Source organism: Engystomops pustulosus, chromosome 8 (genome assembly GCF_040894005.1).
Source record: "Engystomops pustulosus chromosome 8, aEngPut4.maternal, whole genome shotgun sequence".
NCBI classification, from domain to species: Eukaryota; Metazoa; Chordata; class Amphibia; order Anura; family Leptodactylidae; genus Engystomops; species Engystomops pustulosus.
Window position 1 is genome coordinate 85,895,101 of NC_092418.1, and position 126,232 is coordinate 86,021,332.

Genomic DNA, 126,232 nt, shown 5'->3' on the forward strand with positions numbered 1-126,232 from the left:
TGTGCCAAAAGCCTTAAAGGTCATCCAGGAATTTGGTAGAGTTTCAGGTTTCCAGATAAATACCCATAAGTCTATTTTGGTCCCTCTTGACAGCGACTTACACCTCAATTATCAGCAGTTTGATTTGAAGGTTTCTTCTTCATGTGATTATTTGGGCTTAAAGATCACGTCCAAGGTCGATGATTATATTACTTTGAATCTCGCCCCTTTGTTAACAAAACTTAAAGGGGTTGTCCGAGTTCTTTAAAAAATGCTAAAAGTGGCCGGGACAGGGCTGCTTAAAAAAAATAAAGCTGTACTTACCTCCCGGTGCCCTCCCGTATCCAGCGCTGCCGTCGCTCCGGTCCGGGCGCCATGTAAACAAACATGGCCGCCGGAGCAGCGCTGGACTCAGTTCCGGCCGGACCCGACAACCTTCCGGCCCCCATACACAATGCTGTGTATAGGGACGGATAGGCGTGCCCGGCCACGGCCGGCCGGAAGCTGAATCCAGCGCTGCTCCGGCGGCCATGTTTGTTTACATGGCGCCCGGACCGGAGCGACGGCAGCGCTGGATACGGGAGGGCACCGGGAGGTAAGTACAGCTTTATTTTTTTTAAGCAGCCCTGTCCCGGCCACTTTTAGCGTTTTTTAAAGAACTCGGACAACCCCTTTAAAAATAAGGTGAATACATGGAATACGCTTCCATTAAATCGCGCAGAGAGAGTTGTCCTCACAAAGAGCGTAGTGTTACCTCAATTATTGTATGTACTATGCAACTCTCCCTGCTGGATAGGTAAGAGATGGTTTGGGTTCATTCGGGCGATTATAAATAAACTACTTTGGGGGAGGAAAAAGGTGCGCATTAAACAAGAAACTTTAATGATAGATAGGGAAAGGGGCGGCCTTTCGCTCCCTTCCTTCTATCATTATTTTTTGGCGGCACAGACACAATTTATTTTGGAAAACAGACAGTCTACTATATTTTATGCGATTACTTCTCGGTTGGGGCGTAGATTCGAATCAATGTTTGCACTGTTGGAGTCTGGTCAATTGAAGGGTCTTAATGCAAAAAAATTCCCTTTGGCGCAGCTATTGGAGTATACTTGGAGAGACCTCAGGAGGTTATTTGGTATTAAGGGGGGATTTAAATTCACTCCGTTATGGGGCAATCTTAACTTTCTAGAACTATGTAAAATGGAAGATGTCCGGTTTTGGGAGAAAAAGGGGATCAAGTCTCTGGAGCAGTTGGGGGAACATGGCGCACTGCCTTCCTTTCAGGTTTGGTGTTCTAGGGGTATTCTGGAGGAAAGGGATTTTTTTAGGTACTGTCAAATCGCACATGCATTTAGGAAAGAATCTCACCACGATAGGTTCACGATACATGTAGGGGGTAACTTCACAGAATTATTAGATTTAGATTTGTCACGACTTAATTTATCCAATATTTATCGCCGGCTTAGGTTCAGCATCGACCAGAATTTTAGTCACGTAAGTCAAGTGAAATGGACAAATCAGGTCGGCTCTATTACTGCGGCACAATGGCGAGATATCTATAAGAGTGTTGTTAGATCATCGATTAACTTAAATCACAGATGCACACAACTTTATATATTATATAGAATTTATTTTTCACCAGATTTAATGTTTAAAATTGGTTTAAGTGAAAAAAGGTGTAAAAGTCCTCAAGCCGACATCCTACATGTTCTATGGGACTGCCCGAAGATCAACTCATATTGGGAGGAGATCTTCACGAGATTAGAGAATCAGTTTCAACGTTCGTTCCCGCGCGTGGCCACTTTTGGGGTTTTGGGCTTGCTCTCGATTCCCTTAGACGATAGATCAAAAAGTGACCTGGCCTTGAAGACTTTCTTCCTTGCAAGATTTGTATTAGTCAAACATTGGTTGGATGATAAATCCCCAACAGTGAATGAATGGAGTAATTTAGTTAACTGTATAAAATCGTACGAATGTGCATATGAGAAACGTTACAGGAGGGGCAGCAGACTTAATGATATTTGGATTCAGTGGAGACTATAGAGACTTGTCTATGTAGGGTACCCCACTGAATATCTATTGTGGCCGATCAGTATCTCCAGCATCGGTAGAGGGTCGTGGGGAGGCGGGGGGGATGGGGGGGATAGAGGGTTTAAGTATATTGATATCATGACATTTTGGTAATGTGTTGGAAGCTCTTAATTGTAGGGAGCTATGCATATGATGTTAATAATGTTTATACAAAGATGTCATGTATTGTATTATGGATATTTGATGATAATAAAAAATAAATAAATAAATAAAAAAAAAAAAAAAAGAGGTAGTGATGGCCACATGAAGCTCAGCAGTCTTCGCCGGCCTATGGCGTGGGAGGGGTGGTCCAGGAAAGAAAAAGCGCCTTGGACCGCCCCCTCATGAATACACTGGACCACTGTGAGCCTGGCCTAAGGTACGGCGCTGCAGTGTCTGCTAGCTTTACTGGAGGGCTCTGAGAAAGCTAACAATGTCACACTGCTAAAAATGTGGTAGCGCTAGGAGCTACTTAGAGTAGTAAGCAGCTCCTAGTGCGTTTTTTTAGGGTCACAGGTCCTCTTTAAGTCTCCCAATCTGTCAGCCAAATCACTTGTAATTTAGCATAGTGACTGGATGACTAGATGAATCTGGGCTCCATCCCTGTGGCTAGTTGAAGGGCAACTTGATGATCTGTGGGTCTAAATGTTTATACCTTGACTATACAGCTCCTAGAAAGTGAGGGTCAACATAGGAATGGTCACTACTAGGGATTAGCGGACACTTATAACTTCAGATTCTGAATGTTAGTGCATCCCCAACGGAACCACCGACCCGTCACTGTTTTCCATAGGAGCATTTTTCCTGTGACTTCATGTAGGCATTTTAAAGTTAACACCACTGGGTAGAGCTCAAATGCTGCACCCAAACCTGCACTGTTCGGCATGGACTGTTCATGTACAGATTCATGACTGCTCATCCATAGTCACTACTACATCCTGCACATACTGGAGCCAATTTAGGAGAAAGGCACCTAGAGGTTCCATTCAATATATAGTCACATTCAGAATAATAATAATAATGTATCTGCTATGGAAGGTTAGTTTTAATATAATTTTCCAAATCCAAAGCTAACATAGATGTATTGAAATATCAATGAAAAATTGCCACAATTCGAATAAAAGGGATTGACATGTAGGATATTGATAAGATTTTGAACTCCCCCTGACATAAAGATATAGCCTACATCGATTCCTTTCCCCGTCATTACAGTAGAGTAGCTGTCAGGCACACAATTACAGAATATACAATGCTATTATTAGCAGCATCACTATGAGAATAAGGATGTTAAAGTCATTCTGTACATGCAATCAATCAATGTAGACACCGTCATCCATTTTTCATAGCCGCCACTTCACCGTGCTGATATAACAATGCATTCTTTGTCTTTAGAACCTCTGTCAGATATGTCAAACATTGATTGAAGATAGTTGCCAGCTTTTCTTTCATCTTTGCCCCCCCCCCCCCAAAAAACACTTAAACGAAATACCTGAAAAACAATATTATTAATATAGATTTAGGATCAAAAGCGTTTTCTTCATTACCTACTACCCAGCAGAATGTTTCTCTTGCTTATTTGCTAATACCTGCAATGTGTCCATGCTCGAAGTCTTACTTTAATAGAAGACTGAGTCCATGGAGTGTAACTACACAGGTAACTACATGGGTATGGGCCCACAATGTCAGGGGGCCCTGGCATCTATGGGTATTGGGTGTGTATTGGGTGTAAATATGCTGTATGTGTGTGTGTGTGACTACATGGGTAGGGGCCCACAATGTCCGGAGGCCCCGACATCTATGGGTATTGGGTGTGTATTGGGTGTATATATGCTGTATGTGTGTGTACTGCATTTCTATGTATGTGTGTATTTGCTATATGTATGTATTTGCGATTGTACATACCGCATGTCTATATATAATGCACGGGTATATATAGTATTGTGTGTGTGTGTATATGCTGTATGTATGTATATATGGTGTGTATATACTCTGTGTTATTTTAACTCACATGTTTGAGTAAACAAATATGTACATTTTTTTAAAGGGTAATTCAGAAGTCTTCTATGGGGCCCTGTCTCTCCTAGTTAGGCCCTTGACTGAGTCGTCTATATTTGTACTGACTTTGTGTAGGTAGGAAAATATTTTGCAGAAATTCAAGATGAATGGGGTTATTTTTAGATACAGCAGACCAGGGTTGTTGTGATGGGAAAATTCCCTTTAAGTCTTGTCAGTTGTCACTGTCATTGTCAGGTTGCTGTCATAGTTCAGTGTCGTTGTGTCAGGTTCTTGAAATATTGCAGAAATATTATTCAAGGGAACCTGGTCATCTATTAAAAAAATATAAAAAATATGGCCTTGCAGGTGAAGTGTTCTGCAGTTGTAGCATACAAAATCCATATTTGGAATGCTGTGAAATTTTATTTTTTTTATGCAAATGAGAACAGGTGCACTGGTTCTCACAGCCACACCCACGGTGCACCTAATTGCACATATGCATATAAAAACTATGAAGACTTTTCTGTATTGAGAAATTAGATTTTCTCAAGAAGTAAATACTTAGACGTCAGCTACTTAACTGACAAGGTCATTAGTTTCAGTTTCAACATGCCCTGAAGACCCTTTTACCTTTTACATCTGATTTTTAACAATTTAATTTCCTATATTTCCTGAAAGAGGGAAAATGCAAAACCTAGAAGACTTCTAAAAATCTCTTGTATGAAGAAGCTCTAGGATAGACCATCACATCAGACTCTTGGTACATTACAATAGGGGTGCATCTGACCGTTATATTCTTCCCAAAGAAATACCTTATGGAAGTGTCTAACACTGAAAATGACTTTTAAAATAACTTTCCAATCAAACATTATAATTACAACAGTAAGAGCTAAAGGGTTTACCCGGGAAGTCTCTGGTCTCTAATTCCCAGTTCACTCCTTGTCCCTACTTAACAGGTCACCACCGGCCATTATTTTGCAGATTTCTGCTGGTCTGTACTTCCCAATCATCACTGGCCTCTGCTTACAAAGTCACCACTGGCCTCTTTTTCTCAAGTCCCCATTGGTCACCTCTTCCCAAATAAAACTCTAGTCTCTATTGTCCAGAACAGCATTGGTCTCTACTTCCCAGGTCACAGTTGGTCTCTACTTACAAGGCCACAGTTGGTCTCTACTTCCCAGGTCACAGCTAGTCTCTACTTGCCAGGTCACAGCTGGTCTCTACTTACCAGGTCACAGCTGGTCTCTACTTACCAGGCCACAGCTGGTCTCTTCTTCCCAGGTCACAGCTGGTCTCTACTTCCCAGGTCACAGCTAGTCTCTACTTCCCAGGTCACAGCTAGTCTCCACTTCCCAGGTCACAGCTGGTCTCTACTTCCCAGGTCACAGCTAGTCTCTACTTCCCAGGTCACAGCTGGTCTCTACTTCCCAGGTCACAGCTGGTCTCTACTTACCAGGTCACAGCTGGTCTCTACTTACCAAGTCATAGCTGGTCTCTACTTAACCAGGTCATAGCTGGTCTCTACTTACCAGGTCACAGCTGGTCTGTACTTCCCAGGTCACAGCTGGTCTCTACTTCCCAGGTCACAGCTGGTCTCTACTTCCCAGGTCACAGCTGGTCTCTACTTCCCAGGTCACAACTGGTCTCTACTTACCAAGCCACAGCTGGTCTCTACTTCCCAGGTCACAGCTGGAATGTACTTACCAGGACACAGCTGGAATGTACTTACCAGGACACAGCTCGTCTCTACATCACAGGTCACTGCTGGTCTCTATTTCCTAGGTCACTACTGGCCTCTGCTTCCCAAGTATGTGTTTTCCGTTTTGTAGTTTGTTATGAACCACATAACGAAAAATAGAGCCTAAACGTTTGAATTTCCACATTTTTGCCAATTTGTCTGCAATACAGATTTTAATAAAAAGTGATCAAAAGATCAAAATGGTATCAATGAAAATGTACTTATATTGGTATATAAGGTATAAGACATAAGTAAACTTTGGTATCTCCAAAATCATACTGACCCAATGAATAATTGAGAGTTGTCATATTGACTACACATTAAAAGACACCAAAATAAAGCCCAATCGAACGTTGCGCAACATTTTAAATATTTTGTTCCGCCACATTTGAATTTTTTTGTTCACGTTCCCAGGATGTTGCACAGAATATTACATGGGGCCTCTAGTACAATTTGCCCCAACAACCTTCCCTGCCCTCCCTGAAAAAATTCAATACGCACGTAATAATAGTAGGAAAACTTCATAAAGAAATATTATATTCTTTGCTGTGATAAACTTCAATAAAAAATAAATAATTAAAAAAGGGTTGAATGTAATTTGTAGCAACTCAATTACCGAGTACAGCTGAAGGATTAGTTTATTGGTTCTATGGGTAATGCGGTTTTATATGATCAATAGTGTTCCATCTAATGGTTTGTATATTTGTTCAAAATGTGAAAAAAAAAACATTTCCAACAAAGTTTCTATGAAATCTGTATATAAAGATAATACAAAAGAAAATAGAAAACCATAACACATTCAAAGCTAAGTTCATTTTGCTATACTTCTACTTGGCCACAGTCACAGAGGCGACTATTAGATTCTATAACCTACAGAGCCAGGCAATCCGACATATCATTTCTTGAGGGTACACAAGAGGATTCGAATGACAGGAGAAAATTGAATGTGTGCTGGTTTGGTTAGAAAATGACGGGAATAGCGCGCTTTTCTCATTCTTACAAACTCAGTTGTGATGACATCTCCACACACTTCCCCAGCTGCCACTAGCAAATAATGACGGCTTATGAATTAACTCTTTGCATGCCAAGATTTGCCTTCAACATAGTTTTGATATTTTTCTTCATTTGTGCTTTTGTGATTTGAAACGTGCATGTTCTTTTAACAAATCGGGATATGATGTTATGGGCATCAGAGATTCAATTCACAGCTTCAGACACAGATTCAACATATTTTATAAGTAGAAAGAAGGCTGATTTCTACAGAAACTTGAGCAGAATCCATCAGACCCCATTGTATGTCAAAGGGATTTGTCAAGGACTGGCGTTACTGGCGTGACTAGGAGAGACAGGGCCCCCTAGCAGGCTACAAGATGGGGCCCCCCTTCCCACTTAAAAAATATACATATTTGTTTACTCACACATGCAAGTTTCAGGGTGCGGTCACACGTCACGTTTACTGCATGCGTTTAAAAACGCATTGCTACAGCTGAAGGGATATTTCCCTAATTAAACAGCTGTTAACACTTGCGTTTACAAAACGCATGCGCTAACCACGGCGTTTTGTAAACGCAAGCGTTAACAGCTGTTTAATTAGGGAAATATCCATTCAGCTGTAGCAATGCGTTTTTAAACGCATGCAGTAAACGCGACGTGTGACAGCACCCACAATCACACATTTATACACTAATCTGCACACATATAGAGCATATACATACAGTGCCATCTACAAATGTACAACATATATACGCTACACACATACTGTTTATAAACATACAGCATCGCAGATACAGCATATATACATTACATATATGTTACGTACATATATATTATGCTGTACAATGTGCAGCATAATATATATAATGGTGCACATCTTCCATTTTTTGCTCTCAGGTTGGAAGATGGGGCCCCCTGACACTGCTACCACTGTAGTTACGCCCCTGCAAGGACTTATGGTTCTCATTTTGTGAGCGGTCAGACATTACATGATGGATTTTACTAGTGCAGTTGTAAGTTGAAGGAAATCTACCATAAGAAATCTAATTAATAAGTAGATTGTGACAGTAGCTTCCCCAAAAATGGCTCTTCTCTAAACAGTTTTTATTACTTTTTAAATTGTACCCTATCCGTTTTTAAAGTTTACGTCACGTTCACTCTAGTTACCCCAGTGGCTATTTGAGGTATAGAGTAGCCTCTGTGAACTCCAGGCTAAGTCTACTTGACACCCAGAGTAGTCTCTGAATAGCCACCTCATGCATATCTCTGCAGCCTTTGAATGCAGCGGCATGGCCTGTGCAGGCGCAGTGGCTCCTGGTACTGAGGGCATGTATGCATGTTCCACCGCATTCAAAGGTAGCATGGACACACAGGGGGGGTGGCTTTTTGATCATAAAATAAAGTTTAAAAACATATTGGGTACATTTTAGAAAATAATAAAAACTGTTTAGGGAAGAGGCATATTTGGGGAATCTACCATCATGATCTACTAAGCAAGTAGATTCCTGATGGTAAAGTTTATAGCATATGCTTATCTATATATTATACTAGCAGTAGCCCCCGGAGTTGCCCAGGATAGTAAATAACTGCTCTTTGAGTATCACATATGATGTCAGTGGTGCAATTACATATGACCTTACACATAAGCTGCCTTATACTAAGAATGATAATGGGAGATTGATACTCCAGGCACACAGTGCAGTCATTGTGGATGATCTAACAGTAGATAGATTGTTGCAGCTCTGGATTTGAATGGTCTTTATAATGACAATGATAAGACTGCAGCTCTGGATGTGACTGGAGTATCACAGATGATAAAGGCATAGGAAATGAGAATATATTATCTCATATTTCCTTACATATTACCTCATTTATTACCTCACATATTTCCTCAGATTGATACTCCAGTCACAGCCAGAGCAGCAGTCATCTGAGATGATATAACTGTATATAGATGATTGTGACTGGAGTGTATACTGGCATAGATAAGACTGCAGCTCTGGATGTGACATCACATATGATGTAAGTTCAACACCCCTGCAGATGCAAAGGGGTAGGTAGGTGTTGTGAAAGTGACCCTCTCCATGTCAGAAGTTGTCTGGTGAGCCTGAGCACCTCACTAGGAGGTCTCCAGCATTGAAATCTTGTAATGCAGCTGTAAGACTCTACCTGCGAGTCAAAGAGTTAATGTCACAATCCAATTGCATACTCTGTATTTGCTGTGAATAAGGAGTAAGCTGGTTGGACAGAGTGCTTGCTAACTCACAAGGGGGAGTTGAGCCAAGTATGCATCTCTGTCATAGCTGCAGAGTCAGTGTTCCAGACCAGAAAGCAGAGGTGTCATGGACAAGCTGCCTGACACCCGGGGTAATCGGGAGACTAAGCCCAGAGCAGGGGTCCACCTTCTGGACTCAGCCCAGCCTGAAGCTATTAACCAGGCTGTGAGCATCTACCTTGCTGCAGACCTGCACTCCAACCAGCTATCTCCTTCCAGCTGAAGTTCTGCAGTTGTTAAGGCTGTTGCCTGTCATTTGCTGCTCCAATAAAGAACTGTAAGTGATTCTGCACCAATGCGCCTTTGAGTGAGTCCGGGATCCGGCTGTATACCACCAAAGGCAGCCCCATCTTCCTTCACCAGGGATCCCTATTACACACCGGGATTGCCCCAGGGAGAAAACTACTCTGTCAGCCTCTCCCTCCATTTTCTTACACACACCACCTTCTGGCGACCTGCCAGGCTGTGGACTAGGCTTCCATTGCTGTATACCAAGCATTATGGCCACTCCGTGCCCAAGACCACACTAGCCAGCCACTCTGGTAATCAGGACCCCGCCTTCCGCCAGCCACTGAAAAAGGTCAGGCCCTGGTGGGGTATGTTGCATGAGCGGCGCAATGGAAAACATATTACCTCACACATACCTGCCTTGTTCTAAGAAGTTTAACAGCAGATTGATACTCCCGTCACAACCAGAGCTGTAGGTATTTGAGATTATCTAATGGTAGATAGATGATTGCAGCTCCAGATGTGACTGGTGTATCACAATGATATATGCATCGTAATTGAAAACATATTATCTCATATTATCTCACATATTATCTTGTATCACTTTACCTTATATACCCTGTTTCCCCAAAAATATAACAACCCCAGAAATAAGACCTAGTGCAATTTTTTAAGCATTATGTTGTTTTAAAGGATCTCCATTTTTCCTTTGCTATCTTTTGCATCTTCCTTCCTTCTCAGGCTGATTTGTCCTATCATTATGTTCTGTATCCACCATGTTTTTAAAATAACTTCAATAAACATTTAATGAACTAGAAAACAATACTCTGTGCTCTCAAACAAAAAATGCTCCTCACCCCTCCCTTCTTGTTACGTAGTCGGACCATTGGCAATAAAATCTGCAATCTCCTTCTAGTTTCTGCAGTGAGAGTCTACATCTATAGGAATGCCTGGGCTGCAAACATAGTCAGGAATAGGACATGCTGTGAGTTTTCTACAACCTGCCCATAGATCCATGAAAAACATGTTCATGTGCATGGATCCATTGAGATTAATGGGTCAGTGTGTCAGTTAAAAAAAATTCAAAAATTTGCACACACTAAAACAACGTACGTGTGCATACAGCCTCAGATTTTGTAATTCAGAGCATGAAATTTGTCACAAAACAGAACACTACAGATGTTTATTTGCTGTGTACAAGTCTCCTGTGGATATACCCTGAAGGTTACATAAGAGGATTTTGCCCATATAGGACACTAGTGCAGGGTGTCATTTTTCCGAAGGAGCTAACTCCAAATTCTAAAACCTGGAAGTGTAATATCAAGTGGCAGATGAGAAATGAATATATGGCTCATGCTGACACCTCACCAGCATGCTGTCAATATCTGACATTTCCTCGAATAGATTTTGACCAGAGAAATGGTCTTATGAGTCCGCAGAATGTCTGCCGAATTGCAAGTGTTGCTGAGGAATGTGTCAGCTCTGTCTTTTCTTCAAGTTACAATTGTCAGTCAGGAGTAGAAATCATGTTTCATACATCAAGATTTAAAAAATTTGAATCTAGTGTTAGAATGACAAAATAATGTATGTTTTAATTAGAGATGAGCGAACACTAAAATGCTCGGGTACTCGTTATTCGAGACGAACTTTTCCCGATGCTCGAGTGCTCGTCTCGAATAACGAACCCCATTGAAGTCAATGGGAGACTCGAGCATTTTTCAAGGGGACCAAGGCTCTGCACAGGGAAGCTTGGCCAAACACCTGGGAACCTCAGAAAAGGATGGAAACACCACGGAAATGGACAGGAAACAGCAGGGGCAGCATGCATGGATGCCTCTGAGGCTGCCTAATCGCACCATTATGCCAAAATTATGGGCAACAGCATGGCCATGACAGAGTGACAGAATGAAGCTAGATAGCATCTAAAACATCCAATAATTGACCCTGACACTATAGGGGACGGCATGCAGAGGCAGCGGCAGCAGGCTAGAGAGTGTCATGGCGACATACCCTAAATGGACTCAGGCTTCAAACCAATGGGTGGCAGAGAGGAACCAAAGGAGGTGAGCAAGAAGCGCTCAAATAATATCGGTACATGATAAAAGTTTGCCAGTATATTTTGTGGATTACACAGCAGGGTGGCGACAAAGTTAACATGGAAGCCATGAAAACAACCCAAAATTCTGCCTGACACAGCTCGTTTGATAAGGGGACCATGTATGGAGGCAGTGAACTAGTAGTAGATTAAAGGTGCTGCAGTTAAAACTATGTTAGTTGGATCTTGGCATGGAGCTGGCGCTCCGCTGCCAGGCGAGCTTTCGCCAATCCAAGCCCCTGTCTATAGGCTACTCCCCAAACAGCACTTCTAAGAACCTTTTGTATAAGATCAAGTGTAGTAGCGTTCTTATAAGTTTAGGATATGGCGGGTGAGGGGAATGTAAACAGATGCGCAAGAAGCGCTGAAATAATATCCCTAAATGGTAAAAGTTTGCAAGTATATTTTGTGGATTACACAGCAGGGTGGCGACAAAGTTAACAACTTTGATGTGGAATGCCCTGTAATAGCTCTTGGGCGGTGTGCCTTTTATCGCCTAGGCTCAGCAGTTTCAGCACCGCCTGCTGTCGCTTAGCGACGGCACTGCTGCTGTGCCTAGAGCTACCGACTGATGGCGCCATGCCCACGGATGGTAATTCGGAGGAGGAGGAGGTGGAGGAGGGGTGGGAGGAGGTATAGTAGGCCTTTGAGACCTGGACCGAGGTAGGCCCCGCAATTCTCTGCGTCGGCAGTATATGACCAGCCCCAGGGTCAGACTCGGTCCCAGCCTGCACCAAGTTAAGTGTAGTAGCGTTCTTATAAGTTTGGGATATGGCGGGTGAGGGGAATGTAAACAGATGCGCAAGAAGCGCATGATGCGCATGGAGCTGGCGTTCCGCTGCCAGGCGAGCTTTCGCCAATCCAAGCCCCTGTCTCTAGGCTACTCCCCAAACAGCACTTCTAAGAACCTTTTGTATAAGATCAAGTGTAGTAGCGTTCTTATAAGTTTAGGATATGCCGGGTGAGGGGAATGTAAACAGATGCGCAAGAAGCGCTGAAATAATATCCCTAAATGGTAAAAGTTTGCCAGTATATTTTGTGGATAACACAGCAGGGTGGCGACAAAGTTAACAACTTTGATGTGGAATCCATGAAAACAACCCAAATTTCTGCCTGACACACCTCGTTTGATAAAGGGACGATGTATGGAGGCAGCTATATGGACGACTTTTGGAGGTAGCAATGGAGACAACGTGTGGAGGCTGCTATGGAGACAATTTAATTTGGATAGTGCCTGTATGTGGCAGTCCCAAACATTTTTCAAACCAGAGGAGCAGGTAGGTGGCCCTCCAGTAAAATGGGATAGATTGAGTGCCTGTATGTGGCAGTCCCAAAAATGTTTCAAACCAGAGGAGCAGGTAGGTGGCCCTCCAGTAAAATGGAATAGATTGAGTGCCTGTATGTGGCAGTCCCAAAAATTCTTCAAACCAGAGGAGCAGGTAGGTGGCCCTGCAGTAAAATGGAATAGATTGAGTGCCTGTATGTGGCAGTCCCAAAAATTGTTCAAACCAGAGGAGCAGGTAGGTGGCCCTGCAGTAAAATGGAATAGATTGAGTGCCTGTATGTGGCAGTCCCAAAAATGTTTCAAACCAGAGGAGCAGGTAGGTGGCCCTCCAGTAAAATGGAATAGATTGAGTGCCTGTATGTGGCAGTCCCAAAAATTGTTCAAACCAGAGGAGCAGGTAGGTGGCCCTGCAGTAAAATGGAATAGATTGAGTGCCTGTATGTGGCAGTCCCAAAAATGTTTCAAACCAGAGGAGCAGGTAGGTGGCCCTCCAGTAAAATGGAATAGATTGAGTGCCTGTATGTGGCAGTCCCAAAAATTGTTCAAACCAGAGGAGCAGGTAGGTGGCCCTGCAGTAAAATGGAATAGATTGAGTGCCTGTATGTGGCAGTCCCAAAAATGTTTCAAACCAGAGGAGCAGGTAGGTGGCCCTCCAGTAAAATGGAATAGATTGAGTGCCTGTATGTGGCAGTCCCAAAAATTGTTCAAACCAGAGGAGCAGGTAGGTGGCCCTGCAGTAAAATGGAATAGATTGAGTGCCTGTATGTGGCAGTCCCAAAAATGTTTCAAACCAGAGGAGCAGGTAGGTGGCCCTCCAGTAAAATGGGATAGATTGAGTGCCTGTATGTGGCAGTCCCAAAAATGTTTCAAACCAGAGGAGCAGGTAGGTGGCCCTCCAGTAAAATGGAATAGATTGAGTGCCTGTATGTGGCAGTCCCAAAAATTGTTCAAACCAGAGGAGCAGGTAGGTGGCCCTGCAGTAAAATGGAATAGATTGAGTGCCTGTATGTGGCAGTCCCAAAAATGTTTCAAACCAGAGGAGCAGGTAGGTGGCCCTCCAGTAAAATGGAATAGATTGAGTGCCTGTATGTGGCAGTCCCAAAAATTGTTCAAACCAGAGGAGCAGGTAGGTGGCCCTGCAGTAAAATGGAATAGATTGAGTGCCTGTATGTGGCAGTCCCAAAAATGTTTCAAACCAGAGGAGCAGGTAGGTGGCCCTCCAGTAAAATGGGATAGATTGAGTGCCTGTATGTGGCAGTCCCAAAAATGTTTCAAACCAGAGGAGCAGGTAGGTGGCCCTCCAGTAAAATGGAATAGATTGAGTGCCTGTATGTGGCAGTCCCAAAAATTCTTCAAACCAGAGGAGCAGGTAGGTGGCCCTCCAGTAAAATGGAATAGATTGAGTGCCTGTATGTGGCAGTCCCAAAAATTGTTCAAACCAGAGGAGCAGGTAGGTGGCCCTGCAGTAAAATGGAATAGATTGAGTGCCTGTATGTGGCAGTCCCAAAAATTGTTCAAACCAGAGGAGCAGGTAGGTGGCCCTGCAGTAAAATGGAATAGATTGAGTGCCTGTATGTGGCAGTCCCAAAAATGTTTCAAACCAGAGGAGCAGGTAGGTGGCCCTCCAGTAAAATGGGATAGATTGAGTGCCTGTATGTGGCAGTCCCAAAAATGTTTCAAACCAGAGGAGCAGGTAGGTGGCCCTCCAGTAAAATGGAATAGATTGAGTGCCTGTATGTGGCAGTCCCAAAAATTCTTCAAACCAGAGGAGCAGGTAGGTGGCCCTCCAGTAAAATGGAATAGATTGAGTGCCTGTATGTGGCAGTCCCAAAAATTCTTCAAACCAGAGGAGCAGGTAGGTGGCCCTCCAGTAAAATGGAATAGATTGAGTGCCTGTATGTGGCAGTCCCAAAAATTGTTCAAACCAGAGGAGCAGGTAGGTGGCCCTGCAGTAAAATGGAATAGATTGAGTGCCTGTATGTGGCAGTCCCAAAAATTGTTCAAACCAGAGGAGCAGGTAGGTGGCCCTGCAGTAAAATGGAATAGATTGAGTGCCTGTATGTGGCAGTCCCAAAAATGTTTCAAACCAGAGGAGCAGGTAGGTGGCCCTCCAGTAAAATGGAATAGATTGAGTGCCTGTATGTGGCAGTCCCAAAAATTGTTCAAACCAGAGGAGCAGGTAGGTGGCCCTGCAGTAAAATGGAATAGATTGAGTGCCTGTATGTGGCAGTCCCAAAAATGTTTCAAACCAGAGGAGCAGGTAGGTGGCCCTCCAGTAAAATGGAATAGATTGAGTGCCTGTATGTGGCAGTCCCAAAAATTGTTCAAACCAGAGGAGCAGGTAGGTGGCCCTGCAGTAAAATGGAATAGATTGAGTGCCTGTATGTGGCAGTCCCAAAAATGTTTCAAACCAGAGGAGCAGGTAGGTGGCCCTCCAGTAAAATGGAATAGATTGAGTGCCTGTATGTGGCAGTCCCAAAAATTCTTCAAACCAGAGGAGCAGGTAGGTGGCCCTCCAGTAAAATGGAATAGATTGAGTGCCTGTATGTGGCAGTCCCAAAAATTGTTCAAACTAGAGGAGCAGGTAGGTGGCCCTGCAGTAAAATGGAATAGATTGAGTGCCTGTATGTGGCAGTCCCAAAAATTGTTCAAACCAGAGGAGCAGGTAGGTGGCCCTGCAGTAAAATGGAATAGATTGAGTGCCTGTATGTGGCAGTCCCAAAAATGTTTCAAACCAGAGGAGCAGGTAGGTGGCCCTCCAGTAAAATGGGATAGATTGAGTGCCTGTATGTGGCAGTCCCAAAAATGTTTCAAACCAGAGGAGCAGGTAGGTGGCCCTCCAGTAAAATGGAATAGATTGAGTGCCTGTATGTGGCAGTCCCAAAAATTCTTCAAACCAGAGGAGCAGGTAGGTGGCCCTCCAGTAAAATGGAATAGATTGAGTGCCTGTATGTGGCAGTCCCAAAAATTCTTCAAACCAGAGGAGCAGGTAGGTGGCCCTCCAGTAAAATGGAATAGATTGAGTGCCTGTATGTGGCAGTCCCAAAAATTGTTCAAACCAGAGGAGCAGGTAGGTGGCCCTGCAGTAAAATGGAATAGATTGAGTGCCTGTATGTGGCAGTCCCAAAAATTGTTCAAACCAGAGGAGCAGGTAGGTGGCCCTGCAGTAAAATGGAATAGATTGAGTGCCTGTATGTGGCAGTCCCAAAAATGTTTCAAACCAGAGGAGCAGGTAGGTGGCCCTCCAGTAAAATGGAATAGATTGAGTGCCTGTATGTGGCAGTCCCAAAAATTGTTCAAACCAGAGGAGCAGGTAGGTGGCCCTGCAGTAAAATGGAATAGATTGAGTGCCTGTATGTGGCAGTCCCAAAAATGTTTCAAACCAGAGGAGCAGGTAGGTGGCCCTCCAGTAAAATGGAATAGATTGAGTGCCTGTATGTGGCAGTCCCAAAAATTGTTCAAACCAGAGGAGCAGGTAGGTGGCCCTGCAGTAAAATGGAATAGATTGAGTGCCTGTATGTGGCAGTCCCAAAAATGTTTCAAACCAGAGGAGCAGGTAGGTGGCCCTCCAGTAAAATGGAATAGATTGAGTGCCTGTATGTGGCAGTCCCAAAAATTTTTTAAAACAGAGGACCGGGTAGGTGGCCCTCCAGAAAAATGGAATAGATTGAGTGCCTGTATGTGGCACTCACAAAAATTGTTTCAAACAGAGGACCGGGTAGGTGGCCCTCCAGAAAAATTAAATGCATGAAGTACTATAGCAAGAGCCAGTGGGCCCTGTCAAAAAATAGCCATTTTCCTCTGCTTTACTGTACAAAGAGGAGGAGAAGGAGGAAAATGAGGAGGAGGAGGAGGAGTGGATCAATTATTCAGGTTGAGCTTCCTTCACCTGGTGGAGATTGGAAATTCTGAGAAATCCAGCCTTTATTCATTTTAATAAGCGTCAGCCTGTCAGCGCTGTCAGTCGACAGGCGTGTACGCTTATCGGTGATGATGCCACCAGCTGCACTGAAAACCCGCTCGGACAAGACGCTAGCGGCAGGGCAGGCAAGAACCTCCAAGGCGTACAGCGCCAGTTCGTGCCACATGTCCAGCTTTGAAACCCAGTAGTTGTAGGGAGCTGTGTGATCATTTAGGACGATGGTATGGTCAGCTACGTACTCCCTCACCATCTTTCTGTAAAGATCAGCCCTACTCTGCCGAGACTGGGGACAGGTGACAGTGTCTTGCTGGGGTGACATAAAGCTGGCAAAAGCCTTGTAAAGCGTACCCTTGCCAGTGCTGGACAAGCTGCCTGCTCGCCTACTCTCCCTCGCTACTTGTCCCGCAGAACTACGCACTCTGCCGCTAGCGCTGTCAGAAGGGAAATACTGTTTCAGCTTGTGCACCAGGGCCTGCTGGTATTCATGCATTCTCACACTCCTTTCCTCTCCAGGGATGAGAGTGGGAAGATTTTGCTTGTACCGTGGGTCCAGGAGAGTGAACACCCAGTAATCGGTGCTGGAATAAATTCTTTGAACGCGAGGGTCACGGGATAGGCAGCCTAGCATGAAATCTGCCATATGCGCCAGAGTACCAACGCGTAAGAATTCACTCCCCTCACTGGCCTGACTGTCCATTTCCTCCTCCTCCAACTCCTCCAACTCCTCTTCTTCTGCCCATACACGCTGAACAGTGAAGGACTCAACAATGGTCCCCTCTTGTGTCTCGCCAACATTCTCCTCCTCTTCCTCCTCATCCTCCTCCACCTCCACCTCCTCCGATATGCGCTGAGAAACAGACCTCAGGGTGCTTTGGCTATCAACAAGGGAATATTCTTCCCCCGTCTCTTGTGACGAGCGCAAAGCTTCCGACTTCATGCTGACCAGAGAGTTTTTCAACAGGCCAAGCAGCGGGATGGTGAGGCTGATGATGGCGGCATCGCCACTGACCATCTGTGTTGACTCCTCAAAGTTACTCAGCACCTGACAGATATCAGACATCCACGTCCACTCCTCATTGTAGACTTGAGGAAGCTGACTGACCTGACTACCAGTTCTGGTGGAAGTTGACATCTGGCAGTCTACAATCGCTCTGCGCTGCTGGTAAACTCTGGATAACATGGTCAGTGTTGAATTCCACCTCGTGGGCACGTCGCACAACAGTCGGTGAGCGGGCAGTTGGAGGCGGCGCTGCGCTGCCCTGAGAGTGGCAGCATCTGGGCTGGACTTCCTGAAATGCGCACAGATGCGGCGCACCTTCGTGAGCAAATCAGACAGATTGGGGTATGTCTTGAGGAAACGCTGAACTATCAGATTTAACACATGGGCCAGGCATGGCACATGTGTCAGTCTGCCGAGTTGCAGAGCCGCCACCAGGTTACGGCCGTTGTCACACACAACCATTCCCGGCTTGAGGTTCAGCGGTGCCAGCCACAGATCAGTCTGCGCCGTGATGCCCTGTAATAGCTCTTGGGCGGTGTGCCTTTTGTCGCCTAGGCTCAGCAGTTTGAGCACCGCCTGCTGTCGCTTAGCGACGGCACTGCTGCTGTGCCTAGAGCTACCGACTGATGGCGCCGTGCCCACGGATGGTAGTTCGGAGGAGGAGGTGGAGGAGGGGTGGGAGGAGGAGGAGGCATAGTAGGCCTGAAACACCTGGACCGAGGTAGGCCCCGCAATCCTCGGCGTCGGCAGTATATGAGCAGCCCCAGGGTCAGACTCGGTCCCAGCCTCCACCAAGTTAACCCAATGTGCCGTCAGCGATATATAGTGGCCCTGCCCGGCAGCACTCGTCCACGTGTCCGTGGTCAGGTGGACCTTGTCAGAAACGGCGTTGGTCAGGGCACGGATGATGTTGTCTGACACGTGCTGGTGCAGGGCTGGGACGGCACATCGGGAAAAGTAGTGGCGGCTGGGGACCGAATACCGAGGGGCGGCCGCCGCCATGAGGTTGCGAAAGGCCTCGGTCTCTACTAGCCTATAGGGCAGCATCTCCAGGCTAAGCAATCTGGAGATGTGCACATTAAGGGCTTGGGCGTGCGGGTGGGTTGCACTATATTTGCGTTTCCGCTCCAGCGTCTGGGGTATGGAGAGCTGAACGCTGGTGGATGCTGTGGAGGATCGTGGAGGCGACGATGGGGTTTTTGTGCCAGGGTCCTGGGCAGGGGGCTGACTAGCAGCTGACACAGGGGAAGGAGCAGTGGTGTGCACGGCCGGAGGTGAACGGGCTTGTTGCCACTGAGTGGGGTGCTTAGCATTCATATGCCTGCGCATACTGGTGGTAGTTAAGCTAGTAGTGGTGGAACCCCTGCTGAGCCTGGTTTGGCAAATGTTGCACACCACAGTCCGTCGGTCATCCGGTGTTTCCTTAAAGAACCTCCACACTTCTGAAGATCTAGCCCTCGCCGCAAGAGCCCTCACCACGGGAGCTTCACTAGTTGACAGTGGCGCTGATGCACCAGCTCTGGCCCTGCCTCTCCGTCTGGCCCCACCACTGCCTCTTCCAACCTGTTCAGGTCGAGGACTCTCCTCCGTCTCAGAAGCACTGTGTTCACCCGGCCTCTCAACCCAGCTTGGGTCTGTCACCTCATCATCCTCCGATCCCTCAGTCTGCTCCCCCCTCGGACTTCCTGCCCTGACAACAACTTCCCCACTGTCTGACAACCGTGTCTCCTCATCGTCGGACACCTCTTTACACACTTCCACTACGTCAAGAAGGTCATCATCACCCACAGACTGTGACTGGTGGAAAACCTGGGCATCGGAAAATTGCTCAGCAGCAACCGGACAAGTGGTTTGTGACTGTGGGAAGGGTCCAGAAAACAGTTCCTCAGAGTATGCCGGTTCAAATGCCAAATTTTCCTGGGAGGGGGCAGACTGGGGGGGAGGAGGCTGAGGTGCAGGAGCTGGAGGAGTGGGGATTTCGGTGACATGGGTGGACTGCGTGGAAGACTGACTGGTGGTGGACAAATTGCTCGAAGCATTGTCAGCAATCCACGACATCACCTGTTCGCACTGTTCTGGCCTCAACAGTGCTCTACCACGAGTCCCAGTAACTTCAGACATGAACCTAGGGAGTGTAGCTCTGCGGCGTTCCCCTGCTCCCTCATCAGCAGGTGGTGTCTCACCCCGCCCAGGACCACGGCCTCTGACCCCTGCAGTAGTTGGACGCCCACGTCCCCGCCCTCGTCCTCTACCCCTAGCCCTCGGGTTAAACATTTTTAAAATGAGAGTTATAACTTTTTTTTTTTTTTTACTTCTTTTTTTTTTTTTTTGTGTTTTTTTGTGTTTTTTTTTTTTTTTGTGTTTTTTGTTTTTTTTTGAGTTTTTAAAACCAAACAATCCTATCCTATTGCTATGGCTATTTTCTAGCCAAGTATCAAAGGAAGCACACTACTATGCCAGATGAGATGACACTGAGTTAGTGCCTAATAGAAATCCAACCCCTACTGAATTTTGCCACTTCGGCCTTTGCTATGGATATGTGCGCCACTAAGCGCAGAACACAGCGGTCGCAAGTCTCACTACAAATTGCTCAGAATTGGCAAGTACATGCACTGCAGAAACTACAGCCACCAGCAGATCAACCAGAAATCAAATATATAGAACGCTACTGTAGGCTTCAAGAAGCTGTTTGTATTCTCCTATGGCTATTTTCTAGCCAGGTATCAAAGGAAGCACACTACTATGCCAGATGAGATGACACTGAGTTATTGCCTAATAGAAATCCAACCCCTACTGAATTTTGCCACTTCGGCCTTTGCTATGGATATGTGCGCCACTAAGCGCAGAACACAGCGGTCGCAAGTCTCACTACAAATTGCTCAGAATTGGCAAGTACATGCACTGCAGAAACTACAGCCACCAGCAGATCAACCAGAAATCAAATATATAGAACGCTACTGTAGGCTTCAAGAAGCTGTTTGTATTCTCCTATGGCTATTTTCTAGCCAAGTATCAAAGGAAGCACACTACTATGCCAGATGAGATGACACTGAGTTATTGCCTAATAGAAATCCAACCCCTACTGAATTTTGCCACTTCGGCCTTTGCTATGGATATGTGCGCCACTAAGCGCAGAACACAGCGGTCGCAAGTCTCACTACAAATTGCTCAGAATTGGCAAGTACATGCACTGCAGAAACTACAGCCACCAGCAGATCAACCAGAAATCAAATATATAGAACGCTACTGTAGGCTTCAAGAAGCTGTTTGTATTCTCCTATGGCTATTTTCTAGCCAAGTATCAAAGGAAGCACACTACTATGCCAGATGAGATGACACTGAGTTATTGCCTAATAGAAATCCAACCCCTACTGAATTTTGCCACTTCGGCCTTTGCTATGGATATGTGCGCCACTAAGCGCAGAACACAGCGGTCGCAAGTCTCACTACAAATTGCTCAGAATTGGCAAGTACATGCACTGCAGAAACTACAGCCACCAGCAGATCAACCAGAAATCAAATATATAGAACGCTACTGTAGGCTTCAAGAAGCTGTTTGTATTCTCCTATGGCTATTTTCTAGCCAAGTATCAAAGGAAGCACACTACTATGCCAGATGAGATGACACTGAGTTATTGCCTAATAGAAATCCAACCCCTACTGAATTTTCCCACTTCGGTCTTTGCTATGGATATGTGTGCCACTAAGAGCTAAACACAACGGTAGCAAGTCCCCCTGCTAATTCCTCACAAAATGGTAAAAGATGCAAATTAAAATAAAAAAAGTAGAACGTTATTGTAGCCCTAAGAAGGGCTGTTGGGTTCTTTGAGAATCACTCCTGCCTAACAGTAAGCTAATAGAACACCCTAACGCTTTCCCTGACCAGCAGCAGCTCTCTCCCTAGCGGCATCCAGAGACAGAATGATCCGAGCAGCGCGGCCAGCGGCTAGTCTATCCCAGGGTCACCTGATCTGGCCAGCCAACCACTGCTATCGACGTGTAAGGGTACCACGTCATGCTGGGTGGAGTGCAGAGTCTCCTGGCTTGTGATTGGCTCTGTTTCTGGCCGCCAAAAAGCAAAACGGCGGGAGCTGCCATTTTCTCGAGCGGGCGAAGTATTCGTCCGAGTAACGAGCAGTTTCGAGTACCCTAATGCTCGACCGAGCATCAAGCTCGGACGAGCATGTTCGCTCATCTCTAGTTTTAATGTGACTTTAAAATGTAGACTTTAGGATAGGATTAAAGGGGTTCTCCTAGATTACGGGTATGAGTGGCCATGGCCAGCTACCTCGGACGGCCGGAAGCTGAACTCAGCGCAGCAGCTAAACATTCAGGGGCATTGACCGGAGAGACAACAGCGCGGGACACTAGGAGGGACCACGGAGGTAAGTACAGGTTTATTTTTTAAGCAACCCCCTCCTGGCCACATAGAAGTTTTTGAAAAGTTTCGGACAACCCCTTTAATAAGATGCATACCTAAATAACTTCCAAAGCTTAGAGGGCCTGGTCCAAATTTTGCATTGGAGACCAGTAGCTTTTAAAGCAATTCAAACACAAAATGCAAACTACCAAGTACCCTGCGGCCTCAATGCTAAAAAGAGGGTCCTTGGAGTAAAACTATTGTATGCCTCGCCCTCACAGCAACCCCTTGTGTACCCACCAAGTGTAATGCTCCCACTTTTCTGCAGCTCCCCTCCATTAATTCCCCCTTTCCTGTAGCACCTCTATTATAATGCCGCCTTTTCTTCAGCTCCCCCCTAATAATGCAGAACCCCTACTCTCCGGTAGCCCCCCTCTCCATCTTCCTTTTCTTTGTTCTATGAAAAAAATCAGATACTCACCTTTCCCTGTCCCCCTGCAGCATTATTCTTCTCTGCTTGGCCACAGCTTTGAAGCTGGCAAGCACAATGGGGGTCATTTACTAAGGGCCCGAATCACGTTTATCCGGTGGGTTAACCGAATTTTTCCGTTTTGCGCCGATTTTCCCTGAATTGCCCGGGGATTTTGGCGCATGTGATAGGATTGTGTGGCATCGACGCCGGCATGCACGCAACGGAAATCGGGGGGGCATGGCCGTTCGAAAACCCGACGGATTCGGAAAAACCACCTCATTTAAAAAAAAAAAAAGGGTCGCTTGACACGCGCTTACCTTCACCTGGCCTCGCTTGGTGAACTTCAGTGCACCCCGACGGAATTCAGCGCAGCAGCAACACCTAGTGGACATCGGGGGAACTACCTTAGTGAATCGCCGGAAGACCTGAATCCTCCACACAGAACACGCCGCTGGATCGGGTAAGTAAATCTGCCCCAATGTGATTCCAAAGCCATGGGAAAGAAGAGGACTGCAGTGGGAGAGCAGCGAAAGGTAATTATAAGATTTTTCTTCCAGTATATCTGCAGTCCCATCTGTTCACCCATGCCTTGAGACAAGGTGTTCCATGGCCCGGTAGTTGAGGACCACTGACTATGAAAACTTGTGAATCAGATAGTTATTGTTACAAAAATTATAGCATCTGACTTTTAAGGTACCCTATTAAAAATAAGACTCCTTAACATGTCTTGTTTACATGAGGATTAATGCAACTTCTACCCTTTTTTTTAGTTTTCCCCTCTGTGGGTTTTATCTTTAATTCTCATTTCTTCATGAGTCGGTAAGTAGAGACTAGTTACTATAATAGTTGCCATATAGAGAACATGGTTAAAACTGAGATTTTGCTTTCAAATCTCATTACCATCACATACACTCCTTTCCTTCTTCTTCTCTCAACTTATGTAATTTGACATACTGTATGAGTAAACTTTTAGTTCATCTTGGAAGCTCAAGACAGATTTAAGAGAGATTCTGTTTAAATTTTACATTGAATGGTAGTTTCTGTAGAAATCTCATATTGGTTGAGCTTTCCTTGCCATAGACACGTAATTTGTTATTTTATGGAACCTCAAGTTCATCTTGGAAGACCAAGATGTATTCAAAACATATTTTTTTTGTAATTGTTATGGTAATTAAGGAAGTCGATGGAGGAGACAAAAAGCCAGAAAATGATAGAATACTATCATTAGAAGAGATATTACAAAGTTTCATATATTTGTTTGTACCCTTAATCTATGTATTATTTGTCGGTGGATTAAGGAACTATCAGCGATTCCAGAATGAGTGACCGGTCCTCTTTAGCAGCAGCTCGTGCTTTAGTATGTAAAGTGTTTTTATGCTTTTGTCTCCATCCATGCTCCTGTGCAGTATGTTAATGTAGTTACTTTTATATAATCGTTATTATAATATTATTGTAAACATTTGACATCCTTAATTTGTCTGTCCACAGGATAGAGAATGATTGACAGGTCATTAGAAGGCATCTTCTCTGCTTACCTCAGCCATGTCAAATCTATTAATTGAGAAGCCATGGCGTCCTTCTTATAACCTACTTCTTTGCTGCAGTCATCATTTCCTATATTCCACTGAGCTTTTAGACATGAAACCAATTTATTCCTGCCTCTCCCCTCCTTTACCAAGCAGTTGCCATGGGCTCTTTTGTAAATTAATGAAATGTCAATGTGTATATAAATACGTAATTTAAACCGCTGTGTTGTCGCTGAGTTCTACTTTGTTGGAGAATTATTATTGTATTAAAATTTCATAAAACAAGAAGTAAATAGTGACGCATCTGAGTTTGTAATGAATCTTTAAAATAATTTTGGTTGGTTGATTTGCATAATATGTAAGGAATCTTCCTAAAAGGGAACCTGTCACCACATTTTTCACTAATACAGCTACTGACAGGTTCCTATAGAGCCCTATTAAGTAATTAACACCCTCCTTTAGGCTAAAAATTGTTTTCTTCACATCCCTATAAAATCTTTTTTTGTTATCTGACCTAGCATAAGAGGGTGTGTGTTATCCCCCAACCATCGACTCCTCCCCATGCCATATTCCTCTTTACCATTGGGCATGGAATGTCATGTGACCAAGGTGACATCATCTAAGGTTCTTTACACAGTAACATTAACATCTATCTGATCACATGAAATCATAGCATGCATTCATGAACTTCTAGTCCTCCCCAATCTCCATGAAGGATGTGATCAGATACAGACGGGGTAGATGTTAATGTTCTGTAGGCTTGTTCTTAAGTTGAATTTGTATGTACCGTATTTTCCGGACTATAAGGCGCACTTAAAAGCCTTGGATTTCCTTGGAAATCCAAAGTGCGCCTTATAGTCCGGTGCGCCCTATATGAGGGCAGCGGACCCTACTTACAAAGGTCCCCGCTACCGGAACAACTTCTGCCGCGTGGTCTGCAGTTCCCGCTGGAGATCTGCTGTCTCCGGTAGCGGGGACCTATGTAAGTATTCCATTCTCCACCTCCCCCTCACCTTCCCCGCGCTCCGCGTCTCTTCTCGGCGTCGCGTCCCGTCGGGTCTCCGCTCCGCCCCCGGACCTCTGCCACGCCCCCGACCCTGCGCCTTATAGTCCGATGCGCCTTATATATGGAATTATTACATATATAAGGCACATCGGACTGTTGCGCCTTATATTCTGGTGCGCCTAATGGCCCGGAAAATACGGTAAGTCGGAACTGTATATTTTATAATTGTAACCCCTGACAGATTTTTTTTGGTCTTTGTGACAATTGGAATTTAAAAATGTTGGGTTGTCATAAAAACCAGAATTAACAATAAAGCGTAATTTCAGACACCTTTTAATGTTTGTTGTAGTTGTTTATTGTAGCCTAAGGCTAAAGTACAGTAAATTACCAATTTGTAAATCGTCTGGAAGTCGGGTGTTCTTAAGTAGGGGACCACCTGTATTGGTAAACCAAAAAGAATTCATTCCACATAACAAAAATAGAAAAAAAAATCAATGTTTATTGAAATGACGATGATATATATTAAAAATACATCTGTATTGGAAAACAATGCCCAGGCATAATACAGTGAGGTCAAATAATACCTTTGGGGTTATACATATAACATATAGTTGGTAAAAAAAAATAGTATTAAATCTATAAAAATGAGCAGCATAAGAATCACTTATATGCACAGGATAAATATAGATCTTCGTACAATACATGTTATATCCTGAAGGATGTGTTGCTATGTCACAATTAGAGATGAGCGAGCACTAAAATGCTCGGGTACTCGTTATTCGAGACAAACTTTTCCCGATGCTCGAGTGCTCGTCTCGAATAACGAACCCCATTGAAGTCAATGGGAGACTCGAGCATTTTTCAAGGGGACCAAGGCTCTGCACAGGGAAGCTTGGCCAAACACCTGGGAACCTCAGAAAAGGATGGAAACACCACGGAAATGGACAGGAAACAGCAGGGGCAGCATGCATGGATGCCTCAGAGGCTGCTTAATCGCACCATTATGCCAAAATTATGGGCAACAGCATGGCCATGACAGAGTGACAGAATGAAGCTAGATAGCATCTAAAACATGCAATAATTGACCCTGACACTATAGGGGACGGCATGCAGAGGCAGCGGCAGCAGGCTAGAGAGTGGCATGGCGACATACCCTAAATGGACTCAGGCTTCAAACCAATGGGTGGCAGAGAGGAACCAAAGGAGGTGAGCAAGAAGCGCTGAAATAATATCGGTAAATGATAAAAGTTTGCAAGTATATTTTGTGGATTACACAGCAGGGTGGCAACAAAGTTAACAAGTTTGATGTGGAATGCCCTGTAATAGCTCTTGGGCGGTGTGCCTTTTATCGCCTAGGCTCAGCAGTTTGAGCACCGCCTGCTGTCGCTTAGCGACGGCACTGCTGCTGTGCCTAGAGCTACCGACTGATGGCGCCATGCCCACGGATGGTAATTCGGAGGAGGAGGAGGTGGAGGAGGGTTGGGAGGAGGTATAGTAGGCCTTTGAGACCTGGACCGAGGTAGGCCCCGCAATTCTCTGCGTCGGCAGTATATGACCAGCCCCAGGGTCAGACTCGGTCCCAGCCTGCACCAAGTTAAGTGTAGTAGCGTTCTTATAAGTTTGGGATATGGCGGGTGAGGGGAATGTAAACAGATGCGCAAGAAGCGGCTGATGCGCATGGAGCTGGCGCTCCGCTGCCAGGCGAGCTTTCGCCAATCCAAGCCCCTGTCTCTAGGCTACTCCCCAAACAGCACTTCTAAGAACCTTTTGTATAAGATCAAGTGTAGTAGCGTTCTTATAAGTTTAGGATATGCCGGGTGAGGGGAATGTAAACAGATGCGCAAGAAGCGCTAAAATAATATTGGTAAATGATAAAAGTTTGCCAGTATATTTTGTGGATAACACAGCAGGGTGGCGACAAAGTTAACAACTTTGATGTGGAATCCATGAAAACAACCCAAATTTCTGCCTGACACACCTCGTTTCATAAAGGGACGTTGTATGGAGGCAGCTATATGGACGACTTTTGGAGGTAGCAATGGAGACAACGTGTGGAGGCTGCTATGGAGACAATTTAATTTGGATAGTGCCTGTATGTGGCAGTCCCAAAAATTTTTCAAACCAGAGGAGCAGGTAGGTGGCCCTCCAGTAAAATGGAATAGATTGAGTGCCTGTATGTGGCAGTCCAAAAAAATTTTCAAACCAGAGGAGCAGGTAGGTGGCCCTCCAGAAAAATTGAATAGATTGAGTGCCTGTATGTGGCACTCCCAAAAATTGTTTAAAACAGAGGACCGGGTAGGTGGCCCTCCAGAAAAATTGAATAGATTGAGTGCCTGTATGTGGCACTCCCAAAAATTGTTTAAAACAGAGGACCGGGTCGGTGTCCCTCCAGAAAAATTAAATGCATAAAGTACTATAGCTAGAGCCAGTGGGCCCTGTCAAAAAATAGCCAGTTTCCTCTGCTTTACTGTACAAAGAGGAGGAGGAGGAGGAAAATGAGGAGGAGGAGGAGTGGATCAATTATTCAGGTTGAGCTTCCTTCACCTGGTGGAGATTGGAAATTATGAGAAATCCAGGCTTTATTCATCTTAATAAGCGTCAGCCTGTCAGCGCTGTCAGTCGACAGGCGTGTACGCTTATCGGTGATGATGCCACCAGCTGCACTGAAAACCCGCTCGGACAAGACGCTAGCGGCAGGGCAGGCAAGAACCTCCAAGGCGTACAGCGCCAGTTCGTGCCACATGTCCAGCTTTGAAACCCAGTAGTTGTAGGGAGCTGTGTGATCATTTAGGACGATGGTATGGTCAGCTACGTACTCCCTCACCATCTTTCTGTAAAGATCAGCCCTACTCTGCCGAGACTGGGGACAGGTGACAGTGTCTTGCTGGGGTGACATAAAGCTGGCAAAAGCCTTGTAAAGCGTACCCGTGCCAGTGCTGGACAAGCTGAGGAAACGCTGAACTATCAGATTTAACACATGGGCCAGGCATGGCACATGTGTCAGTCTGCCGAGTTGCAGAGCCGCCACCAGGTTACGGCCGTTGTCACACACAACCATGCCTGGCTTCAGGTTCAGCGGTGCCAGCCACAGATCAGTCTGCGCCGTGATGCCCTGTAATAGCTCTTGGGCGGTGTGCCTTTTATCGCCTAGGCTCAGCAGTTTGAGCACCGCCTGCTGTCGCTTAGCAACGGCACTGCTGCTGTGCCTAGAGCTACCGACTGATGGCGCCGTGCCCACGGATGGTAGTTCGGAGGAGGAGGTGGAGGAGGGGTGGGAGGAGGAGGAGGCATAGTAGGCCTGAAACACCTGGACCGAGGTAGGCCCCGCAATCCTCGGCGTCGGCAGTATATGACCAGCCCCAGGGTCAGACTCGGTCCCAGCCTCCACCAAGTTAACCCAATGTGCCGTCAGCGATATATAGTGGCCCTGCCCGGCAGCACTCGTCCACGTGTCCGTGGTCAGGTGGACCTTGTCAGAAACGGCGTTGGTCAGGGCACGGGTGATGTTGTCTGACACGTGCTGGTGCAGGGCTGGGACGGCACATCGGGAAAAGTAGTGGCGGCTGGGGACCGAATACCGAGGGGCGGCCGCCGCCATGAGGTTGCGAAAGGCCTCGGTCTCTACTAACCTATAGGGCAGCATCTCCAGGCTAAGCAATCTGGAGATGTGCACATTAAGGGCTTGGGCGTGCGGGTGGGTTGCACTATATTTGCGTTTCCGCTCCAGCGTCTGGGGTATGGAGAGCTGAACGCTGGTGGATGCTGTGGAGGATCGTGGAGGCGACGATGGGGTTTTTGTGGCAGGGTCCTGGGCAGGGGGCTGACTATCAGCTGACACAGGGGAAGGAGCAGTGGTGTGCACGGCCGGAGGTGAACGGGCTTGTTGCCACTGAGTGGGGTGTTTAGCATTCATATGCCTGCGCATACTGGTGGTAGTTAAGCTAGTAGTGGTGGAACCCCTGCTGAGCCTGGTTTGGCAAATGTTGCACACCACAGTCCGTCGGTCATCCGGTGTTTCCTTAAAGAACCTCCAGACTTCTGAAGATCTAGCCCTCGCCGCAAGAGCCCTCGCCACGGGAGCTTCACTAGTTGACACATTTGGCGCTGATGCACCAGCTCTGGCCCTGCCTCTCCGTCTGGCCCCACCACTGCCTCTTCCAACCTGTTCTGGTCGAGGACTCTCCTCCGTCTCAGAAGCACTGTGTTCACCCGGCCTCTCAACCCAGCTTGGGTCTGTCACCTCATCATCCTCCGATCCCTCAGTCTGCTCCCCCCTCGGACTTCCTGCCCTGACAACAACTTCCCCACTGTCTGACAACCGTGTCTCCTCATCGTCGGACACCTCTTTACACACTTCCACTACGTCAAGAAGGTCATCATCACCCACAGACTGTGACTGGTGGAAAACCTGGGCATCGGAAAATTGCTCAGCAGCAACCGGACAAGTGGTTTGTGACTGTGGGAAGGGTCCAGAAAACAGTTCCTCAGAGTATGCCGGTTCAAATGCCAAATTTTCCTGGGAGGGGGCAGACTGGGGGGGAGGAGGCTGAGGTGCAGGAGCTGGAGGAGTGGCGATTTCGGTGACATGGGTGGACTGCGTGGAAGACTGACTGGTGGACAAATTGCTCGAAGCATTGTCAGCAATCCACGACATCACCTGTTCGCACTGTTCTGGCCTCAACAGTGCTCTACCACGAGTCCCAGTAACTTCAGACATGAACCTAGGGAGTGTAGCTCTGCGGCGTTCCCCTGCTCCCTCATAAGCAGGTGGTGTCTCACCCCGGCCAGGACCACGGCCTCTGACCCCTGCAGTAGTTGGACGCCCACGTGCCCGCCCTCGTCCTCTACCCCTAGCCCTCGGGTTAAACATTTTTAAAATGAGAGTTATAGCTTTAATTTTTTTTTTACTTTTTTTTGTGGTTTTTTTTTTTTTTTGTGTTTTTGAGTTTTTAAAACCAAACAATGCTATCCTATTTCTATGGCTATTTTCTAGCCAAGTATGAAAGCACACTACTATGCCAGATGAGATGACACTGAGTTATTAAACAAAATAAACGTAAAATAAAAAAGGACAAATGGCAGACTGTGCCTAATTGAAATCCAACCCCTACTAAATTTTCCCACTTCGGTCTTTGCAATGGATATGTGCGTCACTAAGCGCAAAACACAGCGGTCGCAAGTCTCACTACAAATTGCTCACAATTGGCTAGTAGATGCACTGCAGCAAGTACAGCCACCAGCAGATCAACCAGAAATCAAATATATAACGCTACTGTAGGCGTAAGCCGTTTGGATTCTCCTATGGCTATTTTCTAGCCAAGTATGAAAGCACACTACTATGCCAGATGAGATGACGCTGAGTTATTAAACAAAATAAACGTAAAATAAAAAAGGACAAATGGCAGACTGTGCCTAATTGAAATCCAACCCCTACTAAATTTTCCCACTTCGGTCTTTGCAATGGATATGTGCGTCACTAAGCGCAAAACACAGCGGTCGCAAGTCTCACTACAAATTGCTGACAATTGGCTAGTAGATGCACTGCAGCAAGTACAGCCACCAGCAGATCAACCAGAAATCAAATATATAACGCTACTGTAGGCGTAAGCCGTTTGGATTCTCCTATGGCTATTTTCTAGCCAAGTATGAAAGCACACTACTATGCCAGATGAGATGACACTGAGTTATTAAACAAAATAAACGTAAAATAAAAAAGGAAAAATGGCAGACTGTGCCTAATTGAAATCCAACCCCTACTAAATTTTCCCACTTTGGTGTTTGAGGTGGATATGTGTGCCACTAAGAGCTAAACACAACGGTAGCAAGTCCCCCTGCTAATTCCTCACAAAATGGTACTAGATGCAAATAAAAAAAAAAAAAGTAGAACGTTATTGTAGCCCTAAGAAGGGCTGTTGGGTTCTTGGAGAATCACTCCTGCCTAACAGTAAGCTAATAGAACACCCTAACGCTTTCCCTGACCAGCAGCAGCTCTCTCCCTAGCGGCATCCAGACACAGAATGATCCGAGCAGCGCGGGCAGCGGCTAGTCTATCCCAGGGTCACCTGATCTGGCCAGCCAACCACTGCTATCGACGTGTAAGGGTACCACGTCATGCTGGGTGGAGTGCAGAGTCTCCTGGCTTGTGATTGGCTCTGTTTCTGGCCGCCAAAAAGCAAAACGGCGGGAGCTGTCATTTTCTCGAGCGGGCGAAGTATTCGTCCGAGCAACGAGCAGTTTCGAGTATGCTAATGCTCGAACGAGCATCAAGCTCGGACGAGCATGTTCGCTCATCTCTAGTCACAATACAATAATACAATCAAAATGCTATTCAAGCAGCACAGCATGGTGGCTTAGTGGTTAGCACTACAGCCTTGCAGCGCTGGGGTCCTGTGTTCAAGTACCATTCAGGTCAAAATCTGCTATTCAAGCAGCACAGCATGGTGGCTTAGTGGTTAGCACTACAGCCTTGCAGCGCTGGGGTCCTGTGTTCAAGTACCATTCAGGTCAAAATCTGCAAAGCATTTATGGGTATATGGTTCTTCTATTCCTATACTGCATGTACAGTATGGGAACAAATCAAGTATTCTTTCAACTATCTCTTTCAATGAGCATTACATCACCTTTGAGGGGAACATGTACTACTAAAGTAATCCTGTACATATTAGCACTAAACTGTATGACTACTTCTATCCTGTTTAAATGGGCACAGCACTACTCACTCCATCCTTATATGTAAGCACCTGGGATATTACAACTCCATTGAGCATGGACATAGCACTAATAACGCTTTCCTATATAAATGGGCGCTGCACAGTACTACTAAACTTACTTTGCATACATGAGCACGACACAGTTTAACTTACCTCTCATCCCCATTAACGCATCCTTCTGCATGTTTTGTAGGATATTCTCAACTTATACATTTATTTCATGTTACCCAATCCAGTGGGGCTCATTTACTAAGGGCCCGGGGACCGCGATTCCGTCGGGTTTCCTGAATATTTCCATTTTGCGACAGAAATCCGTGGGCGTGCCGTCGGACAACCCGACGGATTCGGAAAAACCGCAGAATTTAAAAACGAAATTGTGTCGCGAGATTGAGCACTTACATGCACCAGGAAGAAGAAGGTGAACTCCGGCAGATCTCAGCGCGGAAGCGACACATGCAGGAAAGTGGATGCACGACTTTAGTGAATCGCGACAGACCCGAATCCTCGTCGGACAACACACCGCGGGCTCGCGACTGGACCAGGTAAGTAAATTTGCCCCATTGTCTGCAACATGCTGGAAAGAATTAAAGGAGAGATAACAGTTATATACTGTAGCAGTCAATGTCCAACATTGGTCCAAGAACTTAGTAGTAATACAACTAACAGGTTATATGAATTGGTGGCCCCCATCCACATAAGTTAAAAACTTAGAACCATCTTATGTATTTGCTGGAATTCCTTGGTCTCCTCAAGGCAAATATTTTAGGGAACAATGATGAAGCATTTTGGAATTCAACTTCACAATCCTTTTGATTTTGGGGCTGATAGTAGGAGTTGAGACCAAAAACAGACATTTTGGATTTGGGCGACTTCTTCCTCCAGTGTATGGGAGTCCCTAAACTAGACAGAAAAAAAAAATGAGTACCAGTCACTGTGATAACCTGTGGTACCTTCTTATAATATCTAATGTTTACACTGTCTAAGGCTACATTCACACTGATGTGTGAAAACGGGTGTATATACTGGTACCATACGTCCCCATTCTTTTTAATGGGCAATAAAGCCTTCCAATGAATGGCCGTATAGTGCACCGTGTCGTACCGGTTTTTGCCGTATAGAGCATGTCCTATTTTCTTATGTATTTGCGTCCGTATGCCCCATATTAGTCAATCGAAACATATCAAATATGGGCTGCATATGCTTGTGCACCATATGCTGCCGTATATACATACAGTATCCACCACCAGTGGGAGTTACCTTCTGTCAGCAAGCCAATAGTCATCCATCATTTGCCAGCCCACCGTATTTTATATGGATACTGTACGGATACAATGACATACATGCGCATACAGATGAAAAACATTACAGATTCACACAGCACAGAAACACAGGACTGGAGAAATTACATGTTCTAGCCTAAATTGTTAGTAAATCTGCCCTAAATCGGAACCCAATACAAGTCACCCCTACATTCGTACGAAATATTGTTCAATGTTTTTATCTTTAAAGAACCTCTTCGGGGAATATATTCCTACATGAAAAATATAGATGTAGGAGGAATCAGAGTCGGCAGATACAATTTTAACCCTGTCCCCTCCTACCTATCATTATTTATTTTGGGTTGCCTTGTTGTGAATTATACAGTAGTAACCCGAAACATATATAATGTGCAAACACAACTTCTCTAGTCCCTACATTGATCACTGTCTTAATGTTCCTTTTAAAAAGATGATGATTTAGATAATGTAAAATAATCTATTAAGCCTAAAAAATAAGAACGAAAAAACAAACAAAACAAAGAGCCATGCATCTGGTCACTCATTAGTTGGCATCAGGCAGCAGTAATGTGGCCAGCAGCTAGAGAATTGGCAGTTAAATCATTTACATGCCCCCCACTTGTGCCATCTGCGGTACATTCACTTCAGTGAAGGTGCAGCTTCCTATAAAGATTGTACTGTTCTGATAAACATGAGTCATTGTAGGCTATGCCAGGCTGCTGCATTAGACGGAGCCATACACAATGTGTCATAATAATGATACGTCTGCTAAAAAATGACTAGAAAACAGTTTATAGGACCAATTGTCACTGCATAATAAGAACGGTATGAAATATTCAGAGAGGTAAAACATGTTCTGAAAGGGGCATAATTCGGTCTATATCCTGTTATGCAGAAATGTTATAAATGGTGAGTAGATTAATTACCAATGTCAGGGTTCTGGGTCAGGGGACCCCCTGGACCACCGCGGGAGATGGTACTAGCCGACAGTTGGGGCAGTAATCTAAGTGGCACCTGGTCTTCACCAGAGCCCGACGCAAAGTGGGATGGTCTTGTTGCAGCGGGGTGCCACAAGGTAGTTCCACTGGTGCCACTTGGCCCGCAGTGGCAGCCGAGGTTGCGGTACAGAAACGGAATCCAGGCTCGAGGTCAGGAACAAGCACGAAGTAAGGGCAGACGGCAGAGAAGCAGAGGTCAGGTCCGGGAACGACAACGGGAGATCAAGGCAGGCAGGTACAGGAATGCAGGGAACAACACCAGGGAACTTTCTCTTAGGCTGTGAGCTCAAAGATCCAGCAGGGAATCCTGGGAACAGCTGGCCTTAAACGAAAACCTAGAAGAGCCAGCTCCAATCAGCGGGGCGCTGGCCCTTTACTTCCTAGAGTGCACGCGCGCGCCCTAGGGAGCGGGGACGTGTGTGCGGACCAGACCGGATGGGAGCAGGAGCGTCTAGACGTGAGTCTGATGCCGGGGCAGCACCACAGGTGAGACGTGATCTGAGACATGGATCCCGGGGGCATCCATGACAACCAGCAGGTTCGGCTCCCGGTCTCAGTAGGCCCCTGGGCTAAGGGTCCGCGGACGCAGTTTTGTCAGATTGTGCCGCTTTGACAGGTATTTAACTGGGGATTGTGTCCCACGCGATCAGATTGTGCCGCCTCTGAGCTGGCTTTCATGCCACAGATATTGGGGGGGAAGGTGCTCTGCACATTGTAAAACCTTGTTAAGCTACAGCACAGAGGGTCTCTGGTACTTCTTTCTCATTAGCATAATTGTAAAAGTTGATTTTAGAAGGAAAGAGACCATGGATAACAAATATAAGAAGATTACCACGGTCACAGTGCCTGGATCTATGAGTAGGTCTCCCTGGTTTATCTTGCCTGCTTTGAGTGATAGATTTCCTATAAATGATTGCTATCCCATTAATTTCACAATGTACTAATCTTTGCAGAAAATGTCTTAATTTTATTGACAACTTAAGCAAAGTTTACTGTATAAAATATGGAACCTGATTGTAATTATGTACCCTGCTGATCAGCCTTATAGTGCATTATATATTGTGCACACTTGACCTTTAAATATTAAAAAATATTTTAAAAATCAACCTATTGGTTTGGGTTAAAAAGAAAGCTTTAAAGATTTTTCTTTACTTGGCTGCGTTCTCTTTTCTTCTAGTTAAATGAGTCTCCAGGATTCAGGAACAGGAGTCATGTAGTCCTTTTGATATCAGAAGTGAACTACAGGCTTGAAACGCTTGATGCTAGTTAATCCTATTGTACGCCATCTGTTCAAAAAAGAATAGTTTCAAAATTACAAGGATCGCACTGCGAGTGCCAAAACATGTTTATTGAATTCACTGAATGTATATTTGAAGGATAATTGTACAATCACAAATTAAAAGAAGTCTTTGCATTTATATATCAGTCAATAAATACAACATTTAAAGGGTAATTACCACTACATAACAGTGAAATTAAAGGGATATTCTCATTTCAGCAAATTAACCCCTCAAGGACACAGGGATTTTTCGTTAATTTTTCGCTTTCCACCTTCAAAATACCCTCATCTTCTGACGCTGATAACTTTTTCATACTGTGGTGTACAGTGCTGTGTGAGGTGTTATTTTTTGGTAAATAAGTTGTCATTTCCATTGCTACTATTTTGAGTACTGGGCGACCTTTTGATCACTTTTTATGACATTTTTTATGTGAAGTAAAATGGTCAGAGTTGGGCGAATCGATTCTAACGAAGTTCTGCACGAATCCGGAGTTTACGGTGAATTGGGTACAAATAATTTTTTTCCCCTTTAATTGCAAAATGGCCACGAGCACAACGTGTTATATGGGGCAGAGAACTCTGGGAAAAAGAAAGGAACACCCTCGATCACATGTGCAGACATGTAAGCCAATCAGCGACCGGCAGCCTTATGTGATGTCACACAGCCCTATATAAACAGACAGCCATTTTCAATCGTGTCATTTCACACTGAATGTGCTGTCTGTAGCATCTAGTTGCTTATACTCAGTAGCTGATGGAGTGATTTTTGCTCAAAGTCCAGGGTGTCAGTTTTTGTGGTTCTGTATTCCCCAAATTTCAATTATGTTTTGTTGCTAAAGTTGATATCAAGAAATCTGTGTCAAATCAACATAGTTGATTTTCCAATATGTCAGACAGAAAGGTGGCAGATGGAGCAGGCACAGGTGGCAGCACAGTAAGGGGACGTCGCAGCAGGGGTGATTCTGTGAGGCCAGAACAGCCGGTGTCATCTAGCAGCAGTGTGTTGATGAACAACCCAAAGGTTCTCATTTGGTTGACTATGTCATCCACTTCCTCCCAAATGACATCTGACAACCCCAGCCAAGAGTCCGTGGGTTCGTCAGATACAACCCTTAGTTGGCATGGTCCAGGAGCAGGTGAGCGGCCCTCACCTGTCCTCAACCAGCCCCTGTCCTTTTCATTTCCCTCAGTCAGAGATCTACTAGGTGATTTGGGCTCAGCTCCACTATACAATGAGGACGAACTATGGAGGCTATGTTGCACTTGCAAGTAGTCAGGCTGTGCATACTGAGACCGTTGAGGAGAATAGCAGTGACAGGGAAACACAAATGGATGATGATGTAGCTGATCGCACTTGGGAGCCGGGTGATGCAAGGGCTTCATCATCGTCTGGAGAAAAAGGTGTCAGCTTGCGGGTCAGGCAGTGAAGCAGGCAGCAAGTCGCTACTGTGGCCATGAGTCAGCAGGGTGGCAGCAGTGTGAGGACGGGAGCCAAATGGCTGTGGCATACAAAATCCGCTTCGCAGGTCCAAGTAAGCAGGGCACAAGGTCTCAGGGAGGCAGCGGTGTTAGTAGTCATTCAGTGCAGAGTGTTGGCGGTAAAATCACCAACTCGGCAGTATTTTGTTAAGATACCAGAGGAGCCGAGCGTGGGTATATGTAGAATCTGTGGGCATAAAGACTCTCTGGCCTCATGCTGCTGCTACTGCTGCCGTCCACCTACACACACTGTGATTGTGCGACTCTCTGACCTCATGCTGCTGCTGCCGCCACCTCCACACTTTGTCATTGTGCCACTCTGTGGCCTACCATGTTGCTGCAACCTCCAGAATTTGTCATTGTGCCACTCTCAGACCTCCTGCTGCTACCACCTCCACACTCTGTCATTGTGCCACACTGTGGCCTACCATGTTGCTGTCACCTCCAGAATTTGTCATTATGCCACTCTGCGGCCTACTCATGCTGAGTGGATACAGAACACAGAGGACATGCAAATATCCCATTTACTGGTCATCTCTGTTTTGGATGCACTCCTGTTTGTTTTTGGCTTTAGCAATACTGATGGATTATTGACCAATTGAAATCGGACACTGACGGATGAAAAGAAGGGCAAAATGATCATTGACGTCAATGCAAAATTACTGCCGACACTCTCTCCTCTCTTTTGGGGGGGTTTCTACATTTATCCGCATTTAAAAGGTTTTGGCGCAGTCTATGGAATTATCTCATGTCAATGAAAAAAGAGTGCACTCTCTGATGTTATAGTAGGATTTTGGCCCTCAACTCGGTCCTTTCGAGCTGGCACAGACATTACCTTGTCAGGCTGCGTTCCCACTTCGCTTATTTGGTGAAGTTGGCCTATGTAAGTGCCCATGGAAGTGAAGAGTGAAGCGAATCTAAGAGTGGCGGCTGTCATGTGCATGTCATACTAAAACACAGCATTGTTTGAAGATTAAACCACTCTCCCTATGCATATTTAATCATGGGACAACGTTCTACAACACCCTACAGGCTCTCTGCAGTCAGGAAATACCTGGTTTTTAATGTGATTCACAATGATTCGATTCGAATCAAATTTTGTCAGAAAATTCGGCGAACTCGGCGAATTGAATTTTTTAAAAATTCGCCCATCTCTAAAAATGGTGTTATAGTAGCGTTATGGACATTTGGGTGCTATTTTCCGTTATGGGGTTCACCGCCTGGAATAACCATTTTTATATTTTGATATATTTTGTCTAGAATTTTTAGACACAGTGATACCCAACATGTTTGTGATATTTTTACTGTTTATTACGTTTTATATCAGTTCTAGGGGAAGGAGGATGTGTACTTTTTTAAACTTTTTTGTTTACTATTTTTAGATTCTCTAAGGTACTTTAACCCTAGATGGTCTGATCTTTCCTACCATTTACTGCAATTCAACTGTATCGCAGTGTACGGCATTTTTTCATAGTATTAATTACAATGAGCCACTGGCGCATTGTAACGAATCTTCAGAAGCCATGCAGCGTCAAGTCTAACAAAGATACAAGGCTGTCATGGCAACCGATTGCTGCTCCCCAATGACGTCCCGGGGAGCAAAGATGGTGGCACCCACGCACTTCTCTCTTCTAAATGCTGCCGGCGGCATCTGAAGAGTTGATACGGTTGCAGGTATTAGTGGTGGGTGTTTCCAGCAATATACCTTTGTATGAAGAAGGCTCACCCCGTGAGTCCTCTTCATACAGCCTCCGCACCTCTGTGCACTACATGTACGGTGCAGAGCGTGAAGAAATTAATGTAATTGTTTGCATGATGAAAAATTAAACATTTTTCTAATATACTTTCTGTATCAATTCCACATTGTTTTCTAGATCTCTGTTTGCTTGTTGTATAGAAATCACAGAGAGTAATGAGAGCTATGGTTTATAATGTGCCGTGCACCTGTGTGACCGTGGTCAGATTTCTGTACGCTGGAAGTAAACATAAAGGCTGTATACAGATTGACAGCAAGCAGAGATCTATAACTGGCTGATGTTGCTAATCGTAGGGGAGGAATTCCAAAAAATCAAGAAAACAGAGGTTCATTGCTCCTCAAATGAAAGGAGTGTCAGGTGCGAATGAGTGCATTGTCATTCTATGTCCTGTCTATGGCAAGACAGAAGTATCCGAGTACTGCACTCAACTATCCATATCAGTACCATAAAGATAAAATAGTTAGTGCTAGTTACCAAATTCTCTACTGATTTGTGCATATTAAGGGGCCCTGTTCTCACAATCCATCAGGGTTCTACCACTAGGACCCCAAATGATCAACAAGCTATCCCCTATCCTGTGGAAAAGGGAAATTGTTCTGCCTGGAATACCGCTGTAAAAGGGTTGTACCTATACACCATGAGGGTGTTTCCAGAGCCATTCAGTGATGTAGCTTCACAGGCTATTACAATGGGCTAAGCAGCACTTCCTGCTGCTGCTAGATTACACAGGCAGTAGAAGGAGGGAGAGAGCAGATGGTTGGATGCGACATGTTCTGCTCAGTGAATCACCTTGTGGAGCTGCAGCATGGAAGGGCTCTGGTAATACCCAGATGCCCTTCAGGCTCATTAGCATCATTTTAATTGAGGTTGATATAAGTTGATTTTAGAAATAAGGAGACCATATAAATATAAGAAGATTATCCCACTCATGGTGCCTGGATCTATGAGTAAGTGTCCCTGGTTTATCATGATGGATTGTGGTGTTAGACTTTCTTTAACGGAGTGGCAGGTCTATTTGAGTGTCCGAAATAGCAGAGCACAGTGATTGCTTGCTATATTCTCATATACATTGAAGGAAAGTGTCGTAGATAGCTAGCACTGTGCTAGGTAATTTCCAACGCTCCTGTAGTATTGAATGGAAAAGCAGGACACATGCTCGACCTGCAGGGTCAGTTTTAGACAAAGTTTGGACAAAACTAAAAGTGGGTCCCAAAAATAAAACTATTTTATGAACAGTCACAGTCAGTAAGAGGCTCCTTTAGTCCTGCTCAATAATACCACTTTGTAGTTACACACAGTAGTATGGTAAAGCAATGTGTAATATGGGGCTGTAAGAGGTTTGTATAGTAGATAGATGATAGGTACAGTGATGATAGAAGATAAATATGAAAGATGATATAAATTTATAGATAGATGATAAATTGATTTATAGATGGATAAATATAAAGTAGATGATATATAGATAGATGGTAGATGATAGATAGACATGATAGATAGATAGATAGATAGATAGATAGATAGATAGATAGATAGATAGATAGGAGATATATATGAAAGATAATAGATAGGAGATATACAGATAAATAGATAGACAAAAAGCAAGATAGATGGTTAGATATATAGATATGATATAGAAAAATTAGAGGACATATAGATGATAGATATATATATAGACAGGTGATAGATGTTAAGCATCTTCACCCGAGCATTCAATCAATGGGTATTAAAGGAGTAATACATCCTCTGCCCACAAAAGTCTATATGCAGTTGGCCCCTTTAGGACAGGGGCCCCCTGTAAAATGTCTAGTTTTCCACCTCCCCCCCCCCCTAACGCTGGCCCTGTCGACCTGTGCCCCTTCAATTAGTGAGAACAGGATTCTCAATCTTGTGATAATTGGGGGTACATTTTTATATTGGGATGGTGTCCTGGTAGTTGGTCCCGGCCAATCAGATTGATATAGGGAAGAACAATAAAACATGATAAAGACCATTTAACACTACTTTGTACATGGTCACGTACAGTAATAAACTCCAATAAAGGGCACCCTAGTTCATCTTCTGACACTTCATTGGCTTTACTCTCTACAAGTGAAACACGGTTTTGTTGCAGTTATGTTACCAAGGTCACAACTAATGTTATTGTAATAGACATCCCTGATACAAAACCTAGTATTGTTATAATAAGGCATCCAGAAGATGCAGGGTGACTGAATTACACGAACATTATGTTATACAATTCTGATGATTTATCTCTCCTAATTGCAGCAGGTGGCCTGGAAATGTCACATTTGGGAATCAGCCCTATAGTTAGTGGAAACCAGAAGCTACTTGCACATACAAATGATCAAAAGTGGCACTTATCACTTGCCAATAACAAGTGCCATCAGCAGACATCTGAGAGGTGATAAAATCTGCACTGGAAATGAGGACAGTTTTCGCGTTCATCACTTCTGTTATACAACTCTGCACTTGTCTAATTAAGAGCTCGGCCTGAACAATGTGACATTGTGCATTCCCAGAAGGAATGATCAGTATCGGAGGGTCTGCATATTCACCAGTATTTTTAATAGTTACCCAAAGTAGCCTTTCCAAAAAAGAAATATGCAAATAAGTATGACAAAAAAAAATTACAAAATGCAAGGACGGATGATTGAAAAAAAAATAAGTATACCCTTTCCTGTCCTCTTTCAGCAATCTGTCCCTCCTCTCTAGGATTTCTGCACAAATCACTGCAGCAAGCCAACAACTGGCCCCAGTATGGTTAGTAAAGTACATTATAGAGTAGTAATAATAATAACAATTTATAATCCCCGGGGGGAAAGAATGTGTCACAATCCTATATAAAACACATATTGTAAATATACTTGAGTATAAGTTGACCTGAGTATAAGCCAAGGCCCCTAATATTAACACAAAAAACGGGAAAAACCTATTGACTATAGTTAAAGCCGAGGGTGGGAAATGCATTGGTCATAGCTCCCCAGTATATAGCCAGCAGCCTCCCAGTATATAACCAGTGCTTGCCCCCCAGTATATAGACTGCAGCTCCCTTGTATATAGCCAGTGCCTGCCCCACAGTATATAGCCAGTGCCTGCCCCCCCCCAGTATATAGCCAGTGCCTGCCCCCCAGTATACTGTAAAGCCAGTCCCCCCATATATAGCCTGTGCCTGCCCCCCAGTATATAGCCAGTGCCTGCCACCCCCAGTACATAGCCAGTGCCTGCCCCCAGTATATAGCCAGTCCCATCCCCCCATATATAGCCAGTCCCATCCCCCCATATATAGCCAGTGCCTGACCCCAGTATATAGCCAGTGCCTGCCCCCTTGTATATAGCCAGCAGCCCACTGCCCCCTTGTATATAGCCAGCCAATGCCCCCTAGTATATAGCCAGTGCCTGCCCCACAGTATATAGCCAGTGCCTTCCCTTTTGTATATAGCCAGAAGCTCCCTGCCCCCTAGTAAATGGCCAGCCAGTGCATGCCCCCAGTATATAGACAGTGCTTGCCCCCCAGTATATAGCCAGTCCCTTCTACCCATATATAGCCAGTGCCTGCCCCCAGTATATAGCCAGTGCCTGCCCCCCAGTATATAGCCAGTCCCTTCCTACCATATATAGCCAGTGTCTGCTCCCTTGTATATAGCCAGTGCAGCCCCCTGCCCCCTTGTATATAGCCAGCAAGTCCGCCATAGTATATAGCCTGTGCCTGCCCCCCAGTAAAGAGGGGACACTGCTCCACTACAGCCACTCCTAGGTGACAAGTTCCTAGTCACAGAGTACATGGCATTGAAACGTACTATATTACATATCTTCTGTAAAACTTATTTTTTTTATACAAACACTCTTTGGAAGTGGATGTACTATGCACTGTGGGGACTTTAAAGGAGTTTTACCAAGTTTGATCAAAATCAATCTTAGGGATGGTCTTGTTCTCACTAATTGACTCACTCCATACTACATTTCTGAGCACAGCCCTCTATATTATCTCTGGCACTCTTATAATCACTGACTGGGAGTGACATAGATATCTGGGTGCTGTACTGGGTGCAGTAATTTAGGATTCTCCCATAGTATTGAATGAAGTGACATAGCACCAGCTTATTTTGATGCTCCATCAAATAACAAATTGTGATCATGGGGGTCCTTTCTCGAGATTGGTAGATAGGGGATAGCAATCAATCTGTACAATCTTTTAAAGGGAATCTGTCATCAGAAAATGACCTAATAAAACCACTACCAGTATGTTGTCAAGTATCTGAACAGTTTCTAGATCATATTTCTTTCATGACCCAGGGTGATGGCATCATCCAGAAAATCAACTTTGAAGTTAGATGTATAAAGTCAGGGAGGCAGAGATTCTAAGCTCCCTGCCTCTGAACACCTCCTACCATCATGTGATCATCATGTGCCAGACTTCAGGAGATCTGATCAATGATGTCCCTGGACGCAGGACCATCAATTACAGTGAAGGGGGCATTCTAAGACAGGGAGAGCTTGACTTCAGTGTTAAACTCTCCACCTCCTTGACTTCATAAAACCATTTTACATCTAATTTCAATGTTGATTTTCTGGATGATGCCATCACACCAGGGCATGAAAGAGACATCATCTAGAAGGTGTTCAGCTGCCTGACTAAATACTGGTAGTGGATTATTAAGCCAATTTCTGATGACAGATTCCCTTTAAATACTCTATGCGCTTCTTCACAACGATAATTAGAATTGTAATAAAAAAAATTAACTTAATTGAGAGGAACATGAATTTATCATAACTATTTTACCAACATGTACCAATATTTATGGATTGATGCTTTACTATTGTTTTTTTTTAAAAATCTGATATTTATAAGGTTGTGGTCAATGGAACAGATGGAATATAATAATGAGGCAAATTGTTACTTACACAGCATTTCTGTAGAAGGCTCTATTTTTGTATATGTTAATCTATAATGTGCTTACTTTGTAGAATTCACATTGTTCTTTGCAGGTGCTAAATTGCAGGTATGTGGAAAACAGGCAAGTATGCTGTATAATTTAAAGTGTATAATTCCACTGAGAACAGATGATTTATTTTGTTCTGTCATTTTATTTGGAGACCTTAACAATGTTAACGTTTTTCACTGAAAAAGAATGAATAAATTGAGAAGGCTGAGCTCACAACGCAAGGAAAGACAATAAGATTTACAAAATTGCAAAAATGTAATTTATAGCAGAAAAACAATAGAAAAAGATGAACTGCTGCATTCATTTGTAATAGCCAAGCACATGGGACTTTTAAATGCACAGGCAATACTAAAATAACTTCATCATGTCTGTTAAGGTATATGGTGAACTGAAAAATTGGACAAATAGCAGCTTTTGTAAATCCTATCATTTCTAGAATTCTCTCTTTTATCAGAAATCTAAACCATTACCATGTAAAAAATCTAATTTGAAGTTATGTGAAAATGAGCTGAGAAGAGTCATATTTTGCCTGAGATAAGTCAAGTTTAGTGGCTACAGTGGAAGTCTTGATTCAGACACTCATTTCTTCATTTCTATAGTACTTAGTAACAAGCTCTTGGTGTAATATTAAAGATAAGACTGTCATCTTTCAGGATTTCTTCACACTAGACTTATGGTCCTGTGACCTACAGAACCAGAGATACGAGCAGTCAAATACATATTTTGAAATGTGAACTGCATATAAAAATTCAATTCTCCCCCTTTTTTAAAAGACTAATGTCTTTTTCTATAGCTAAGAGAACTACCAGCCTGAAGCAATCTAAAAGATGAGATTCTTATCTGTAATATATGACAAAAAAACATGTTTCTTGTTGCAAGCCCTATGTTAAAGGTGCACCACAAAAAAAAAGGTGCACTCTGTAGGGGCAGTGCAGGGAGCGCCCTCTGCACACTACACAGACAAACTACACATTGTATTGTTTTTATTAAATTTGGACCATTATCTCAAGTAGCGATCCATTAGATCTCACTTCGTCAGTGGGATCCATTGGGGCACATTTACTAAGGGTCCGTCGGACGGATTTCCGTCGGGTTTTCAAGTTTTTCCGATTTGCCCTGAATTGCCACGGGTTTTTGGCACACGCGATCGGATTGTGGTGCATCGGTGCCGGCTTGCATGCAACACAAATCGGGGGGCGTGGACATTGGACAACCTGACTGATTCGGACAAACCGAATTTAAAAACCAAATTGTGTCGCAAGATCAGCACTCACATGCACCGGGAAGAAGAAGATGAACTCCGGCGGACCTCAGCGGGGGAAGCGTCGCAGGAAATTGGACGGCAGCTCCGAATCCTCTTCAGACATTCCGGATCGGCGGCATCAACAGGACGGGTAAGTAAATGTGCCCCATTGTGTCACTATTATTAACAGAACTTCTCAATCATGTTATTAGCGACAGTACATTGAATTCCCCATGTGTTGCGGATCTGCTATCTGGCCTATCTCTGTGCATCCTTATATTGTCTTCATTTGGAATTCTGCTCCTGAGTGTGATTTGCTTTTACATTTGGTTTTTGACATCCATATTCCAGGCATGTTGCATTTCCATCTCTGGATATTGATCTCCATCCTTTGGTTTTGACCTCTGGCTAGGACAGACTATGCACCTTAATACTTTACTGATTTCCTGAGTATAATGTTTATCCACCATCATCCTGTATACAAAGTCTGGTCCGATCTTACTGTTTAAAGTCAATCTTCTATGTATCATATAACAAATGGGAAATTTGGAAGGTGAACTATAAAAGGGCATGTGCCAAAAAACCTCTACAGGTAAATATTACCATAAAGAGCACAGAGGACAAATGATACATATTAAAAAAAGAAAAAATAATTATTATTTTAAAAAAACATTGTATAACAAAAACATAGGAAATAATTTTTCTGAAAATAAATCGTTAGTTGGGTAAAGAAGTAAGAGATGATTTAGATGTGGGCAGCGATCGTGGCGTTTATCAGGAGACACTAAAGCGTAATCTCAACTGTTCTGCTGCCAAAATTGTAATTATTTTAAATATTTTAATAAGGACAAAATGATAGGAGAGTAAGATGTACCCTAAAGGCGATTGCTTTACTAGGGACTAGCTGTTCATGCAGCTTAGTACATTCGTAATTATATGTTCTGCCAAGCATCTGTGTTTTTTCATATTCTGACTCAGTTTTATGTTGTATTCTTAATTATTATTGGAAGATATATTATGTTTCAGTGGGTGTTATATTTCTCAGCCTTTACGTAGACAACCATTGCCGTAGTCCATGCTTCTTTTACGGATAGTATTATTTCCATGGCCTCATGCACATGGCCGTGTATTCCAAGGCTCAAACCTTAAAACTTAAGAGGGGCTCAAACTTACCTAGAAGTCTAACGAAAAGTACAGGGATGACACACAGTTGGTAACGCAGTTAAGTGACTCCCAAAATGGTTGGGACTAAAGATGGGCAAATCGATCAAACAAAGTGGAATTTGTTTTGAATTTCAGGAAAACTTCGGTTCGGCACGGCAGCGACCAGCAGGCTTATTTGATGTCACAGCCCTATAAAAACAGACGGGCATTTGCAATCCCGTCATTTCACATTGCATGTGCTGTTGTCACACTTGTGGGACAAGTGTAGAGAATGTCTCTATGGGAAGAGTCTGTGGACCCACTGTGCCACTGCGGGGGATGGTATGAGACCCGCGGTGGCAGCCAAGGTAACAGATGCAGGAAACAGTCACAACCTGAGAAGACAGCAGGAATGCAGAGGAACACTGGTAACGTTGGTACAGAGTGAAGAAACCGCTCGGCTGGAACCCAGGAAGACACGGCAGAAGCACAGGAAGGCAGGAAGTCACCACTGGGCTGGAATCCTGGAAGGCACAGCAGGAGCACAGTCATACAGGAACGGACCACAGGATACGGACCACAGGATACAGACCACCGGAAACGGACCACAGGAGATGTACCACAGGACACGGACCACCAGACACAAACCACAGGATACGGACCCCCAGACACGGACCACAGGATACAGACCACAGGACACGGACCTCAGGATACAGACCACCGGACATGGACCACAGGAGGCATCTGGAAACGCACAGGAACACGGAGGCATCTGGAAATGCACAAGAAATGGGACCTCAAGAAACACACAGGAACGGGACCTTGGGAACACACAGGATGCTTTCACTTCAGTGGGAAAACTTGAAAATCTGGCTGGGAGTAAGGGGAGCCTCCGGGTTATATAGGAAACCCTGAAGTGACCAGCGCCAATGGGAAGGGCGCTGGCCCTTTAAGTTCAGAGAATTCAGTGCGTGCACGACCTAGCAGCGGAAGCGCGTGGCCTGGAAGGCAGGAAGAGTGCGGCCTGCACGCCGGGACCTGGAGCACAGCCAGGGGCAAGGAGAGGAAGGTCCGGGCAGGGGGACAGGGACAGGCACAAAGCAAGGCATGGGTGAACCTGTGATCCGTGACATGGATCAGGGGAGCACCCGTGACAGCTGTTTCTAGCGTCTAGCTGCTTGTGCACAGTAGCTGATGGAGTGATTTTTGCTCAAAGTTCAGGGTGTCCGTTTTTGGGGTTCTGTATTCCCCAAATTTCAATTCTTTTTTTGTTGCTAAAGTTGATATCAAGAAATCCGTGCTACTGCTGCCGTCCACCTACACACACTGTGATTGTGCCACTCTCTGACTTCCTGCTGCTGCTGCCACCTCCACACATTTTCATTGTATCACACTGTGGCCTACCAAGTTGCTGCCACCTCCACACTGTCATTGTGCCACTCTGTGGCCTACCAGGTTGCTGCCACCTCCACACTCTGTCATTGACGTTGCCACTATGTTTGGTTTTCCCCTTCATTGCATATGTCAGAAGGAATGAAAAGCTTCAGGATTGATAACCCAAAGCAGGAGTGGATACAGAGGACATGCAAATATCCCATTTACTGGTCATCTCTATTCTGGATCAACTCCTGTTTGTTTTTGGCTTTAGCAATATTGATGGATTATTGACCAATTGAAAGAGGACACTGACGGATGAAAAGAAGAGCAAAATGATCAGTGACGTCAATGCAGAATTACTGCCGACACCCTTTCCACTCTTTTGGGTTTTATTTTACATGTATCAGCATTTAACAGAACAGGTTGTGTCGTTATTTATGGAATTATCTGTTGTCAGTGTAAAAAGAGTGCACTCTTTGATGTTATAGTGGGATCTTGGCCCTCAGCTCAGTCCTTTCGAGCTGGCACAGACGTTACACCTTGTCAGGCTGCGTTCCCGCTTCGCTTATTTGGGGAAGTTGGCCTCTGTAAGTGCACATGGAAGTGAAGAGTGAAGTGATTCTAAGAGCCGCGGCTGTCATGTGCGTGTCATACTAAAACACAGCATTGTTTGAAGACCAAACCACGCTCCCTATGCATATTTGAGCATGGCACAACGTTCTTCAACACCCTACAGTTGGGACATGTTAGTGATATCATTTGCCAGTCTTCTATGACAGACTTTTGGGGGATAATTTTTGAGACATATGGCCCATATACAGGTGACATACTGATACTCTCCAGCACTCGAATAGTGAATGGAAGTTACCCTACCGATGTGTTCCACCCATACTATTGAACGGAGTGACACTCTCCAGCTGCCACTCCACCTCAATTCTCTGGATTGCTGGGAATCCAGTTCATTTGAACAGTGGGGTTCCCAGCAGTCAAATCACTGATCACCTTGTTATCCCATATCCGGTGGAAAAGGGAATAAACTGAATTCTTTTGATGACCCTATTAAGTGACACAACCCACATAACTTGTAACATTTTGCATACAATGTTCCTGATGTTTTCTCCCTCTTTGACTTGGTTCTGTTTTATGCTGGAGGAGGAAAATCAAACCAGCAAATCTCTACCAGCAAAACTTCAAACTTCACTTAAAAACTACAAAATAAACATTCATTGGTGCATTTGCAACACCCTCGCCGATGCAATGGCGAGGGAGGGTTTGCGAATACGTCCCACCTGCATATAACCACATTACACTACATGGTCCTGATAGGACATAGGGGTATTGCAGTGGTGAATCCTGCCTGGCAAGGCAGGAGTTAAGTGTTTTTGTATGATGCAAGATGCTATTATCCAATGATCTGTGTTACATCCTGTCCTCTGTAAGCTGAGATGTGATTGGAGGAGCAGCCACCACCTGACCAAAGGGAGGTAATAAAACCCCTGGCCAGGAATGTTCTGGAGGAATTGGGGATTCTAGTTGAGAGAGATTCCAGAGTAACAGAATCCTAGAGTGAGTGAGTAATCTCTGTCTGGCCCATACCAGAGCAGGAAGAGCCTAGCCCCTGCCTCTGAAGAGTGGAGCATTAGACTAGAGTTAGTGTAGTGAGGAAAAGGGGTATCATCTTACCTTTAACCCCTTAACGCTCTGCGCCGTAGCTCTACGGCGCAGAGGTATAAGGGATGTATGAAGAGGGCTCACGGGCTGAGTCCTCTTCATACAGAGGTGGGGGTTTTTGCATTTTGCACAAAACCCCCACCGCTAATAACCGCGGTCGGTGCTTGCACCGATCGCGGCTATTAACCCCCTAAACGCCGCCGGCAAAGTCGCCGGCGGCGTTTAAAAGACGTCATCTTTTTTTCGATCGCCACGCCCCCGAACGTCATCGGGGGGCGGCGATCAGTTGCCATGGTAGCCTCGTGTCTTCTTTTGACACGAGGCTATCTGGCAGCTGCATATTCGTTACAATGAGCCAGTGGCTCATTGTAATGAATGTGCTGCAAAAATGCCATATATTGCAATACAGAAGTATTGCAGTATATGGTAGCAGCGATCTGACCATCTAGGGTTAATGTACCCTAGATGGTCTAAAAGATAGTGAAAAAAAAAAGAAAAAAAAAAGAAAAAAAAATAAAAAAAATTTATAAAATATTAAAAGTTCAAATCACCCCCCTTTCCCTAGAACAGATATAAAACATAACAAACAGTAAAAATCACAGACATATTAGGTATCGCCGCGTCCCAAAATGCCCGATCTATCAAAATATAAAAACGGTTACGGCCGGCGGTGACCTCCGAGGCGGGAAATGGCGCCCAAATGTCCGAAATGCGACTTTTACACCTTTTTACATAACATAAAAAATAAATAAAAAATGATCAAAATGTCGCACAGACCTCAAAACAGTAGCAATGAAAACGTCGCCTCATTTCGCAAAAAATTACCCCTCACACATCTCCGTGCGCCAAAGTATGAAAAAGTTATTAGCGTCAGAAGATGGCAAAAAATTTTTTTTCTTTTTTGTACACATTCGTTTAATTTTTGAAAATGTATTAAAACACAATAAAACCTGTATAAATTTGGTATCACCGCGATCGCACCGAACCAAAGAATAAAGTAGGCGTGTTATTTGGAGCAAAGAGTGAAAGTCGTAAAAACTGAGCCCACAAGAACGTGACGCACGTGCGTTTTTTTTTCAATTTTTCCACATTTGGAATTTTTTTTCAGCTTCGCAGTATACGGCATGTTAAAATAAATAACATTACGGGAAAGTAAAATTTGTTTCGCACAAAATAAGCCCTCACACAGGTCTGTACACGGAAAAATGAAAAAGTTATGGATTTTTGAAGTTGGAGAGCGAGAAATGAGGCGAAAAACCCTCCGTCCTTAAGGGGTTAAAGGTGATACCTGAAGCCCTACAGGACAAGCTGAAGCTTCCTACCAGGACACAGCTGCCTCCCAGCCTGCCCTCTACATCCAGGCTGGTGAACTATCTCCTGAGGCTCCCTCCAACTCACATCTCAGCACTCCATCTACCTGTTAAAGGCACGTTGCTGCGGTTCCTGCCGGTTCAAATAAAGAACTGTAAGTTGTTTTCTTCAACTTCTGTCTCCGTCTGGTCCCTGCTAATACGGCTGCCTTCATCACCGGCACCCTGTCCATCACCCAGAGACTCACACTCGGGACATTAAGGGGTTGCCCCAGGGAGATCCGCTATAGCAGCCTCTCCCTCATCATTTCTTGCCAACACCACCCTGCTGGAGACCTGCCAGGCTGTAGGACAGCCCTCCGGTTCCCCCATACCAAGCACCGTGACAATAGCGTGCTTAGGCTGCAACCGCCAGCCACTCCGGTACCGCGGGCCCCGGCTGTCTCCAGACCTCACCCTCAAGGGCTAGGCCCCGGTGGGGGATGTTGCAAGTGGCGTCACGAACAGGATTGATACTTCTGTGCCTTATTCCGGCATTAAAGACTTTCCTTTATTAAAAAGACTGTGCTGCCTAACCCTGCTGCCATCCGGGTTTAGGCCCAAGTGCTTGTGTGTTTCTGGACTGAACTGTGTTATACTGCTGCCACGTGCTGTCGAGCGCCGCTCCAGCACTCCAGAGGTTAATCCTGGCAAGAACTGTACCAGCTCTGCTACATCCGGCGCTGCCGCGCCTGAAGATTTTTACCTCAGAAACTGTGGCGCAGCAAATAATTCAAGCCCGCCAAAACCTTCACTGGCGGGAAACCCAGATGACGCACCAAGCTCCACCCACGCGCGAATGGCGCGAACCCCGCCTCCTGTGGCGCAGGAAAAATTAGAGCCCGCCACAGCTCTTGGCGGGAAGGACTTGGACTCCTCCCACTGGCTAGAGGCGGACTTCCTGAGAAACGCCAGAACTCGAGTGGATTTTGGACAGTGAGGACAGCATCATGTGGGGTCCTCCGCCCTTCCCTCCTGTGGAGCGGCCTGAGTTCTATGAAGTGCTGGAGACTATGGTGGTGGTCTCTGCGCAGCCGGTCCGGAGGCCCTTTGCTGGGCACCGGCTGCATTGAGGACTGACCCGAGCATTCGTCACCCGGCGGTATGTCCAGACGGTGACGGAGTACCAAGTCCCACCCGGGCGGTTCCTCGTACCTATCCCGGTTACCATTCCGGTACCGCAGGCCCACGTGGAGGCGCCACGTGGGGAGGCCCCGACTCCTGTTGAGCCAGCGCCTGGGCCTACTGCGGCTGTGCCACCTGCTCCGAGGCCTACTGTCCCTGCTGTTCGGCCTGCTAGCCCTGCTGTGACGGTTCCTGATCCTCCGGCTGCTCCTGCTCCTGTTCCGGCACCTGCCCGACCATCACGGAGATCCGAGCCTGCACCGGAGCCACGAGCCCCAGCACCGGCACCTCCGCAGCCTCGAGGCCGAGGTGAGGCCGCCCGCCAGCGACTCCGGGACGCTGTCTCGGAGCAGCGACGCCGCGAGAAGGAGGCCCAACGCTACATGGCCGGCCGGTCTACAGCTGGAGCCTGGGTGGAAAAGAACCGCACCACAGGCATGGTCCGGTTCTTCGATAAGCAGCGTGGCTATGGCTTCGCCACCCAGGACTACACCGGACGGGAAGTATTTATACCCCGCCGGTCTGTCAAGAGGCCTGATCTGCTGGAGAGCCAGCACAACCTGAAGCCAGGCGAGTGCATTGAATTCTCCCTGCAAGAGGGGCCCCGAGGACCCTGGGAGGCTGGTGTGATCCGGATCCCCGACTCCGATGAGGACCGCTACTTCCCGTACGACAACTGGTATGAGGACGACGAGTGGCCGGAATCTCCGAACACCTCTTCTTCCTCGGCTGCGAGTCCCCGGGCGGTGACCCACGTGAATGCCCCATCCACAGTAATCGTGAGTACGGGTCCCATTGCCATCCATGGGCCGGGCATGATCCAGGGCGCCACCCCCACCGTTTCCCCGGCCGGGAGTATTGCCAGGTCCCGCGGCTCTTCTGTGGGAGAAGACATCCCGGCTAGCGAACCTTGTCCGGAGGTTCCGTCTAGGCCCACATCTCCCCTTGCCGGTTACCAATGGGGTGATGACCCGGCCCCGGAAGAACCGGAGCTGGAGGGAGCTGCGGCGCTGCCGCAGGTCCCAATTTATTTCTTTCTGGACCCCTCCGTGGTCCCTGGCTCAGTTGAGCCCCCGGCTGGAACAGCCGACACCCCGGGCGACAGCGCTCCTCCCCCTGAAGGTCCGGAGGATGTTGCTGCACCTGCAGTACCCGCTACTGCCACCGGGTGTCCCCAGCCGGCACCTACTCCCGCTGAGGACGCACAGGATTCCTTGCTGGAGCTGGATCCTGTCTCTGCTGAACCCAGCGATACTGAGTAACCCCTGAAGGGCTGTAGCCCACTTCAGGTACTGCACTGTGTACATATTGTATATTTCTGTCCTTTCCCCAAAGAGCCAGAAACTGTCCTGAGACTCTTACCCTTATTTATCTCAGTCCAGAGATTATACACTGTCATGTGCTATGATAGCACCCTTCCTCTGCCACAGCAGAGATTCCTACCCAAAGGACTCTGTCCCTCTACACAAAGAGGAGACCCTTTGCTTCTTCATTGCACTTTTCCCCCCACATCAAGGGCTGTACCCAGAAGATGGACTTTGTCATTAGAGACCTTCTGAGAGACTTTTGCCAGATACTCCAGGGAAAAGTTGCTATTGCTATTGACTACTATATTGCACTTAATGCCTTCCTTTTTAGGTATGGACATTCTGTTTGCACTTTTTATGCCTTTTCTTTGCAGGAAAGAGACATTTGCTACCGTGCTACCCTGAGTAGCCTATCTACCTCTGTAACGTTTGTAACGTTTCAAGATGTGTACCCATTGGGCTCCTAAGCCAATGTGAGTTAACCTGTTTGTACACTGTCAGAATATATGCCAGTAGTCTGCATTAACCCTTTCATAGGCTTTTCAGGTTGTAGTGTGGCTGTGTCGGACCGTCTTTCTTGTAAAACACTGACCGCTACCTGACCCCTCAAACCGAGGTTTGCACATGGGGGTAGTCCGTAAACTGCGGGTCTTTAGGGGACCGGGGGTGTTACACAGTTAGCACCTGGATGCCACCTATACATGGGTAAGGATGCCAGTCAGGAGGTACTCGTGTCGCATATGCTAACGCAATGCAGATATACACATTATATAATTGCCGCCAGGGAAGAAGCGTTGATACAACAAATATACAGGCCTTGGTGCAAGGAGTGGATTACAGGACATGACACCACACCTTTCCTACTGTACAGTTCGGTTTAATGGCGTCAGCGACCAACTGTCATACAGCTACATATTTTTGTCTTAGTCCGACACCAACCCAGGTGCCTGCCTCCAGGACCATGGGCGGTTTGTCCCTACACCTCACATAGCCTGCACTTCCCAGAAGTGCCCTTATCCACCTCTGCCCCCTCAAGCCATCTGTAGTCGAGCCGAGGGCGGCTCTTTCAATTGCCCCCGGGGTATGCAACACCCTCGCCGATGCAATGGCGAGGGAGGGTTTGCGAATACGTCCCACCTGCATATAACCACATTACACTACATGGCCCTGATAGGACATAGGGGTATTGCAGTGGTGAATCCTGCCTGGCAAGGCAGGAGTTAAGTGTTTTTGTATGATGCAAGATGCTATTATCCAATGATCTGTGTTACATCCTGTCCTCTGTAAGCTGAGATGTGATTGGAGGAGCAGCCACCACCTGACCAAAGGGAGGTAATAAAACCCCTGGCCAGGAATGTTCTGGAGGAATTGGGGATTCTAGTTGAGAGAGATTCCAGAGTAACAGAATCCTAGAGTGAGTGAGTAATCTCTGTCTGGCCCATACCAGAGCAGGAAGAGCCTAGCCCCTGCCTCTGAAGAGTGGAGCATTAGACTAGAGTTAGTGTAGTGAGGAAAAGGGGTATCATCTTACCTTTAAAGGTGATACCTGAAGCCCTACAGGACAAGCTGAAGCTTCCTACCAGGACACAGCTGCCTCCCAGCCTGCCCTCTACATCCAGGCTGGTGAACTATCTCCTGAGGCTCCCTCCAACTCACATCTCAGCACTCCATCTACCTGTTAAAGGCACGTTGCTGCGGTTCCTGCCGGTTCAAATAAAGAACTGTAAGTTGTTTTCTTCAACTTCTGTCTCCGTCTGGTCCCTGCTAATACGGCTGCCTTCATCACCGGCACCCTGTCCATCACCCAGAGACTCACACTCGGGACATTAAGGGGTTGCCCCAGGGAGATCCGCTATAGCAGCCTCTCCCTCATCATTTCTTGCCAACACCACCCTGCTGGAGACCTGCCAGGCTGTAGGACAGCCCTCCGGTTCCCCCGTACCAAGCACCGTGACAATAGCGTGCTTAGGCCGCAAGCGCCAGCCACTCCGGTACCGCGGGCCCCGGCTGTCTCCAGACCTCACCCTCAAGGGCTAGGCCCCGGTGGGGGATGTTGCACATTGAATCCTAAGTAAACAATAAGTTGTGAGTAAAGAGTTAGCATATGTCCATGTGTTCAGATCATCCCTCTAATGGGAACATAACACGAGCTGCAGGCAATGTATTCAGCTGCTACATTCACTGGGTCTCCACTAATGAGATTCAATATTCAGCAAACAATCCAGAGAGGAAAAAACAATATGGTTTACATCTCATATAAATCACTAGGGTACAACAGATAAAATGCCTTACAGGAAAAAACCATCATATTCCACTGGCAGTTATGTGATTAGTGTATAAAAAAAAGAAATCTAACTTTTTGAGAATTATGTACAGAATATTTTTTCTTCTACTGTACATCTTTTCAGCTCTGCTCTGTAATGTTTTAAACAGGGCCTCCAGCTTAGCTGCACTATATTTACACAGATTCCAGTCCATCAACAAGACAAAGCATAGTGAGATGATGTATATCATAGTATAGTGGTTATAAACTTCAGACCACTAAGCCAATTAAAATAAGATTGTCAGGCTCATGAATACAACATGAATAAAAGTTTGTAATAAAGGGCCTTATAGATCAACTGTCAGGGCCAACTGCTGATGGTCTCTTTCCATTAGACAGAAGTAAAAATCTACTTGTCGCTATGGTCTGTCTGTGTATTCCAGTCTGTGTAATATTGCCAAGTAATAGATGCTGGAACCATGGTACTCCATACTTCTGAAACTAGACCTATTGTACTGAGGATCTGGTATAGATAAGGTTGAAAGAAGACACAGGTCCAAGTTAAACCTATAAATTCTATGATCCAGAGGAATGGCATACTCCGAATACACAGTCAGAATAACTCACTGAATCAATATCACATAAAATTATACTTGTGATCTTTTTTAAAGGACACCTGTCATCAGGTCTTTGTCACATCATTATACAGGCTGTCAGTCAAGCACTGGGGATGTGACTGTGCCTCCCACTCATGAATAAGATGGACAGCTTGAATATGATAATGACTCATTGGACATCTCACAGGTCATTTGCATACAGATTTAGGACCTAATTCAGTGATGGCGAACCTCTTTGAGACCGAGTGCCCAAACTGCAACCCGTTAGATGAACAAATTAAATTGATACACCTAAGACCACTTATATGGTCTGGACCTATAGCGGTTTATATATATTTACAAAATTTGCATTTCAGCAAACAAGGGGTCCTTCGACCAATAACAAAAACTTTTTAAAATTTAACTTTTATTATTATCTATTTTTAAAACTGGATATAAGTCCTATTTCTACTACATATATGAAAACAAGAAATTTAAAATTAGAGTGGTGGGATAAGAGCTCTGATTTATTTAAATGAATTTGTAAGGGAGTACTGTAGAGTACTTTCAAAATCATTTGAATAAATCAGAGCTCTTATCCCACCACTCAAATTTTTAATTTCTTGTTTTCATATATGTAGTAGAAATAGGACTTATATCCTGTCTTAAATATTAATAATAATAAAAGTTACATTTGAAAAAGTTTTTGTTATTGGTCGAAGGACCTCTTGTTTGCAGAAATGCAAATTTTGTAAGTATATACAAACTGCAACCCAACCCCACATATTTATCGTAAAGTGTCAACGCAGCAATTCGGACAGTAACTTATCGCAATCTTCTTGCTCCGTACCACAATTTTCAATGTTACTTAGGAAATCAATATCGTTGACAGAAGAGAAAATTTGGATTGCCATTGGAGCTTCAATTGACAACCAAGAGCAGTAGCTCCAATGATAATCTGACCCTGTTCACACAGGATCAGACCTGGATGCTTCACTTTAAAACAAAGCTAAACTTGTCACGTCCTGGGCTACCTGGGCTTGCAGAAGGATCCCTTAATCTCCTGTCTGTTGAATTCTGTTTTGGGGCAATATTCTGAGTGCCCACTGAAAGGGCTCAGAGTGCCACCTCTGGAACCCGTGCCATAGGTTTGCCACCACTGACCTCCTCTCCTCTAGGTGTAGAGGATGCCCCCTATCTATGGTGATGGTATAACCTCCTCTCCTCTAGGTGTAGAGGATGTCCCCTGTCTATAGTAATGGTAGAACTGCCTCTCCTCTAGGTGTAGAGGATGCCCCTTGTATATGGTGATGGTAGAACCACCTCTCCTTTAGGTGTAGAGGATGCCCCCTGTCTATGGTGATGGTAGAACCTCCTCTCCTCTAGGTGTAGAGGATGCCCCTTGTCTATGATGATGGTAGAACCACCTCTCTAGGTGTAGAGGATGCCTCCTGTCTATGGTGATGGTAGAACCACCTCTCTAGGAGTAGAGGATGCCCCCTGTCTATGGTGATGGTAGAACTGCCTCTCCTTTAGGTGTAGAGGATGCCCCTGTCTATGGTGATGGTAGAACCTCCTCTAGGTGTAGAGGATGCCTCCTGTCTATGGTGATGGTAGAACCACCTCTCCTCTAGGTGTAGAGGATGCCCGCTATCTATGTTGATGGTAGAATTGCCTCTCCTCTAGGTGTAGAGGATGTCCCCTGTCTATGGTGATGGTAGAATCGCCTCTCCTCTAGGTGTAGAGGATGCCCACTGTCTATGATGATGGTAGAACTGCCTCTCCTCTAGGGGTAGAGGATGCCCCCTGTCTATGGTGATGGTAGAACCTCCTCTCCCCTAGGTGTAGAGGATCCCCCCTGTCTATGGTGATGGTAGAACCACCTCTCCTCTAGGTGTAGAGGATGCCCCCTGTCTATGGTGATGGCAAAACTGTCTCTCCTCTAGGTGTAGAGGATGCCCCCTGTCTATGGTGATGGTAGAACCGCCTCTCCTCTAGGTGTAGAGGATCCCCCCTGTCTATGGTGATGGTAGAACGACCTCTCCTCTATGTGTAGAGGATGCCCCCTGTCTATGGTGATAGGAGAGCCATCTCTCCTCTAGGTGTAGAGGATGCCCCCTGTCTATGGTGATGGTAGAACCGGCTATGGAAAACCTTGTTTTTCAATATTAAAGGGGTTGTCTGTGAGTATAAAAAACTCTGCATGTGGGCTTACGGGGCCTGTACAAAAAAAAATAAAACTGTACTTACATTTGTCGTCTCACAAAAAAAGCATTTTTTCCACTTTTAACCCCAAATAAAAATGAACATTTTAGCATGTAAAAATTATCTGCTAAAAATGCCCAGTCACTAGAGCCTTTTCAGGCCACTTCACTAAGGGGTTAAGGTTCACACTAATGTCAGTTTTGCATGGAGAAATCTCCATTGTTTACATGAGATTTTCAAAATTCCATTGACTTGGATGGAGTTTAATGGAGTCGAATTTCCATTACAATCTGCACAGAATAATTGTGTATAATCCCCAGGGCCGGTTCTAGACAAAGTGGGGCCCTGGGCAAAACTAAATGTGGGGCCCCAAAATAAAACTATTTTATTACCAGTCACAGTCAGCAAGAGCCTCCCTTTAGTATGGTAAAACAAACTTCAATATGGGAGAATTTTATAGGAGATAGATAGATGATAGGGAGATTGATGGGCAGCACGGTGGCTCAGTGATTTGCACTACAGCCTTGAAGAGCTGGTCAACATCTGCAAAGAGTTTATTTGACCCTCCGGGTCCTCCAGTTTCCTCCCACACTCCAAAAAATTACTGGTAGGTTGAATAGATTGTGATCCCCATGGGGACAGGGACTGATCTGCAAGCTCTGTGCAGCGCTGCGTAATCTATGTGGACTATATAAAAAAAGAATTGTTAATTATAATTATTATGATCAAAGAAAAATATGAAAGATGATAGAGATTTCTAGATGCAAAGCTATAAAGTAGATGATATATACAGTAGACAGATATGAGAGATAAATACAGTAGAAGAGAAATATAAGATTGATTAATAAATAGAAAGAGAAAAGGTGAGATATATATGAGGTAGATAACTAGAGATAGATGATAAGCATATCCACCAGGGAATTCAACCAAGGGGTATTAACCATTTCATTGCCGGACATTTATGGATGTTTTTACAATTTTGACGTTTAAAAATAAAATTACAGCAAAAAGAATTAAAGTAAACTCAACCAACCACAGCTTTTCTGTAAGCAGACACTTTCCCCATTTTCAAAATTGCATTAAAGATTTTATAGACATAGGCGCCTTCATGCAATTTTGATTCAAACTGAAACACTTTATAAAAAAATTTAAAAAAAAATAAAAATTTGACTTTGATGGAAAAAAATGTGCTCCAAACAGAAAATATTTACCTTCACATCTCCTAAAAGTAGTAGATGGACATGTGTAGAGTTCACAAATGTCCAATATAGATATGTTCACATAAATAAATCCACATAATATCACTAAAACTGTAATAACTATATATCTGCTTTTCAGCTAGAAATTTTTAAACAGTCACAACCTGTAAAATATAGCAATAAAACAGAATAAAAAGTAAAGGTGCCATAAAACCTATAAAATTTTGAAAGCAGACAACCAGGTGATGCATTTGGCAATTAACATTAAAATTTCCCCTAGAATATGTACAAATCCAGATACTTATATAAAGAAAAATACTTTCATAAAACAGCAGGATGTGAGGAGATCATACAGACCCCACATGTGGATATTCACCTAAATATCCAGCAAAGGGAACGTTAAATCCACAGGGGACACCAAACTATTTTTGCAGAAAATTGTACTGAGCTTCACATAGCTCTACAGTATCATTGTATGCTGAGAACGTCATAACATAGGTGTAAATAATGGAGGAAGGGGGGAAATAAAAACTTTATTCCAGAACATGTGTGTGTTTTTGGTGTTACATATAGCTTTATAGACATGTTCTGGGTTGTTAATATATATTTGTTCATCGTATCAGTAAATTTTTGCCCAAAAAAAAAAACTGTAACAAAATAAAAAGCAATAAGAGAGAAAGTGTGTTCTTAGATAGTTCTGCATAGAGAAGGGTTAAAAACATGAATATTAGGTGATATTATCCCTTCTCAAAATGTAGTAACATATAAAGTGATTGTTTCCATTATCTGTGAGGTGCAGCAGCTCCTGTGTGCAGCAAATTCTCCCTGATGCAGGGCCGGCTCCAGGTTTCAGTGGGCCCCTGGGCGATAGAGCCTCAGTGGGCCCCTTAACAGTGAACTTGTGTAGCAACATTTAAAATACCAAAACACATACGCACAGATATACAGTATATATACACACACATACAGCACATACGCACAGATATACAGCATATATACACACATATACAGCACATACGCACAGATATACAGCATATATACACACATATACAGCACATACCCACAGATATACAGCATATATACACACACATCCAGTATATACAACACATACGCAGATATACAGCATATATACAACACATACGCACAGATACACTATACACAGCATACATACACACACATCCAGTATATACAGCATACATACACACACATATACATGCATTTACATATGTACAATCATACTCACCCCAGCTGGATGTCACTCGGTCAGGACAGGGTGGCAGGTGAAGTGGACCGCATAGGACAGGGCGGCCGGGCTGGACATTCGACGCGCAGTCCGGGCTGGACATTCGGCGCGCAGGCCGGGCTGGACATTCGGTGCGCAGGCCGGACGCGAGCCGCTCGGCCGGAAGGCGTGCGGTCCGGGCCGCAGGTGAAGAGGGTGGGCCGGGGAGCGCAGGGCGGGCCAGGAGCGATGGGTGTGCCGGGGAGCGGAGGGCTGTGCGGCAACATATGAGGTGGGTAGGGCAGGGCGGGGCTGCTACTGTCCTTCAGCAGCAGCCAGGGTAGGTAAAGGGATGGGCCGAATTATACTTTGCTCCCGGGCCGATCCCACTACGTCTCCGCCCACCTCCTCCTATGCGGCCTGAAATCAGCGGCGAACCTGGGCCCTGTAATACGGTGCCACATCGTCGTGGTGGGCCCCTTTGGAGCTGTGGGGCCCCGGCACTTGCCCGGGTCAGCCGGGTGCTGACGCCGGGCCTGGCCTGATGGCTAAGAATCTGGAGGGTGGTATCATTTTAGGGGGCTGTATCTCTGGCTCTGTGACACATAGAACCTCACTTCTTCTTTTCTATGAAAGAAGAGAGTCTCCTCTTTTATATGAATCTAAATTTATGTTTCCAAGTGTCAAGAAAACGATGGTATTAACTGTTAAACTGCCGTCGGAAGTGATGTTTATATATATAAAAATGGCACCTGATATTCTCACTTTAAACCTGAATATCTCTGGATCCATAGCACCTAGAAACAAAATTCAAGATTCATTTGAAAGAAGAGATTCTCCTCTTCCCACTTTGCCTACCCATAGCGCCGGCCCTGATAATCCCAATAGTTTGTATTATGCTTAAAGTGTAATATAAGGCTCCAACTATATATAATGAATAAATTAAATAAATCATAAAAACGAAAATGGTATCCAAATAAATATTAAACCAACATTTAAAACATGTGACAAATGCAGTAAACTAGGTTGTCACCTGAAGGATAAATTATCCGTGTGTATAAAAGACTGGTCAGTCACATTTTCGTAAATTACGAAAAAAACTTTTTATGTAAAAATCCTAAACAACCCAACATAATCTTAAAACGCCTTTTCAAAAGGTTTGTCCACTTCAGGCCGCCGTCCGTGTCATGATCGTCAAGCAAGGGAATGTTGGGAAACCGGAAGTGAGAACCGTACCGTGTGTGCGGAGTATGACTGTATTGGTTAGTTTGAAGATTGCGGATTGAGAGCGGGGCCACTGAGAGCCCGGTACCCCCAGGAGCGGACTGATACCGGGAGGAGGATACAGAACCGGCGCCGTGTTTTTTGGATTAGTGAGACGGAGATTACAAAAACATGAAGAGCAGCGTGGCGCAAGTCAGAGTGAGTATTGTATCAGCTCTCACCCGCGTATTGTGGTCATGTGACCCCTCCGATGCTGACCTCTGACCTGTCCTGTAGTGGATATCAGTTGTTATTATGCAGTGATTCACCTGTGTCTCTCCAGCTGAGGTAGGACTACAAATCCCAGCATTCACTGACAGCCCCTGGCTCTATGGGCATGCTGGGACTTGTAGTTTCACAACCGCAGGAAAGTTGAGAGTGCTTATTTTCAGCAGATGTGGCTATGAATGTCCTGATAAAGTTTTTGGGAAAGCTGTGTGACATCTACTGTGGCCTCCATGACACCCCTGGCATGGGTAGGTGCCCAAAATAATTGCTGCATTTTGCAACACAGGTGCCCCATGCTGAGTAGTGTAACTGGATGACCCTAATCAGGGCACAGACCTTAGACCGCGTTCACACGTGGAGTTAGCATTGTTGTAAATCTAAACATAATGTGGAGGGGCTTTCAGCTTCCACTGAAATACATGTGATCAGGAAGGAGCAACATGTGTGTTCTAGATGTTAACAATGTAAACCAAGTAGCACTAGTGACCAATCCCATGGCTTTTTTTCGTGGAAGCGCGTCTATGATCAGGACAAGCTCCTCCCTGTCACATTTAAATTGCAGTTCAAATGCCACGTGTGAAGTGGGGCTAGATTGACTCTGCTTTCTAAGGGGGATTCAGGTGCAATTTTAGATCAAATAAAGTTGCTCCAAAAAAAGTGTGTGAACATTTTCTGATATTCCGTCAGACAGATCGGCCATTCAGGCTTATGAGAAAGATGGATGATGCTCCCAGCTGGAGGGGGCAGATATACTGGACAGGGGGTTCAATTATTTGATTCAAGGACAAGTCCCCTTACCCTGCACCAGTATTTCTGCGTGGTGGTGGGGTCTTAACATGGCACATATCTTCTCCTCTCGCACTCGCTCTTTTCTGCATAGACTCTAGGCCACACAGTACTTGCAGTGATCCCATAACGGGTCGGAGAGCTGTTACCCCTCGGATTTTGATGCAGTGAGTGGGTTTAAGAGCTTTTATCATCTGAAATTGCTGTGATACAGTAAATGAGGCTCACATGACCGGAAATATAGCCAGCAAATGCATCCTATGTTATCTTTGTGGAATACCAGCCTGTGACCAATGCTCCATGCAAGGAGTCCCAGCATCCTCACGCTGTACAGAAAACAGCAGTACAGAGTACAGTATAACCCTGATGCTTGGACTCCCATCCCTGGTGCAGTGTTTGTTCCGTGCAAGGAGATTTTTGAAGATTTTGGGGTGAGTGCTTAAAAAAAATAAACCTCTTATACTCACCTCTTCCGGCGCTTCACTTCTACCCTGAAGTTAGCCACCACAGGTTGGTGGGTCTATCCTTGCCACTGCTGCTAACCTGCTACTGCCGGAGCTCTTGTTGTGGCAGGTGGGCACCAGTGGTGTAGAGATCGGGAGCACTGGAAGAGGTGAGTATAAGAGGTTTATTGTTTTCTTGAGCCCGAGCCATATACCAGATTATATCTTTGATGTCCTGAGTAGATTCTTGCACAGTTTTAAAGCTTCTGTAGTTCTAGTTGCTTTTTAGGATGTGCAATAAATAGATTTGAAGGAAATCTACCATCAAAATCGAGCATAATAAAGCAGGGACACTTACTCATAGATCCTGGAAACATTTAAATCTGCTAAACTTTATATATTTGTTATCCCTGGCCTCCTTGTCCTGGTATCCTGGTGTTACTAGAGCCCCTCCGTGTTATTGCTTTACAGGCTCTTACAATGAGCAGAGCAGGTCTCCCCTACACAGGCAAAGGAAGGGGAGAGAGCAGGGAAGAGTGAGACATGCTCTGCACAGTGTAAGAGTCTTTGAATTTGTAGCACTGAGGGTCTCTGGTAACACCTCCCATAGCACTTAGAATACGGATAACAAATATAAGAAGATTACCGCAGTCATGCTGCCTGGATCTATGAATTAGTCTCTATGGTTTATCTATACTGGATTTTGATGGTAGATTTCCTTTAAACATTTGCCGATAATTACATTGCTTTTTTTAAACATTTTTGAGAGTATGAGCTATTATTGCACATGTCCGCAGCAATGGACGTGAGCCGCAAGCCTGACGGCGATGGAGGGGGTGAGATCAGCTCAAATAATCTATTTCACATTCTGTTGCGCAAATGCAATCGGAAAGGAGTGTTTCCGCAGGTGGGGACCACAGACCACTACTCAGTACCTATGCTTTCTGGCTGATGTTTTGGTCAATTTTGATTGTTGGTGGTGTTTTCACACTTGTCGTAGCATGAGACTGACCCTGCAACCCACACAAGTGGCTCTGTGCAGCTCATCCAGGATGGCACATCAATGCAAGCTGTGGCATGAAGTTTTACTGTGTCTACCAGGAGACAGGCCAGTACACCAGTAGACGTGGAGGGAGCCCGAACGCAACAACCCAGCAGCAGGACCCCTACCTCCACTTTGTGCAAAGGGTTACAGGAGGAGTACTGCCAGAGCCCTGCAAAATGACCTCCAGGAGGTCAAAAATGTGCACGGGTCTGCACAAACGGTTAGTAACCGACTCCTTAAGGATGGAATGAGGGCCTGACGTCCACAGATAAGGGGTTCAGGTCGCCAGGCATTTGCCAGAGTACACCAGGATTGGCAATTTTGCCACCGACGCTTTGTGCTGTTCACAGATGAAAGCAGGTTCACACTGAGCACATGTGACAGACATGACAGAGTCTGAAGACGCCGTGGAGAGCGATCTGCTGCCTGCAACATCCTCCACAACCAGTTTGGCAGTGGGTCAGTAATGGTGACGGGCCGCACAGCCCTCCATGTGCTCGCCAGAGGTAGCCTGACTGCCATTGGCTGCTGAAATGAGATCCTTAGACCACGTGTGAGACCATATGCTTGTGCGGCTGGCCCTGGGTTCCAGGACAATGCTAGACCCCATATGGCTGGAGTGTGTCAGCAGTTCCTACAAGATGAAGCCATTGAAGCTAAGGATTGGCCCTCGGGTTCCCCAAACCTGAATCCGATAGGACATCATGTCTCGTTCCAGCAACCAACGTCACATTGCACCACGGACTGTCCAGGAGTTGGCGGATTCTTTAGTCCAGGTCTGGGGGAGATGCCTCAGGAGAACATCCACAGCCTTATCAGGAGCATGCCGAGGTGTACAGGCACGTGGAGACCCCACACAATACTGAGCCTCATTTTGCCTGGTTTTAAGGACATTCCATCAAAGTTGTATCAGCCTGTGGTGTGTTTTTCCACTTTAATTTTGTGGCCGACTCCAAATCCAATCCTCCATTGGTTAATAAATTTGATTTCCAATCATGTATTTTGTTGTCGGCGCATTCAGCGTTGTACAGAGCAAAGTATTCAATGAGAAGATTTCATTCATTCTAATTTAGGATGTGTTATTTGAGTGTTCCCCGAATTTTTTTGAGCAGTACGTATATATATATATCTATCTGCTTCAAATATTAAAGGGAGTTTTACTGCATGTGAATACCCTCCCATATGGTGGTTTGGCTGCTTCACAAAAGTAGCGGGCTCTCTGATCTAATCTAAAAATGAGGTAATGGAAAGCAGTTTTAATCCAGAGATCAATGAAAAGCAGTGGGAGGAAACTCCCCCAGTGCTCCAAGTCCAGCTGTAATCCTGGAATATAAGTGCATTTTCACTGTCCTTATGCCACTAACACCCACACATACGCACACATCTCCAGGACCAATAAGTAGCACTCTCTATAACTTTGTATAGTTAAAAAATGGCTGGCTCCCTTTGACAACTTTTTCACATTTGCCTTGCTACATCAGACTTATAATTTTCCATTCTTTTTTTTTTTTCCAGAATTCGTCCAGTTATGACAAAAGAGATACTTATAGTTCTCGAGAAGCGAGCTCTTCTCCGGAGGACAGGTATGTGTTATCTACAGCGTGCCTGACAATGATTGTGTGCAATTATCCAGAAGAAATGTTGCTGTGCCTAATATTGGGTAGCTGTAAATACAATGGATGACTTTGTGTGATCAGATGGGCATAATGAAAGCCCAAATATCCCTTCTCCACTAAATAATAACTTTAAAAATGGAATTTAAACATGTAAAGCCCAGGTATGTTGATGCTTGTGCATCATGTCCTCAACATGTTCACCTGAGTTTTACTGAAACGGACAAGTTTGCACTAAAGCCTTCAGGCTATGCTCACATCTGCAGCACCAGTTCCATTCTGCGTAAAATCTTATTCCATAACAGAAGCCTGAGACTGATAATGGGTTCAATCCGGAGCTTTTTTGTTACTGTCATGTGAGAGATCATGCTAAAAAAAGGTGTAGCCTGGCTGATGAATATAGTAATTACAGATTCCTGAGATCTCACTGTGCATGACATCTGGTATGTATCTGTTTTCCCCTGTAAGCACAGTATGAAGTTTGATTTGCAGTTTAGTTCCCAGTAAACTCGGCTCTAACTTGCCTACAACACACACAATCGGCTTTGCTTTATGCCCCCCCCCCCCTCTCTCCGCTGGATGAGAACCTTATCTGTCTGTTGCTAGTAGAGTTAGGAAGTAAGATTTTTCCTTAGATTCCTTATTGATGCTCCACCAGGGGATTCTGGGATAATATGCTAATACATTTTACAAGGTGGGAAATGGAAAACAATGCCTCCTTTTGCTACCTTAAATGGCAGCAGTTGGGAGTCTGTTCCTTCTGGAATAGATATGCTGGTTTGGCTTAATCCCACATCATGTTATTGGGCTTCTTGTAACCCATGCTCAGTGTTAAGGGACTGCCTTTCAGTGTAGCTAGTAGAGGAAGTCTCTGCACACTCCTGCTTGCTGGCAGGAAATGCCTGTGTCTGAGCTGGTCTTGTAATGCAGAGGCACAGAGCACTGCAGCATGCAGACATGAGAAGCTTGATCCTGGAATATAAGTGCATTTTCACTGTACCTCTGCTACTAACATGCGCGCGCACACACAACTCCAGGGCCAATATGTAACACTCTCTATAACTTTGTATAGTTGAAAAATGGCTGGCTCCCTTTGACAACTTTTTCACATTTGCCTTGCTACACCGGACTTCATGAGAAGAATCTGACCACGTCTGATCCCAGAGTAACCAAAATTGTGTACACCAGGACAGATGGAGATGGGTGGGATATACATCTGTGAAATGCTGCATGTTTGTTAATAACAATGAATTATAGAATGTGTTATTCTTTTGATCCTGAGTAAATTTAAGAATCTACTCTTTGTTGGAATACTCTATCAATATTTATTTAAATGAGTTTTCCAGGAATTTTGGAAAACCACTTCCCGTGCTGCGTCAGGACTTCTGGTTTTTGGCTGACATTTTAGCCCGGGTGCACCAGAGTAACAGGATGTGCTTTGTCGACTTCATGGTCTTCATCACTTCCTTTGACATCACAAGTGATGTCTCGTGGTCCGGGGAGGCCATAGATTTGACCCTTTAGCCACGACACTTCTGCCCAAAAGAAGCAGCTAAAGACCCGGAAGTATCATCGCAACATGGGAACAGAGAACCAGAGTGGGGTAGATACACTTCGATTTTTTTGTCACCACTACCCTGTCCCCCAAGGTTTTTTTTTCCAGAATTCTTAGTAAGCTCCTTTGTCAGTGTTATAGGGTAACGTGATGTATTGTAAACAAATTTTGTCTCCACAGGTCTCGAGATGGGTCACTCTCTCCACGTGAAAGAGGGTACTCTGATTGCGGCAGATATGATGACCGATCAAGAAATCGCGACCGGTATGATGATCGCGACCGGTATGATGATCGCGACCGGTATGATGATCGGCCAAGAAATGGACGCTATGAGAGATCAGACCAGGGATATACCAGGCATGTATCTGGCTGTGCATACAAAGCAGTTGCATATAACCCTTCTCGTGGATGTGTTGATTAGCCATCGACTATACTGGTGCCTGAAGGGCCTTGGATATCAGTGATATCAGGTCACATTTTTGGATTTTTACTTATTAATAAATTTTAAGTTTGTTTCCAATTTTGTTCTAGGGACAGGGATCGAAACAGATCTAGATCTAGAGAAAGATCAAGGAGAGATCCAGACAGAGATTCATACAGAAAGCGAAGTCAAAAATCACCTTCTCCATCCAGGAGAAATGAGGAGCGGTCAGAAGAACAAACCTCCACCGAGCCACCAGTCAAGAAGAAGAAAGATGAAGTAGATCCGATTCTCACTCGTACCGGTGGAGCTTATATCCCACCTGCTAAGCTGCGTATGATGCAGGAGCAGATAACTGACAAGAGCAGGTAAGTGCCTGTTATGATATTACCTTTCCACCACCACATAGGATAAGTAGTAAATATCTGATCAGTAGAGCTTGGACACGGGCACCCCTGTGAATTACCTCATGAAGGAAACTGAAATGTTGGTAAAAGCACCACGGCACGACACCGTATATTGAATACTGGCTGTGTATAGTTTTGCTCGCTAGATTCCTGTATCTAATTTAAATAGCTGGTTGCCAGTGGTGGCGGGTTGTGTTTGGTTATTGGTCACATGTCTTAAAGGGGATGTCTGGTTTTAATGTTTTATTAATTTCAAAGAGGAGATTTAAAGATAATAAAAAGCACATATTCGCCCTCTCTGCCACTCCTGTTTAGTGTGTGACGCTGCCCGTCACCTCAACCTGTGTTCATATACAGCTGCTTAGCATTGACTGCTACACCCCGCTACAGCAGCAGTTACAGGTTGTAGCTGCTGTAATGTATATCCACTCGATGTCTCCGCCGGCCTATACTTACAGGTGGTGGCGTGGACAGAGGGCACTTTGTTAAACCCGAGCAATGGAGAGAGCGTGTTGTCTGAACTAGTCTTGTAGTCTTCAAAACACATTGCACATGCACCTGCTGCTGCGATCACCTCTTGCGTTTACATTGTAACACAAAGCAACCCAAATGCCACTTGTGAGCGCAGCATTAGGCAGCGTTTGCACGTTGCATCTTTTGACGCGTTTTCAACTCTTCAATTTAAATACATGTCTTTTTGGCCCTTTGGTCTCTTTGTTGCATTTTTCTTTTGGTTTGTATTTTAGAAATGCATTCCAACTTCTTATTGTGTTGCCTTTTAACTTTTGCATATTGCTGGGAAGCAGCACCACTAACACCTATGGAGCCTGGAGCCCCTCCGTTTCACTTGCATAATGTTTAAAGCCCTTTTGGTGTAAACCAGGGCATAAAAAGCTAAAAGAAGAGCAGATCCTGCCAGAGGGGGCACACACCAGTATGACAGTGTACTTGGTTTACAATCCTTTATACTAATAGTAGATGTCCTTTAACTTTTACATTAAAATCCCAACTTTAATGCATTTTTGAAGGGTGGAGAAAATAATTGCTTCCAAATGGTTCAAATTATAAAACGCATTTACAAACTGGTCTTCGGCTGCGTTCAAAACGCATGCAGTGTAAACACGGCCCCAGTCGCATAAGTAAAAATCCCTAGACCCAGAAAAACAGGTTTCGTATAGATGATCAAAACCGAAATCTATGAATAAACCTTCAAGCCTGAAAATGATTTAAGTAAATAGCTTTGACAGGAAGCTTTATTTTGTGTAAAAATAATGGATAAAAATTAATTTTAAGGAAAAATTGTCAGTGTGAATATCATAGGACGTAGTTACTATAGAGTAAGTACATGTGAGATGCAAAGATCTTAAGGGAACGTATTTTGACAGAATTATCTGGCCGGAACAGTAACATAAGATAAATCACTGAGATTAAGGCGGTGTGTGATGTGTACAGCGGTATCCGGCTCTGCTGCGGCTGCTGTGTACAGCGGTATCCGGCTCTGCTGCGGCTGCTGTGTACAGCGGTATCCGGCTCTGCTGCGGCTGCTGTGTACAGCGGTATCCGGCTCTGCTGCGGCTGCTGTGTACAGCGGTATCCGGCTCTGCTGCGGCTGCTGTGTACAGCGGTATCCGGCTCTGCTGCGGCTGCTGTGTACAGCGGCACCCGGCTCTGCTGCGGCTGCTGTGTACAGCGGCACCCGGCTCTGCTGCGGCTGCTGTGTACAGCGGCACCCGGCTCTGCTGCGGCTGCTGTGTACAGCGGCACCCGGCTCTGCTGCGGCTGCTGTGTACAGCGGCACCCGGCTCTGCTGCGGCTGCTGTGTACAGCGGCACCCGGCTCTGCTGCGGCTGCTGTGCACAATTCTAATGTTGGCTCGCGCTGATCTCACCTGAACATAGAATAAGTGATATACACATTCCCCGTTGGTCTTTGTGTTGCTGCAGTTCTCTCACGGTCAGACACTGGGATCCAGCACAATAGAAAAGAAAGGGGCTGAGGCTTAAGTTCTTTATTAAAGCTTTAGTTGTATCAGAGGTGGGTGGAAGGAGAACTTGAACAGGAGTCACATGAAAAGGGAGCAGCTGGCGGGGTTTCTAGGAATCAAGTGGGAGTCATTATTAAATGTACAGATTTGTAGGAGACTGGAACAGTCTCTATGTAAACTTTGTTACATAATTCATTACAGAAATGTGTTCCTGATCCCCCCCTTTTCTTTCTTTTTTATTCATGCAGTCTGTGTATATCCACTTTCTGTACTGTATCCACTGACATCTGAGAGATAAAGGAGCCCGATAGTGTCTAATGACTTAAAGGGGCTGGCCATCCTTTTACATAATTTGCTCATGTGGCTTTAATGCCTTAATAATGATCCCTGAATGTTCAGCAAGTGATTCAGCACTCCTGCTACTTAGTTTAGTGATGTCTTCACACAATCTGTGGATCTTTGTTTACATGTCTGAGCTCTGATGAACAGGAGGGGCTGCAGCAGGAGATTATGACTCATCCTGCTTCTCCTTCCCACCTCTCTGTGTCTATCAGTAAGGACAACCTTGGCAAAGAGGGGCATAGTTGGTGACACCATTAGGAAGCGCTGCAGCAGTGAAAAAGTTTTTTATATAGACTGAAGGCAGCATGTTGTGAACAGGAGAGCTGCTTTCCTTAAAAGGAGCTGTCCAAAGGTTGCATAAATTAGGAGCCGGGCTGGGATGGGTTTTAAAAAAAAAAATAAATGTGTACCCACCCCCTTCGCTCCAGATGTTCTGTACCACGGTCCGACGGATCCGTTCGCCTGTTTGTTTATAGGGGCACGGAAGCTGTGCTGGGGAGCCCACCCGTCCTTATATCTCAGGCGCTGGGATATGGTGACAGGTGGGCGTGGCTTGCCGGAAACTCCCTGAGTACAACCTCCGTGCCCATGTAAACAAACTGGCATGGATCAGGCGGAACATCAGGAGCGACAGAGGAGGTGAGTACACGTTTATTTTTTTTTAAAAGCCCGCTGCAACCCTGCTCCTAATTTTTTGCAGCTCTTGGACAACCTCTTTAATCGAGTATATTACAAAGTTTATTATCACCCGCTTCAGTTGTTAAGTTAGGCTTTAAGTATCCAGCACGCTGAATCCTTTTGAACAATTTTAAAGGACAACTACCACCAGGATGAAGGATTGTAAATCCTGGTGAGTTCCCCCTCTGACAGGATCTGCTTATTCTTTAAGCTTCCTATACCCGTGTTTTTAAGAAAAAATAGGCTTTTAAAATTCTTCTAATGAGCCTGAGGGGCTCCTGGCTCCATTAACACCTATGGAGCCCGGAGCCTTTTTTTTTTCTTTAAAAACCAGGGCATAAGAAGCTAAAGGAAGAGCAGAACCAGTATGTCGCTGTGCTTGGTTTACAAGTGATCTTTCTAGTGGTCCTTTAATGTGGAATTCACCTATTATAAGGAGAAGGATCGAAAACCTTAGCAGATACACAAATGCTTCAATTTATGCATATATACTCGAGTATAAGCCTACTTTTTCAGCACAAAAAAAATGTGCTGAAAGCCCAAACTCGGCTGATACTCGAGTTAAAAAAATATATATCAAAACTCACCTTTCTGGCTTCCCCCGCTGCTGGCTATATACTGGGGCAGGGGGCTGCATATATACTGGAGCATATGGGCTGGCAGGCTATATACTGGGGGGGGGGCAGGTGCTGGCTATACACTATGGGGCAGGGTCTGGCAGGCTATATACTGGGGGGGGGCTATGACCAATGCATTTCTGACCCTCGGTTTATACTTGAGTCAATAGGTTTTCCCAAATTTTGTGGTAAAATTAGGGGCCTCTGCTTATACTTGGGTCGGCTGATACTCGAGTATATACGGTATTTACCCTGAATGGCTACTCTGATTGCAGAAACTTGTTCTTACTTGGAGCGTTTTGTGCCTTATTGGTCCTGTGTGCGGCTGCTGCATTGTTTGGTTCTATAACCTGGATTTACTGAACACTGTCGGGGTCTTCATAATCTGACCCCCATCGGGAATGGTGACGGATCCTCCACTATAGTAAAGCTTTGGCTTTCTGATCGTATATGTTATGAATAGTTGATGTGATATCTAGAACAAACACAAGTATACACCCAGGCTCGGTAGAATCGGTAACAGTGGTACATAGTGTCTTATCGCTCTGCTCTGTGTATTAGGATTATTTATTATTTTATTGATTTGTCTTCAAACAGTTTAGCTTACCAAAGGATGAGCTGGGAGGCGCTGAAGAAGTCAATTAATGGTCTCGTCAACAAAGTGAACGTATCTAACATTGGAAATATTATCCAGGAGCTGCTTCATGAGAACATCATTCGGGGAAGGTAAATGAGCAAGTTAAACTCAAATACCCATTTCCAGGACTAAGATCTTGATAACTTAGACATTTGGGGATTTTTCATCCAGCATCCCCACCATCTTCTGGTCATAGATAATTCACTAAACATGTCATAGCTGATGTTGTAAGACTGCTCCACTTGCGTGTGAGACATGTCCTATCTTTCGCCGTGTTAAAATGCCATCCGCCCCGTATTACTATGGCGAGGGGAGGGGTCACCCTCATACACTTCTATATGCTCACGGCGCCTTACGGGAGCTCTATGGTACAGCACACGGACGGCACCGTACCGCTCCGTAGCCCCTAGAAAGTTAGGATATGTCTCATCTTTCTACGGAATACGGCGCCGTGCATTGTATATTCCTACGGAGAGGGGTGGGGGTGAGCTGCACTCATCCCCCACTCCTCTCCACAGCGCCGATGTATACCCACCGTACTAAGGTACGGCGGGCATACATCATGTGATTGTAGCCTTAGGCTATAAGACATCTGGCTGCTATAGGACTTTAAAATAGTCAGCTACTTTGGCCCTTTCTTAAAGGGGTTAGTGAAAAATACCAAAATCCACTTGTGTAAGTAAATTAGGGTCACCCATGGGTACTTTAACTGATACCTGAGGGGATAGACTTGTGTGTTTCTGTGATGTTTGAGTGTTCAGTTTTCTTTTATCTTCTTCTCCAGAGGTCAACTTGCGAGATCTGTCCTCCTGGCTCAGAACGCGTCTCCTATTTTCACTCATGTATACGCTGCGGTGGTGGCCATTATCAACACCAAGTTCCCTCAGATCGGAGAACTCATTCTGAAGAGGCTGATCTTAAATTTCCGTAAGGGCTACAGAAGAAATGATAAGGTAGGTTGTAAAACTAGAGCCTGTTATATTTGTATCTGACAGGTTTGCGATTTTAGGGGATATGGATAACAATCAGAAATTGCTGAGCACAGCGCTCACCTATATCCGACACTTTGATAAACAGTGAATGTATGGGCTTGGCTACTTCCAGCACCCCCATAGACAGTGAATGCAGCAGCAGGATGCTTGCTTGACCTGCCACTCCATAAATTAACCCTATCACATTGTGCTATAACCAGTCTATGGACTGGGGATAACAATCAATGCTGTGATAATCCCTTTAACTCCCGAAGGCCTAAAACCCACAAGCCAGTCAAACTCCTATCTGGTGCTTGCTGGAATGTCCGGCCCGAATGCTCAGAGACTGGAACTGAATTTGGCGTGTCCGTTCAGGCCGGACATCAAGCACATGGTGTGAGTTTTAGGTCTCATAGAGATTATCATCCTATTAAACATGCTGTATGAATTGTGCATGGAAATAGGGTAAATGCTGGCAGCAAAAATAAATTTTTCTGTTTTTTTTTTTTTTCTTCTCTTCAGAAACTTTGTTTGACATCTTCGAAGTTTGTTGCTCATCTCATTAATCAGAATGTGGTAAGTTTCTCCCTCCTCTTTATGCAATTGTGACCAAGTAGTTACTGACAATAGGATCTAGTGGCTTCTTCGCTTACTATACACTATACTACACTATAAGTTTGAATGACTTTTGAAGAGTCTGTGTTTATATATTTTTTTTTTTTTGCTAAAGATATCTCTATATCAATTATTTGTAAATGCTTAGTAAGGCTGCATTCACACGAACATGGCCCCTCCCCTCTCCATGGCGCCGTAACACGGAGAAACATGAAACATGTCCTATCTTTTCCCCCGTGTACGGTGCTGTACGTGTGTGGTACCATATCGCTCCGTACGGCCATTGCTGTCTATGGGGGACGTACGTGCGTTTGTTCCCTCCCCACGGTCGTGTGAATACAGCCTAGCTTGTAGAGTGAGCCGCATTGTGTGATCAGCTGTGTTATAGGTTTATGTCCTCATTGATTTTTAGGTGTTTAACCCCTTAACGCTCTGCGCCGTAGCTCTACGGCGCAGAGGTATAAGGGAAGTATGAAGAGGGCTCACGGGCTGAGTCCTCTTCATACAGAGGTGGGGGTTTTTGCATTTTGCACAAAACCCCCACCGCTAATAACCGCGGTCGGTGCTTGCACCGATCGCGGCTATTAACCCTCTAAACGCCGCCCGCAAAGTCGCGGGCGGCGTTTAAAAGACGGCGGCGCGCGGGCGCCGCCATCTTTTTTTCGATCGCCACGCCCCCGAACGTCATCGGGGGGCGGCGATCGGTTACCATGGTAGCCTCGGGTCTTCTCTTGACACGAGGCTACATGGTTTATGCAGGTTCGTTACAATGAGCCAGTGGCTCATTGTAATGTAAGACCTGCAAAAACGCCATATATTGCAATACTGTAGTATTGCAGTATATGGTAGGAGCGATCTGATCATCTAGGGTTATTGTACCCTAGATGGTCTAAAAAATAGTGAAAAAAAAAAGAAAAAAAAAAGTTTAAAAAATAAAAAAAATTAATAAAATATTAAAAGTTCAAATCACCCCCCTTTCCCTAGAACGGATATAAAACATAACAAACAGTAAAAATCACAGACATATTAGGTATCGCCGCGTCCCAAAATGCCCGATCTATCAAAATATAAAAACGGTTACGGCCGGCGGTGACCTCCGAGGCGAGAAATGGCGCCCAAATGTCCGAAATGCGACTTTTACACCTTTTTACATAACATAAAAAATGAAATAAAAAATGATCAAAATGTCGCACAGACCTCAAAATGGTAGCAATGAAAACGTCGCCTCATTTCGCAAAAAATGACCCCTCACACATTTCCGTGCGCCAAAGTATGAAAAAGTTATTAGCGTCAGAAGATGGCAAAAAATTTTTTTTCTTTTTTGTACACATTCGTTTAATTTTTGAAAATGTATTAAAACACAATAAAACCTATATAAATTTGGTATCACCGCGATCGCACCGAACCAAAGAATAAAGTAGGCGTGTTATTTGGAGCGAAGAGTGAAAGTCGTAAAAACTGAGCCCACAAGAACGTGACGCACGTGCGGTTTTTTTTCAATTTTTCCACATTTGGAATTTTTTTTCAGCTTCGCAGTACACGGCATGTTAAAATAAATAACATTACGGGAAAGTAAAATTTGTTACGCACAAAATAAGCCCTCACACAGGTCTGTACACGTAAAAATGAAAAAGTTATGGATTTTTGAAGTTGGAGAGCGAGAAATGAGCCGGAAAACCCTCCGTCCTTAAGGGGTTAAATAAAATCTACCATGTGTTTACATTCCTTGTGAACCAAACATACCTTGAGAATACTGTAGCTATACTGATGCAGAAACATATCTTGTTTAATCACAGAATAGAGTGGTTTTGTTGAAAAAACAATTATAAAATTATGATATTAAGGCTGTCGTTCCTGTGACTGCTTGGCGCTTCTCTTGTTACCCTAATTATGCACTGCTCCAGAGAATGATGTAATCACTGTATTCCCTGACAGGCTGAATTTATCAATCGCTGCACCATCCCCCAGCTGCTGTGTATGAGTCATCCAGCCAGGCTGATTAGTCTAGTCTTGTCTGGACAGTTCAGGAAGCTCTATGCTTTCCCAAGGTCCTGAATTTTATTAAAAAAAAAGCAGTGGCACAAAATAAGCCCTCACACAGCTCTGTTTGCGGAAAAATGATTTTTGAATGGATATTTGAAGGCGGAGAGTGAGAAATGAGAGAAAAAACCCTGCATCCTTAAGGGGTTAAACCACTGGAGTTATGGTAGCTATATACAGCTATGTGTATATTGCATTAAAAAACAGATTTTTGCAGCTAGAATAGTCATTTACCCCGTAAACAATGTATACAGTGTATTTACAATTCATTTAATGTTATCTTCATTGAAGGAAAATGTGCTCTTCTGTCAAAAATAAGGACATTTCGAAGTGAACCCAAACATTTGAGCACTAGTGTATATATAAAATATATATTCCCACTAGCAGGATGACCCTACAGGATACATTATGTAAATTCACAGGCTTTTCTCAAATATTGAGGTTCTGAAATTGGCAATTAAATTATAGCTTTATTGTTTTGTTGTGTGCGATGTGACACTTCAGGGACACCTAGTTCTGGAGCCAGTAGTTATACTAATCTGAAGTCCCTTGAGGGCATCATTGTTTATGTATGTATTGCTATTTATACCATTTGGGGTTTTTTGATATTCGTGAGTCTGTCAGATCTTTGTAACGTATGTTATGTATATGTAATATATTTGTATGTCATTTACTTGTATTTCTTTTTCTTTATTTGAAGCATCATTTTACCACAAATCTTTGCAAATATTTCATGGTCCATTGATTAGCAACTTGAAAGCAGTGTGATGACTCTGGCCCCCCCAACAATAAAGGGGTTGTCCAGCAATTGTAATTGATGGCCTATATGTGGCTCTTCTGGTCTGTAATACAGAACTGGAGGTGGTTGCATCTTTGTAGTTGTAGCCGAAAGCTTTTATTTGTATCAGTAGATCTGCATCAGCAGCTTCCGGACACTAAGCGGTACACAGAGCCATCTGGATCCAAGCCCATCTGATCGCTCTTGCCAACCCCCACTATCGGATGTTGATGAAACGATTATTTATCCATTGAGATTCTTATAGGGGTTGTCCGAGACTTTACAAAAAACAAAGGTGGCCGGGGAGGGGTTGCTTAAAAAAAATAAACACGTACTTCCGGGTGTCCTGGGCATGGCAGCAGCGTGACATTCAGCTTCCAGCTGGACCCAACACCCATCCGTCTGGCATATACAATGCTGTGCATAGGGAAGGCTGGGCATGGCCGACCACCTCGGCTGGGAGCTGAATTCAGTGCTGCTTCTGCGGCCATGTTTGTTTACGTGAGGCATGTACCGGAGCATTAGCAGCGCAGAACGCCCAGAGGGTGCCGGGAGGCAAGTACATGTTTAGTTTTTTTTAAGCAGCCCCCTCCAGCCACCTTTGTTTTTTTTGTAAAGTGTCGGACAACCCCTTTAAAACACCCTTGAAGCTAGGTCTACTACTTCCCTCAAGCATCTGTTAGTGGTGTGTTATAGAGAAATGTACTGTGAATTTCCAATTTACCTTTTTATCATTTCTGTCCATTATGCTTTTTCCAAAGTATTTTTGGTTTAATCCATATGCTAATGACAATTGATGTACCCGGGGTGTGTTCCCAGCATTGTATTCCCGCCTATATCGCTTCCCTCTTTTTACTCTGCCTCCCCATTCTTCTCACAAGACAAATCTCCCGTATCTGACAGAGCAGGTAGTGGTCCAGGCAGGAATAGCTGTGATCCTGGTGCTGAGGACACAACCTGTTTGCACCAACTGCCTCATTAGCATACGGTTTAAAATGAGAATTTCTCAAACGGTTTAATGGACAGAACTAAGAAAAGTCATTTTGAAATTGCTGTGTCAGCAGCTTGATAATTAGCTTGAGCAGGTGGATGATTTTTTTTTAGAGAGCCTTGTCCCTTTATTCTATTTACAATTTGCTTTGTGGTCACACTTCCCGTTGAGTATTTATACCTTTTATATGAAGAGCGCTGTGTTTTCTGTGGCCACGATGTTTGCTGCTGAGAAGATGGTTTTGCATTAGTGAACACATTCCCTGTTATTGCTCTTCCCTGCTTCAGGCCCATGAGGTGCTGGCGCTGGAAATGCTGACACTGCTCTTGGAAAGACCTACAGATGACAGCGTTGAAGTTTCTATTGGTTTTTTAAAGGAATGCGGGCTTAAGCTAACGCAAGTAACACCCAGAGGTATAAATGGTAAGTGCTTGCTGTGTAGTCTCTTTGTGGGTACTTTACGTTCCTCATTAATTTTAATGTTGGGAAAGAGGCAAACGTTCTCCTGAACATGGCGCTGCTTTTCTGTGCTGGAGACGAGACCACTGCCAAAGACCACCTCCAGAGCCATACAGGCTAAAACACATTTGCATTGGATGCCTACTGATGTATATCATCCCTGCCATTTTAGTTTACACAAACACAGCTACCGGGGGACATGTATCTGGGCTTGTAGGCCATTTTTTTTTTTTTTGTGTACAAGCCCTTAAATAATCGCAGCAATTATTGCAGTTATTTTCCCCTTCACACCACCTCTGCACCACGCAGGCGTGGATGGCGTTCAAAAGTGGGCACGGCTAGTGGTTGCGAGTTCCCTTTAGCCTGCAAGTGTTTACCGGCAGGGCCTGGTGCAGAATTGTACAGCGGTGAATCCACTTGCTGGATAAATCGGGTGGTCGAAGCCTCCTGTTGTATCTGCTGCTGGAGGGGCTTCCATCATACACCAGCACTATGATCAATTCCCCCAATTGTGTTTATGCAATGTGTAACTTCTGTTTTTAGAATTTAGTTTTCTTGTGAAACATACTTTTTAGGAATTGGGTCGGTTAATATGAAACCAGGCGTGGTGGAACATTCAGAACAAGTCTTTCCAAACCTGCACCTCTTCTGCATGTTCTTCCACTCCTGGTTTCATAGTAAGATAACTTATGCAATTAATTGAAGATTTATCGGAGATGTGAACTGGACCTTAGCCTTAGAATTTTCCCTGGCTTATTCTGTAAGGCAGTTGTCCACAAGCGAGTGTGATGCGTGCAGCTCGCATTGTGTGCTTGCTTGGAATGTCCGTCCTGTTCAGTTCTGGTTGCTGAGTGTTTGGGCCGGACGTTCCAGCAAGCACACGATGCGAGTTGGATGTATGAAACTCACTGGGGGCAATAGGTCTTAGGGTGCTGTCACACGGTGCGTTTTTGTATACTTGCCGTGTGTTTGTATTTAATCAGTTTACCAGCTATTTACACTTCTAGAAATGAAGAAAACTGGTTCAAACCAGCCAAACGCATGGGAAACATACAAAAACGCATGCATTTTCAGTGTGTTGAAACGGTGGTCCAAGAACTCATCGTGTCACAGCACCTTAAGGGATTTCTTTTCAGCAATCACCTAATTTACGTCACAGATCAGACACGTAGGATCATATAATAGATAAATACCTCAACAGGAAACTCCATCCATATATCACTACTATGATGATAGGGAATGTATAAGCCTAGGGCACACTACCACTATTATTTCCACAGCATAACAGAAAATAAATGTGGAAGGTTTTCCATTCACCTTCTATTCCCCATAGGATTACATAAATTGAACCCTTCCATCGTGTTTGCATTACGTATAATGACACACATTACGCAGGTTTGAATTACGGAATGGCATGCCAGAAGGGGGGAAGGGGGTAGCGCTGGTGTGAACTTAGCCTAATTTACACCTTCTTCCTGCTCAGAGTGTCCAGAGAACTCCCCATGGACCTTAATGCCGGCTTCAGTCTGTTACTGCCTATGGCTGTTGTTAAACATATCACTAAATACTTTTGTAGCAGCTCCCATAATAATGTACTAAGTATGGCTGATAAAAATAAGCTACGTTAATACATTAGTAAAAAGTGACACCTTGCAGATGCATCATAGTCACCAGTTACTGTTTCTACAATACACCATTATTATTCACATTAGTATATTTGTATATATTAGTGTTAGTATACATGTACATGGTGCAGGTATTACTACAGAGGCTTCTGTGAGCACAGTGCACTTTAATTTAGTAAGTTCCCTTCAAGAGAACCGGTCATGCAAATTAACGCAACCAAAAGAAATACTTCATTAAAAACTATTATTAATAAGCATTGCCGTTATCCCTAAATGGTAAACTTGTATGCAACTCACCTGTTGGGAGTCCAATGTATCCCTGCACATTCATGAGTGAGTTGCATTGCTCTACCTCCTTGTTTGCTGATTGACAAGTGTTAGGCCGCATGCACACTGACCACTACGGCCGGGCGGTATACGTCCACCACTATGGAGAGGAGCAGGGGTGACCCCTCCCCTCTCCATTGAAATGCCCGGCGTACGGGCCATAACACGTGGAAAGATAGGACATGTCCTATCATTTTGCTATGTACGGAACGGTACAGTGCCGAATGTGTGAGGTATTGCTCCATTTGGCCATTGCCGTCCAAGCTACAAGCTTGCGCCAGTACATAAGTCCCCTTAAGGTCGTGAGAATGCGGCCTTACACAACTACTGCTGCGTGGAACATTAAGTTTTATCTCTGATACATCATTGGCCTCTTGTCATGTGAACTGGGTGACGTGATCTAAGATCCTTTTACATTTGCACAGTCTACCCCATGTATGTATCTGATCACATGAAATCACAGCAGTCGCCATGGAAAGGAGTAGACACATGCTGTAATTATCCTGTGATACTGCGATGTGATCAGATATATGCACTGTGTGCCGTTAAGAGGCTAAAGCACCTGTGATGTCACCCTGGTCACATGACATGCTGAGTTGGAATGTGAGGGAAACACTTTTTAGCTAAAAGAAGGATGTCAGTTAATGGAGTTCTATGGAAACCTGTCACTAGTTTTTTTATTTGTGAAAATGTGGTGACAGGTTCCTTTTTGAAGACCCACGTGCTGCTTGGAATTGCTTTGTTAGGTGAGATATTTTACCTATATCTCTACTAATAATCTTGAGTGCCTCACATTGAAATGAATGGAGTGTTTCCACGCAGAATTAATGTAACCGCCATTGATTGCTATACTATTAGCTGTACCTTCCACTTTCCAAATAGCTGGCAGGTTTGCTATATCCACCAAAAGCCATTGTACAAAGAGGGATAAGTCCAGTGTGAATATTCTCTTTGATAAGAGGTGTTATTATCCCCCTGCAGCTATATTTGAACGTCTTCGGAATATCCTTCACGAGTCGGAAATAGACAAACGTGTCCAGTATATGATTGAAGTCATGTTTGCAGTGCGAAAGGACGGCTTTAAAGATCACCCGGTTATCCCAGAAGGACTGGACCTGGTAGAGGAGGAAGATCAGTTTACCCATATGCTTCCACTGGAGGATAACTACAATCCAGAAGATGTCCTCAGTAAGTCTCAACCTTACACACATCACCCCACTGACGAGACTGTGAATGTGTAAATCAAGATCCTTCAGTCGTACAGAGAATTCTTATTCCTCAGCCGTTTATTCTTTTCCTGTATGATAACTTTCCCCGTCACAAATCCCTGGTGCTTTTCTGTGTATTCTCTCCATGCAGACTTCACAAGATAATGCAATAACAGCAGAATACTGCAATCATTCAATCTCTGACGCCTCCGGTGTATATGCAATGTGTCCTGTGACACGGAACTTCTGTTTCCATTCTTTCATTCTTTCTTTAAAAAAAAAAAAAAAAAAAAATTATCAGAAACGTTAGAAGAAAAATGTAGCTTTTAATTTACATTTTGCAAGTCAGATTTTTTTTTTAAAATTGCAGATTATTTTTATTTATGTTTTAAAAAAAAAACTATTCTATGAAAAGAAATACATAGTCACGTTTTTATATGTTTACCATTATACATAAAATACGGTATGTACATTGTACATTACTATCATATTACAATGTACAATACTATCATATAGCAATGTGCATTACTATCATACTACAACTCCTCCCATCCAAAGTAGCAGAGAGTAAAAGGGAAAAAATAGGGGTTCCTCGTGGTTTGTTCTATCATGTTGACACTAAAGATGATTATCAATTACCTTTATATTCTTCTTTCCCACACAACCTATGCCTTCTATGCATCTTAAAATCGTTAAAAAAATATAATAGTAATTTTAACTTTTTTTGTTTTAGATGTCTTCAAGATGGACCCCAATTTTCTTGAAAATGAAGAGAAGTATAAGACAATTAAAAAAGGTATGTAATATTGTTCTATTTAATACATAGACCATATAATATATATATATTATATTCGCATCTGCTGCTGGTCTGTCATCTGCAGATGATGTACAGGACATGTCTCGCTGTATTTTTTGCCCCAGCAGATGAGATTCATACACGTTTTTTTACAATGGAAATTCAAGGTGTATTTGTAATAAAGCTCCAGTATGATTTTGCTGTCATTGCTGAAACGTGTGTAATAACTCTGCAGCCGACACCAGCAACGCCATTAAATCTCTAGAGGGAATTAAATTATAAATATTAACTGTCAGTGAAGAAAAATTCTGTAAAAAACTGCAGTAACAGATTGGCAGCGATGTGCCTAAAATCTCCTTCCACAACTGTTGCACTTAAAAAGGGTATTCACCATGCCATGCCACTCTGCTCCATTCAGTTCTCTGCGCGTGGCCAAAGACTGCCGAGCACACTGCTCAGTTATCGCTGACTGATCCCATAGAACTGAATGGGACGGCACTCCACCCATTAGTCACAGGATCCCCAGTCTTTTAATTGCTGCTGGTCTTGCTGTCTTGATCGGTTGGACCCTGACAGAGTAGTATGTTATCCCAATATTGAATTGGTTGTGGGCCAACACCCAGCCCCCACACATATCAACTGTTTTAAATGTTAGGAACCGAATATGTAGCAGACTTCTCCGTTCTATTTGGAGTCGTTGAACAAAGTCATTGCAGCCTAGCTCTTTTATGATCGGGAGCTGATCTGCAGTAACCTGTTCTGACCACTACACAGAGAATGGAGCTGTCTTCTGTGAACAGCAAATTGTTGTATTTTATATTGAGGACCTATATTTTTATATACTTAGCCTCATTTTTTTTAGAATTTGTTCTTGTTTAGTTGGCGATGGCTTTTGCATAATTTATAGATCGGTCTCCTGTTATTCTCCAAATTTCAGATATTCTGGATGAAGGCGACAGTGATTCTGATGGTGAAGAAGGGGGAAGTAGTGATGACAGCGAAAATGAGGAGGATGATGAGAATGCAGAGGAGGCCGGGGAGGAAGGTTGGTGCTTTCAGCTAAAGTTAATACTTTTGTATCCTGAATATTGTGTTCGAGCTGTCGCCATATTTGAACTATACCCCCATCCTTATCCCAGATTATCCGTCTTTTATCCAATATGATCGCTATTGTGCACTCCTGAATGAGGGATGCTTCTGTGCATCCGTTATTGTAGACAATGCAGATGAGAATTAATTGGCTCTTTTATCCTTCCTGAACATCGGGCGGTGTAATAGCAGTCCTATAGAGATGGTACTAAGTGGGGGAGCAGTGCTCTGTAACATGACTTAACCAGCATGTGACCCCGAAATGTCTGCTGCAGGGTGAACCTCCTATGTGGACTGCTTTTTACTGTATTATTTATGATGAACGGCTGGAGGTTTTCAACCCATGCACAATTTTACTTTATAAAGATAATTACAGGATTTAAACTTCCTCCTACACGTTCATCGTACATCGCATACAGTGTGGGCTTGTGGAAGGAAATAATACAAAGGTGAAGTTCAGATTTGTGTGGACGAGAACAAGCCTTGGCGAAATGAAACCTCACAGAAGTTTGTGCTTCTAAATAGCTTAAGCTCTTTGCTTGCTGTCAGTGAATAGAAGCTCACAATTGATACTGACCCTGTGTTACCTGCAGGCATGTGGAGTGTGAGGGTAGCAAGGGGTGACACAAGAGCTTACAGTCTATGAGGATAAGGGGGTGACAACAGAGCTTACAGTCTATGAGGATGAGGGGTGACACAAAAGGTATAATAGCTTGTATAATGGTCCGGCCATTATAGGGAACAGAATAAAATAATTGAATAAATCAAAATGCTACTTGAACCAGCCGTCAGCGGCCATCTTATATACAAAGTGAAAGGGACTGCACTGCTATATATCTGGTGTTTGTCACATAACACGGGAAGAGGACATAGGATGGGTTAGTAAAGAGAAACTTGAAATGCAGTGTATGCAGTTAGCGAGTGTTATAGGCTGCTTAAAGAGATGGGTTTTAAGAGCACGTTTGAAACATAGAGGTTGGGTATTAGTCTGATAGTCCGGGGAAGTGAAGGTGCAGTTTTGGAGAAGTCCTGGAGACGTGCGGCGAAAGGTTTTGAAATAAGTTAGAGGTTATCGAACTTGGCCTAAAGGGGAGATTTCCTTCGCTAGAAGAGCAGGCGGCTGATTCTGTCTTGTTGCTCCAGAGAGCGAATATTTGTCTCTTTCCATTCCTTTCTTTTCATGCTTTTCTCAGAAGCCTTTAAGATGGGGGCTGGATAACCTTCTTCCGCAAAGTGAGACCCTGTGTATATGCAATGGCTGTCCCAGATGGAAATCCCCCTACCTGCACACATTGTGGATTCTGTGTGGATTTTATGCTCTGATTTTGGTGCAAAAAATCCACAGCACAATATGGTAGCATTAAAGTGAACGTGATTGGGGAAAAATTATGTAGACGATGCATTTTTTTCACATGTTCTGCATTGAGGTCGGGAGGATATCATCTTTGGAACCTCATTGAATGAAGCCACAATTTGTACTTTGTATTTTTTTTTTTGTTAAGACTTTTGAAACGTTAACTTGTTAAAATTAATTTTAACAAAAACAATTTTTTTTCCCCCATCATTTTTTTTTTAAAAAGCAGTAAAATTGTGTCTTTTGCAGCTTTGTCTGCTTTCTACCTAATAGCTGATAGTCTGGAGGGTGGCTCAAGTCAAGCGCTCTTATCTCCTGAAACGTGACGCCAAGAAGCACTATTCCGGTGTCCTATTAAATAAGGATAATCTCCCCTTTAATAGACCATGGTTGTCTATCTAGGTGCTACAGAACCAGAGATCTCGAATGGTAAAGTTAGGTTCAGAAATGAAAAGTTGTATGGAGAAATCCTCTTTTTTCCCCAGAAACTTTGATAGCGGATGTTTCCGGTACTATGGGAGCTAGAGAACACAATCCTGATATTTAAAAGTGGAGCTTCTCCTTTTTAAAATGGCACCAGAATTGTATTTTTGGGTGCCACGGTTCAGAAGATTAAAACCATTTGTAGATGGTCACTTCCATGACTTCTATAAACGCGCAATCTGTACGGGGTATGTGTGAATAGAACGTATATAGTCGTATGGGTGCCCTGACGGGGTTAAAGACCTTGTGCAGTTAAGATCTGTCTACGAAGGGCTATGGCTTCTCTTTAAGGACACAGAATAATTAGCTATTCAGATTTTTGGCCTTTTTTAGTTTATCTGTCAACAGTTTGGTTATTTGCAGAAGGATTAATATCCAGAATGTTCCCCGGATGATTCCATTCCGTACATAAATTTAAATACATTATTGGGATTCATGGCGCATTTTTATCGTGGAAAAAACAGGATTAAAAGTGTAGTAGACGTAAGCAGAATCATTTAAAGTAGTTCTGGTGAGGTAGCAACCCAATACAAATGAATAGTCTGCTAGGGATTGATGAAATGGATGTCTGGCAGGTCTGGGTGGGTGTAAGACATGTGGCACAGGGAATGCCCGTGTGATGCAGACTGGCACCGGGAGTATTAGAAGATAAATTAGGACAGGAGCTGAGGTAATGTGGAAGAAAGATGAGCTCACCGCACAAATCTGTCTGCCTCAACTTTGTCAACTTAGTTTTTCCGGCCACGGTTATGTCTAGCTGCGCTGCGGCTGTTTGTTCAGGTTTGCCCCGTCTAGCACCTCGTATTATACTGAACCCCCCCCCCCGTACAGGCATAACACCTGATACACCGCCCTATAATCCACTCCAAATGTACGATAGTCACAGAATGGACCAAACGCGTCATCCGGCATGAGCCGCTACATTACACACAAGGGGGAAATGCTGGGTGGGGTTCAGCACTTTACAGGGGGTCGTAAAGGATTAGGAAAACAAGGCTAATTCCTACATAAAAAGCAGCGGCACGCCCCACACGTCTTGTGTAAAACACAGCCTGCCTCTAGTTACTGAAAATTGTGATGTTCTCCATGATATAACTATTCCCATGATGTTCATCTGTTATTCCTCCTGGAAATGGGTGGGTACAATGACAACTGGGTGTGGCTACAATGTCGTATTGATGTGGACTGTGCCACATCGTGTAGAGACCCATTGGGAAAAGGGAAATAAAAACTCCCAGCTGGTAATTTATCAACTTTTAGGATGAGTGACACAGAAACGGCACAATGTGGGGTTTGAGGTGACCTATGCTATGTATCCTACATCCAGGACACTTACTTGTATATCCAAGCACTGTGACTGTGGTAATTTATGGCCGCCTTTCTTCTAAAATAAAAAATTATATTATGCTAATGAACAAGAGGGGCTCCTAGACACGTTACCAGAGCCCCTCTGTGCTTTAACTTTGGAAACTATTAGACTGTTTCCCCCCTCTGCTCCTGCATCTCTCCCTCCCTCTGCCTGATGAAGTGTCATTGCAGCAGGAAGTTTCGGCACACAGTGGGACAGGGAAGTGCGGATGAGCTCTGGTAACGCCCCTAGAGCCCTTCAGGCTCATTGGCATATTTGTAAAAGTTGATTTTAGAAGGAAGGAGCCCATGTATAACAAATATAAGATTGCCACAGTCACGGTGTCTGGATCTATGACTTCGTGTCCCTGGTTTATCAGGATGGATTTCAAAGGGGTTGAGGGGTTGGCCACTTAACCTCATGTTTTTTGTTACGTGTGGGACAGGGTATTAGGTAATTTACACACATAGATGGAGATATCTATATCTCTAGTTCTATTCTGCTTTCTTGATATGTAAAGTGAAGCCTTCTGTCTTTTACCTCATCAGCCGGAGATCGCTGACCATATAATGGCCGCAGATGGGGGGTCATGTGATCTCTGACTGGCGATTCATGGATGGACAAAGATCATATGACTCTCCATCTGCGGCCATTTTATGGACAGGAATGTCTGGCTGGTGAGGTAAAATGCAGGTAATTTCACATCACTTAATAAGAAAACAGTGCGCCCCCTCTGGCAGGATCTGTTCTTAAAGCTTCTTATGCCCTTGTTTTTAAGGAAAAATGGCCTTAGCATTATGCAAATGACCCTGAGGGGCTCCAGGCTCCATTAACACCAGAGCCTTTGTAGGTAGTTTACATAATTTTAAGAGTTTTTTGTTGGCAATACCCCTGTAGGGCGGGGTACACATCAGTAGGCTAGTGTGCTTGGTTTACAATACTTTATCCTGTAAGAGCTCAGATTATTGTGCAATGACTGCGCTACCGACACATGACCATGAACTGCTTTCAATTCTACTGGAAGAATGACAGCAAGCAGAGATCTTGAAAGCCTCTAGAAATTGATACAGAAAGAATATTGGAAATCTGTATAACTTTCCATTATACAGTGACTTTTATTTGGTAAAGCTGGACAACCCCTTTAAATATGAGCTGTCTTCTGACGCGTCCCCTGTTTGTCTAAGGCAGCATATACTGGCAGACACCGTGCCGGCAGTTCTGTAAGATGGTATCTCCGTGCAGGCTCCATGTTTGCCTTGATGACTAGACATGATAAGCTGTACAGTATTTTAATTTGTGGCTTCTGCAAAACAAAACAACAATTTGATTTCCTTATTACGTTATTTTAATAACATTTTGGTGCGGTATTTTTCAGGAGATAAAGTAACCATTCATGACAAAACCGAGATCAACCTGGTATCCTTCCGCCGCACTATTTATCTCGCCATCCAGTCAAGGTAAGACCAAGTGTTTTCATGCCTGTCATTTATTTCTAAGCATAAATTCCTTTATGGGTTAAATTGCCAACTCCTTCATAGTCACGTGGTGAAACGCTATCCGCCCGGCTCTTACTGCTGTTTGATTATTTCTCCCGGCACCTTGTTGTCCTTCTATGAGAAACACGTTGCGAATAGCTGACATCTAGGCACCTCGGGCGCTCTCTCTCTACCGACGCATTCGCTTGCTGACAAATCTGAACGCTGGTGTCTGCCGACATAAACTGCGTAAATATGACAAAATTGACAGTTCTGTGCTGGAATAGGAGCCTGTGAGTAGCTGATGTTTAGGTATGAAGAGTAAATCTACTCCACGTATGGTTAAAGGGGTTTTCCCACAAATTCCTTTTATGATTGTTGCAGATCCTTCAAGAACTGAGGTCTTTGGAGCCCCCCATGTGAAAGGAGCAGTAATTAACATCAATGTCCACCGCTCCATTCTCTTCTCTGGGTCTGCCATATAGGCGATAGCAGTAGACCCTCCCAGTGTCCAGACATCTTAGTTTCTCTGTCCTATAGCACCTGTGTATGTGGGGTCTTCCCATGATTGGGTGGGTTTTCTCCCATGCATTAGGGACATGCTGGTGGGGAATCTGGATAATGAGTGATGACATTGTCTTTGCAGTACTATTTTTTATTACATATATATGTATATGCACAAATGACAATAATATATTTGTATAATACATTCGATTTCGCCCCACCCTGTGCCTTCCTATATTGTGTGATGGGCGGCAGTAATCAAGAGGTTAAAGTAGCAGATCCAAATGTTTGTTCTTGGCATACTTGGTTTCATAAATGATATTTATCCATCACTATGACAATTGCAGGTACGGTTTAATAGACGGTGTAATAAAAGAAATCTGTCATCAAAATCCATCATGATAAACCAGGGACACTAAGTCATAGATCCAGACACTGTGACTGTGGTAATCTTTTTGTTATTGATGGTCTCCATCCTTCTAAAATCTACTATTAAAATTATACTTACAAGCCTTGAGGGCTCCTGGGGGTGTTGCCAGAGCTCCTCTGTGCTCTATTTTTACAGGCTGTTACACTGTGCAGGCGCACAGCTTCCCCTTCTGCTATGTGCTGTAAATCCCTCTACTGATTATGTCAGGCAGAGCGAGGGGAAGTGCTGAGGGAGCAGGGAGGACAGTGTAACAGCCTCTGAAGTCAGAATTGTTTTTATAAGTAAGGAGGCCATGGATAACAAATATAAGAAGATTCCCAAAGTCACTGTGCATGGATCTATAGAGTAAGTGTCCATGGTTTATCATGCTACCATTCCTTTAAAGAGGATATTTCACGACCTCCATCAATTCCGTGCACCCTTTATGAAGTGCCTCTGTTATTACCGGCTTGGATTACATTTCAAGCCCCCACCATTCCCCAGTAATCAATGATGTTAGTTTTGAATTTTTACTGTCAAGTGGGCGGAGTCAAGTTATCTATTCCTCTCCAGTCCTCCTACTTGACAGTGGGGAGTGTAATTTCCATATTGGGCTTGGAAACATCGCTGAAACCATGCTCCTTATTGACAGCTTTCCCAGGAAAAGTGGGGCCTGTGAAAATGTTTTTTTTATCTGTGCCTGAATTGGTGGAAAACAGGATGTAAAAGAGGTGTCAAAGGGGAGTAAAGGTTATTATTGTTTCCAGACGGTAATAATTGCAAACCCCCTCCATCTGCTGGAAGGCACCAGGACACGGGGGGGGGGGGGTGGCACAGGCAGTACCAAGTCCTGCTGCCCATGTGACCGTACAACATGGGTGACCCTATTCGGGGTCCTTCACTTACGTTGGTGATATTGGACAACCCCTGTAAGACTTCATCTCATGGTTCTATGCAGGTCACATCAACCAAAATTATACCAGGTGTATTTAGTTTACTTTCCTGCTGTCACAGTGCAAAAGAAACTACACGGAGAAGTGAATCAAAGCCATTCACAGATGTGTGATGTCTGTATTGCACAGCTGTCAATTTTATAGCATCAAACCCACCGCAATTACTAAGCAGACTTTAGGCATAAAACGGCATAAAAAGAGAGTGGCGCCTCCCTTGTCCTTTTGGCCATGTCTGGTACTGCATCTCTGCCCCATTCACATACTCATAATTGAAATAAATTGTCTACAGACCACTAACATTACTGCCCAAACTTTTTAAACCGCACAACATCACGTGTCTCATTGTTTTGGCACTAATGACGCATTGCAAATATTCTAATTATTTACAAATTTACAATCCATTAACCCTTTATACAGTACTGGCTCTGCTACCTGTGTCATCTTGTTCTGACTAATTTTACCTGCTGCTAATCCTATGGTAATGTGGTTATTTCTTCCTCCTTGGCCCATCTATTTTTCCTATTTATTCTCCAGCCATGCAGGAGGGGGGGGGGGAGTAGTAAGAAACAAAATAATGTCTGGCTTTTCAAATATGTGCGATCGGCAAAAAAATCCCGGATCAAAATAATGCTGGTGTAATGGCTTTCTGTGACCGTAAAATGTACTTCTACCTACAGATGCTTAATGGAGCCGACCCGTTCCCATAACTCTGCTGCTTTTCTGCAATAAATGGATCCGATTTCATTTGAAAATCCCCTAATGATATAACAGCCCCGGCTTTCCTGGGAGGCAATTTTCAGATTTTGCCAAATGTGTTTGATAGTAATGTTAAGTTTCCCTGCTGTACTTATCACCTCCCTGCCAGCGCTACACACTGATCCATGGCCTTTCATTATGCAGAAAGCAAGTCTTAAACTTTTCTGACATTATATCCCCCCCTCCTTCCTCATGAAAATGTAAGGAAGGTTTTCTTAAATACTACAGAGGCTTAAAAAGGTGCAATTTGAAGCTCGATGTGATTGCAATTTTCTAAGCACATTAGGAATGGCTGTTCGTAGAGTTGCAGAGCAAGCTAACCGGACCATATACAACGCTTAAAGGGGAATTGTCACAGTACATTCAGTCCTATCTGCAGGCAGAATGTTATAGAGCAGGAGGAGCTGAGCAGATTGTACAGCATATCATATCTGCAGGTAGAATGTTATAGAGAAGGAGGAGCTGAGCAGATTGTACAGAGTATCATATCTGCAGGCAGAATGTTATAGAGCAGGAGGAGCTGAGCAGATTGTACAGTGTATCATATCTGCAGGTAGAATGTTATAGAGCAGGGGTAGCTGAGCATATTGTACAGAGTATCATATCTTCAGGCATAATGTTATAGAGCAGGGGTAGCTGAGCATATTGTGCAGCATATCATATCTGCAGGCAGAATGTTATAGAGCAGGAGGAGCTGAGCAGAATAATAGTTTTATTGCTAAAGTTTTGGTATGTACCTGTTTAATCTAGACTTCAGGAGTTCAATGGATAGACCTACTTGACTTTGTGGTTGACCTATCATTATAAGTAAAACACTCATACATTGAAGGCTGTGAGTCAATAAATACTGCGCCCTCAACTCCTAAATATGGTGATGCAGGGATTAAATTGAGTAAAGTAAATCTCTCTCTATTAATCTGCTCAATTCCTCTTGCTCTATAACATGCTACTTACAGCGGGGACACTATGTAAAATCTGTTCATCTCCTCCTACTCTATAACATGCTGCCTGCAGATGGGACACTAAGTTAAATCTGCTCACCTCCTGCTATTTTGTAACATGCAACCTGCAGAGAGGACACCATGTACAATTTGCTCAGTACCTCCTGCTCTATATCATGCTGCCTGCATATAGAACCATAACTACCATCTGTTGAGCTCCTCCTAATGCCTGTACATCAAACAGCCTTTTATTTGAATACAACTGTTTTAATGCAAAGCTCCTCATAAATAATCAAATTCTGTCTGTCTACAGCCATCACTAGGATCTCATGATGTAGTGAGCTCCTGAGCTCCCTCTAGTGGTCGCTGCAGTCAGGATTTTATTCATGTGAGGATGTGAAGCTCTGAAGAAGAGAATGGAGTTCACACTGTTAGAAAAATGTCTTCATGTTCTCTTATTCCTTTCTATCTTCCCTCGCTGCTCTGAGTAACTTTATAATGTACTCCTTGTTCCTCAGTGCTCTCCTGCAGCGCATCACTCAGTGGAGATGTCTTATATACTGATCACAGACAAAGAACTGATGTGTCGCGCTGACCAACATGTCTTATGTGCTTTTCCGTTTTACAGTATAATCAATAACTCCTCTTCTTCTATTTTTCGTTTTTCAGTTTGGATTTTGAGGAATGTGCTCACAAGCTAATAAAGATGGACTTCCCAGACAGTCAGACGGTAAGTCTTGTAAATGTACATCTTCACAAGTCGCTTTCACATGGTCTATAGTCTGTGCTTGTCATCTCCAGAACCAGCCATTTGGATGTTTGGTACCTGGTCATCGTCAATAGCTTTGCAACAAATTGCCCAAGTTGTGTGTAAAAAGACCTTATCTTATTCCGACAAGGTCCTGATATGTATATCCATGTGGTCTGCAGCAATAAATTTCACTATACAGTGTGTGTATGTATAATATAGATAGATAGACATATACTTAGAGATGATTCCGCATTGCTGAATGGTGTATGAGAGCTTTCTATAGTTTTCTACATAAAGGAGGCCACGGATAGCTAATATAAGAATATTACCACAGTCTCGGTGCCTGCATCTATGTGTAAGTGTCCCTGACTTGCAATGCTTGCTTTTGATGGTCGATGTCTGTATGTTCTCGTGTATAAGCCGAATTTTTCAGCAAATTTGTATACCGTATTTTCCGGATGATGAGGCGCACCGGACTATAAGGCGCATTATGAATAAAGGCCGGCTACGTGCATATAGTTGCATATATAAGGCGCATCGGACTATAAGGCGCAGGGTTAGAAGGAGGTCCGGGGGGCGTGGTTTGGATGCCGAGCGGAGAGGTCGCAACCAGTGCTGTTAAATCGACTCTCCACAGACCCGGCAACTGTCAGCACCCTGAATAGCCGTGGAGCAGAGGTGAGCAGTCACACAGGGAGATGGTTAGAAGACATGGGGTAAATCATTACGGGGGTTCTGCTGCATGGGGCATATGAATACTGGGGTTGGGGAGGCTGCTACATGGGGTATATCATTACTGGGGGTGGGGGAGGCTGCTACATGAGGTATATTGTTACTAAGGGTGGGGGAGGCTGCTACGTGGGTCATATCATTCCTGGGGGTGGGGAAGGCTGCTACGTGGGTCATATCATTCCTGGGGGTGGGGGAGGCTGCTACGTGGGGCATATCATTACTGGGGGTGGGGGAGGCTGCTACGTGGGGCATATCATTCCTGGGGGTGGGGGAGGCTGCTACGTGGGGCATATCATTCCTGGGGGTGGGGGAGGCTGCTACGTGGGGCATATCATTACTGGGGGTGGGGGAGGCTGCTACATGAGGTATATTGTTACTAAGGGTGGGGGAGGCTGCTACGTGGGTCATATCATTCCTGGGGGTGGGGGAGGCTGCTACGTGGGTCATATCATTCCTGGGGGTGGGGGAGGCTGCTACGTGGGTCATATCATTCCTGGGGGTGGGGGAGGCTGCTACGTGGGGCATATCATTACTGGGGGTGGGGGAGGCTGCTACATGAGGTATATTGTTGCTAAGGGTGGGGGAGGCTGCTACGTGGGTCATATCATTCCTGGGGGTGGGGGAGGCTGCTACGTGGGTCATATCATTCCTGGGGGTGGGGGAGGCTGCTACATGGGGCATATCATTACTGGGGGTGGGGGAGGCTGCTACATGACGTATATTGTTACTAAGGGTGGGGGAGGCTGCTACGTGGGTCATATCATTCCTGGGGGTGGGGGAGGCTGCTACGTGGGTCATATCATTCCTGGGGGTGGGGGAGGCTGCTACATGAGGTATATTGTTACTAAGGGTGGGGGAGGCTGCTACGTGGGTCATATCATTCCTGGGGGTGGGGGAGGCTGCTACGTGGGTCATATCATTCATGGGGGTGGGGGAGGCTGCTACATGGGGTATATCATTACTGGGGGTGGGGGAGGCTGCTACATGGGGCATATCATTACTGGGGAAAGAGGGGGGCTGCTACATGGGGTATATCATTACTGGGGGGGCTGCTACATGGGGTATATCATTACTGGGGGTGGGGGAGGCTGCTACATGGGGTATATCATTACTGGGGGTGGGGGAGGCTGCTACATGGGGCATATCATTACTGGGGAGAGAGGGGGGCTGCTACATGGGGTATATCATTACTGGGGGGGCTGCTACATGGGGTATATCATTACTGGGGGTGGGGGAGGCTGCTACATGGGGCATATCATTACTGGGGGTGGATGCAACATGGGGCATTTTACTCGAGTATATATGATACGGTAATTATCTGTGGATACAAACAAGTTTTGAAGTCCACAGCGGCAGACCCTGTAGAATTCTCCTTTCCATGTCATGTCAGATGGATTAACCACGTAATAAGGTGTTAATTATAGTGTAATATTTATGACCCGCTGCGTTTTCCATTTCTGCACTTCTCTGTTTTCCTCCTTAGCATCTATCATGTAACTTGGCAGATTATCCCACAGGAAAGTCTCATCGAGGCCTCCAAACACTGTGATTTATAGCTCTTTGCTTTTCAGCGTTTGCATGTGATGAAGGCGGCTTGTAGGCTCTGCTGGTCATTGCTCCGTCCTCTCTCTACCTATCCTAGCACTGAATGCTGGCAAGTAAGCTAAAGATATAGTTGCCCACGCAGCAGTTTCTCTCGGTTGCCAACATAAACTGGCTTGTAGAATTATATACCGTATTTTTCGGCCTATAAGGCGCACCAAAAATCCTTTAATTTTCTCAGAAATCAAAGGTGCGCCTTATAGGCCAGTGCGCCTTATATATGAACTTATACAGAAATGTATTACAGACAAGATGTACTGTACATTTACCCATGTTTAATAGCTCCATCCCCAGAAAATTCCTGCACCTTCCCACACAGTGTACAGGGTCCCTAGCTCCTGAAGTGCCCTGGCACCACAACTAACATTGTGCCCATTCTGCCCTCCCCTAGCACAGAGAGACCAGAGCCGCCATAGTGCCGACCACGAGGCAATCATCATCATCATCATCAGTAAACAATCCCCCATACCTGACAGCCCTGTAACAGGGGAAAGAGAAGGAGCTACAGGGAACCCCACAGGAATAACACCCTGGCTGAGGAGGGGCAGAGGGAGACCGCTTAGCCCCTGCTGCATCACCCTGCATTAACCCACAGCAGCCCATACCTCTGAGATCGGAGCTCTCTGACACGCTGAAGACAAGTTTCCCGGGAAGTGCAACTGGCTTGAACTGTGCACAGGTCTGCCACCTGCTGGTCATTTTTAGGTACTGCATTTGATCCTGCGCCTTATACTCCAGTGCGCCTTATATATGAACCTAGATGTCTTAGCAGGCATTTATTAGAGGTGCGCCTTATACTCCGGTGCGCCTTATAGGCCGAAAAATACGGTAGTTGTTTAGTATTCCCCAATCCTTCTCTTCAGATTAGTTATGTGATCTCGGAGAATCAAGCTCCCTCCCTATATGTCATGGAAGCTTAGGCTGTGCCATAGGGGGAACACAAACCCCTTCTACTGCTAATGATTAGAGGGGCTTCTGTCACAGTCATAATTTAGAAGATGAGAGCTTAGCCTCTTGAATGTATTTTTATGGTCTTATTAATTATTAGGAGGCTATAGAGAGAATAATACAATGTGGTGGCATCACGCTGAGATGTTCTACTTTCTAGCTGCCCATGTTTTGCTGTGCTGAGAGGCCATGGTTTTGATAATGGACATGGAGGTAAAGAAATCCCACAGATCCCGCAGAAAAATCTGTGTCTCCTACTCCTTTTACGCATGAATCTGTTAAGCCTTCTGTACAGGGGCTTAATATATTTGTGAGGAGGGAGGTGAGTGCTCCAGCCAGTTATCTTACAGCCACACATAGGACAGAATGGAGGAAGACAAGGGACATGGCTGAGCTCCTGGTGCTTAGAGGGAGAAGTTGTACATTCACTACAGGTTATGACAGTGATGGCGAACCTATGACACGCGTGTCAGCACTGACATGCGTAGTCATTTTTGTTGACATGCGGCCGCCCCCCTCCCTGTGTAATGTGCTGCCCCAGTGTAATGTGCTACCCCTATGTTAATGTCCCGCCCCCGTCCTTGTGTTTCTGTCCCTGTGCAATGTGCTCCCCCTGTGTTAATGTCCCTGTATAATGTGCTGCCCCTGTGTTAATGTCCCGCCCCCGTCCCTGTGTTTCTGCCCTCTGCTTACCTGTCCGGCGCCGCGTTGGTCCGCCCACCTTCTGCAACTCTTCCGGCTCCTACAGGCTGCAATGCGCGCTGCTCGTCACGTGACTGAGGCGACCTGACGTCAGGTCCCGTCAGTCACGTGACCCGAGGCGCCGAGCCGCCTGCAGTAAAGCTACAGGGAAGAAGACATCACTGGGTAAGTATGTAAGTTTATTATTATATTATATTTAAAGGGAGGGTGCTAGGGGTAATTTAGTAGTAAAGGGAGGGTGCTAGGGGTATTTTAGTAGTAAAGGGAGGCTGCTAGGGGTATTTTAGTAGTAAAGGGAGGTCGCTAGGGGTATTGTAGTAGTAAAGGGAGGGTGCTAGGGGTATTGTAGTAGTAAAGGGAGGGTGCTAGGGGTATTGTAGTAGTAAAGGGAGGGTGCTAGGGGGTATTTTAGTAGTAAAGGGAGGCCGCTAGGGGTATTTTAGTAGTAAAGGGAGGCCGCTAGGGGGTATTTTAGTAGTAAAGGGAGGCCGCTAGGGGGTATTTTAGTAGTAAAGGGAGGCCGCTAGGGGGTATTTTAGTAGTAAAGGGAGGCCGCTAGGGGTATTTTAGTAGTAAAGGGAGGCCGCTAGGGGTATTTTAGTAGTAAAGGGAGGCCGCTAGGGGTATTTTAGTAGTAAAGGGAGGCCGCTAGGGGTATTTTAGTAGTAAAGGGAGGCCGCTAGGGGTATTTTAGTAGTAAAGGGAGGCCGCTAGGGGTATTTTAGTAGTAAAGGGAGGCCGCTAGGGGTATTTTAGTAGTAAAGGGAGGCCGCTAGGGGTATTTTAGTAGTAAAGGGAGGCCGCTAGGGGTATTTTAGTAGTAAAGGGAGGCCGCTAGGGGTATTTTAGTAGTAAAGGGAGGCCGCTAGGGGTATTTTAGTAGTAAAGGGAGGCCGCTAGGGGTATTTTAGTAGTAAAGGGAGGCCGCTAGGGGTATTTTAGTAGTAAAGGGAGGCCGCTAGGGGTATTTTAGTAGTAAAGGGAGGCCGCTAGGGGTATTTTAGTAGTAAAGGGAGGCCGCTAGGGGTATTTTAGTAGTAAAGGGAGGCCGCTAGGGGTATTTTAGTAGTAAAGGGAGGCCGCTAGGGGTATTTTAGTAGTAAAGGGAGGCCGCTAGGGGTATTTTAGTAGTAAAGGGAGGCCGCTAGGGGTATTTTAGTAGTAAAGGGAGGCCGCTAGGGGTATTTTAGTAGTAAAGGGAGGCCGCTAGGGGTATTTTAGTAGTAAAGGGAGGCCGCTAGGGGTATTTTAGTAGTAAAGGGAGGCCGCTAGGGGTATTTTAGTAGTAAAGGGAGGCCGCTAGGGGTATTTTAGTAGTAAAGGGAGGCCGCTAGGGGTATTTTAGTAGTAAAGGGAGGCCGCTAGGGGTATTTTAGTAGTAAAGGGAGGCCGCTAGGGGTATTTTAGTAGTAAAGGGAGGCCGCTAGGGGTATTTTAGTAGTAAAGGGAGGCCGCTAGGGGTATTTTAGTAGTAAAGGGAGGCCGCTAGGGGTATTTTAGTAGTAAAGGGAGGCCGCTAGGGGTATTTTAGTAGTAAAGGGAGGCCGCTAGGGGTATTTTAGTAGTAAAGGGAGGCCGCTAGGGGTATTTTAGTAGTAAAGGGAGGCCGCTAGGGGTATTTTAGTAGTAAAGGGAGGCCGCTAGGGGTATTTTAGTAGTAAAGGGAGGCCGCTAGGGGTATTTTAGTAGTAAAGGGAGGCCGCTAGGGGTATTTTAGTAGTAAAGGGAGGCCGCTAGGGGTATTTTAGTAGTAAAGGGAGGCCGCTAGGGGTATTTTAGTAGTAAAGGGAGGCCGCTAGGGGTATTTTAGTAGTAAAGGGAGGCCGCTAGGGGTATTTTAGTAGTAAAGGGAGGCCGCTAGGGGTATTTTAGTAGTACGGGGAGGCCGCTGCTGGACATGTTATTACAAAATTAGGTTTTTCTTAAAGGTGACACAGCACCCGAGTTATGCTCGTTTTTTTGGAGAATTTTGACACCCCTAGTTTAAAAGGTTGCCCATCACTGGGTTATGACCTAGTCATAGGATAACAGACCTGTGGGGGTCTCACTGGTGGTGGGGGATCTTGAGTATTGAGGGCAATTGTAACTCAAGTGCCCTTCTGCTCTTTTCATCTGTATGGCACTGCAGGAAATCGAGAAACTCTGTATCCGGCCACTTCCATCACTGCCTATAACAGTCTTGCTTAACCTAAAACCTATCAATTGGGTATACAACAGACCCCTGTTCTATTGATCTATGGGGTCCATGGACTGCTGAAATCCCCATTGACCCTATCCTGTGGATAGAGGAAAACCCTTAATGTGTTAGTAAAGATTAGCCAAAATTCGAATCGGGGGGTGGGGGGGTGGGTAGGAAATAAAGGGAGGAATTTATTTTATTTGCTTGTGCTTTTTCTTAAGAAAATCAAAAATCCATTATGATAAACCTGGAACACTTACTCATAGATCCCGGCACCATGACTGTGATAATCGTCTTATATGTGTTATCCATGGCCTCATTTCTTCTAGTATCAATGTTTAAAATTGTGCTAATGAGACAGAAGGGCTCTGGGTGGCATTAATTCCACTGCCGCACAGTGAGTTTTAGCACATAATGGGAGGGGGAAGGGCACCTGCACACGGACAGTGTGTGATCTGCAGCACTGAGGGGCTCTGGTAACGCCTTCTAGCTCATTAGGATAATTGGTTGATATTAGAAGTAAAGAAGGGTTTTTTTTAATTGCTCTTCTCACCTACGTATTCTTTTATCTAGGCTCTATTTTATATTTTCCCTATAATCTTTTTGCGCCTCCGTTTTTTCCTTTCACAATTTTATTGTTTGTATTGCTGTGTGTCCTGTACAATCCCTCCCAACCCATTTTACTGCTTGATATGTTTTAGATTTGCCGCGTTTTGTGAGTCTATTTTTGGAGAGTACGTCTCTGCTCAGTCCAGCATACAAGGCACAAATTGCCAGTTACAACACGGGGATAGTAGTTACCTCTAAAGTGCTATTTGTTGTGTAGACCCAAGAAAAGACTGGGACGCGGGTGCATTGTGCAGAGTAATTGTGGGGTAAAGATGACGTTGCTGTGTATTTAGTGGGTTTTTAGTCGCCCTGTTCTCTGTAGTTATGATGGTGAAGGAGCTCAGTGATGAAAGAACAGCCTGAAAAACACACAATGTGGTGACAGCTGTTTTGTACCAGGGGAAGAATATCTTGTATGTGAATGCTCTACATATAATCTATCATTAGACACTAGATCAAACAAGTCTAGCAAAGTATAATTAGAAATAAGTTGTAATTGAGGTATGTATTTTGAAGTTCCAAATTATACTATGCTCACCGCTCTGCGGCATCCGTACAGTCGCCCACCGCTCTGCGGCATCCGTACACTCGGCCGCAGCTCTTCGCTGGCCCCATCCGTACACTCGGCCGCAGCTCTTCGCTGGCCCCATCCGTACACTCGGCCGCAGCTCTTCGCTGGCCCCATCCGTACACTCGGCCGCAGCTCTTCGCTGGCCCCATCCGTACACTCGGCCGCAGCTCTTCGCTGGCCCCATCCGTACACTCGGCCGCAGCTCTTCGCTGGCCCCATCCGTACACTCGGCCGCAGCTCTTCGCTGGCCCCATCCGTACACTCGGCCGCAGCTCTTCGCTGGCCCCATCCGTACACTCGGCCGCAGCTCTTCGCTGGCCCCATCCGTACACTCGGCCGCAGCTCTTCGCTGGCCCCATCCATACACTCGGCCATGTAATACCCTATAAAGCCAGATCAAAGAGGTTCTAGGGTAACCCCTTGGGCTCCTTAACATCATTTTAAAAGTTCATTTCCTAAGGAAGGAGGCCATGGATAACAAATATATAGAAGATCACCACAGTCACATGTGGGTTTTTTTTCCTTTATCTTTTTTTCTGGTGTGTTTTGTAGAAAGTCGCTCATCAATTGGTGCATTGTGTTATTTTATGAATCATAACATAAAAGGCAAAAGCTCACTTGCCACCTGACTATTTAGGGACAATAAATAAAGTTGGATCCTGCTCGCTTATTTTATGGACATCTGTCTGTGGAAAAGGTTCCAAATTTTTTTTTTTTTTTTTTTTTTATCTGCGGGGCACAGATGGCCTCCTAATTGCACTGATTTCTGTGTGATCACCAATTTACTAGTGTTTTGCTGCTTCAAAGAAATATATTCAATTTTTTTTTGTATATGGAACATGTCTGAAAATGGGAGACAGTGGGCACTTTCCAAATGCATCTTTAATTATTAACCTCTTAAGGCCCACCCACAGTACATGTACGGGCTGCTTCCCTGGCTGTAAACCTGTGTCATAAACTATGTAAGTCGCAGTTTTAAAGGACATCTACCATCAGTTTACAAGATGTTCCCTAAGAAAAAGTTCCTCTATCGCTACATATAGAGTTATAATAAAACTGGTGGTGGTAAACTGATTGTCTCTCCCACCCTGTTCTTATTATCAGGTTGTCTGGTGCAGCACCGGAGCAGACAATCAGGGACCAATTTGAACGGTCATGGTCATGAGCAGAGAAAGTTTTACTAACCGTTTGATAGATATATACAGTTATATTTTATATGCATATATACACTCACTGGCCACTTTATTAGGTACACCATGCTAGTACACCTTTTGCCTTCAGAACTGCCTCAATTCTTCGTGGCATAGATTCAACAAGGTGCTGGAAGCATTCCTCAGAGATTTTGGTCCATATTGACATGATGGCATCACACAGTTGCCGCAGATTTGTCGGCTGCACATCCATGATGCGAATCTCCCGTTCCACCACATCCCAAAGATGCTCTATTGGATTGAGATCTGGTGACTGTGGAGGCCATTTGAGTACAGTGACCTCATTGTCATGTTCAAGAAACCAGTCTGAGATGATTCCAGCTTTATGACATGGCGCATTATCCTGCTGAAAGTAGCCATCAGATGTTGGGTACATTGTGGTCATAAAGGGATGGACATGGTCAGCAACAATACTCAGGTAGGCTGTGGTGTTGCAACAATGCTCAATTGGTACCAAGGGGCCCAAAGAGTGCCAAGAAAATATTCCCCACACCATGACACCACCACCACCAGCCTGAACCGTTGATACAAGGCAGGATGGATCCATGCTTTCATGTTGTTGACGCCAAATTCTGACCCTACCATCCGAATGTCGCAGCAGAAATCGAGACTCATCAGACCAGGCAACGTTTTTCCAATCTTCTACTGTCCAATTTCGATGAGCTTGTGCAAATTGTAGCCTCAGTTTCCTGTTCTTAGCTGAAAGGAGTGGCACCCGGTGTGGTCTTCTGCTGCTGTAGCCCATCTGCCTCAAAGTTCGACATACTGTGCATTCAGAGATGCTCTTCTGCCTACCTTGGTTGTAACGGGTGGCGATTTGAGTCACTGTTGCCTTTCTATCAGCTCGAACCAGTCTGCCCATTCTCCTCTGGCATCAACAAAGCATTTCCGCCCACAGAACTGCCGCTCACTGGATGTTTTTTCTTTTTCGGACCATTCTCTGTAAACCCTAGAGATGGTTGTGCGTGAAAATCCCAGTAGATCAGCAGTTTCTGAAATACTCAGACCAGCCCTTCTGGCACCGACAACCATGCCACGTTCAAAGGCACTCAAATCACCTTTCTTCCCCATACTGATGCTCGGTTTGAACTGCAGGAGATTGTCTTGACCATGTCTACATGCCTAAATGCACTGAGTTGCCGCTGTGTGATTGGCTGATTAGAAATTAAGTGTTAGCAAACAGTTGGACAGGTGTACCTAATAAAGTGGCCGGTGAGTGTATATTATTCATATAGTTAAAGAAAACTTAGATGAGAGAGTATATATATATCTCAATGCTATAATGTTAGAATGAATTATGGTGCAAAATAGAAAATGTGCACTTTTATTAATGAGTTTAAACTTTTGTTTAAAAATAAAAGGCCACTTTTGTCACTGTATTCGGGGCAAACTTTTTTTTCTTTAATTTTATGAATCTTAAAATTTTAGTCGGGGGGGAGGGGTGCAAAATCTAGTGACAGGACCTCTTTAAAATAACATGGCGAAAAGGAATCGGCTTATTTTGATCAGAGCGGTTGCGAGCGCGTTGCACGTGTCATGAAGAATTAAAATGCCTTCAAACTTCTCCAATTACAGATACGATTTGGAATAGTTAATTAAAATGCTTAAATAGTTAATTACTAAAAACCACAAGGGATAAGGCTTTTTATACATTTAGCTTTAGAATTAATTTCTTGTGCTGCTGCTGCAGAGTTCATTACCATCAAACCATGTTTCATAGTGTAGTTACAGGACACAATTCACTGGCTTTGTATAATAATACCCTGCAGGCTGCTGTGCGGAGAGCCTCCTGTATAAGTAGTAGTGTCTTCCTGGGTGGGTAAGTCGGAAGACTGATGTCCGTATAGAGTCTACTCTGACTATGGCCTAAAAAATTGATATGTGGGAAGATTCATGTGTAGAGTAACAAATTACATAATATAAACCCAATAAATGGGCAGTGAGGAGAGCAAATCTGTGTTCAAGACAAAAATGGGCCTGTCTACTCAAGTGTGTACGGATGCGTCGAGGTAGGCCGCTGTATAGCGATTATGGTGCCAAATGTCGAGTTGTTTTTGGGAGATTTTGAATTCAAATAGAAGTGTCATATGGTGCACATAAATTGCCGCATGAAGACAACCTGTTGTCTGTTTGCTCTTTTGGGACTTCATAGAGGGGCCACTTCTGTGAGCCAAAGTATAGAGCTGCACACAAGTTGTCCTCGATATAGAGGCTTTTACCTTTTTTATTTATTTTTTAAGTGATGGAGTGAAGATGATTCAGGGGTAATGTATAGCCAGACTCCCAATTACATGGGTAACTTCCCATGTAACGCAACTTCTGAGTTTCCCCAAGCAGTGTTTCCACAGCCATTACGCTACATGAGAAGTTACCTTTACAGGGGATGTAATTGGAAGCGGGAGTCTTTAACCACTTTACAGAGTACTGTAGCTGTGATCCGATTTTATTAAATAGTCTATAAGCCTCCTGGGGTCCTTGCATATGGCCAGGGAGCTGAAGCAGATTATTGCAGCTTTTAAATTTACTACACACACCAATACAGAAATTATCCTCAAAGATATTCAAGTCATCAACGTATCAATTTCTGCTTCAGATTTGAAGCCGATAGCTAATTTTATTTCTGGTAGAGGAAAACCCTTGGTGAATCTGAAACAAAAATCCATTCCAAAATTTGAAAGAGATTGGGCATGCATTACATATGGAATCGCCAAAGCCAGATTTACCTTTGGATCAAGTGCGAAATTATTTGAACCTGTAGGCAGAGACTCTTAAAAATGTCATATTGGTCATATTTGCATAGTATTTTTATAATAATGGGTGCTATTTTAAAGTTGAAGGCTTAACCCAGAATTTTGATTAAAAAAAACACCTCTATATTTTACCAATACTGAGTCTTTCGACAGTAAATGGCTTTAACCACAACACAAGAACATACGAAGCTATGACTTGTACATCTAAAAGGTCATCACATTTTTATTATGAAAAAAGATGCACATAAAATGTTTTTAAAAACTGCATAGAGGAAAAGGGGCTAAAAACTTGGCCAGATGTAACCATATTCAGAATAAAAGATACAAAGAAGTGACCACAATACAGATCAAAAGATACATACATCATAGCATACATAATGATCTTTAACAGATAATACCAGTTATAACATATCTGTTATTATTGCCTCAAAAGTAGAAGGGCCTAGATCACCGTTATGTCAGCCATATGTGATAGGTGAGAACACAATGCAATGTTTCTATAAATACAGGCAGTCCCCAGGTTACACGTATAAGATTGGTTTGGTAGGTTTGTTCTTAAGTCAAATTTTTATGTAAGTTGGAACCGTATATACTATAATTGTAACCCAAGCCAAATATTTTTTGGTCTCTCTTGCCTCTCGGATGGATGCGTCCGTGTAGGCCGCTGTATAGCGATTATGGTGCCAAATGTCGAGTTGTTTTTTTGGGAGATATTGAATTCACATAGAAGTGCCATATGGTGCATATAAATTGCCCCATGAAGACAACCTATGTATGTGTGCCTTTTGGGACTTCATAGAGGGGCACATCTCTGAGCCAAATTGGAGACATGAGCGTGGGCAGTCATTGGTTGAAGCCTAGTGATGACTCATGGCCTGGCTGTTAAAGTAACGGCCAGCATCGGAGAAAGCTCTGATGCCTCCAATGTTTTACATCTTTGGTCGTGGATCAGGGGTGTAACTAAGAGAGACAGGGCCCCATAGCAGGCTTGTGAATGGGGCCACCCTTCCCCCTCAGAAAATATACATATTACATATACTAACACAGTTATACACTCTTACACACATTTATACACTTATGTGCACATTTTTATGCCCTGATTTTTACACTTGCACAGATCTGTCCCAGTAGCTGCTGATCACGTAGGGGAAGTAGACGGCAGGAATAAGAGATGAGTTTCCTTGAACCGTCATTCTGCTGTTCCCTTCGCCGATATTTCTTATATAAACTGGCAATTCATGCCGTGTACTGTGAAGGATGTGCACTGTTATATACATATTATGATGTACAATGTGCAGCATAATATATATAAAATGGTGCACATCCTCCAGTCTTTAGTGTCTCCGGTCAGATGCCGGGGCCCCCTGATGCTGCAGACCCCATAGTGGCTGCTATGGCTGCTACCCCTGTAGTTCAGCACTGGTTTTATAGCGTCATATTATTTTTGACCATTTGGGCGAAGTGACACTGGAAATGGATCTGTACCTGTAAATCTGGGCAGTGGAGCAGGAGGTTTGGCTTACCGACTCTACAGACTTGGCAGCAAATAAAGGGGTGATGTCTAAAAATTTCCAACTCAACATCCACCCCATCACATTTGCATCCAGTGTTACGTGCCCTTTTATTTTCTTTTGATTTGTTTGAAGAACGTGCTGTGCTTATCATATTTATTAATGCTGAATTGCTCTCCAAATATAATGTCACGTGCAATATTAAAAGGCCTGGGAGTGCGTTGTCATCAGTATACGGCGGCTATGCACAAACCTCTAGCGCAATCATATTTTATTGTATTCATTACAGTAACTTAAGAAGTAAAACAAATGGGAAATGCCTCTCCGCACATTTAGCTCGGTCTATTGTGCTGCAGCTGTGGGATGAAAATCTGCTTACCGAATATTTCAATTTTATTTTTAAACAGAAAGAACTTTGCAACATGATACTGGATTGCTGCGCTCAGCAGAGAACGTACGAGAAGTTCTTCGGTTTGCTGGCCGGGGTGAGTCAATTGTTTAGTTTGCTTTTTTTTTTCACCTTAACCTCTTTTAGGGTTAGTGATGAGCTTGCCATGGCCTCCTGCACCTATTTGTAGTGTTAGAGATATTCTTCCCAGAAAACCTTGATTCCGTGGAGAATACTTCTAAATACGAGAACACCACGTGGACCTGTACTAAATGGATCGTAATAGACTCTTGTGCTTGAGACGTGTGGCCAAAGGGCTTCAAACCACAGCCCGTTGTCCCATTCACATTTATAGGGTTATGTATTATCCCGGTCTCTGAAACTTCATAGGGATCAAGGGAGTGTCCGTCGGGTGTTTGTACTGGCACAAAGGCAAATTCATATGGCTTTGGCTTACTGACCCCAGAAATCTGACATGTATGTATAGGGGATAGGATTAATGTTTAATTGAGGGGACAAAAGGCCAAGCAGGCCCCCTCTCCACTCCATTCGATTACAATGGGACTTCCAGAAAAAGCCGAGCACAGTCTTTCCAGCGCTCTCAATTAGAATGATTGTAGTGTCCAGACAAGGGACTGGGTTCATTGAGAAATAACATCAAAACATGGTGCAATCCCTTCGATGCGCAAACTTTAACAGGGCAAGTATAACACCCTAATAGGGTCACCTATATTATCCTTTCCCCGATAAAATTTCAAATTGGCTGCCAGGAGCCAGGGGTCATGTGACCCGCCAGCAGTGGGATTCGTTACTTCCAGTGGATTAAGTACGCCATGCAGACATTACTGTATGCACACACCCTCTGTCATGGGACATGGAAGACCCATAGCTCATTGTGGGAAGGTGGTCTTATACTTACCCTGTCGAAGTTTCCTATAATTGGCCGACCCCTTTAATGACAATGTATAGTGGCCCAGATCCACTCTCCTATTATGCTAAACCGGATGGAAAAAGTGTTCTGTTAGGAAAATAGAATATATCGGAGAAGAGACTTCTCTGCCCAATTCAGCAGTGCATGAAGGCTGGCATATCTGTGCATGTGTCTGGGAGGATGGAGGTCCTATACCTTGGAAAGGATAGTATAGTGACATATCCCCACCATATTTTTTATGGATTCAGTGAGGACTTGTGGATATTTTTCTGTATAACAAATAAAGAATCCTTTATTGGGATGCACTTTATTTCATGTTAAAAAAAACTTCATCAGGAGCCCTTTTTCAGGCTCCCCCATGTCCCCATAGAGAATAGAGTGCATAGAGAAAGTGGCTTTATAATAAAACCAAACCATCATTTTCCGACAAAAAAGACGTTAGTTGAAAGTTTACCATTCTCTCTGCAAATCAGTGGGAGTGGCCAGAGAATAGCGGTTCCTAGCAAACCACCCCACCCCCATGCCCTCATTTTGGGAAACCACTCCAATTATGCTTCTTTTACAAATAGGAGGGATATGTTTTTTTTCCTTTTTTTTTAAATTTAAATTAAAAGTATGCCACAGCGGTTTCCCGAGAGAGGGGGGGGGGGTGCAGCTTCTCAATGTTCTCAATGGCCACTCCCATGGGACATGGGAAAAGGCCTCCTGATGACAGGTTCCCTTTAATGAAAGCAAATTTGCTGACTCATCCAAATCACTTCTGCAGCAGGAGTCTGAGTGTTAGCAGTTTTCTGTTACTAATATTTGCAGTAATGTTACCGTCTTACATTTCCTATTCCTCGTCTTCCCAGTGCAATTGAGACCATTTCACTCTCTCCTCCAGCGTTTCTGTCTTTTAAAGAAGGAATACATGGAGTCTTTTGAAGGTATTTTCAGGGAGCAGTACGAGACCATTCACCGCCTGGAAACGAACAAACTCCGAAATGTCGCCAAGATGTTTGCCCACCTCTTTTACACAGACTCTATTCCTTGGAGTGTAAGTGACTATACGGCTTTTCGGTTGCTTGTTGTCGTAGCGTTAGATCTTTCAGCTTTATTTCATTATTATATTCAATCCTTGTACGTTTGTGGATGCGTTTTGCTCCGTGCCGTGTAACGCTCCCGCTCAGGATCTATTCTATGCAGGAAGATTAGTTATAAGCCTGTCCTACAGCTCACTCTCACAATGAGCCTCCTAAGAGTTTATTGCAGATATTTGCGCTTAAGGTTGATTGTCCTGCCGAGAAGGCCCCATTAGACCTCAGTCACACACCCCACCATCACACACTTCTCCTGTATTATTCATAATGAACATGACAATGCTTTCAAGACTTTAGAAAGGTAAGACACTTGAGTTCAACTCAACTAAATATCCAATTTGCACTTCTATATTCCAGAATATCTTTTAAAGGCAACCTACCACCCCGATTCTACCTATAAAGGTAGAAGGGGTGGTAGGTGGATGGATGGGACGTGAGGATAGCCCTTTTTTGGGCTAATCCTCACGTCCCAGGTGTCTTTTAGAAAACTTTATTGTAGCTATATGCTAATTTTTTTATGCAGCTACTGGGGCGTGGAGTAGCTGGACATGAGGCTACTAGTCGCGGCTACTCCACGCCCCAGTAGCCACGTTACTCCGCCTACCAGATAATCTTCGGCGCGCAGCTCCTGGTAGCTGCGTGCCCTCGCCCGAGTCCCCCCGTCTACTGCGCATGCGCAGTAGTTCCGGCCCCGGAGCCGCGGCCGCGCAGCCGAAGGGGACCCGGACGAGGGCGCGCAGCTACCAGGAGCTGCGCGCCGAAGATTATCTGGTAGGTGGAGTAACGTGGCTACAGGGGCGTGGAGTAGCCGCGACTAGTAGCCTCATGTCCGGCTACTCTACGCCCCAGTAGCCGCATAAAAAAATTAGCATATAGCTACAATAAAGTTTTCTAAAAGACACCTGGGACGTGAGGATTAGCCCAAAAAAGGGCTATCCTCACGTCCCATCCATGCACCTACCACCCCTTCTACCTTTATAGGTAGAATCGGGGTGGTAGGTGCCCTTTAAAGAGGATTTATGATGTACATAATAAAAGGAAATCTATCACCAGGATGAAGGATTGTAAACCAAGCACACTGACATAATGGTGTGTGCCCCCTCTGGCAGGATCTGCTTTTATTTTAGCCCTGGTTTTTAGGAAAATGGCCTTTAAAATTCTGCAAATGATCTTAAGGGGCTCTGGGCTACAAAGGTGTTAATGTAACTTGGAGCCCCACAGGCTCATTTGCATAATATTTGAAGCCTTTTTTTACTTAAAACAAGGGCAAAAGAAGAGCATATCCTGCCAGAGGGGGCACACACACCAGTATGTCGGTGTATGGTATACATTCCTTCATCCTGGTGGTAGATGTGTTTTTAAAGAAATGTAAAAAGTAATAGAAAAAAAGTTGTTGTTTCATTGCAAATGACCCGACTTCAAATAGCTGATCAGCAGTGGCTGTCAAACCCCCACAAGACTGAAAATGACCACTACACCAAATAGTGCAAATGATAATATCAGTTCTGTAGCCTGTACACATCACTCAGATGAGGAGAGGAGGCTAAAGCTGAATGCCTTGCATACCTAGAGAATATTTAAATTGATACCTCTGCTCTGTGAGAAGTCTATCTAGTAACGGTCTGTGAGGAATAAAGTCACTACTTAATGATTTCTCCTCATCTATCCCATGGTTTTTTTTTTGTTTTATTTACTATTTGATTTAGATTCTCTAAGTGTTTGAGGGAAAAACAGGAAAAAGAAGCAGCGTCCTTTAAGAAAGTTTATAATATAGTTCATTATTTATGATCTGAGAACTTTCTTTCTGAAGAAAATGAATAGTTTCGAGCATTTAGTTCTGCTTTAACAACCAGATTCTTAGTAAACGTATCCCGATCATTGAATGTGTACTGTTCACTTGAGAATCACTATTGATGATCTTGAGAAGTGCTGTGTTTTCTTCTGACCACTAATTGAAACCTAATCTTAAAGGAAACCTACCATTTGATTTGATGCATTATGAAGCAAACATACCTTGAGAATGCTGTAGCTACACTGATGCAGGAGTGGTTTTGCTGAAAAAACAATTGTAACATTCAGCCCAGAGCTTGAAATTACAAATGGAGGTTAGTCAAGACACAACTAATCAACCTGAGCTGGATCACTCATACACAGCAGCTGGGGGATGGTGCAGAAATAAATTATTCTGTCTGGCAGGGAGAGGAGTGATTACATCATACTCTTCTGCAGAGCAAACTCGTGTGCTAGGAGAAGCACTGAAGGAGCCATCGAAGTGAGACGGCTTCATTATCATAATGTTATATCTGTTTTTTCAGCAAAACCCCTAAGCTCAGGGATTAACCAAGATATGATCCTGCATCAGTGTAGCTACAGCATTCTCAAGGTAAGTTTGCTTTATAAAGCATCAAATCAATTGGTAGGTTTCCTTTAAAGAAACCACCTATCCACAAGATGGGAGGATAGTCTGAGTGCTAGCCTTACCAAAACTGGAATTCCCAGAGATCATGGGAATGGGGCCCCATGTAAATATAGTACTGGTGCACATCCATGATCACTGCCTTATTTACTTATGTGTGACTAATTGAGATGAACAAGCAGAGCGTCTATCCTATAGAAGGGAATCGGCACATACTGACTGCCCTTCATTCCAAAAGGGAAACTGAGACCTCTGATCCGTCGCACCGCCAAGAATCATAAATATGAGGGTAGATGCCTGATCTCTGAAAAGCCATTATAAAGTAAGCGAACATAAGATGAGTCGTCTCTTCAAGGAAGTCCATGTACCCCAACAGTTGTCTTCTTTCGGTGTGTTTTGTTTCGGTCTATGTTTTATTTTGACCCCCTTTTTTTTGTATTGCAGGCGCTCGAGTGCATAAATCTCAGCGAAGAGACCACAACGTCATCTAGCAGAATTTTCGTGAAAATCCTGTTCCAGGAACTTTGTGAATACATGGGGCTGCCAAAGCTCAATGCCAGGCTGAAAGATGTGTAAGTGTTTTTCATTGGCTTGCCTGCTACCTCATATTGGTAGATCTCATTTGGATTTGTGAGCTAAAGCGACATTATTTGGCCTGCATCGTGAACATTCGGTAACAGGTTTCTTCATATTCAAAGGGGTAGTCCAATATTAGAAGGAACGTCTTTGGGCATTTTCAATTTTAATATACCCATCCTCAAATACAGGAGAAGTTCTCCCTGTAGTGGAGTAACTAGGTCTGTCCCTTAATTGGCTAAGTACTGATAAGTAATTCAATGTTTTAATTTTCAGGACCCTCCAACCGTTCTTTGAAGGATTACTGCCTATGGACAACCCAAAAAATACTCGCTTCGCTATCAACTTTTTCACCTCAATTGGCCTCGGAGGATTAACGTAAGGCGGATTCTAAATTCCTTTGAACGTTAGATCGGTAATTGCTTTATTATTTCACAACAGATGTCTTCTCTTATATGGAAATACAGGGATGAACTACGTGAGCATCTGAAGAACGCGCCAAAGATGATCATGACCCAGAAGCAGAACGTTGAGTCGTCGGACTCTTCATCGTCCTCATCCTCGGAGTCGTCTTCTGAATCCAGCAGCAACTCCAGCTCCAGTGATAGTGAATCCTCCAGCTCCAGCAGTGACTCAGGTGACTGCATTATTATTTTTAAATTGAGTGAAAATGAAGTTTTCTATTCGATTGGTCTTTTAGTCATGGGTTCTGCTTTGACAGGTTTGGGAGGTGGGTTGTTCTTTCAATAATTGAATGGCACAATACCAGGGTTATTTAATTATTAATTATTATGTATTTAACCAACTACAAGCACAGGCCATTGGTGGAATTTCCTCGTCTGACCATATAGGGAGGGTTCCCCTGACACAAGGTTACTTAACATTGCATTATTAGAATTTGGCCTGGGATTCTAACCACCTGGCAGGAGCGTGGGAGGCAGGAGCGTTACCAGTTACCAATGAGCTATATGCTATGCCAAAGTTGATCCACTACCCCCCTGTCCACAGAAAAATCACAGCATTTTGCACATCAAAGAACAAGTGATTTTTGGCTGGAATACACCCAGCAGCCATTAGCTACCTTTTGTAGAAACTGAAAAGCTTATTTTTTTTTCTCATAGTAAAGTAACTTTTTCATATCGAGGAATCTTATTGAAGAAGTATCCTGTCATCAGAAGCCCCTTTTCTGGCTCCCCCGTGTCCCCATAGAGAATAGTGTGCACATTGCCAAAGTGTTTTTACCTTAACATTGGCTTTTTCTATTAAAAGTTAGATGAAAGATTACCTTTCTCTCTGCAGAGATGTGTCCCATGGGAGTGGCCAGTGAGAAGAGGGATATGGGCGTTTCTTTTAAAATTTGAAATAAAAGCACGATGGACGAGTTTCCTGAAGGGGGGGAAAGACTGCTGCTCACTGGCCACTCCCATGGGACACGGGACACTACTCTGCAGAGAGGAAGGTAAACTTCCATGTAACTTATATTTTTATCAGAAAAAGACAGTTTTATTATAAAAACACTTTGGCAATGTGCACATTATTCTCTGTGGGGACATGGGGGAGCCATAAAAATGGCTCCTGGTGACAGGTTCCCTTTTAAGTAATGATCTTGAATTCTATGGACTGCTGCTAGGTAAATATTTGGATTATGAAAACTTGAAATGTATACCATTTTGCCGCAGCCAGATCACCTTTTGAGAAGGGGTTGTTTTTGTTTGGACAACCCCTTTATAGACATGCCAAGAATGGTGGTAAGTAATGTTGGAATGCCATGCTCTGGAAGTAGATGGGTAACTCCCCTTCAGCCTTTCCCTATACCCTATGACCACCCTATGTGGGAAGCGGCCAGCAGGATCAGTCATAGCTCCTATCCTTTCCTGTAACCTGGCTCACTCTCTGCTCCAGACACCTTTTTTGTAGGTCAGAAATTATCGCACTGAAGTCTAACGTGTGTAGTGTTTTATCTGCCATAGCAGTGTCCTTTACATCCTCTTCACATCTCGATTTCATGCCAGACGCCCAGTGCAGGGAAGTGACTTGTCTTGTGCGCCCAGTCTGAAGCCAGGCTCTACCCTAGTTATATCTGCTCTTAGGTTACCTAGTCGCTGGCCTGGATCTAAATAAGAAAAGACGATATTGGAGCCTGCAGTATTATGTGCACAAGGCGATGGGAAGGGAAGACATTGAGGTTACTGTGTGGCACTGTGGCATATTAGCTGCCAGGCGGTGGATTAAGATCTGTCCGCCAGCTAATTGCCGTCAATAATTTACAGCCACTTACCAAGTACAGATACTGCTGCCCGTCAGACATGTTAGCTCCAGATTCTTTTATTGACTTGACATCTATTGCCCAACGTTGCTTGGTTGTTTTTTTTCCTGCCATAAGGTTGTTACGTTCTTGTCTGATTGTATTCATACGTTTAAAGGTCTCACAACAAAATTCACAAAAAGTGACCCATGTATGTGTGTGTGCAACAAAATCCAGCATGATAAAGCAGGGACACTTTGTCTTCATTCACACGCCGTATGCTGGAGGTAAGGAGGAGGTGTCCCCTCCTCCCTCCATAGGAAACAGCGGTGCACGGCCGCACACTCGCAGAAAGATAAAGCATGGTGTGCGGCGCGGTTCGTACCGCATGTTGGTCCCCATGAACGGCTGTGTGAATGAACCCTTACTCGTAGATCTAGGCAACACGACCGTGGTAATAGGCTATTTCTTATCTATGGCCTTTTTCCTTCACAAATGAACTTTTCAAATTATGCTAATTAACCACAAGTGCCTTGTGGGGCATTACCAGAGCCCCTCCGTGTGGCAGCTTCACAGGCTGTTACACTGCAGAACTTTCCCCCATCTGTCTGCTAATTCTGATGACTGATTCCATTATGCAGCATAATAGAGAGTTTAGATCTGGAATGTAAGAGGAAAAAAATCTACTTTTTAGTGTTCATTAGATTTGCAAAATGCTTAAGTGCTTAAAAGATGGTTAATACAGTCCATGATTTGGTTACCTTCAACTGTAGCCTCCACTAAGCAGGACATACAATATGTGTTCTTTAGATTCGTACTTAAGTTTAATTTGTATGTAAGTCGCAACTGGTTATGAGAACATGGATTATCAATTAAACTTCATTACAGACACCTTACAACTGATCATTGCACCCTCAGACTAAAGGAAAACATCCACTGAGCTTTACCAGAGGTCACAGTGGGCAGAGATTCCCGTCTATAACTAGGCGTCATCTGTACGACGGTTGTCCTTAAGTCGGGGAACGCCTGTATTTAAATCTTTACTAGACAAGTTCTTCTTCATTTTCCACCTCTTTTCATTAGTCTCATGTGCAACACAAAGTAACTTACACTTGCGGCCAGCCTACCAGCGGGGAGTTGGCGTGACTACATTAGATTCCGACGTTTCCAGGAGGCGCTCGGCTAGCCGAAATGTGACTGGCTCGTTTGCATAAAGTTTAAAAGTCAATATTTCTGTATAGAAGACGACCCTGAGCAGGCTAGGAGTCCCCCATAACCCTTAAGATAGCGAGCATCTGTATGGGGACAGTCTACCACCCCTAAATGTGGTGATAGATGTGTTAATTCTATATTAATGGGTATAGCTGTAGATTTGTGCCTGAAATGAAACATCAATTTAACATCTCACATTTATGTGGGACCCGAGAGCTGACAGATTCCCTTTAACCCCGTTTGCTTTCATCGTTTTCTGCCAGTATTCCTTTAAGGGAAGGTGATGCCTCATTTTATAAATGGCTGCTCCTCTTCTGCCGCCTTTTTATATTTTTAGAAAATCGTTTAAAATGAGAGTTTGTTTTGAAAGCAGCAAAATAAAGATAAGATGAACAATTTCCCTCAAGTAGCGTTGTTTATTTCTGCGGTTATGACTTATCTATTAGGTCCATGCAGCGAGAACTTTCCCTGGAGTTCAGTGTCGGCTCATTAAGCTCAGGGAAATAATTAGTTGCTCAAGTAATGTTCTAGCGGGAAGTGAGCGCATTAAATTAAAATATGGCAGGGGCTGAACTAGTGTCTTCTCTGTTCTCCGCACATCTGTGCACGCGCGCCATACTTTACCTGAATGTCTTGTGATCCCCTGAGTGATTACATGCATCAACCTGTCATCACACTTCCTGAAAAATATACAGCAGATTTTATCAAATTCGTTATCCTTTGCAAAAATTTGTCTCAGGAAATCTTTTTTTATTACATGACGGGGAAAATGGTCCTGAATGTACGGTAAATGTTTTCTGATACGTCGCAAACTACATTCATTTAGGTGAATTCCCCTTCATTGGGCACTTACTGAGTTTGGGAAGCATTAACTACTTTTGTCAAATTTTAATACAATACAGGCAGTCCCCGACTTAAGGCCACCCAACTTGCAGACAACCCCTAGTTACAGACAGGCCTGAATGTTACCTTAGTCCCAGGCTGCAATGATCAGCTGTAATTTGTCTGCACTGAAGCTTTGTTGACCCTTGTTCCCTTGTCATCCCAAAATTTTAAAATTCCAAATGGAATAATTTGGCTGGAGCTAGACTTGTATAGAAGTCTAGATCCAGCCAAATTATTCCAATTAAATATTGATATATTATGTATGTACCGTATATACTCGTGTATAAGCAGAGTTTTTCAGCACACGTGCTGAAAAACATCCCCTCGGCTTATACACGAGTCAAATAAATAAGTAAAAAATACTTTAAAAATAATAAACTTATATACTCACCCTCCGGTGGCCCCGATATCCGTGCGGCTCCTCTTCTTGCTTCTGCGGCGTCTTCTGCTGGGCGCCGCCATGTTTTTCCCCCGGGCGGCGCCTAGTATGACGTCAGCAGCGGCGCGTCATATTATGCGCCTGCCGGGGGAGATCAATGGCGGCGCCCTGCTGAAGAAAGACTGGCACAGAAGCCTGAAGACGAGCTGTGCGGACATCGGGGCCACCAGAGGGTGAGTATATAAGTTTTTTTTTTTTTTGGTTTTTTTTTTTTAATGCTGGGGCAGGCTGTATACTGCTGGGGCAGGCTGTATACTGCTGGGGCAGGCTGTATACTGCTGGGGGCAGGCTGTATACTGCTGGGGGCAGGCTGTATACTGCTGGGGGCAGGCTGTATTCTACTCGGGGACTGGCTGTATTCTACTCGGGGACTGGCTGTATACTACTCGGGGACTGGCTGTATACTACTCGGGGGCTGGCTGTATACTGCTGGGGGCAGGCTGGGCTGGCTGTATACTGCTGGGGGCAGGCTGGGCTGGCTGTATACTGCTGGGGGCAGGCTGGGCTGGCTGTATACTGCTGGGGGCAGGCTGGGCTGGCTGTATACTGCTGGGGGCAGGCTGGGCTGGCTGTATACTGCTGGGGGCAGGCTGGGCTGGCTGTATACTGCTGGGGGCAGGCTGGGCTGGCTGTATACTGCTGGGGGCAGGCTGGGCTGGCTGTATACTGCTGGGGGCAGGCTGGGCTGGCTGTATACTGCTGGGGGCAGGCTGGGCTGGCTGTATACTGCTGGGGGCAGGCTGGGCTGGCTGTATACTGCTGGGGGCAGGCTGGGCTGGCTGTATACTGCTGGGGGCAGGCTGGGCTGGCTGTATACTGCTGGGGGCAGGCTGGGCTGGCTGTATACTGCTGGGGGCAGGCTGGGCTGGCTGTATACTGCTGGGGGCAGGCTGGGCTGGCTGTATACTGCTGGGGGCAGGCTGGGCTGGCTGTATACTGCTGGGGGCAGGCTGGGCTGGCTGTATACTGCTGGGGGCAGGCTGGGCTGGCTGTATACTGCTGGGGGCAGGCTGGGCTGGCTGTATACTGCTGGGGGCTGGCTGGGCTGGCTGTATACTGCTGGGGGCTGGCTGGGCTGGCTGTATACTGCTGGGGGCTGTGACAAATGCATTTCCCACCCTCAGCTTATACTCGAGTCAATACGTTTTCCCAGTTTTTGTTGGTAAAATTAGGGGTCTCGGCTTATACTCGAGTATATACGGTATGTAATATACATATTATGAATTGTCTAAAAATTATCTAAGAAAGGGGCTATGGTGAGATGGAGTTAAAAACGTTGTCCGTGATTTTCAAATGAAATATATATGGCTGGCAGGTAGGTGTCCGTGACTGGAGGCCTCTTTGTTTATAGAGGCTGGCGCTCCTGTCCCGAACACTTCCTGCTACAGCAGTACCTTCATTGTGTAGCGGGTGCACGGCTGTAGTCAGGATGGGAGTGCCGACCTCTGTAAGCCAACAGAAAACGTCAGTGACCGCCCGTTCTGGAGAAAGGAAGTATGAGGTGCAAATTGTGTTGTGTCTCCCCACCACCCAGCCATATGCAAATCTCAGACAACCCCTTTAATACGCCCTTTGCCAGAAATCCCTGCTCAGCCTATCACAGGTAGAGCATGTCACTAGTGCTGCCTCTGATTGGCTGAAGCCATTTCTGCTAAATAAAGACAGAACAACACAATGTAAAGGTCTGTGGAGACCCTTGGAGCATCGGAACTGTAATAGTGGTGGTGCACAAAAATGTTATTCCATGAACAGCCCCTTTAACACCCCCCCCCCCCACTTCATCAGTCCCTTTCATCAGTCCTGTATCATATACAAGTTGTAACAATAGAATTGCCGCTGTTTGCAGTTTTCCTTCGGTGTGTGCTACAAATGTGTCCCCCCCCACCCCTCTATACAATTGCCATTTAACAGCGCTGGTAATTTTGGAAAGTGCTTCTTCAGTCTAATTCATAGATCACCGTGGCTTTTATACAGATTGTTTAGAGAGCAGATGATAAAACAGCGTGAACTTCTGTATTTAGGGGATCTTGCTGATCTGAGATTAATTTGATTTATTACATGAGCGCGGTAGTGGGCACAAGGCTCCTCAATGGTAATATACTGCAGTGCTGAATGTGCGCAGTGCCCAAAACTGGATGGAGAAGACAATAATCCAGAAGACTGCAGGACGCCCAGGACAATGGTGGATGTTATATTGGATGTTTACCGGCTGCACATTCTCCTGTATGAATATTTATGGCTTAGGAGTCGGAATTCTTATTTTGGATCTGAAAATCCATCTATATCTTACCTTGGATCTGGCACCAGCATAATGGCAGCGCTCTGAAATATTGCTCCATTGCTTCATAAATATTATGTCAGAAATACATCTCCAGTGCTCATCCAAGAATTATACTGATATATATACTATAAATATACTGATCTATACTCAGCTGGGAGGGCAACTCCTGCTCCTGATGTCCCGCGGCGCAGTCCGTCTGATCCGTGCCCCTGTTTGTTTACAGGCTTCCGTCTGGCCACTCCCATCTGTCACCATATCCCAGCACCAGAAATAATATGAGAGATAGGGACGGATGGGATTGGCTGGCTGAAAGCTCTCCGAGCACAGCTTCCGTGCCCCTATAAACAAAGGGGCACGAATCGGATGGACCTTGGAGCAGGACATCAGGAGTCATGGAGCACGTGCTTACACATTTGAATTTTTTTTTTTTTTTTTTAATTCTCGAACAACCCCTTTAAAATTACTATAGTTATGCATGCTGCAATTTTGGGGAGGATCAACGCTCTTGATGTCGTGCGCAGGAGGTACTGGTGGTGTCGGGGAGTGTGGTGGGTTTGAGACAAACCCAATCATCACTAGCAGCACCAAAGTGTTTTGTCCACTGTCTAGAAAAGAGAAATCTATATGTATTAACCTTAACCCTGACCCACCCCCACAAAAAGGAAAAGTTACCACCAAAATGGTTAATTGATCGTTAGCAGATCAAAAGTCAGTTGAAGTATGTTATTTAGCATTGTGAAATTGGTTACAGGTCTCCTTTAAATGAAAGATTTTCATATTATCTTAGTATTTTTAACATTTTGAGGGGCCTTATTTTACCCCGTTTTTTAATAATGGTCACTTGACCTAAGCAAAACATAATTTGCATGAGTCAAGTAGATGACTGGCTTCAAGCCTGGTTATACTTCTGCCACTATGATCTCATACCAATAAAGTTATATTGCTTTCGGATGCTATTTTTATTTTACTGCAGTTGTAGCTTTATGATTTTTGCTCTTAATGTGTCACTCCGCTTTCACTACACTAGAGGAAAGCCCTCTACCGCGTAGCCACTGGTGCGGAGTAACTAGTTGCAGGATGTGATGACTGTGCAGAATTATATGATTGTCGGTGGAAGATCTGGAGGCTACGCTGAGCCACATTAGACAGCGAATTACCCATTAAGATTTTCCAGAAATCTTCTGCTGTTTAAGGAGATGCTGTCAGGCATTGTTACTTATGTGGTGTTAATGATTAAAAAAATAACATTGTAGTCGCCGTCCATACACAGGGAACAGGCCTAGAGCCAGCAAATATCATTAATAAAGAAGTTGTATAATTTATATGATCAGCCTTCTTGTCAGTCATACTGATGTATGTGCACATGGTCTTTACCTAGACCTGAAGGGTTACATGTTTTATAGTTATTAATGTGGGTGCATATTTTTAGCATTGCTTTTTTTTTTTTTTTTAATGTTTAAGGTACAACTTCAGGTTCATAACGATTTTGAACAATTACGTTTCCCATATTATGTTGCTCACATATTTCTTATGGCATTACTTTTGTGAGAAATGAGTAGCAATCAAGCAGTCTAATCTCTTTCCGTCTTTGCCCTAAAGCACAGTGAATTACATCCTGCCCACATTTCCCATGATGCATTGTTTGTGGGCTCATGTACAAGCTCAGCAGAGAATGAATTGAGATTTAAATAAGTAAAGCCGCTGAATTCTGTATAATCTGTACATACAGGATCTACTTAGTGACGAGCCTGGCAACTCATCACATGGGGAAGCATGGCATAAGTAGTAGAAACCAGCTATGAAATAGTTACAGTATGCAAATGCAATCTGTGCTGTGTAAGCACTGAGAGTTAATGGCTTCTCTGCTATGTAGATGCAGTTGTCTTTGGTGTATAGTTGTTCAGGATCACAGACTGGAATGGAGAGACTGGAAACCAGGGAGGTTGGGAGCCTCTGCTACCCCTATTTTTACATTTACCGTCTATGGGATTGACGGGTATAGCGGAGTAGAATAGGTGCAGCAGTGTGACTAATTTCCGCATATGTACAGGTCAGGCCTCATGCACACCTAACCTGTATACAAGCAGAGTTTGTGGACAGTTTCAGGTGGGTGGCGATTGGAGTGGTTAACGCTCCTCACCCCTCCCGTTTGCACATTATGCTCAGTGGCCAGGCACCCAGCTCAGTAACATGGTTTGTGCTCACCAAACCATGAACTTGCACAATAGACCTCAGTGGCAGGCATGAGCTAGCTGCAGTTTTTTCGGCTAGCCTGTGATTTGGTAAAAATCGGCACATTTGAAGGGGCTTCTTCTCTCCAGCACAGGCAGGATGGAGACATCTGCTTATCTAATAAATACTGAATTTATCAGATTACGTTTTTAAGATGCTTTTAGTTCCCCCTCTACAGATGCCATTAATTTACAATTCATTCAGGTAATCCCAGTTATTAGATGATTGGATATTAGGATAATAGACAAGTCATTTTCTGAACGGGTAGTGTGTTTGGACCTTTGACTATTGTCACTTATACCTTCTGTGTTTTCTTTTACTTTCAGACTCTTCAAGGAGAAGAAAAAAGACATCAAAGAAAGGCAGAGCTAAAGAGAAGACCCCAAGAAAGGAAAAAAGTAGGGAAAAAACTAAGAAAACAAGATCCAGGAAAGAAGACTCTGAAGAGAGGCAAAGAGAAAAGAGACATCACAAAGACAGACCCGAAGAGAGACAGTCCAGCAGATCGGACAAGAACTCCAAACACTCATCACATTCAAAAAGCTCCCGGAGATGATGTATCGTAAGACTGTATCCCGGCAAGTGACTCTGGAAAAGCGACTGTCCAGTGTTTTCTCTCTTCCTCCTTCTCCTCTATGATTGTAGAACACCGGCCTCAAACATCACTTTTCAGCCTAAGACAGACCTGTTTCTGTTAAAACCTTGTACTACTGGACAGTAAAAGCAAGTAACGCTGTATCCAAGCAGCTCCAGCGAGAAATCTGACCTTTTTATGTTTTTGGACTGTATTTTTCATGTCTATTAAACAGTGATCTTTTATAATAACAGGACAGTAATTTCTCCTCTTTTTGTACTGCGTTCTCCTATAGCAGGGGTGTCAAACTCATTTTCACCGGGGCCCACTTTAGCCTCATGGTTGCCTTTAAAAGGGCCGAATGTCATTTTGATTTATGGTAATAATTTAGATACCGCTTAACAGATGATCTGTTTAGTAGTTACAGTAATACAGAAATACCATCACAATGAGCCCATTGAGAGCATCCAGAAAGCTGAACATATTGTAAAAAAAAAATCTCAGAAACCATCAAATACAAGCACAGCAATTCAGCTATATTAAAATTAAGGTTTTAGACTTGGCTATTTTGTTTTCTGATATTCTCTCACAGGGGTAGCCTTGGTAGCCGTATCTCACATGGGTAGCCACGGGCGGCCGTCTCTCGCTGGCGCAGCCCAGGCGGCCGTCTCTCGCTGGCGCAGCCCAGGCGGCCGTCTCTCGCTGGCGCAGCCCAGGCGGCCGTCTCTCGCTGGCGCAGCCCAGGCGGCCGTCTCTCGCTGGCGCAGCCCAGGCGGCCGTCTCTCGCTGGCGCAGCCCAGGCGGCCGTCTCTCGCTGGCGCAGCCCAGGCGGCCGTCTCTCGCTGGCGCAGCGTAAGTAGCCCAGCATGACGTAATTGCGCATGAACGTGAATGCAAGTGCACACTGCTGGCGTTATAGTCCCTAATACAGTGACAATGCACCAGTGGAAGGTGCCGGGCCTTGTGTTTGACACCTGTGCCTTGTAGTGCCCATGTTTCATCCTGGCCTAATGCAACATTGTAACTCTATGTTAAGGCGCATTCACGCTGAGTATGCAGGCATACGGCCGGCGCCATGGAGAGAAGGGGTGACCCCACATAACATGGGGAAAGATAGGACATGTGCTATCTTTTTTCCAAGTATTAAACGGTACGGTGCATATAGAACATTGGTTTAAAACACCAGATTATAGGGACTAAACCTCCCAGAACAAGATGTAGAATAATCTTCAAAAGTTATAAATCCTTCCAATATACTTCAATTCCTTACGATATTCTAGATCTCTGCTTGCTGTCCTTCTGTATGAAGCTTCATTGTTTACTTCCAGTGGATAGAAATCTGTCCCTGGTCATGTGATGTCACACAGGTGCACAAGCTATTAGTATAACACGGCTCTGATTACTCTCTGTGATATAACGAGCCGTGAACCTGCCTGATATCACATGACCCATGGACAGATTTTTTTTTAAAAATAATTTGCTTTTATGTGTAGCTGGAACAACGTAGAAAACAGGAACGCAGTCCTTGTCACATTACATGAAAAAACTAGGGAAAAAAACATAACCATAGGTCATATATGAATGGCAGTGTACATTACATATAGTCACTTTAAAGGGAACCTGTCACCAGGAAACCCATTTTTAGTACATACTCTGCCAAAGTGTTTTTGTATAAAAAAATTGGTTTTACAGAAAAAAAAGATATGTTATATTGTACCTGTCATTAGCATCTGCTGTGTGACTAGGCACTCGTCCCCTGGGAGAGGCTGGAAAGGAGCAGTTTCCCCCCCACCCTTGGGAAACAGCTTCTCAATGTGTCCTTTTCATATATATGACTAACTCCCCACACTCGGGATTGGCTGTAGAGGAGCAGGGGGCGTCGCTAAGCCAAGTGAAGGGTGTTTTCATATATTTGAAAAGTACACATGTAAAAGCTGTTTTCCAAGGGTGAAGGGGAACTGCTTCTTTCCAGCCACTTCCAGGGGACGAGTGCCTATTCACAGCAGATTCTAATGAAAGGTACAATATAACATATCTTATTTTTCTGTAAAACCTATATTTTTTTTTTATACAAAAACACTTTGGCAGTGTATGTACTATTCTCTGTGGAGACTGGGGGAGTGCTTAAAATGGTTGACCCTATGGTCAATATGACCTATAAAGAATGAAATGAGGCCAAGGAAGGAGTGTGGGAAGCCAGAGAAGGGATATGGGGGAGGTTAGCCAGGAAAGACTGGGGGGAGGGGGGTAGACCCCACCAACGTCTCCAATGGATTGTCTGTACTTAGTAGATTGTTGGAAGAGGTTGCCAGGTTTTATTGAAGTTGGCATGTGTGCCATGAAGAGAGGAAGTGAGGTCTTCCATGTGCATAACGTTGTTGACTTTATTGATCCACATGGCTATTGTCAAAGGAGTGGTCTGCTTCCAGTGTATTGGAATGCAGGATTGGGCTGCCATTTTTAGGAATCGTAGGAGGGAGCTTTTATATGTTTGCGTCGAAATGTCACAATGGTGGAGGATGAGGAGAGGAGGGTCTAGCCTTTCTGAGTCTCCACAGACTAAGGAGACTAGATGCTGAAAATCCTGCCAAAATGAGGTGAGAACCTGGCATGACCAAAACACATGGAAGAAGGATCCTTCCTCCTCCCCGCATCTCCAGCATGTAGGGGACACTGGTATGTAACCGTGTTGGAACCCTATACCATCTGGCCATGAGTTTGTACTCTGCTTCCTGGTATCTTAAGCATACTAAGGTGCCGTGACATAGCTCAAAAATATGTTCTGTTCAGGTGTGAGCGAGATGTTCAAGTCAGTTAACCCATTGCGTCAATTAAATTGGGCCGGGATTGTCAGGAATGGATAGGAGACGCGAGTATGAGAAGGAGAGCGTATGGAGTACTGTCTCCGCGTTGGAACAAAGGCCTTCAAATGAGTTTAGGATTCTGGAGAATTGAGACCACGGAGGAAAGGAGGTCAAATAATGATGCAACTGTTGGGCTTTCCATGCTCCTAGCGGGCATGGGTCTGTAAGCTCCATGAGCTGTTGAGTCACCAACCCCGCCAAGTCCCTAGTAAAGTGTTCTGCTCTAAATTTGCCCACTTATCTCCATTGTTTAAAGACAATGGGGGAGATTTACTTACCCGGTCCATTCGCGATCCATCGGCGCGTTCTCTGTGGAGGATTCGGGTCTTCTGGCGATTCACTAAGGTAGTTCGCCCGATGTCCTCCAGGTGTCGCTGCTGTGCTGAAGTTCATCGGAGTGCACGGAAGTTCACCGTCTTACGCTGGGTGCAGGTAAGCGCGTGTCAAGTGACACTTTTTTTTAAATGCGGCGGTTTTTCCGAATCCGTCGGGTTTTCGGAGGGTCACGCCCCCGGATTTCCGTCGCGTGCATGCCGACGCCGATGCGCCATAATCAGATCGCGTGCGCCAAAATCCCGGGGCAATTCAGGGAAAATCTGCGCAAATCGGAAATTTTCGGATTACCCGTCGGAAAAACGCGATTCGGGCCCTTAGTAAATGACCCCCAATGTCCTCACATCCTGGGGGGAAGTCGGGGTGTCTCAATATCGGTGTCAGTGGTGAAATATCCTTTCCCTGTCTGTTTCCAAATGACAGTGGAGAATGGTCAGACCGATCGTAGGATGTGGTTTTAGAGCTGTAGTCCTTTCGGTATCTAGCCATGGTAGTACTTGCAGTGGAGTCGTAGTGAAGGACTGCTCCAGGCTGAAATTAAAGCACCAATCCCAGGGTTTGTCTAGGTGTGCAGCCGTATAATAGCCTTTGAGATCTGGCAATCCAATACACCCCAAGATATTTGAGCAGTATAGGGTGGTACGCTTGATTCTGGCAGCCCAAATGGACAGATTGCTATCCACTGGAAGTAAACAATGAAGCTTTCTAAAGAAGGACAGCAAGCAGAGATCTAGAAAACAATGAGGAATTAGTAAAGAAAGTATAGTGGAAAATTGAATAATTTTATCTTACACAAACCATATTACTTATTTGCTAAAAGTGGACAATCCCTTTAATGCACAGGGCTATCCCCGCCCCAAATACCAGTATACATAACTATATTGACTATAATGACATTGTGCCATACACTTTCATCTTTTGCTAAAAAACTTTTTATTCTGTGAAATGTTCCAGCAGATGAGCTTTTTTGTGTTCTGTTTTACGCCAAAAACAGTAATGTTCTCCCTTAGACCGAGCATCAAATTTATAATTCCCAGAATTCAGAGTAAAACTATATTGGCAACATAGCAAATCACTCCACCCAGTATAACATATGTTTAAGTAGCAGATCTAACAGGGAACCCTGCCACATACATGATTATAGTGTGGGCGAAATATAGCAGCTGACGACCTACCTTATTACATTTCTGCCTGTAGCCCTCAGTAACTGTATGGATGGAAGAAAATGATAGAAATATCTTAAAACATCTGTAGCAGAATATTTTTAGTCCATGACTTACAGACACCTCTCACACTAAATAAAAAGGAAGAAAACTAAAGTCCTTTTTTTGGCTAAAAATATTGATGAAATCAAATTCATGGGGTCCAATACTCCCAAGGATCAGCTGTTGGAAGTCATGGAAGATGATGATAAGAGAACAAGAAGCGGACATCTCCGTTCTCTGTGTAGTGGCTGAACTAAGTCACTGCTGCTCAAATACCATTTAAATGAATAGGAGCTTATCTGCAGTAACCTGGCCTGACCACTACCCAGAGGAGGGAGCTGTCTGTTTCCTGTTCCATTTTCTTTTTATTATCTGCCAAGACTATTTGGATGTTAGAATCCCTACCAATCTGATATTTAGGACCTGTTCTATGGATTTATTGTTGCATTTTTCTAAAAAAAAAAAAAAAGAATTGGGCACATTTATCAAGTGTTTTAAACTCTTTTATACCTTGTCTTCATAAATGGTAGGGCATAGTCTAAAGTGTTACACCATGGGGGAGATTTATTAGAAATGTCTGAGGTAAAACTGTTCTGCTTCTCTCCCACACCCCAGAATGAAGATAATACTCACAGCAGAGCCCAGGTGTGTGACACCCTGCACCCAGTGACCTCCTCAGCAGTGGCTTCACCTGGAGGGGATCCTGATCTTCTTCCACCCCCCTGTAATTCTGGACAGTATCCTCCTCAGACACCAATGTGGTCATCCTGCTACACGGGGGACACTTCTCTATACTATCTGCAAAATCCAACAGATTTCTCTTCTCTCCTGCTGCAAAAACAACAGAAAAAACGAGTGATAGATATGTTTTTGACAAAATGTTTTCTTCAAGGATGCAGAGTTATTTTGCTAATTTTTTTTGTTCACCTTCAAAAATCTTTAATATTTAAAATTTTTACGTGTACAGAGCTGTGTTGAGGTCTTATTTTCTGCGTAACAAATTTTTATATCTCAGTGACATTATTTATTATTCCATGCCGTGTACTGGGAAGCTGGAAAAAAAATCCAAATGTGGTGAAATTGGCAAAAAAAAACACATTTGTGGCACTTTCTTGTGGGCTCAGTTTTTACGACTTTCACTCTGCGCTCCAAATAACACCACTGCTTTATTCTTTGGTTCGGTACGATCACACTGATACCAAATTTATACAGGTTTTATTGTGTTTTAATACATTTTCAAACATGAAACGAATGTGTACAGAAAAAGAAAATTTGCCATCTTCTGACGCTAATAACTTGTGAGAGCAGTCATTTCTTTGTGAAATGATCTGATGTTTTCATTTCTACCATTTTGAACACTGTGTAACCTTTTGATCACATTTTATTACATTTTGTATAGGTTGTAAAGTGGTGTAAAAGTCGCGTTTTGGACTTTTGGGCCCTATTTTCCGTTATGGGGTTCACCACCAACAATGACCGTTTTTACATTTTGATAGATTTACATTTTGTAACGGGGTGATACCTAGCGTGTTTGATTTTTAGTGTTCATTATGTTTTATATCAGTTCGAAGGAAAGGAAGGTGATTAGAATTTGTAAGTATTTTTTATTATTATTTTTTTTTTTTTTACAATTTCGTAGACACTCTAGGGTGCATTAACCATATATAGTCTGATTGTTCCTGCCATATACAGGCAGTCCCCTGGTTACATACAAGATAGGGTTCGTAGGTTTGATCATTAATTGAATTTGTATGTAAGTCGAAACTGTATATTTTATAATG

At 44.4% G+C, this 126,232-nt stretch overlaps 1 protein-coding gene across 1 annotated transcript; it reads left to right on the forward strand.

Annotated features, from left to right (window-relative positions):
* The first annotated feature begins 61,249 nt into the window (after positions 1-61,249).
* Positions 61,250-120,302, forward strand: CWC22 (CWC22 spliceosome associated protein homolog). The gene is made up of 19 exons (XM_072121585.1): positions 61,250-61,506; positions 65,365-65,432; positions 67,198-67,374; positions 67,549-67,806; positions 72,064-72,192; positions 72,888-73,056; positions 73,597-73,650; positions 77,786-77,921; positions 80,891-81,097; positions 81,851-81,913; positions 82,851-82,958; positions 87,563-87,644; positions 91,895-91,955; positions 105,199-105,276; positions 106,994-107,146; positions 110,050-110,177; positions 110,458-110,559; positions 110,649-110,818; positions 119,802-120,302. Exons 1-19 carry the CDS (start codon positions 61,480-61,482, stop codon positions 120,029-120,031), a joined length of 2,400 nt encoding a protein of 799 aa, XP_071977686.1. The 5' UTR covers positions 61,250-61,479; the 3' UTR covers positions 120,032-120,302.
* The last annotated feature ends 5,930 nt before the right edge of the window (positions 120,303-126,232 follow it).

Coding starts and splice junctions, on each gene's coding strand:
- CWC22 (XM_072121585.1), top strand. CDS start 61,480: ATGAAGAGCAGCGTGGCGCAAGTCAGA. Junction 67,375..67,548: donor TCAGACCAGGGATATACCAG/GCATGTATCTGG, acceptor ATTTTGTTCTAG/GGACAGGGATCGAAACAGAT. Junction 87,645..91,894: donor TATCTCGCCATCCAGTCAAG/GTAAGACCAAGT, acceptor TTCGTTTTTCAG/TTTGGATTTTGAGGAATGTG.